The 144179-nt window shown below is 41.8% G+C and overlaps 2 protein-coding genes across 4 annotated transcripts in view; both read right to left on the bottom strand.

Moving 5' to 3' along the window:
• Window positions 1–39098, bottom strand: part of timm50 (translocase of inner mitochondrial membrane 50 homolog (S. cerevisiae)) — a 165163-nt gene extending 126065 nt beyond the window's left edge. For both annotated transcript variants that reach the window (XM_043681019.2, XM_043681020.2), the window contains exon 1: window positions 38678–39098. In XM_043681019.2, the coding sequence (XP_043536954.1) occupies window positions 38678–39083 (406 nt within the window). In that variant the 5' untranslated portion in view covers window positions 39084–39098. The remainder of the gene's footprint in view (window positions 1–38677) is intronic.
• Window positions 39099–51142: 12044 nt separating this feature from the next.
• On the bottom strand, window positions 51143–134489 carry supt5h (SPT5 homolog, DSIF elongation factor subunit). Of its 2 annotated transcripts, XM_043681017.2 has the most exons (29): window positions 134335–134489; window positions 121268–121368; window positions 117516–117717; window positions 115924–115989; window positions 105542–105611; window positions 104907–104975; window positions 103770–103835; window positions 103617–103647; window positions 102016–102084; window positions 99681–99932; window positions 99058–99147; window positions 98400–98470; window positions 95224–95329; window positions 94101–94194; window positions 93001–93137; window positions 91704–91859; window positions 88374–88520; window positions 86287–86433; window positions 82662–82787; window positions 78982–79066; window positions 75142–75249; window positions 74154–74256; window positions 72374–72501; window positions 71088–71193; window positions 70784–70942; window positions 67420–67588; window positions 66848–67051; window positions 65549–65644; window positions 51143–54859 (listed from the first exon to the last, which is right to left on the bottom strand). In XM_043681017.2, the coding sequence occupies exons 2-29, from the start codon at window positions 121346–121348 to the stop codon at window positions 54668–54670; spliced, it is 3330 nt and encodes a 1109-aa protein (XP_043536952.1). In that variant the 5' UTR covers window positions 121349–121368; window positions 134335–134489; the 3' UTR covers window positions 51143–54667. The 2 variants fall into 2 exon arrangements, with proteins under 2 accessions (XP_043536952.1, XP_087840115.1); XM_087983989.1 differs by lacking the exons at window positions 115924–115989; window positions 117516–117717; window positions 121268–121368; window positions 134335–134489 and adding an exon at window positions 110803–111043.
• Window positions 134490–144179: the final 9690 nt, after the last annotated feature.

The raw sequence follows: 144179 nt of genomic DNA, 5'->3' as shown, positions 1-144179 counted from the left end.
ACCTGCCAGCACCCTCCAACCCCACCCTCTCAAAACTAGCATTGTAAGACTGCGGGCAGGTGGGGGGAACAAGAGAGATTGAGTAAGGGAAAGAGACAAAAATCAATTTGACTACTGAAGTGTGCACATATACAGGAGAGCAACTTTGGGACCATTCTGTGCAGATTGTGACTACATCTGGCCTAGATCTGGCTCATCTGCCATGTTGTCAAACATTAGAACCACATGCCAGTACTTGGCTGTCTAGGCTTATGCAGGAACAGCCGTCACTTAGGCAGGATATCTGGCTGTTGGTGTTGCAGAATAGCTCCCTCAATACGAATCAGCACCTTCAGAAGGGGAGGAAAAAGGAGGATTGTAAAATGGCAACAACGTCAGTATTGGAGGTATCTGTGTCACCTCTCACTGCGGAGATTAATTGGCTCAGCAGTTTTATGGGAAAGCAATATTTATGTGACACATTTTTAGTGCAAAGTAACAAATACAAACATGTGTCTAAGTGGCAAAAATAATTACTGCACAGCTTTTCTGATAATGCTGCCAAACACTTGTGCTTTTCTACATAAAGAAACGTGTTAATCAAAACAAACTGGCAATTTTGCAAAACAGTTCAGTCATAGGGACTCAACTGAGTTTTTCAGCAAGAGACCACCCGGACCTTTTAAAAAGTAGTTTAAATTTCCTGTCCAGTGCCAAATTGGATAAACTCATCAGACCCTCCTGATACACAGACTATATTTTTGTGTATTTGAGGTAAAAGATGTCTTTGGTTTGTTGGATCAAGTCAAATGCCAATGTTTTTGTTTCTTTGATATCTTACTTTACAGAACCAAACTGCATTTGTGACAATCTATATAGGATACTTTTGATGAGTATTTTGAAATAAAATCTTTTTAAAAAAAGATCAAGGTGGGTAAGAAGAAAACATTCCAGATTTACCCTGCCTGCTTTTATCTTGTGACACCTACTGGAACTCTGCATGGGAAGCACAAAGAGACTGATTTGGCTGTCAAGGAAGCAATTCTGTCATTAACTACCATACCAAGGCCCATACATGAACAACCACCACTTGGCTGCATTCATCAACCATGGCACTATAATTTTACAATGAGCAAATGTCACTGACCTGAGAGAGGAGTTTTGTTTAAAGAATTCGCTGACTGGACAGCATTTATTGCCTGTCCCTGACTACCCTTGAAAAGGTGCTGTCTTCTTGAACCACTGCAGTCCATGAACCGTAGGTTGACCCACAATGCTGTTAGAGGGAATTCCAGGATATTGATGCAATGACACTGGACGAACTGCAATATATTTCCAAGTCAAGATGGTAAGATGGTTGGAGGGGAACCTGAAGGTAGTGGTGTTCCCATATATCTGCTTCCCTTATTCTTCAAGACAGAAGTGGTGATGGGTTTTGAAGTTACTGTCTAAGGATATTTGGTGAATATCGTGTAGAAAGTAGACTCTGCTACTACTGAGCATTGGTGGTGGAGAGTGTGTGGATGCTTGTGCACATGGTGCCAATCAAGTAAGCTACTTTCTCCTGGATGGTTTCAAGCTCCTTGATTGATGTAGATGCTGCAGTATTCCTTCATACTCCTGACTTGGGCCTTTTAGATGAGGAATTCAAGAAGTGATTTAGCTGCCGTAGTATTCCTAGCCTCTGACCAGCTCTTTAGCTCCTGGGTTTATGTGGCAAGTCCAGATGAGTGTCTGGTCAACGGTAACCCCAAGGATACTGATGTGGGGCATTCAGTGATGGCAACAGCATTGAATGTCAAGTGCAACGTTAGACTTTTTTAAAAAAACTGGAGATGACCACTACCTGTCATTTGTGTGGTATAATTTTACTTGTCACTTGTCAAAGGGTGAACATTGTATAGATCTTATTGCATTTAAACATGGACTGCTTCGGTATCTGAAGAGTTGCGAATGGAACTGAACATTGTGCAATCACTGGTGAACATCCCTACTTGTAACCTTATGATGGAGGGAAGGTCATTGATGAAGCAATTGAAGATAGCTAGGTTTCTGATATTACCCTGAAGCAGCCCTGCAGAGATGTCCTGGACTTGAGATTTCTGATCACCAAAAACCATCTTCCTATTGTGCCAGGTATGTATGACTCCTACCAGTAGAGAGTTTGCCCTTTCTAGATATTCATTGATTCCTGTTTTGCTAGGACTCCTCCATGCCATACTTGGTCAAATTTAGCCTTGATGCCAAGGGCTGTCCCTCTCATTTTACCTCTGGAATTCAGCTCTTCTGTCCATGTTTGAACCAAGGCTGTAATGAGGTCAGGAGCTGAGTGGCTCTGACAGAACCCAAGCTGGGCGTCACTGAGCAGGTTATTGCTGAGTAGGTTCTGCTTGATTGCACTGTTGATGACACTTGCCATCAGTTTACTGATGATTGAGAATAGACAGACGGGGTGTTAACTGTCCTGATTGGATTAACCCTTTTTTATATAGGACATATCTGGTTAATTTGCCACATTGTTAGGTAGATTCCAGTGTTGTAAATGTACTGGAACAGCTTGGCTCGGAGGATCAACAAATTCTGGAGCACAAGCGTTCAGTGCTATTGCTGGAATGTTGTCAAAGTCCATAAGTTTTTGCAGTATCCAGTACCTCCAACCGGTTTTTGATATGTGGAGTGAATTGAATTGGCTGAAAACTGGTATATATATGATGCTGGGGAACCACTGGAGGAGCCAGAGATGGTCAAGATTTTAGTTGGAGATTGTTGCAAATATTTCAGCCTTATCTTTTGCACTGGTGTGTTGAGCTCTTCAATCATATTGAGGAAGGGATATTTGTGGAGTTTCCTCCACCAGTGGATTTAGTTGTCCACTATCACTCTCAATTAGATGCGACAAGACTGCAAAGCTTAGATCTGATCCATTGGTTATGGGATTGCTTAGCTTGATCACTTGTTGCTTATGCTGTTTGGCATGCAAGTAATCCTATTTGGTAGCTTAACCAGGTTGGCACCTCATTTTTATATGTGCCTGGTGTTGTTCCTGGCATGCCTTCCTGCACTCTCCATTGAACCAAGGCTGATCCCCTGGCTTGACAATGATGGCCGACTGGGGGATATGCCAGGCCACAGATTGTTGATTGTGGAGTTAAATTCTAATGTTGTTTGCTCAGTGCCTCATGGATTCCCAGTATTGAGTTGCCAGACCTGTTCTTAATCTGTCACATTTTGCACAGCGATAGTGCCACAAAACAGGAAGGCAGGACTTCATTTCCACAAGGACTGTGCAGTAGTCACTAAAAATAATGTCATCAACAGGTGCATCTGCAGTCAGCAGTGGCGAGCGAAACTATACTTTTGGTCACGCATCTACATCTTCTAGGACCCAACCAGTTTGATCAGTAGTGTTGCTGCTTAGCCACTCTTGTTGGTGGACATTGAAATCCCCTAGAGTACTTTTTGCACCCATGCCACCCTCAGTGCTTCTGCCAAATTTTCAATATGGAGGAGCTCTAACTCATTAGCTAAGGGAGGATGGTACACAGTAAACAGCAAGAGCTTTCCTTGCCAATATTTAACCTGAAGCCATGAGACTTCTTGGGATACAGAGTTAATGTTGAGGACTTCCAGCTGTGTACCACTGTATTGTCACTCCTGCAGGGTCTATCCTACCAGTGGGATAGGGCATATCCAAGGATGGTGATGGCAGCTTTAGTTATTTCTAAGTTACTTGTAAAAGACTCAATCCTTTTCTATAGTGTCAAGTGACTGCTGTGCTTGTTCTCCAGGAGCGAGAGCTCTAGTTCTTATCAGAGGTGGATAATGTGCAGATTATGCATCAGCAATGTAGCTGCCTAAGTAATTATCAGAAGGGTGAAGATTTGTATATAGCAAAATATAAACATGAATGGTTCTGCATCATTATTGTCATGGTAAAATTCTAAATAAACAACTGACAATGAACTGGGTTTCCCAATCATAACATCACACTCATCAATTTAAAAGATTCTACAGGTACACAATCCTTTATCCAAAATTCTGAAATCCAAAAAGCTCCAAAATCTGAAATTTCTTCCCGTGGAGTGTGGGGTGTCATTTTGACGTGCAACCAGGTGACCCAACTCCACACCCACTTGAACCATGTCACTCAGATGTGACATGGTGCATGGCCCAGCACTAGCAGGTGTCAATTGTGTCTCAGCACTCATACTATTCACATCTGCATCTGTTAAGTAACTTATTTCTTTCACTGTGAAAATGTCATTTATTCCAAAATCTGAAAAATTCTGAAAAAACTAGCCCAAAGATTTTGGATAAAGGATTGTGTACCTGTATGTTAACTTCAAAACGTGAACTGCTCACACACGATTTAAAGATTAACACCAAAGAGAGGAACTAAGTACAAAACTCGACATTCCTCACGAGTCACTAGATAGTGATAGATAGCTTCTCATTTTTTTTTCCCCAACCCGTTCTATAATGAAACTGCATCAGCTCCGCCCCCAAACTTCCCCCTACCCCACAACTTCCTCCAATCAACTGGCTATAGTCAGGTTCCCTGTGCAGAAAGACAGTCTCTGTTCCAGCAAAACATGAATGTCACAGAACATCACACAATGATAATATCCCCAGCGTCACCATACCTATTCTCTGCAAATCCCTTAGGACGGGTTTATAGTTTTGCTTATAATCACACAATGATTAAGAAAAATACAGAAGAATCATATCTTCATTACACTGTTATTGTTGAGAACACTTTCTTTGTTTTTGTCATTTTTAATTTGGAACTACGAGTGGAGGTTGAGAATCAAACTTTTAACTTTGAGTTGCTGCTTCCTTTGGAAAGAAGGAGACAGCAAACAAACTGGTGTTTGCTTATGAAAACGGGAAAGACAGTTGTACATTAATTACTGTCCTAAAAAAACTACAGACATTTTGGGACCATGGTGTTCTAGGATCAGGACTGGCAGTTGGTTGGATGCTGAATTGATAATTCCAGGGCAGACTGGTGCTGACCAGCCAATCAGAAGAATGTTGGTTAAAAAAATGAAAAGAAAGCAAACACATTCTCACTGGGGTTTTGAAGCCATATGTGCTTTTCTCTCTCTCTGTTTGGTTTTCACTGTAGCTGCAGGCTGTTGGTTGCTCAGATGAGAAAATACTCCACTGTAAGAAGTGGATGAATAATCCTGGAAGGCTACTGGACCTGTTTGCATGAATTGGTGACTTTGGAATTCAAGCAAGTCTGAATTGTTGAACTGACAAGGTGCAATTCTTTTTCTGCTTTTAATGTGTCCCTCCACTGTTTCCATCTGTCTAATCAGTCAGAGAGTGGGGTTTCTGGTTTAAGATTACACTTAGATAACAGATATTAAGTAAATTGCCTTGTTGTTTTTCCAAGTTCTGCTAAAGTTATATTAATAAATTTCAATTTAAGCCATAACTTTGGTCTGATATTAATTATTCTTAAAGTATGGTTTAGAAAAACTGAGCGATTTTGATAGTCATTCAATGTTTTAATTTTACCATGCTGCAAGGCCAGGTATAGGGAAAACTGATTTGGTTTGACTTCCTGTCCCCTACTGTAATTGTGTATGTTCTTCATTTTTCCTCGCGGATTAATGAATCCTGTAATTAACTTGCTTTTATGAGGTTTCTCAGATAAAAGCATCCTTCCCATCAAGCTCCATTTGTTACACTTCCTGGAACAAAGTGAAGATGAACATCTAAATAGATTCTTCCCAGTTTCAGGAAACTGAGATAAGAGACCAGCAAGGTCTCAAGTTCAATTATCAGTTACACAGTTAGCATTCCACGGAATTATTACAATTAGATTCCATATCCATGGGATGGGCTGAGCATGGGGTTGGTGATGGCAGGAAGTAAAATGTACACAAGTCCTAGAATCAAGGTTGAGATTATAACATACCTGGCTGTTTATCAAGAATATATTGTGTCAGCACAATAGTAGTGTTGGAGAAAGCACAGTTATCAGACTCTGAAATTCACTTGAAATATTCTATACTTTGCCCTCGGATAAGGAAGTCTCTTTGCTCCTGACAATTTGTAAAAGGTCTATTTAATAGAAATGCTTGCGCCTTCAGGTCTTCGTTAAGCTCCAAAGTCACGTCTTCCAAGACCAATATCAACTGGGAAAACTTGCAGGGCTCTTGGGGAAAAGGTGGGGGAACAGAGGTGGGTTAGTCGCTCTTGTAGAGAGTCAGCATAGGCATGATAGGTCAAATGGCCCCATTCTGTGCTGTAATTGTTTGATGATTCCATCAACAGTTCCTCCATTCCTAAAAGCATCAATTTATGGTGTCCACAGTCATTAGGGTAGCAGTGGCTACATTTGCACTTTGTTCAAGTAATTGTTAATGTGAGAATTTCACACACAAATACAAACCAATGACACAGGAAGAGGAGAAGTATAATGGGAGAGCTATCTCACTGGGTAATCTGTAAATCAGTTAGAAGCATTCTCACTTCCAAGCCAGAAGATAGTGGGTTCAAACTCTACAATGGGATTTGAACACAAAAATCAAGGCTGTCACGCCAATGCAAAGCAGAACCAAGGAAATGTGTGACTGTTGGAGATTCCATCCTTTGGATGGAGATTTTTTAAACACAGGCCCCTCTGTTTCTTGGAGCTTCCTAATATACAACTGTTCATGGAGTACTCTCTTGTCTTGTTACTAAAATGCATCACCTAACATTTATCAGGGTTAAATTTCAACTGCCACTTATCTGTCCATCTGACCAATCCATTTAATATTCCTGTGACCTGCCTTCCCCATTCTAACACCTGTCCAATCTTCATGTCATCCACAAACTTATCACCTAACCTCACCCCAATTCTCATAGACATCCTTTATATATCATTAAAAATAAAGGGACCCAACAGCAATTCTTGAGGTATGCCACTAGATACCAGCCTCTAGCCACTCACTCAGCTTTTCCCACATTGGTCTCCTTCCACTAAGGTAATTTTGGATCCAAGATGCCATGTTACCTTGTGCTTTTACCTTCATTATTAGTCTTTCATGTGGGACTGTGTCAAAGACCATCCTGAAATCCACATAAATTACATAAAATGCACTACCCTCACCAACATGCTTGGTCAACACTGACACCTGAACCAGATTTGTTAAGCGCAAATTCCCTCTGACAAAGAAAAATCATGTTTCAATAAGGTTCCAATCAATACAGGCCCAACCAATCAACCTCTCCTCATAGGTAAGCCCCTTCATACGTGGTATCAGCCCAGTGAACCATTTTTTAAGTTGTCTCCAATGTTTAAACATCTTTTAGATAAGAGGCCAAAGCTGTCCACTGTGTCTCAGCGGTGTTCCAACTGGTGCCTTGTTGAGTTTTAGCAAACTTTGCCTACTTTTATTCTCCAGTCCCTTTGAAATAACAGAAACGGAGTATAAAAGTCAAAGAGTCTTATCCACTGAACTTGGATGCTAGCTTTTTTTTCGCAATTCATGGATGAGGTCTCCCTTATCCCTCCGTTCTGTTGCTTTTGGCAATCCTTCTCCAGTTAAATAATATTCAAGTCCTCTATTCTTTCCCACATCATATTCTACCTGCCACATTAATGACCAGAGGCTAAGCCTGTCTCTATCCCTTTGCAGACTCTATCACCGTCACCATTTGCCTTCTCTCCTATTTTTGTGTCAACCACAACAACCTTGTCGAAGACATTAACATACAAGGTTAGATAGTGACTGTACAGGACATTGGTTAGGCCACTTTTAGAATATTGAGTGCAATTCTATTGGAAGGATATTGCGAAACTTGAACGGGTTAGGAAACGATTTACAAGGATGTTGCCAGGATTGGAGGGTTTGAGCTATAGGGAGAGGCTGAACAGGCTGGGGCTATTTTCCCTGGAGTGGAGGCTATGGGGTGACCTTACAGAGGATTTATAAAATCACAGAGGGCATGGATAGAATAAATAGAGGAAGTCTTTTCCCTGGGATAGGGGAGTCCAGAACTAGAGGGCAAAGTTGAGAGAGGAAAGATATAAACGGGACGGAAGGGGCAACGTTTTCCCTGCAGAGGGTGGTGCATGTATGGAATGAGCTACCAGAGGAAGTGGTGGAGGCTGGTACAATTACAACATTTAAAAGGCATCTGGATGGGTATATGAAAAGGAAGGGTTTAGAGGGATAGAACATAGAACAACACCCCCCATCTTTTCCTTCGCTACATTGATGACTGTATCGGCGCTACCTCGTGCTCCCACGAGGAGGTTGAACAGTTCATCCACTACACTAACACCTTCCACCCCGACCTCAAATTCACCTGGACAGTCTCGGACTCCTCCCTCCCCTTCCTAGACCTTTCTGTTTCTATCTCAGGCGACCGAATCAACACGGACATCTACTACAAACCAACCGACTCCCACAGCTACCTGGACTACACCTCCTCCCATCCTGCCCCCTGTAAAAACGCCATCCCATTCTCCCAATTCCTTCGTCTCCGCCGCCTCTGCTCCCAGGAGAACCAGTTCAAAATACGTACAACACAGATGGCCTCCTTCTTCAAGGACCGCAATTTCCCCCCCGACGTGGTCGACGGTGCCCTCCACCGCATCTCCTCCACTTCCCGCTCCTCCGCCCTTGAGCCCCGCCCCTCCAACCGCCACCAGGACAGAACCCCACTGGTCCTCACCTACCACCCCACCAATCTCCATGTACAGCGCATCATCCGCCGTCACTTCCGCCACCTCCAAACAGACCCCAGCACCAAGGATATATTTCCCTCCCCTCCCCTATCAGCTTTCCGTAGAGACCACTCCCTCCGCGACTCCCTTGTCAGATCCACACCCCCCACCGACCCAACCTCCACTCCCGAAACCTTCCCTTGCAACCGCAGGAGGTGCAAGACTTGCGCCCACACCTCCCCCCTCACTTCTCTCCAAGGCCCCAAAGGAAACTTCCATATCCGCCACAGATTCACCTGCACCTCCACCCACATCATCTACTGCATCCGCTGCAGCCGGTGTGGCCTCCTCTATATTGGGGAGACAGGCCGCCTACTTGTGGAGCGATTCAGAGAGCACCTCTGGGCCACCCGGACGAACCAACCCAACCACCCTGTAGCACAGCATTTCAACTCCCCCTCCCACTCCACCGAGGATATGCAGGTCATTGGACTCATCCACCGCCAAACCACAACAACGCGACGGTCGGAGGAGGAGCGTCTTATCTTCCGACTGGGAACCCTCCAACCACAGGGGATGAACTTGGACTTCACCAGTTTCTTCATCCCCCCTCCCCCCACCTTGTCTCAGCCGAATCCCTCCAGCCCGGCACCGCCTTCCTGACCTGCAGTCTTCTTCTTGACCTCTCCGCCTCCATCCTACTCCGACCTATCACCCTCACCTTGACCTCTTTCCACCTATCACATTTCCAACGCCCCTCCTCCAAGTCCCTCCTCCCTACCTTTTATCTTCTCCTGCTGAACACTCTCTGCTCATTCCTGAAGAAGGGCCTGTGCCCGAAACGTCGAATCTCCTGTTCCCTGGATGCTGCCTGACCTGCTGTGCTGTTCCAGCAATAAAGTTTCAACTTTGATCTCCAGCATCTGCAGACCTCACTTTCTCCCCTAATTTATTCTGCTGACATGTTAAGAAACTGCATGTCCTGGGGGAGTGTTTTTCTGTCTTCCAGGCAGGATCTGACAATCTAATCATACTCTGTAAATGCTCCAGTTTTAAGGAACAGCCCACCCCCACGCCGTCTTCAGGAACAGCACGCCGCCTTAAGGAACAATAAATTGTGGCTGTTCACAGAGGTTGGCATAATGCAGTTGCATCAAGCATGTACAACATGAAGGTAGCATTGCAAACTGAAAATAATTATTTTTCACCAGAAAGAGTGTACTCTGTTTGTGTATTCAGTAGAATTGCTTGGATGATCCTGGATTATCATAGGAGATTACTCTGCTTTATTATACTGCCTTTTACCTCCATCAGTCGAAACCACTGGTCAAATAGAAGCCCTCAAGACAGATTTTCCAGGGGATTTTCCCCATTGTTGCAAACCCCCTCCTCATTGAACCAAGCCAAACTAACCTCCACACACATGCATCATTTAGTAGGTTCTAAAGGATATAACTTAATTTTGATCACTCCAATGGTGTTCTAATACCAGAGGTTAGTAATTAGACAGGTTCTCATTCCCCTCCTCTTTCATTATGCAAATTCTGTCGTACTCAATTATTGCACTTGCTTTGCTTTGGCTTCCAGCTTTTCCAATTTGTTTTACACTCCCGCATTATGGAGCTGGTTCTTTCAGCTAGGTATTCAACCTGCAGACTAACATCTCATTTGACATTACTATTACAGGGCCAAGATCAATAGTTTTGGAGCACAAGCACAAATTGTTTCCTCCCCTTCTTCCAAATGGATCCTCAAATGATTTCCAGGCAAAGTACTGCTTCTCTCTGCTAAAGTTACACACAAGTATAAAATTCTAATAGCATACGCTGAGTGCACAATTTGTCTTGTGTAAGGAACCAGGAAACATTTTGACAAAGGTATAGATACAAAGATAAAAACGTATTTGGCAAACTAGCAACAAGCATTTAGGAAGAATTCACCCACCCATTTATAGTGGCAAGACTGCACATGCCTTGGAACTGGCCCAGGGATGGCTCTCTCCCGAACGTAGGTCTTTTGGCACCAACAACTCCTCTGATACAGTACATTTATTTGAAATATCAAAGGTCATACAGCTTTCCAGACAAACATTTAGTAAGCCAAGAGAAAAGGTAAGAAAGTTCAATTTTGATTTTTAAATTTCAGGGGACTTCAGATAAAGACCAAGCCCTGCAGTGTAGTTTGGCAGCCCTGAGATTAAAAGGAAGAAGCACATCACATTTTACAAGCTCTATTGACATTTATGCAAGTCACTGCAGTTAACAAAGTGCTGCATTGCATGAAAAGCATCAAGATATTCAAATGTGATAAGATGCATATAAAACTATGAAACAAGTTCAACCAAGAGACACAGCTTTGAGGCATTGGCCTTAAAATCTTCATGTATAAATGAAGCAAATTTCACCAAATAAAATGATAGAAAATAAAATACAGGAAATAAAAGATACTGTTCACAAAGTTTTCCAAATTAATCAAACTGATTTTTCTTTTCAAAGATAACAAGGGCTTGCTTCACAATTGAAACTCTCCTGTGGTTCAGTGTTTACTTTCCTGACAATAACTGCATGCATTTTATATCTTTAGAGAAAAGAAATGTTACAGCAGTTCTCAAAGGGGTTAATGATAGGGAAGGATTTGTATTCCTCAACAAAAATGTAAAACAAAAGGAACCAATTAAGTTAGCTGGTGAAGCAGATGGGACCGCAGGGCAGCAGCAGGGGAGCAGACAGAGTGCTACATGCAGGGGTGCTAATACTTCTGTTAGCTTTAACTGCTGGCACTCGCACACTAACACATGGCAGCAAGCCTTTGGCAGATTTGTCGTCAAACTCATTTAAATGAAACACAAACTGTTTGCTCCCCAATTGGAAAAGGTCACAAAAATCCACAAATTCACAACTTGCTGGTAAATCTGAAACAGACCAAGGATTAGGATACTTAAATGGAGCAGCAAAACACAATGGTCCTTTGGCAACATGAGGATAAATCTATTTACAAGCCACCATAACTAAGATATTGCTACTTTCATAAACCATTCTTGCTCATGCAGCATTGAGAAGATAACAGAGAGAAATTATATTCTTCACTATTTCTACATACATGTCCTTTCAAAATAAATTATATTTGAAATAGATATCTCAGGATACTTTATAAACATCCATAAGGAAGGTTGTCAAAAGTAGGGAGAGAGAAATTACGTAAATTTAAGCAAGATTAAAATATATAGGGAGATTTTCGGAAGAGGCAGGGACAGCGAGAGAGGATTCTAAAGAAGGACAGAGATAAATGGAGGGTGCAATGCATAAAACAGAACCAAAACAACTAAAATTTCCTGGAAAGGATACCAAGGAAGAAGGGGGCTGCAGAATGAATTAGTCACAGAGAGACTTTCAAAAGACCAAAAGGTTCTGAGTTTAAGGCATTCGGGAACTGGGAGTCAGTGAAGATAAGCCACACAATGCAGCACTTTGGGGAAAAAATGCACATGGATTAACAAGAAAAATATTATAGCTGCTAATCAGCAAAGGCAGACACTTGAGAAAGTTAGAGGTTGGGAGCTTCGAAAAAGTGGGAAACGCATGATCCTGGTGTTATGAAGTTCTGTAGAGTGTTCATGAAGTGGAAGGCAGGAAGTTAGCATGCATTTGTAAAAATGATTGGAGGAAAGACAGAATGGTCCCTTTAAGGGATAAAGTGCTTTACTAAGCCTGGAGATTTAAACGGAAAATGTCTGCAAGCAGCCGCAGACACACAGACAGTTGTCAAGTTGAACCATGTAACAATTGGCTGTGTGATTGGAAACCTTAGGCTTGTTTTGATGTTTTGGCAACATTAGCTTCAATCAGCCAATTAATTTAAACAAAGTCCTTAGATACTAAAAACCTATCAAATTTAAATCTGATGGTTTTGACGACCTCAAACCAATCCGAATGTAAACAAATTAATAGGTCATCAAGTGTATAAAAGATGAGGGGTTTTAGAAAATTGGAGAGAGCAAACTGCCATCTTAGGTGAGAGCACACCCATCTGAAGAATAAACATCTCGCTCTCACAAATCTCCACTTTCCTTAAAAAAAGGATAATCTATTCATAAAGATACACAGCATTCTTAGATAATATCCCCGATACCAGAATTCAGCAGAGAAAGGCATTCAGAACATAAGAAATTATGGAAAAACATTCCTGACAGCTGGATCAGCACAATTAAATATAATCAACTAAATTCTAAAGGTATGCTGTTTCAATAATTTGGGCGGCACGGTGGCACAGTGGTTAGCACTGCTGCCTCACAGCGCCAGAAACCCGGGTTCAATTCCCGCCTCAGGCGACTGACTGTGTGGAGTTTGCACATTCTCCCCGTGTCTGCGTGGGTTTCCTCCGGGTGCTCCGGTTTCCTCCCACCATCCAAAGATGTGCAGGGTCAGGTGAATTGGCCATACTAAATTGCCCGTAGTGTTAGGTAAGGGGTAAATGTAGGGGTATGGGTGGGTTTCGCTTTGGCGGGTCGGTGTGGACTTGTTGGGCCGAAGGGCCTGTTTCCACACTGTAATCTAATCTAATCTAATAAAAACGAGTCCCATTTATATAAATCCAAGTAGTAAGACAACAATAAATTAAAACTTAGTGTCTCTAAGTTTACAAAGAATGGTGTCTTCTGGAATGCTCTGCCTTCTCCCCTGTCTCTCCAGTCTTTCTGCTGCTGATATCGTACAAGTTGAGGAAATGGGATTTGAACTGAATGCCATAATCATGAATGACCTTTTACAGAATACTCAAAGATATAGGATATTAATTGTGAAGCCTGCTCCAGAGAACAGGGAATGGTGACTCATTCAAGGCTTGACATCAAAACAAATAAAAAGTACTGTGGATACTAGGTATGTGAATTAAAAGCAAAAAATGCTGGAGAAACTCAGCAGCTTCTATGGAGGTGCAAAACAGAGCCAACATTTTGAGTCTAATCTATTCCAAAAGAGTCATGTCAGGTTCTAAGCATTAACTCAGCTTCTGGATTTGCCCACCCCAGTGAAAAGACTTTGCCTATTTACCCAAGCCATGCTCCTCATGATTTTATAAACCTCTATAAGGTCACCCCTCAGCCTCCAATGGTCCAGGTTCCAACCACATTGCCAAGTATCTGGACACTGGGACTTTGTATCACCCGAGCATTGTTCCCAAAAATGATGTGATTGTTTGTAACACATGCTAAGCATTACTAATTATTTACTGCAAAACTGGCAGAATAGTTTGGAACATCAGCTGAATCTAAGCAAACGCTGTACATGTACAAAAACCATGTATAAAAAAATACACTCGGGATTACAGCTTATGCTGAGTGAATTAATTGTTCAGCTTTAAGTACTTAGGGCTCTGGTGATTCCTTGGGAAAATGGAAGGAAGTGTGGCATACAAACAAGTTGCCTTGTCTATAGAATACAAAATTACTTCCACTTCCTCTATTCAGGGCTATTGAGTTAACCAGTTGCTTCCAAGTGATGTGTGTGAGAGCTCCTGCGTATAAACATGCTAAGATGACAGCAAAAGAAATTGCAAGTAGAAATAAAAAGTGGTACGAATATGTATTTGTTACCATAAACATGATACATAGCAGAAACTTAAAAATGTATAATGTAATTCCCTTCTCACAGACACAATGAGGTCAAAGGCCCAGCTCTCAAAACCTATGCCTCAAATTATCTGAAGGAGCCCAACTCCTTCACATCTAAATTCCAGGACTTTTACCAGTGTTTTCAGAGAGGTGGTGCTATGAGGAGTACAGAATGGATATTCAAAAAAAAAATTATCCTTGCCAGACTAATCATTGAAATGGGCTCACAGCACCAAGGAGGACGAGATAGGAGTCAAGATACACATTATTCATGATGTCATTGAATGGTAGAGCCAGCTTGATGAAACTATTTCTGCACCTATTAAGTCTTACCAATCTGACTGAATTCTTTGAGGATGTCACTAGCTTGATGGATGAAGATAATTCATAGGCAATGCATACTTGCATTTTCAAAGTATGTTTTGATAAGATCGCACACAAAGTTTACCTACACAAGGTTTACTACATAAGAGATTGAAGAGCAGATCATTGTTGCTATGGGATATAGGCGGTCTTCTCAGACAAATGAATTTTAAGAAGAAAACAGCCCCAGAGCAGAAAAGTGCTACATGGATAACTGCGAGGATTATTACTCCACAATCGACATCAACCATCTGAAAGAAGGCGTCAGGATTCTGTTCGTTTGTTATGGTTGGTGCAGTCTTATGTATGCATCAGAACCTGTGTAGCAAAATTGTTGTTACAATCTGATGGGGGAAAATATGCTGCTTTTAACATAAATGGGTGTGCCTATCAAACTGAGCTCTGAATTAGATGGCCAGAAAGACCAAAGAGAATATAGAAACTGAGGCTGGTCAAGCACAAACCAGGTTATGTAGTGAATTTAAAACAAACGCACAAGTCTGGCACCAACCCTGAAAAGAATCAAATTAACATTTCATATTGAAATTATTTTTCATCCAAATAGAAAAGGTTGCCTTGAGATGAATAATTAATTCTGTTTCCCTCCACAGAGGCTGCTTGACCTGTTGAACATTTCCAGCATCATTTAGCTTTTCCAATGACTATGGTATCTTTGCACAATACTGTTGAAACCATCTGAAATAATTTGCCTATCTCTGGATCCTTTAAACAAAATTAGATTCTTATGTTCAGAAAAAGGTTTAACCGTCACCAGATTAAAAGCACTCAATTAACACAATAGCCGTATCTAAGCTTGCCACATTGCTAAAATGAGACATGAAGTTGAAACTTTGTCTTGCACGTAAGACTTGGTTGCAAGAAACATTTGAAAAATGGGACACCATCTTATTAAGCATACTTTGACTTACTGCCTCTGTTTAGCAATATTTAAGAATTATCATTCCAGTTCTGCATACTATACTAAAAATGTATATTTGGGAGAGAGTGTTCATCAAAATATCACATTTTAAGTATGAAAAAGGTACCCCTGGGTTGTTTATTGGTGTCAGATTATTTTAACAAACAAGTCAAGGGCAATGAGGCCACATGAGCACATGAGCATGATGTCAGGTGCTTTCTCTTTTTCCAGATGGTCACTGATCTTTGGAATGAGCTCCTGGTTTCTGCAGCAAGTGAAAGTTCACAGTAAGTGTTCCTCTGGGTAAGTTCCCAGAGGAAACAAATATCATTGTGCACAAAAAGTAGGGCTTCGTGGACTTTAAAATCCCCTGGAACTCCACTGTGCTTGAGCGAGAGGTGAATTTTTCAGAATAGTTTCTTCCCGAAGTCGAGCGAGCATTCTTGTTAAATGGAAAGCATAAGATTGGGATCTGTTGCATACTTGCAACATAAATATCTGCTGTACACTTGCGTTTATTTTCTGTGAAAACCACTACCACTGAAAATGTTTCCTAGAAACTAACCTCAAATGTAGTTTTAGCACAGGCAGAAAAAACATCATAGGAAATAAGGCCAGTTATTTTGGTGTACACTTGACACTAAGAATCCCATCTCACATACAGGGAGAACAGGGGACAGTGAGAGCACAAGAGTGAGCGAGATAAAAGAAATAGGCAAAATAAAACATCACATCAATGGATAAAGCTAATATTTGTGAATCAATTAAACTTTACTTCAGTTCCCATACTGTGTTTAATAACCTGCTTCCAATTTGCCAGATTAGGATTCAAGATCCTGCATATATATTACCATAAAAGCTGCTGAAAGGTATCAAAACAAAGAGGCAAGCTGAGATGTAACTGAAATCCAGTAAAAGACACTGCTCGCCGTCTTGCACTAGAGCTTCAAACAGAAAAAGCTGAAAATCTGCTATCCCATGTCTTCAATTAAATACTTGGGTCGCAGCACATCAATATTTAGAAATTGTGTAGGTTATGCTTCTGCTTCAGTCATGATCTTTTCTTTATTGGCAGAGGATTGTGTCCCATTTCCATCTGCCAGTAACTGACAGCAAATCTTTTCAAAGTTAGAGATATCTCCCTATTCCAGGGATGAACGACAGTCCAACGTATTTATTAGAGTTGATCCCTCAGTGAACCAGAGACTCTGGCTCGCCACAAACCTGGCATCAATTTCATTTCAGCATTAGTCCAAATACAAAGTATGCGCTACCACCCAGTGGACATCTTTAGCACTTCAAGTAGGAAAAACAAACTCAATCAGTTTGAGTTTTGAGAAGCTCCTTAGATACAATTCCCCCAACCCATCGACCACTTCATCTCAAAGAATGTAAGCAGCATATACATGTAAACACCACCACCTGCACGTTCTCCAAGCCATTCAGCATGCCAATTTGGATACATATCACTGTTCCTTCAGGGTCTTTGGGTCAAACTACTGCTATCGCCTTCCTAATAGCATCATGGGTCTACTGGTAGACTGTAGTGGTTCAAGATGGCAGCTCACCACCACCTTCTCAAGAGCAATTAGAGGTGGACATTAGGTGCTGAACCAGATAATGAAACTCACATCCCACATCACATCCTGGTTAAGGTAAGTATAACAAAATGTGTACGTTTTAGTTATTCATCCTCACATATGATGAGTAGGTCTTTCTAAAAAAAAAATAAACTGGGTTTTTCATGAAATAAAGCAAGGCAGGCTTTCGTGGAATTAAAAAAGTAGTGTTTTGCTGGATCATTGATTTATTATGTCCCTGACATCATTACATTCTGTATCCAAGATATTTCTGGGGGACAGGCTTTAATGATAGATGATGTTAGAGGTGGCAGCGGTTGTAGCTTTTCTTGTTGCCCTTTCCAGTTTCCTTTATAACGTTCTCAAATCTGTCAAGTGGCTATTCTTCCTGAGAAAGCGTGGAGAAACTTTTGATTAGTGTGCGGCAGTACAGCTAAACCCCCCCCCCGATTCAGCACAAGTAGAGGTGAAACTTGGTGAATTCCAGGTCTGGACAATCACACCCTTTGTTAACCAATGAGCCAGCTTTTGCTTACTATCCAGCAACTTGAACAGCAGAATAAAAACTAAAAGAACTGCAGATGCTGATATCAAAAACAAACAGCAATTACTGGAAAAACTCAGCAGGTCAGACAGCAGCTGTAAAGAGAAATCAGAGTTAACTGTTTGTGTTTGTGAAATTGAACAGCAGTTTTGGTATCTGTGCTACACATGGACAACCATTGTGATATAGATACATGTAAAATCCATGATGTAATTATGGAATTTGAGTTAAATTGGTAATTAATTCTCAGAACCACACAAATATCACGACATAAAAGAGGTCATTTGGTCCATCATGCCTACCATGTTAAATAATGTTAGAGAAAAGTTAAACACCTACATTTGGTGCTTATGTTACAAGAAAGTCAGTTTGACAGTCAGGATATTCACATTCAGGCCGAGGACCTGAACACCTATTATAGAGTGACATTATAGCTGGAGCGTGTAATTGAGATTTGAGACTAAGGCTCCATTGACTTTTTTCTGTGCAAGTTAAAAACCCTATGGAACTATTTAAACAAGATTGCCAGAGTTTTCCAGGGTGCTCTGGCTCAGGTTCGGTCTTCAACCAAGATTAACAACATTTTCTAACGGTGGATCTGTACTCATTGGAGTTTCAGAAGCATGAGAGTAAAATTATTGAAATGTATAAAATTCTTTGGGGCTCAACGGGGTAGACACAGAAAGGTTGTTTTGTTTTCGTAGGAGAATCTCAGACTACAGGACATAACACTAGAGTAAGGGGTCGCCCGTTTAAAGATAGACATGAGGAGCAATTTCATCTGAGTAGAGAATCTGTGGAATTCTATATTGTATAGAGCTGTCGAGACCGGGACCATTAAGATATTCAAGGCTGAGACAAAGAATTTTGATTAGTAAGGGAATCAGTGTTATGGGGAAAAGGCAGGAAAGCAGACATGATGATTATCGGATCAGCCATTATCTCAGCGAATAGATAAGCGGACTTGAGCTGAATGGCCTACTTCTGCTCTTAAAATTAAGCACGTGTTTTACTTGCTCGTCCATGCAAATAGGGCCAAACTGGAAATGGTTCAGGGAATTTAATAAGACAGTCGGTTCTGCGATAGCGTGGTATTTCTGTTCTCGTATAACCCCATGTTATAAGAGAATCAGGTAATAGCAGCACCATTTAAACTAATGGGCTGGAATCACATTATAACCAATACACGTTTTAAAAGTTCGCACTTTAGAAACAGTGCCCTCAATTCATCAATCGTATCATAGCAAATTTGCATTAACGAAATGTGCATTATAGCAGAATAACCTGTACAACCAAAGGCATTTCTGTTCGTTTTTTTTCAAACACGAAGTCTTCACAAACACCATACTCAATCCAACTGTTCATTTCTCACACAAAATGATCTAACTCAAAGGGCACAACATCAAAGGCCAAAGGGGCTGGCTGTTATGCACTGTACTGTTCTATAATTCTACTAGGGCCCCCCTTTTAGGGCTTGAGCACTTTCTCCCACTCTTTAGCCCAAACCCCACACACCCAGCCTTGTAATCACATGAGCTGCTGCCACAGACAACCCATTGTAAGCCACTAATGGTCTCCATTAATAGCTATGGAGATGCCCTTGGCTAATCTCTACCCATTCCTATGTCTGCCCAGCTATTTTTCTTACACACTCTGGGTTCAATTTACACGGATGCCCAAGTGTAGTCACTAGAATCATTCTTCAGAAAGACACCATTTGACCTCTGTTAGTGTCAGCTCTTTACAAGGTCTACCCAGTTCATCTAAACCCACAACCCTTACCACCTAGAAGGTGCAGGGCAGCAGATTCATGGGAAGTCACACTATCCTGACTTAGAAATATTTCCTCAGTGTTGCTGGGTCAACATTCCTGGAAGTCCCTCCTGAACAATGCCGTGGGCGTACTAGTACCACAGCGACTGCACTGGTTGAAGAAAATGGTTCACCGATTTCTCTAGTGCAGAAAGGTAAATAGATAAATATTGGCCCAGACAGTGACATCTATATCCTGTGAAAGAAATTAAGTCTCTTTCTCTTGCAATTTCTCTAACTCATAATAAATAATCAATTACAGATATTTTTGGTACAGATAAGCAATATTGGATTACTTGAGTTGAGAGATGTCCAATGCAGCAATTTGGTATCAATTTTCAACAAACTCCTGATCAGATTAAAACTGCTTTCAATTACATCAAAATCCTTCAGTATGAACATTCCAATTTCATAGCCTCACTCGTCACTTTCAGGTACAGAATGTATGGGTCTAATGTTGAAAATATTGTTGTCAAGATCTATTATCGGTAGCTTTATGGTCCTCTATGATAGTTACACTAGCGATGCTAAATCAATCTTCCAATATTCAGCTTGCTTACAGATTTACCAGTTCCCTGCTCACAGCACCAGGCTCAAAGTCTGGTTTATTGCAAATCTATAAACTTTGCAGGAAGTGAAAGCCAGACTTAGGAGTGGAAGTGCACAAGCTGGTTCAGATGGACATCAATCTCCCAGCATCAAAAGTAAAACATTTTGGATGAGACACAAGCCACTGCAATGGGAACACAAAACCACATGAGAAATATTTACATGAAACACTACTGAGACACAAAGTCCTGAAATGCTGGCTCACATTTCAGGACATCTGTTTAATTTTCAGTAGTTTTGCACTTACAAAAAGCGTAACCCAAGATTGACAGCACCATGAGTGGCTCATAGAGCACAGTCAGAATTGTTTTTTGGATTATTCATCCTTTTTAAACTGGTAAATTTTGCAGACTGCAGTTGAAGCAAAACCAGTGTGATTTTTTTTCAACTAAACAGAGTACATGACTTTCAAATTCCCTGGGATTTTAATGTGCAATTCACACTTTTTAAAAACCAAGATCTGCATTCTACCCTACAGCTTTCGAGCTGCTCATTTCCTCCAAGGAAATCCTTTAAGACTTGAGAATATCTCCTGGTGCTCTCCACAACACAGCAATGACAGAGATAAAATACTGCTTTTGGATTCAACTTCCCAAGTTTTAAAATTCTGGAAACCTAGCTGCAGACGTCGTCAAAAAAGCAGGAATAAACCATGAGATGAATAGGTAAACTAGGAACTAACTATTCTGTGATTTGAAAAAAGCCTCTATTATCACCGGGGGGAGGAGGAGAGAGGAGGAAAAGGGAATCTATAGTACAGAAAGACGCTGCTCAGCCTGCTTATACTGGCTGTTTTGTTCGGATTATATAAATTAACCCTATTTGCCCTGCTCCTATACCATAATTTCAAATAAATGTTCACCTTTCTGCTATTAGATGGAATGATCTGTCTGAGCTACATGAATACTCCAAAAACTGGTTGGGCAAGGAAGAATCATAGCCCTGAAACAGAACAACTTATTAAGAGATAATTAAAACATCTGACTTCAGAAAAGGGAAGAGAGAAAGAATATGATGGAGATCTACGTTCCCACCGATATAGACCAGGAGGGGCAAAGCCATGGATACTAAGATTCTAAGCCATCATACATCACTGCACTCCTCTTGCCTCATATACATCGCTGATTTCCTTCAATTTACTGTTGGTGACCATGCTTTAGTAATGGAATACGTAAATAGGAGCGGTCAGCCAATCAGCCTGCCAAGCTTGCTGTCATTTCAACTAGATCATGGCTGATCTTCTACCTTAATGCCTTGTCCCCACAAAATCTTTTGATAGCTCAGTTTTGAACATGCTTAATGACAGAACTTCCACAGTCCACTGGAGAAAAAATTACCACTTATTTGTGAAGAAATTCCTCATCTCAGTTCTAAATGGTCTATGCCTTATTCTGAGACTGTATCCTGCTTTACAACACAGCAGCTGGATATCCTTACAGAGCCCTCTAACAATTTTATATGCTTCAATGAAATCAACTCTCATTCTACTAAACTCTAGGGAATACTGATTGCATCTCCACAAAGGACAATCGTGCCACCTCAGAATTGGGCTGTAACCTCTGGAATTTTCTCCACCTCTCTCACCTAGTTTTTGGATTCCATGTTCCCAACCAAGCTGCCATTCAATATACCTGTCCAGAGTCATCTGTGCATGCACAGACAATCATGTGACGTCAATGGTCAGCAAAAGAAATCTTGGTTGTTCCAGTATGCCCCCAGATGACAACACATAGTTCCAGTAACGGCATCAAATCTAAACCCATCTGTGCATATCATCCTTTAAAGCAAACATATAACTCAAATTTTACATTCAGCCATGTTTATGCTGAACAATGTTTCAGTGTTATAGTTCTTGTTTTCCACTGTGTCTTAGGGAAGAAGTAATGATTCCAATCAACAGTAATTCTGAGATGGCACGATTGACCTTTTTTTTAAAAAGATTAGATTCCCTACAGTGTGGAATCAGGCCATTTGCCCAACAAGTCCACACCGACTCTCCGAAGAGTAACCCATCCAGACCCATTTTTCTTTGATTAATGCACCTAACACGATAGGCAATTTAGCATGGCCAATCCACCTGACCTGCACATCTGTGAATTGTGGAAGGTAATCGAAGTACGCGGAGGAAAACTACAAACACGTGGAGAATATGCAAACGCCACACAGACAGTCGCCAGAGGTTGGAATTGAAACCGGGTCCCTGGCGCTGTGAGGCTGCAGTGCTAACCACTTGGACACCATGCCGCCCTTTTGTAGAGACACAACCAGTATTCTCTAAAGTTTAGAAGAATGAGTTGAGTTCATTGAAGCATATAGGGCTCCACAGAATGTCCAGCTCTGAGGAGTCATCTAGACTTGAAATGTTAGTTTGCTCTGTCTCTCCATGGATGCTGCCTGACATGCTGTGATCTCGAGCAATTTTTATTTTCAGTAGATTCTAGCATCTGCAGTAATCTGTTCCTACAGCCTGAGCAATATGTTCCCACATGCAGGGTCATGTTAGTATGAACTGGTCAAGGCTCAGAAACAAGTAGATGATAGAGTCAGAGATGTACAGCAAGGAAGCAGACTCTTCAGTCCAATTCATCCATGCCTACTAGATATCTTAAATTAATCTGGTCCCATTTACCAACATTTGGCCTATTTCCCTCTAAACCCTATTATACCCATCCAGATGCCTTTAAAATGCTGTAATTAAATCAACCTACACCACCTTCTCTGGCAGCACATTCTAAAATACACACCAGCCTCTGCGTGAAAAAGATGCCCCCTTGGTCCCTTTTAAATTTTTCCTCTCTCACCTTAAACTATGTCCTCTAGTTTTAGACTCCCACATCCTTGGGAAAAGACCTTGTCTATTCACCCATCCATGTCCTCATGATGTCATAAACCTCTAAGATTAACCCTCAGCCCCTGACGCTCCAGGGAAAAACAGCCCCAGCCTATTCAGCCTCTCCCTATGGCTCAAATCCTCCGAGCCTAGCAACATCCTTGCGAATCTCTTCTGAGCCCTTTGAAGTTTAATATCTTTCCCATAGCAGGGAGGCCAGAATGAACACAGTATTCCAAAAATAGTCTAACCAATGTCCTGAACAGCCAGTGATAAAGTATTGGGGAAATCAATGGTTAAACGTATCAAAAGATCGAACTGGGGGCTTGCAGACGTGGCAGCCTAAAGGTTGCAGTGGCTGTGGGAATCACAAATTAAAAGATTGCAGGCGTCATTACCTAACCTTGGAGCTGTTTTTGTCTAATCTTCTCCCCTGTCTTTGATCTGGGCTGTCTTTCTTTTAATTAATATAACATTGTTAACTGCTTTGCTTATCTGATTTTGACTTGTGAACAGCACTAGATGTAGCAACATTAAATCATGTAGGGCTTGGGAAATGTGTACTACTCACTCAAGAGGGCTATAAAATATACAGCTTTTAAACTAGAGACAGATTTGTTGAGAGACCACCAAGAGGTAGCTTGTAGGCTGGTCTGCGGTGTCGACTTTAGATCTCTCATCGACTGAGCTGAAACAAGGCGTGTTGAAATTGAAACTTTGAGTCAACAGCCACAAGATCGTGAAACTCTACTCAATGCACTGACCAATAAAGGCAAGCGTACGAAACACCACCACCATCATCCTGTCTACCTGTGACTCTACTTTCAAGGAACTATGAACCTGCACTCCAAGGTTTCTTTGTCCAGCACATTCCCCAGGACCTTATGATTAAGCATATAAGTCCTGCCCTGATTTGCTCGATCAAAGTGCAGCACCTCACATTTATCTAAATTAACACCCATTTGCCACACCTCATCCTGTTTGCCTAAGTCCCATTGTATTCTGAGATAACCTTCTTCACTGTCCACTGCACCACAAATTTTGGTGTAATCTGCAAACTTACTAAACATACTCAAACAAACGTCAGAAATAAGATTTGGAATGCTGTTATGTTTGAACTAGTTAAACATTAATAGCGCTGAAGGAAATATCTATATTGTTACTATATCAGCTGTGACAAGCTCAGGACAGATTGATGTGCTCCACTGACCAAGTGTGATCAGAGCTGAAATGTGGGAAATACAAACAGCCAATTCACAAAATCCCACAAGACAGTACAGAGGGAATATTTGCATATTCTGTTAAATTTGTTTAAATATTAAGATACGTTGGTTGAGATACAAACATTGGTCACTTACTAAGGACATTTGCACTGTTGCTCTTCGAAATTATGGCATGGAGACTTCTCGAGGCTGAACATCCCCACCTGAAAAATGGCTCCCAGAATCCAGGGTAATTCTAAGCAAGGTCAACATTCTACATCAACAGAACCTTTACATGTGGATGCATATTCTCCAGCAGCTTGATCTGGGTACTGGAACTGATGCTGGAAGCCTAGTGATGGGAGATAAGGAAATAGCAGGAGAACTTAATAAGTACTTTGCGTCAGTCTTCACAGTGGAAGACATGACCAATATCCCAACAATTAAAGGGAGTCAGGGGGCTGAGTTGAGTATGGTTGCCATTACAAAAGAGAAAGTGCTAGAAAAGCTAAAAGGTCTTAAAATTGATAAATCTCCTGGCCCTGGTGGGTTACATCCTAGAGTTCTGAGGGAGGTGGCTGAGGAAATAGCGGAGGCGTTGCTTGAGATCTTTCAAAAGTCACTGGAGTCCGGGAAAGTCCCAGATGATTGGAAGATTGCTGTTGTAACCCCCTTGTTCAAGAAAGGATCAAGGCAAAAGATGGAAAATTATGGGCCAATTAGCCTAACCTCGGTTGTTGGTAAAATTCTAGAATCCATCATTAAGGATGAGGTTTCTAAATTCTTGGAAGAGCAGGATCGGATTAGAACAAGTCAACATGGATTTAGTAAGGGGAGGTTGGGCCTGACAAACCTCTTGGAGTTCTTTGAAGAGGTGACAAGCAGGTTAGACCGGGGAAACGCAGTGGATGTGGTCTACCTAGACTTCCAAAAGGCCTTTGATAAGGTGCCACATGGGAGGTTGTTGAGCAAGGTGAGGGCCCATGGTGTTCGAGGTGAGCTACTGGTTTGGATAGAGGATTGGCTGTCTGACAGGAGGCAGAGAGTTGGGATAAAAGGTTCTTTTTCGGAATGGCAGCCGGTGACAAGCGGTGTCCCGCAGGGTTCAGTGTTGGGGCCGCAGCTGTTCACATTATATATTAATGATCTGGATGAAGGGACTGGGGGCATTCTAGCGAAGTTTGCTGACGATACAAAGTTAGGTGGACAGGCAGGTAGTACTGAGGAAGTGGGGACGCTGCAGAAGGATCTAGACAGTTTGGAGGAGTGGTCCAGGAAATGGTTGATGGAATTCAATGTGAGCAAATGCGAGGTCTTGCACTTTGGGAAAAAGAATAGAAGCATGGATTACTTTCTAAACGGTGAGAAAATTCATAAAGCCAAAGTACAGAGGGATCTGGGAGTGCTAGTTGAGGATTCTCTAAAAGGTAAACATGCAGGTTGAGTCCGTGATTAAGAAAGCGAATGCAATGTTGTCAATTATCTCAAGGGAGTTGGAATATAAAAGCACTGTTGTGCTACTGAGACTTTATAAAGCTCTGGTTAGGCCCCATTTGGAGTACTGTGTCCAGTTTTGGTCCCCACACCTCAGGAAGGACATACTGGCACTGGAGCATGTCCAGCGGAGATTCACACGGATGATGCCTGGAATGGTAGGTCTAACATACGAGGAACGGCGGAGGATCCTGGGATTGTATTCATTGGAGTTTAGAAGATTAAGGGGAGATCTAATAGAAACTTACAAGACAATACATGGCTTGGAAAGGGTGGACACTAGGAAATTGTTTCCGTTAGGCGAGGAGACTAGGACCTGTGGACACAGCCTTAGAATTAGAGGGGGTAAATTCAGAACAGAAATGCGGAGACATTTCTTCAGCCAGAGAGTGGTGGGCCTGTGGAATTCATTGCCACAGAGTGCAGTGGAGGCTGGGACGCTAAATGTCTTCAAGGCAGAAATTGATAAATTCTTGATGTCACAAGGAATTAAGAGCTTAGGGGAGAATGCGAGTAAGTGGAGTTGAAATGCCCATCAGCCATGATTGAATGGCGGAGTGGACTCGATGGGCCGAATGTCCTTACTTCCGCACTATGTCTTATGGTCTCTCAAACAAGCTTACAGTTGGACTTACACTTAGCTGAGCAAAGGAAAACACCAGGGCTAAAACCGTTGGAAAGAATGGTATTCCAGCCCTGCTGCATTTGTTCAGCCACAAGAGGGAGCTCCAACAGTTGAGGAGCCTCCAGTGACAGAAAACCATAAATATAGGAATTAATATGCATGTTGCATCATTTCATTCTTGTCCCCTTGACATCCCAATGCAATTAACAACTAATGCTGTTCAAGGGAGGCTGCAGAAGGATTTGGTTAAGAGAGTGGGCAAAGAAGTGGCAGATGGAGTACAACGTGGGTAAGTACAAGGTCATGCACGTTGGTAGGGAGAATAGTAGCATGGACTGTTTTCTAAATAGGGAGAAAATTCAGAAGTCTGAAGTGCAGAGATGTGGGAGTTCTAGTCCAAGATTCTCTAGAGTTAACTTGCAGGTTGACTGAGTAGTTAGGAAGGTAAACACAATGATGGCACTTATTTTGAGATGGAAGCGAGCTGCCAGAGGGAGTGGTGAGCTGGTACAATTACAACATTTAAAAGGCACCTGGTTGGGTATATGAATAGGAAGGGTTCAGAGGAATATGGATGAGAGCAAGAGCGAGGAACCTACACTGCTAACTGTCACGCAGTGAATCTGCAGTTACTTCCTTTGCTGTTTGTATTCATGTATCTCTGGACATCAGAGTTCGACTAGGAAAACTTAAACAGCAAAATTCATAATTGATCTTGAAGGAACCTGTGTGGGGCAGCTCACAGCACAGGAACAAATAAATGCATAGTTTTAACGTGTAACCTTGCTCCAAGTATACAGCAGTGAGTAGAGTGGGTTCTTTCTTGATTATGTTTTATTGAAATCTGTCTCAATTAAGTTTTAAAAAATAAAAATCATAAGTTAACCCAGAGCACTTGTTTTTTGAAGCAAAAAGACTGCTATTTTATGGGTCTGTGATTGTGAAGAAGCAAAGATGTCCTTTATCAGAGTGATATACTCTTCTTGTCAGATGTGAGAATTTTGGCAGAGTTTACATGTTACTGAGGATTATATCTCCAGGAAGTGTCTTGGGTGTGAATCCTGTCAGATCAAATGGATCAGTTGGAGTGACAGTTCGAGGCAATGAGGAATTTACAAGAACCAGGAGTGTGAGGGATGGCAGTGATACGAAGGGATAAAAACTACAGATATGTCAGATAGATGGGTTAACTTCAGGAAAAGGTAGGAGAGGCAGGCAGGTAGTGAAGGAGTCTTCTGTGGCTATCCCCATTTCAAACAAGTATGCTGTTTTGGAAAATGTAGGGGGTGACAGACTCTCAGGGGAACGAACAGCCATGTTTCTGCTATTGAGTAAGGCTTTAATGTAATGAGGGATACGATAGGTTCCAAGCGAACAGTTGTAATAGGGGACTCTTTAGTCAGGAGGAACAGGCAGACGTTTATGTGGCCAGCAGTGAAAAATCAGAATGGTATGTTGCCTCCCTGGTGCCAAGATCAAGGATGTCTCAGAGGGTGCAGAATGGGAGAGGGACCAGCAGAAGGTCATTGTACACATTAGTACCAACAACAGAGGAAGGGAAAAGGAGGAGATTCTGAAGGGGTAATATAGAAAGTTAGGCAGAATTTAAAAAGGTCCTTGAGAATACTAATATCTGGATTACTCCTGGTGCTACGAGCTAGTGAGGGTAGGAATAGGAGGAGAGCGCAGATGAATGGGTGGCTGAGGATTTCGTGCATGGGAGAAAGATTCATATTTTTGCATCATTGAAATCTCTTCTGGGGTAGAAGTGATCTGTACAAGAAGGATGGATTGCACCTGAATTGGGGAAAAGGACTAATATACTGGCAGGGAGATTTGCGAAAGTTACTTGGGAGGATTTAAACTAGGAAGGTTTAGGATTGGGCGGAGGCAGGTTTCAGCAAGATAGTGAGGAAAGAGATCAATCTAAGACTGATACAGTTGGGAAAAGGAGCAAGTCAAACAGCCTGGGAAAGAAGGAACAAAGCAGAGAATGAGGTAAATTAAACTGCATTTATTTCAATGCAAGAGGCCTAACTGGGAAGGCAGATTAACTCAGAGAATGGTTAGCAACATGGGACTGGGATATCATAGCAATTACAGAAATGTGGTTTAGGGAGGGACAAGATGGCAGCTTAATGTGGAGGGGTGGGTGGGGGGTACGAGTGAGGAGAGGGGAAATTGGCCTTTCAGCAGGAGATTGAGAAACAGAAAGTTTTGAGAAGATTTGTAGCTCAGGTTGAGGTTCTAGATGTAGGTTTGCTTGCTGAACTAAAAGATTCATTTTCAGATGTTTTGTCACCTTACTCGGTAACATCTTCAGTGAACCTCCGGATGAAGCACTGCTGGTGTTTCCTGCTTTCTATATTTATGTTTGGGTTTCCTTGGGTTGGTGATGTCATTTCCTGTGGTGACATCATTTCCTATGGTGATGTAATTTCCTGTTCTTTGGGCATGGTAAATGAAGGGGATATAAATTTTTAAGGAGATGTCAGTTATCTGTAAGAATAATAGGGTGGTTGTGGTAGGGGATTTTAACTGTCCAAACAGACTGGGACTGCCAAAATGTTAAGGGTTTAGATGGAGGGGTATTTGTTAAGTATGTACAAGAAAATTTTCTGAATCAGTATGTGGATGTACCTGAGTAACTGAGATGTCAGTGGTTGAGTACTTTGGGGCTAATGGCCATTATTCTATTAGTTTTAAAATACTGATGGAAAAGGATAGACTGGATTTAAAAGCTGAAGTTCTAAATTGGAGGAAGGCTAATTTTGACGGTATTAGGCAAGAACTTTCAAAAGCTGATTGGGAACTGATGTTCGCAGGTAAAGGGACAACTGAAAAATGGGAAGCCTTCAGAAATGAGATAACGAGAATCCAAAGACAGTATATTCCTGTTAAGGTGAAAAGTAAAGCTAGTAGGTGTAAGGAATGCAGCATGACTAGAGAAATTGAGGTTTTGATTAAGAAAAAGGAAGCATTGTCAGGTATAGACAGGATAGAGTAAGTGAAGTTTTAGAAGAGTATAACGTTAGGAGGAGTATACTTAAGAGGGAAATCAGGAGGGCAAAATAGGGGGCATAAGATAGCTTTGGCAAATAGGATTAAGGAGAATCCAAAAGGATTTTATAAATACATTAAGGTCAAAGAATAACTAGGGAGACAATAGGACCCCTCAAAGATCAGCAGGGCAGCCTATGTGTGGAACTGCAGATGGAGGAAATACTAAACATGTATTTTGCATCAATATTTACTGTGGAGAAGGACACAGAAGATATAGAATATGGAGAAATAGATGGTGACATCTTCAAAAATTTCCATATTAGAGGTGGTGTTACTGGATGTCTTGAAAGGCATAAAAGTGGACTACAGGACCTGATCAGGTATAACCTAGAACTCTGTGGGAAGCTAGGGAAGTGATTGCTGGGCCCTTTGAGATATTTGAATCATAGATAGTCACAAATGAGGTGCTGGAAGACTGGAGGTTGGCTATGTGGTACCACTATTTAAGAAAGGTGGTAAGGAAAAGCCAAGGAACAATAGACAAGTCAAGCCTGATATCGGTGGTGAGCAACCTGTTGGAAGGAATCCTGAGGCTCATGATTTGTGTGTATTTGGAAAAGCAAGGACTGATTAGGGATAGTCAACATGGCTTTTTGCATGGGAAATTATGTCTCCCCCACCCCAGGAGGATTGATGAGGGCAGGGCAGTAGACGTGATCTATATGGACTTCAATAAGGCATTTGACAAGGTTCCCCATGGTAGACCAGTTAGCAAGGTCAGATCTGATGGAATACAGAGAGAACTAGCCATTTGGATACAGACCTGGCTCAAAGCTAGAAGACAGAGGGTGGTGGTGGTGGATTGTTTTTCAGACTGGAGGCCTGTGACCAGTGGAGTGCCACAAGGATGAGTGCTGGGTTCACTACTTTGTCATTTATATAAATGATTTGCATATGAACATAGGAGGTATATACAGTCAGTAAGCTTGCAGATGACACCAAAATTTGAGGTGTAGTGGACAGCAAAGAAGACTACCTCTGATTACAACAGGATCTTGATCAGATGGGCCAATGAGCTGAAGAGTGGCACCTGGAGTTTAATTTAGATAAATGTGAGGTGCTGCATTTTGGGAAAGCAAATCTTAGCAGGACTTATACACTTAATGGTAAGGTCCTAGAGAACGTTGCTGAACAAAGACCTTGGAGTGCAGGTTCATAACTCCTTGAAAGTGCAGTCACAGGTAGATATGATAGTGAAGAAGGCATTTGGTATATTTCCTTTATTGGTCAGAGTATTGAGCACAGGAGTTGGGAGGTCATGTTGTGGCTGTACAGGTCATTGGTTAGGCCACTGTTGGAATATTGCATGCAAATCTGGTCTCCTTCCTATCAAAAGGGAATTGTGAAACTTGAAAAGAATCAGAAAAGATATACAAGGATGCTGCCAGAGTTGGAGGATTTGAGCTATAGGGAGAGGTTGAATAGGCTGGGGCTGTGTTCCCTGGAGTGTTGGAGGCTGAGGGGTGACCTTGTGGAGGTTTATAAAATAATGAGGGGCATGGATAGGATAAATAGACAAAGTCTCTTTCCTGGGGTGGGGGAGTCCAGAACTAGAGGGCATAGGTTTAGGGTGAGAAGAGAAAGATATAAAAGAGACCTGGGGGCAATTTTTTTCATGCAGAGGGTGGTGCGTGTATGAAATGAGCTGCCAGAGCAAGTGGTGGAGGCTAGTACGATTGCAACATTTAAAAAGCATCTGGATGGGTATATAAATAGGAACCGTTTGGAGGGATATGGACCAGGTGCTGGCAGGTGGGACTAGATTAGGTTGGGATATCTGGTCGGCGTGGACAAGTTGGACCGAAGGGTCTGTTTCCATGATGTACATCTCTATGACTTTATGACTCTAAGTAACAAAGAGGATTGACGTGGGCAGAGCGGTGGGCGTGATCTATATGGCCTTCAGCAAGGCGTTCAAGAAGGTTCCTCATGGTAGACTGGTTAGAAAGGTTAGATCTCATGGAATACTGGGAAAACTAGCCATTTGGATACAGAACTGGCTCGAAGATGGAAGACAGTAGTGGTGAAGGTTTGCTTTTTGGACTGGAGGCCTGTGACCAGTGGTTTACCACAAGGATTGGTGCTGGGTTCTCTGTTTTATCCCATTTACATGAATGGATTTGTATGTGAACACAGGAGATACAGCTACTAAGTCTATAGATGACACCAAAATTGGAGTTGTCGTGGACAGCAAAGAAGATTCCCTTTGAGTGCAATGAGATTTTAATCAGATGGGCCAATGGGCTGAGGAGTGGCAGATGGAATTTAATTTAGATAAATGCAAGATGTGGCATTTTGGAAAGGCAAATGAGGGCAGGACTTAAAACACTTAATGGTAAGGTCCTGGGAAGTGTTGCAGTACAAAGAGACCTTGGAAAGCAGGTTCACAGTTTCTTGAAAGTAGAGTCTCAGGTAGATAGGATAGTGAAGGTGGCGTTTTGGTATGCTTTTCTTTATTGCCCACAGAGGGTCTTGTGGTACAGCTATACTGCTGGCTAGGTAAGTGTTTATTGTACATCCTGAAATTGCTCAGGAGTCTGGTCGCGCATTTAAACTAGCTGTCAGTCTAGACTTATCGAAAGGTTAGTCTAATAGCTGATTTATTTCCCTTAAGAACATCAGTGAACTTGACAGGGGGCACATGTTCACCATTAAGCTAGTGTTTTATTCCAAAGTATTTTTAATGGAGTTCACCATCCACCATCTGCCATCGTGGGATATGAACCCATGTCCCCACAATATTAGCTAGAGTGTGGATAACTAGTCCAGTTGCCACCACACCACTGCCTCTCCCAAGTATTCTGATGAGAAACAGAAATAAAAAGATGTTGGCTGAAACTGAGACGCAATTGAGTTAAGAAGCATATGCTTGTAATCTTTCAAAGTAACCAAATGCCTGAGTAATTAAACACTCGCTTTTCAGAAAGAACACAATGTTAGAAAAGAAAATGCTGCACAGAGATCCACAGATGCTGCTCCAAATCACAATCAATGCATTTAATGCAATATGGTAATTCAATAAACAGGTAGAATAAAAGATAAATAAAATTGAGCAGGCTGGGAAAAGTGCAGGATAGAATAGATTATCCCAGAGTAAAAACAAGGACTGCAGATACTGGAAACCAGAGTCTAGATTAGAGTGGTGCTGGAATAGATGAAGGGCTTTTGCCCAAAACGTCAATTTTCCTGCTCTTCGGATGCTGCCTGACCTGCTGTGCTTTTCCAGCACTACTCTAATCTAGATTACCCCACAGCTTTCTCAGTATCCACCAACTGTATAAGGATGGCAGAGTGCAGGGTGGTGGTAGCCTGCTCACCTTTGCATTCACAACACAGAAACTAACAAAATGCTAAAAGGCACAATTACTTTATTGAGCACGAAACTAGTCCAACCTCATCTACCCCCAGCTCAATTACAAGCAACACATTATGACTTCCCCCAACACTGATATGTCTTTCAGCTAGATTTTACATTTATATATAATCGACGAAGCTACATTTTCCCAAGGTTGCCTTGAAAATTTACCTTGCAAATAGATATGGGCAGCACAGGGGCAGAGACCCAGGTTCAATTCCCACCTCAGGCGACTGTGTGGAGTTTGCACATTCTCGTGTCTGCGTGGGTTTCCTCCAGGTGCTCCGGTTCCCTCCCACAGTCCAAAGATGTGCAGGTCAGGTGAATTGGCTATGCTAAATTGCCCATAGTGCTAGGTGATGGGGTAAATGTATGGGTGGGTTGCGCTTCCACGGGTTGGTGTGGACTTGTTGGGCCGAAGGGCCTGTTTCCACACTAAGTAATCTAATCTAAGTAATCTAATCTAATCAGATCCTATGGGCAAAATGTTCACAACTTCCAACTCACATGTCAGGGACAGCTGGAATATTTATAGAGCCCATCGCAAAGGCTTTACAGAATGAAGAAGTAATTTTGAAATCTAGCTGCTAGAATGTATGAAATGTGGCATTAATTGGCACAGAAGAGCACACAAACAGTGAAGTAATACTGATTAGCAGTGCTTCTGAAGAGATAAATGATAATTCGGAAATCAAGAGAAGTGCTTTGCTCCTCCTTGTGCCATTGGATCCTTTACATCGACCAGAGGGCAGGCAGGACATTGGATTAAAGTCTCAACGAAAAGACAGCCATTTGTCAGTGCAGCATTGGACGGTATGACTAGATTGTGATCTTGTAACCTTTAACACACAGAGGATACCACAGCACAAAGCTGACAACAGGCTTAGTAGTAAAGCTCAACTTTCAATTCCCTCCTGCATTCAAATAAACCATCAGCATTACTACCCATATTTAAAAAAAAAGGATTGGACAATTGACCAAGTTACTGGAAGCCAATCCTGATTTGTCACCTACAGGATAGTGGGAAGAAAACTGTACCAGAATTAAACAAAAAAAAGGTTAAAATTGTATTTCCAGAACACAATGGTTCATTGGAAAACTCTGGGTGCCCAAAAACAAGATGAAAGGTTATTTCAGAATGTAGTAACTGACAAAGTGAGAAAGGACCAATTATTACACAACCCATTACATGGCTGGTGCAATGATTATAGTGAGACACATCTTCCACAAATGCTGTGACAACTGTGGTTATACTCAAAGGCATTTTAAAAAAATAAACAGATTGGTAAAATGAAGAGGTGGCCTGGGAAAAGAGATTCAGTCTCTAACAGTTTTACTTCAATGTTCTCTACTAATAGCCTACTTCATTCAGTTTCTGAATTAAGTGAATCCACATGCAAGAAGACTAGTTAGCCAGCGTGGCCCTTAGAAAAAGCAACTCTCTCGTGTTTCCTTTTCAAATAACATTTTGAGAAACAAAAAGACATGACCCTCTCTCACTCGTATCCTTACATACAGATAAGGAAGGACACCACTTTGACTGGGACCAGACATCCATCCTAGGACGAGCCAAACAGAGACATGCACGAGAATTCCTAGAAGCATGCCATTCCAACCAGAACTCTATCAACAAACACATTGAGTTAGACCCCATCTACCACCCCTTAGAAAAAGAACCGGAAATGACATCACCACAGGAAATAACATCACCAACCCAAAGAAACCCAAACATATAAATAGAAAGCAGAAATCATCCATACTGCTTCGCCTGAGTCCCACTGAAGATGTTACCTAGTAGGGTGACGAAACATCTGGAAATGAACCTCCCAGCTCAGCGAGCAAACCCACATGCAGGTTTTCAAATAACTTTATAATTCCCATTTAAGTGTCTCAATGAACCACTACACTGCATCCTCGATCGAGGTGCTTCCTCGATCTTAACGACATGCTGCATGAGAAAGTTCCCTCATGTCAGAATTCCTCCTTCTTCCTTAATTTACACACTGATTTGAAAACTTTCTACTTTATTCTAAGCCACACATATCATAAGTGGACTGGGCTTTTTTCTGCTTCATCTTAATCTCCCTCTTTTGTCATCCAGGAGCTCTGGATTTATTTCCCTTACCATTCCACTCCACAAGAATATACCTAGACTGTGCCTCATCCTCTTTAAAGGCAGCCAATTCCTCAGTAACAGTTTTACCTACCAACCTTTGTTTCCAACTTATCTGGGTCAGATCCATTCTTACCCCATTGAAGGTGGAATTCCCCCAGTTAATTATTCTGACTCCAGATCATTCTTTACCCTTTTCCTTCTGCCGTTTTAAGGCAGAACTGGCTCCCATTGTTCCACTATGTCACCTGGTCCACTTTATTTCGAATAAACAGAGCCAGTGATCTCTTCTTTGCTTGGATTGGAAATACACTCGTGTATAAATTCCCTGAACATCTCTAGGAACCCTTGCATCTTTCTTTCCCATCCACTACTATCCCAGCTTACATCTGGATGCAGTCCTTCATGAGAATTAATCTCTCTCAACTCTCTAATCTCTTTGCATATTTGCTCCGCTACATCTTTCCCACTAGTTGGTGGCAATGTTCACTGTTAAAATGGAGAGAAGCCAGATGGCAAAGTATGAAAGGATAGGTTTATACACAGGATACAACTTTACAGATCTCTGCCTACTGACTATCACCCCAGTCTTTACACAGCCGTACAGTCAGAGATATCCAACTCGTCCATGCCAACCAGATATCCCAAAATAATCTAGTCTCATTTGCTAGCACTTGGTCCACATCCCTCCAAACCTTTCCAATGCATATCCCCATCCAGATGCCTTTTAAAAGCTGTAATTGTACCAGCCTTCACCACTTCCTCTGGCAGTTCATTCCAGACATGCATCACCCTCTGCGTGAAAAGATTGCCCCGTAGGTTTCTTTTATATCTTTCCCCTCTCACCCTAAACCTATGCCCTCTAGTTCTGGACTCCCCCACCCCAGGGAAAAGACTTGTCTATTTATCCTATCCATGGCTCTCATGATTTTATAAACCTCTATGAGGTCACCCCTCAGCCTTAGACTCTCCAGGGGAAACAGCCCCAGTCTATTCAACCTCTCCTTATAGCTCAAATCCTCGACAACCCCGGCAACATCCTTGTAAATCTTTTCTGAACTCTTTCAAGTTTCACAACATCCGTCCGATAGGAAGGAGATCAGAATTGCACACAATATAGCAAAAGTGGCCTAACCAATGACCCGTACAGCCGCAAACATGACCTCCCAATACTTCCTGTACTCAATACTCTGACCAATAAAGGAAAGCATACTAGGGGGCGGCACAGTGGTTAGCACTGCTGCCTCACAGCACCAGGGTTCCAGGTTCGATTCCACCCTCGCAAACTCCACGCAGACAGTTGCTCATGTTCTCCCAGTATCTGCATGGGTTTCCTCCGCATGCTCCAGTTTCCTCCCACAGTCCAAAAGATGTGCAGGTCAGGTGAATTGGCCGTGCTATATTGCCCAGTGTTCGGTACATTAGTCGGAGGGAAATGGGTCTGGGTGGGTTACTCTTCGGAGGGTCAATGTGGAGTTGTTGGGACGAAGGGCCTGTTTCCACACTGTAGGGAATCTAATCTAATCAGAATCTAATCTAAACGCTTCTTTACTATCTTATCTACCTGCGACTCCACTTTCAAGGAGCTATGAACCTGCACTCCAAGGTCTCTTTGTTCAGCAACACTGCCTCGGACCTTACCATTAAGTGCATAAGTCCTGCTAAGATTTGTTTTCCCAAAATGCAACACTTTGCATTTATCTAAATTAAACTCCATCTGCCATATCTCAGCCTATTGGCCCATCTGATCAAGATTCTGTTGTAATCCAAGGTAACTTTCTTCACTGTCCACTACACCTCCAAGTCATCTGCAAACTTACTAACTATACCTCTTATGCTCCCACCCAAATCATTTATATAAAATGACAAAAAGCAGTGGACCCAGCACCAATCCTTGTGGCACTCCATCGGTCATCGTCAGCATTACTACCCATATTTTAAAAAAAGGATTGGGCAATCGACCAAGTTACTGGAAGCCAATCCTGAAGAAATATGCATAAGAATTAAACAAAAAAAAAGGTTAAAATTGTATTTCCAGAACACAGTGGTTCATTGGAAAACTCTAGATGCCCAAAAGCAAGATGAAAGCTTATTTCAGAATGTAGTAACTGACAAAGTGAGAAAGAATCAATTTTTACACAACCCATAACATGGCTAGTGCAATGATCACCAGTCTGAAAAACAACCCTCCACCACTATCCTGTCTTCTACCTTTGAGCCAGTATCCAAATGGCTAGCTTTCCCTGTACTCAATGAGATCTAACCTTGCTAACCAGTCTCCCATGGGGAACCTTGTCAAATGCCTTACTGAAGTCCATATAGATCATGTCTACTCTCTGCCCTCATCAATCCTCTTTGTTACTTCTTCAGAAAACAATCAAGTTTGTGAGACATAATTTCCCAAGCACAAAGCCATGTCGAATATTCCTAATCAGTCCTTGCCTTTCCAAATATATGTAAATCCTGTCCCTCAGGATTCCCTCCGACATAATACATACTAAAATGAGACAAAGCATCAGTGAAAAGGTTCCATGAGGTAACCTTACAAGTTCCTTTGCATTATTTGGAGATCTGGGTGAAGAACTCTCAGGTCTTGGGTAATTTTTTAAAAAGTGCAAGGCCTGAATATTTGTTTTGTTTCCCGACATTGTTATGAATATATGTCACATTTAGCAAACATAAGTGAGCCATGTTACCTGTTTGATTACTTTACATTGGTTGTTCCTGTCACTAGGACTGTTGAGCAATCACAGAATCACATCTAACACATAATATGGTGTTTTAGGTTTAACAAATGTGGCCTTATGGCTTTTTTTGGAGTTATTTGGGAGCTCAGAAAGTCCAGGGTTTCTCATTGCTTTGGCAATGGCAGTGACTCAGCTTTTCGAGTTGACTTGTCAACTGATCAGCACTCTTTTCTCCTGTGCTCTAAACCGCTGCGGTCATTTTCAAATTTGCCCTGATGACAGCACGATAAAAAGCTTCAGCAACAGGTCTTGTTTTTTTGGTAACATTCAATTAATAGGTGCACAATTCAGCCACTGCATTTACAGTTGTGTCACAGCTCACTAATCACCCAAGCTGGTTAATTAAGAAAACTAGAATAGTCTAGTAGCCCAGTATATAGCATTCCTACCTCTGGCCAAAAATTCTGGGTTCAAGACCTACCTTAGGACATAATGGCAACAGAATCAGTCTCATAACACCAGCCACACAGTTTGATCAGCAACATGCCTGATCAGCTACAACTGTGAGATAGCTGTGGTATAACAGCCCCCATTAAGAAGAACACACATTAGTTCATTGGAGCTCTCTTTGGAGAACTGGTACAGACATGCCGGCTAAATGGCATGAAAACAAAAAAAAGTCAGAGACCACATCAGGCCAGGCAGCATCCATGGAGAGAAAGCAAGCCAATGTCTCGAGTCCAGACTGGTTAAATGGCCTCCTTCTACAATGAAACAATCCTGTGATCCTACAAACAAGTGTATCCACATTTCCAAAAACAAATTACACAGTTAGTGACAAAATCATGATGTGGAGGTGTCAGTGTTGGGCTGGAGGGTACAAAGTTAAAAATCACACAACACCACATTATAGTCCAACAGGTTTATCTGGAAGCACTACTCCTTCACCAGGTGGTGTACGGTTTCAAATAAACCTGCTGGAATATAATCTGGAGTTGTGTGATTCTCAACTTAGTGACAAAATCAGTGCAGTACCTGTATTCAGATGGACCCTAAGCTGAGAGTGACTTCAGAAAGCCGGTCCACAGTGCCACCCCGAGGCTACAGTCTACAACTGCAGCGTGACAGTTGACATAGCAAATATAGATGGAGATAACCATGCAGCAACAAGATGTTTCAGCTGGAGATTTTTCAGATGTGGACACTGAGCTGCTGCCACTCACCGAAGACGTAGACCACGGCGAATGCGCTGCCAGCCCCCAGCAGTCCCGCCAGTCTCAGCACCATTTTCTTGGCGTAGGCCGCGTTTTGTTTCTGTTTCTGCTCCTGCTCGGTGCCCGCGTCGCTGCCGCCAGCCCCTGGCTCCCCGCTGCCGGCCTCCTCTTTGGCCCGTTCCTGCTGTTGAAGCTTCTCCTGCAGGATGGCATGGGCCAGGCCTCCCGCCCCGGCGCCGCTCGGCCCGCGGCCTTTCTCGACCGACAGGGTCCGACACGCCGGGGACGAGCCAAGCTTTACCTCACAACTTTTCAACGCGGACCTTTTGCGATTGGTGGCGGGCCGGCAGCGTAGAATTTTCCCACAGAGGTCCAGGGTTGAGCGGCGACACATGCAGCTGAGCGACGCCGCCATCTTAAGCCGATCTCCCACCCCCTTTCCTCTCAACCGAACATCTACCTTGTCTGATTGACGTAGGGCAAGACCAAATGGAAGTGGAGATGCTAACGCACGGTGGCGCCTTCTAACCAATCAAGGCCGCGAAAGGGAGGACCTGACAATCAGCAAGTTCGGTTGTTTTTCGAATTCCATTCCCGCCTCCCGGTAACCGCCAAAGGTCATCACGGTGAGAGAAGGAGGACAAACCAGTTCTGAAAGGAAACACAAAACCCGATTCAAAATACCTGTGAAATCAGGCAGAAATAAATCGAACTGAGATTCAGTTATCTAAAAAAAAGGAAGAAGCACGAACTCCAGAGGTTTCACATGGGTGACAAATTTAACAGAAATTATCTATTTCCACTGCTCAGCTACTTTTTAACTGAAGATCATCAGTTCAAGGTCATCTTCAAATGAAGAGTTTATTATGTGGAGGTGCGAGTCATGGAACCTCCAAAACAGTTGGAGAAGCAGAATACTTACCAGATTTGGAAGGGTTTTGGGTATGTACTTGATGAACAAGCATGTAGAAAACTATGGCGAAAGGACTGAAGTTTGTTAATATACTCATTGACTGGATATTTCCTATCTCTAGTTGCCCTTGAGATGTCCTCTTGCAGTCCATTGCTAGAAACATGCATCTGTCCATGACGGTGTTGGTAAAAGCGACCACTGCACTGTCCTTGTGGAGATGAAGTACCACCTTCACATTGAGAATACCCTCCATCGTTTTGCGTGGCACTAACTGGGACAGACTTCGAACAGGGACGGCATAGCGGCTGAGTGGTTAGCACAGTGCCATGGACTTGTGTTCGATTCCAGCTTTGGGTGAATGTGTATAGTTTGCACATTCTCCCCGTGTCTGCGTGGGTTTCATCTGTGTGCTCCGGTTTCCTCCCAGAATCCAAATATGATGATTTGGCTGTGCTAAATTGTTGCCTGTCCTCGGATGCTGCCTGAATTGCTGTGCTCTTCCAGCACCACTGATCCAGAATCTGGTTTCCAGCATCTGCAGTCATTGTTTTTACCTCCTAAATTGACATAGTGTCTAGGGATGTAGAGATTAGGTGCATTAGTCAGGGGAAATATAGGATAGGGGAAAGGGTCTGGGTGGGTTACTCCTCAGAGGGTCAGTGTGGACTTGTTGGGCCAAATACTGTCCTCATACTGTCGGGATTCTATGAAAAGATCTAGCAACTCAAGATTGGGCACCTGGGAGGCATTGTGGGCCATCAACAGCAGAAGACTTGTACTCCAGCACAATCTGTAACCTCAGGGCCCAGTATATCTCCCACTCAAACATTACCATCAAACCAGGAGATCAGTCCTGCTTCAATGAAGAGTACAGGTGGGCATGCATGAAAATGAGATGTCAACCTGGTGAAGCCACCAAACAGGACTGCTTACATGCCAAAACAACAAGTGATTGACAGAGATCTGCAATCCTGCCACATCCAGTCGTGAATGGTGGTGGATGATTAAACAACTCACCGGAAGAGGAGGCTCCACAAATATCCCCATCCTCAATGATGCAAGAGCCTAGCATGTCAGTGCAAAAGATAAGGCTGAAGCTTTTGCAGTAATCTTCAGCCAGAAGTGCCGAGTAGATTATCTATTTTGGCCTCCTCCACTGGTGCCCAGCATTACAGATACTAATCTTCAGCCAAATCTATTTACTCGACATAATATCAAGAAAGGGTTGGAAACCTTGGAGACTGCAAAGGCTATGGGCCTTGACAATATTCCATCAAGAGTACTTAAAGACTTGTGCTCCAGAACTTGCCGCTCCTCCTGCCAAGCTGTTCCAGTACAATTACAACACTGGCATCTACCCGACAATGTGGAAAATTGTCCAAGTATGTCCTGTACATAAAAAGCAGGACAAATCCAACCCAAAGTCAATAAAATGTGAACCTGGAAAAAGCACAGGTCAAGTAGCATCAGAGGAGCAGGAGAGTCAACATTTCAGGTCAGGACCTTTCACCAGTCCTCACTATCTCCAAATCCAACACGGCCAATTACCACCCCAACAGTCTACTCTCGATTATCAGTAAACTGATGGAAGGTATCATCGACAGTACTATCAAGCAGCACCTGCTCAGTAATAACCTGCTCAGTGACACCCCAGTTTGGATTCCGCCAGGGCCACTCAGCTCCTGACCTCATTACAGTCTTGATTCAAACATGGACAAAAGAGCTAAATTCCTGAGGTAAGGTTAGAGTATCAGTTCTTGACATCAAGGCTGCATTTGACAGAGTGTGGCATCAAGGAGCCTTAGCAAAACGGAATCAATTGGTATTAGGAGGCAAACTCTCATGGTGGTTAGAGTCATACCTTACACTTAGGAAGATGGGCGTGGTTATTGGAGGTCACTTAACTCACCTCCAGGGCATCTCTGCCGGAGTTCCTCAGGGTAATGTCCTAGGCCCAGGCATCTTCAGCTGCTTCATCAAAGATCCTCCCTCCAGCATAAGATCAGATGTGGGGATGTTCGCCGATGATTGCACAATGTTCAGCACCATTTGCGATTCCTCAGACACTGAAGCAGTCCATGTCCAAATGCACAAGATCTAGACAATATCCAGACTTGGTCTGACAAGTGACAAGTAACATTTGCACCACACAATGCCAGGCTATGACCATCACCACCAACAAGAGACCATCTACCCACCGGCTTTGACAATCAATGGTATGACAATCACCGAATTTCCCCACTATAAACCTCTTGGGAGTTATAATTGATCAGAAATTTAACTGGACTCATCACATAAATGCAGTGGCTATAAGAGCAGGTCAGAGGCTAAGTAACTCACCTCCTGATTCCCGAAAGCCTGTCCACCATCTACAAGGCACACGTCAGGAGTGTGATAGAATACACCACACGCCTGGATAAGTGCAGCCCCAACAACACTGAAGAAGCTTGACACTATCCAGGACAAAGCAGCCCGCTTGATTGGCACTGCATCCACTCCATCCACCAGTGACACTCGGTAGCTGCATAGCTACAAGATGCACTGTAGAAATTCACCTAAGATCCTCAGACAGCACCTTCCAAACCCATGATCACTTCCATCTAGAAGGACAAGGGCAACAGATATATGGGATACTATCACCTTCAAGTTTCCCTTCAAGCCACTCACCAGCCTGACTTGGAAATATTTTGCCGTTCCTTCACTGTCGCTGAGTCAAAATCCTGGAATTCCTTCCCTATGACAATGTGTGTCACCCCATGGCAAGTGGACTGCAGCAGTTCAAGGAGGCAGCTTCCCACCACCGTCTCAAGGATAACTAGGGATGAGCAATAAATGCTGGACAGCCAACAACGCCCACATCCTCTTAAAAATGCATAAAAATAAAAAAAACATAGAAACCAGTCTTTCCTGGCCCTTTGATTCAAAATGATCATGGCTGATTCTCTACCTAAATGCCATGTGTTACCACTTTCTGCCCATCGCCCTTGATGCCTTTGAAATGTAAAAATACATCTATCTTTCTTCAAGATATTCAGTGAGTTGGCCTCCACAGCCTTCAGTGATAGAGAAGTCCACAGGTTCACCAGCCTTTGAATGAAGAAATTGTTCCTTCTCCCAGACCTAAATGGTTGACCTTCGTATTCTGAGACTGTGACCCCTGATTCTAGACTCCCCAATCAGGGAAACCATCCTCTTTGCATCTGATATGTCCAGCTCTGTTAGAATTTTGCACGTTGCAATCAGAACCCCCCATACTTCTAAATTCTCATGAATACGGACCCAGTCGAACCAATCTTTCCATATATGCTATACCTTGTAGCAGCCTAATGAATCTCAGCTGCACTTCTTCCATGGGAGTATGTCTTTCTTAGCTGTGATCTCATCAAGATCCTGTATGACTACATTAAGACATCCCTACTTCTGAACTCAAATCCTTTTGCAATGAAAGCCAATGTACCATTTGCCTTCCAAACTGCCTGTTGCACCTGCCTACATTCATTGACTCAAAAACATAAATTGGCAGCATTTGACAGAGAGAATTAATGTTGAGTCCAGTGAGCCTTCTTCAGAGCTCTCATTCATTTATTGATGTACAAGGAAACCCAAATCCCTTTGTATGTCCATATTTCCAATAGATGATCATTTAATAATACTAATTAAAAACTGAAAGAACTGTGGATGCTGTAAATCAGAAACAAAAACAGAATTTGCTGGAAAAGCTCAGCAGGTCTGGCAGCATCTGTGAAGAGAAATCACAGATGACCTTTCCGCAGAACCTCAGAAATAATACTCTTCTGATTTTTGCACCAAAGTTTAGAAGTTTGCATTTAGCCATGCTGTATTGCATCTGCTTAAATGTGCTCATGTCTTAAAAGTCGACCTGAAGTTGACTTTAAATGGCTTACAGGGCACAAAGCAGTAGTTAAGTTTATGAGTGCTTGCTTCAGTCAGAAGGACATAGGAATTCCCAAACAGGGGACTTGAACATGAAATCCTGGGGGACACTTGAAATGCAGCAGAAACAGAAATTGCTGGAGAAATTCAGTGATATCTGTGAAGAGAGAAACAGATACAATCTTTTAAGTCCAATATCTCTTCTTCAGAACGTCATTCTTCTAATTTTAGGACTTGAAACGTTAACTGTTTTTCTGTCTACAGATACTGCCAGATCTGCTGGAATGTGATTTGTGAATTGCAGACTTTTTTTTTATTAAGCAAACTCTCACTCACTGTTACACGATTCCATCCCCTGTATTACCAGCCATCTGTGATTTATTCTGCTGGCGCCTCCATTGCAACAGGTTGTTGTCTGTGTGTGTGTATTTTTTCGCTTCTATCTGCAACTAAGGCAGAGGAAGCAAAATTGGAATATTTTGCTGAAATGCTTACTGTGATCATGCACAGAGTTTGGGGATTGAGAGCCAAAGTGCGGGAGGAGAGGGAGGGAGGGAGGGAGAGAGAGGAAAGAAAGTGCAAGTACAGCGATGTCCATCAAGAGTTGGAAGCAGGGCCTGTTGTTAAGCAGAGGCTCAGTTGCCAGCTATCTGAAGCTTCAACACATGGTGACTTTACAAGAGAGTGTGTGTGTGGAAGAGGGGAGGTGTGAAACTAAAGACAGACCACTGGCAACCCCACCCTACCCATCCCCTAGCTATGCCTGATCCAAATTGGGGTGTCGGTGGGGCACATGGGAGGATCTGAGAGTCTCGGCCTCTCATCCTCTCTGAAATCCGAAACGCATCAAAACCTCCAGCCGTTTAGAATATCCCAGCCCTTCAGTCACCCCCTCAAAAAAGAGATTTTACCCGCATCAAAAAAAAACTTCCAGAAGTTTCACAAAGTTTAATGGCGGAGGGCCAGGTCCTGGATAAACTCCACTCTACGAGGAATACAACAGTACATTGGGAAATTTTGCTTGTAACAACTTGCCATTTCCATAACACACCAGAAATGGCCAGGTTTACTAACTGGAATCCCTAACCCTATTTTTCCCATTCTATTGCGTAATTTTCTATGATACAATGTCACACAGGAACACAACTACCACATTATAGGGGAACTACATGTAAATATGGTGGAAGCAGTTCAGTGAAGGTCCACTGAACTGATACCTGGGATTATGGCTTTCTTAAGAGGAAAGCTATGCTATCTCCATTGGTGTTTGGAGAAGAAGAGGTGATCTTATTGAAACATACATGATTATGAGAGGTCTTCACAAGAAATACTTTAAGAGGATAGTACCTCTTGTGGAAGACTTTAGAACTAGATCTTATGTTTCAAAAATAAGGGGTTTCCTGTTAAAAACAGAGACTAAGTTGAATTTTTGGAATTCTCCAGGTAAAGGGGGAGGACAGACCACTGAATACGTTTAAGGCAGAACAGTTCTTGACCAACAAAGGAATCAAACGTTAAAGTGGAGAGGCAGCAATGTGGAGTAATCAGATCAGCCAATGTTGGTCAGAGTATTAAGTACAGGGGTTGGGAGGCCGTGTTGCAGCTGTAGAGGACATTGGTTAGGCCACTGTTGGAATATTGCATGCAATTCTGGTCTCCTTCCTATCGGAAAGATGCGAAACTTGAAAGGGTCCAGAAAAGATTTACAAGAATGTTGCCAGGATTGGAGGATTTGAGCTTTAGGGAGAGGCTGAATAGGCTAGGGCTGTTTTCCCTGGAGCGACAGAGGCTGAGGGGTGATCTTATAGAGGTTTATAAAATCATGAGGGGCATGGATAGGATAAATAGACAAAGTCTTTTCCCTGTGGTGGGGGAGTCCAGAACTAGAGGGCATAGGTTTAGGGTGAGAGGGGAAAGATATAAAAGAGATCTAAGGGCAATCTTTTCACACACAGAGTGTATGGAATGGGCTGCCAGAGGAAGTGATGGAGGCTAGTACAATTGCAACATTTAAAAGGCATCTGGATGGGTATATGGAGGCATATATGCAGGTGGAACTAAATTAGGTTGGGATAGCTAGTCGGCATGGACGAGTTGGACCAAAGGGTCTGTTTCCATGCTGTACATCTGTATGACTAAGAATTTACTGAATAGCACAGGTCTGAGTAGCCTATCCCTGTACCTAATTCATTATGTTTCAGATGGGCGGCACGGTGGCTAGCACTGCTGCCTCACAGCGCCAGAGACCTGGGTTCAATTCCCACCTCAGATGACTGACTGTGTGGAGTTTGCACATTCTCCGTGTCTGCATGGGTTTCCTCCCACAGTCCAAAAATGTGCAGGTTAGGTGAATTGGTCATGCTAAATTTCCTGATGAAGGGGTAAATGTAGGAGAATGGGTCTGGGTGGGTTGCGCTTCAGAGGGTCGGTGTGGACTTGTTGGTCCGAAGGGCCTGTTTCCACACTGTAAGTAATCTAAATCTAATGAAGCATTAAACAAAGGTACTGCCTTATGTTTCAGGTGGTGATAAAAGGTTCAATGGGCAGTATTTTGAAGAATGGTGGCATTTTCCCCAACATCATGACCAATATCTATCCCTCAATCAAAACACGTTATTCTGAAGAAGTCATACTTGACTAAAAACTTTAACTTGGTTTATATCTCTAAGGATGCTACCAGAACTGCTGAGTATTTCAACATTTGATTTTTTTTATTGCAGTTTATCTGGTCATTGTTATTTTAAGTTAATGAGGATCCTGTTGCATCCAAATAGATATCTGCACTATTACAGCCAAATGGAGCCATAAAGTCCTACAGCACAAAGACAGGCTCTTTGGTCTAAACTGGTCCACGCTGACCAAAATGTCTGTTCTTGCTAATCCCATTTCCCTGCATTTGGCCCATATCCTTCCCTATCCATTGTAATTGTCCAAATGCCTTTTAAATGTTGTTAACATACCCACCTCAACCACTTCCACTGGCAGCTCATTCCATATGCATACCACTGTGTACAAACGTTGTCCCTCAGGTTTCCTTTTATTCTTTGCCCGCTAACCTTAAACTGATGCCCTGTAATCCTTAACTCCCCGACCCTTGGTAAAAAGACTGAGTGCATTCATCCTATCCATGCCTCTCATGATCTGAAACACCTCTATGAGGTGCCCCTCCTCAGTCTCTTACGGTCCCAGTTTGTTCAACCTCTCCCTATAACTCAAACCACTGAGTCCAGGCAAAGTCATTCTTCTGCAGTCTTCCAGTTTCATAATATCTTTCCTATAACAAGGTGACCAAAACTAAACAGAACATCCTGTTTTAGTGATAAGAAAATTAATTGGGATGTACTGAGGTTGTGAAAGGCACTATATAAGTGGAATGAGAGCAGGGCGTCCAGTTTTTTTTTAATATCTTGTTTTGTTTTGCCTTTAACAGGGCACTATCCCCATATAATATCTGGCTCCAGTGCTGTGTGCTTCCTCATTCGACACTAACATAAACTTCTGCCCAGGCTGTGGAATTCACTTAATAAATTTCTCACCTTCCATTGGTCCCACACCCAAACACTGGGTAATGAACTGATGGCATTCATTATTTGAGTAGCCTTCCAACACAAATTGTTTAGGAGCACATGAAGGATGTGAATGTGAGGAATGTCAGATCAGCCATGATTCTATTAAACCACCAAACAGGCTGAAGGGGCTATATGGCTTACTCTCATTCCTATTTCTTCTGGTATACACTTAATGGTTAGGTCATAGGGAATGTTGCTGAACAAAGAGACCTTGAAGTGCGGGTTCATAGCTCCTTGAAAGTAGAGTCGCAGGTAGATAGGATAGTGAAGAGGGCGTTTGGTATGCTTTCTTTTATTGGTCAGAGTATTGAGTACAGGAATTGGGAGATAATGTTGCGGATGTACAGGACATTGGTTAGGCCACTGTTGGAATATTGCACGCAATTCTGGTCTCCTTCCTATTGGAAAGATGTGAATCTTGAAAGAGTTCAAAAAAGACTTAAAAGAATGTTGCCAGGGTTGGAGGATTTGAGTTATAGGGAGAAGTTGAATAGGCTGGGTCTGTTTTCCCTGGAGCGGTAGAGGCTGAGGGCTGACTTTATAGAGGTTTATAAAATCATGAGGGGCATGGATAGGATAAATAGACAAAGTCTTTTCCCTGGGGTGGGAGAGTCCAGAATTAGAGGGCATAAGTTTAGGGTGAGATGGGAAAGATATAAAAGAGATCTAAGGGGCAACTTTTTCATGCAAAGGGTGGTATGTGTATGGAATGAGCTGCCAGAGGAAGTGGAGGAGACTGGTACAATTGCAACATTTAAAAGGCATCTGGATGGGTATATGAATAGGAAGTGTTTGGACGGATATGGGCCAGGTGCTAGCAAGTGGGACTAGATTGGGTTGGGATATCTGGTCGGCATGGACGAGTTGGACTGAAGGGTCTGTTTCCATGCTGTACAGTTCTCTGATTCTATGGTCTTAATAGTGTTAAACTTGTTCAAATTCTTCCATGGTCTCACCTCTCTCTATATTCTCCAACCTGACAATCCATTAAGTACTGTGTTCCTGAAAATTTGACCTAACACGCTTGAACGCAAAATCCCATTCCCCTGCCAATTAAAATGGGAATGTACCTAGGCCTTGTGCTCTGGAATTTACATATTTACTTCACTCTTTTCTTCCTTATTTAATAATCAGCATAAAACCTCTCAAACTAGCCCTTTAAGACCATAAGACATAGGAGCAGAAATTAGGCCATTCAGTCCATTGTGTACACACCGTAAATCAATCATGACTGATAAATTTCTCAACCCCATTTTCCCGCTTTCTCCCCATAGCCCTTGATCCCCTTGACAATCTATTCTCCATCTTAAATATACTCAATGACCTGGCCTCCACAGCCCTCTGTGGCAGTGAATTCCATAGGTTCGCCACTCACTGGCTGAAGATGTTTCTCTTTATCTCCGTTGTAAAACGTTTTCCCTTTACTCTAAGGCTGTGCCCTCGGGTCCTAATCTCTACCAATGGAAACATCTTCCCAACATCCACTCTGTCCAGGCCATTCAGTATTCTGTAAGTTTCAATTAGATCACCCCTCCCCCCTTCATCCTTCTAACCTTCATCGAGTATAGACCTAGAATCCTCAAACATTCCTTGTATGTTAAGCTTTTCATTCCTGGAACCATTCTCGTGAACATACTTTGAACATGCTCCAGGACCAGTACATCCTTCCTGAGATATGGGGCCCAAAACAGCACACAATGCTCCAAATGTGATCTGACCAGAGCCTTCTAGAGCCTCAGAAGTACATAGAGCCTCTGCTTTTATATTCAAGTCCTGTCAAAATAAATATGATTATTGCATTTGTCTTCCTAACTACTGATTCAACCTGCAAGTTTACCTCTAGAGAATCTGGACTAGAACGCCCACATTTTCACACTTCAGACTTCTGCATGACCTCACACTTTCCCATGTTGTACTCCATCTACCACTTCTTTGCCCACTCTCCTAACCTGTCCAAATCCTTCTGCAGCCTCCCCAGCTCTCCAATACTACCTATCCCTCTACCTATCTTTGTATCGTCTGCAAACTTAGCCAGAATGCCCTCAAGTTTGTTCAGCTACATCATTAATGTGTAAAGTGAAAAGTTGTGGTCTCAACACTGACCCTTGTAGAACACCACTAGTCACCGGCTGCCATCCTGAGAAAGATCCTTTTATCCTCATGCTCTGCTTTCTGTCAGACAGCCAAGTTTCTATTCATGCTGGCACCTTGACTCTAACACCACGGGCCCTTATATGCCTCATATGTAGCACCTTGTCAAAGACCTTCTTGAAGTCCAGACAGATAACTTACATTGACTATCCTTGGTCATTATTTCCTTGAAAGAAGTCTAGCAGGCTTGTCATGACCTCCCCTTGATAAACCATGATGACTTTGCCCTACTTTACCATGCACTTCCGAGTATTCAGAAATCTCATCCTTCACAATGGACTCCAGGATCTTACCCACAACCGAGGTTAGGCTAATTGGCCCGTAATTTTCCATCTTTTGCCTTACTCACTTTTTAAACTAGTGATTTTCCAGTCCTCTGATTCTATCAATTCCAGAAAGATCACTACTAATGCCTCTACTATCTCTTCAGCTATCTCCCTTAGAACTTTGGGGTGTAGTCCATCTGATTTATCCTTCAGGCCATTCAATTTTTCTAGCACCTTCTCTTTGGTGATGGCCACCATACTCAGCTCTGCCCCCTCACTCTCGAATTTTAAGATATTACTCGTGTCTTCCACCGTGAAGACTGACAAAATAACTATTCAGTTCCTCAGCCATTTCCTTGTTCCCCACTACCATCTTTGAGGAGAAAGTGAGGTCTGCAGATGCTGGAGATCAGAGCTGAAAATGTGTTGCTGGAAAAGCGCAGCAGGTCAGGCAGCAACCAGGGAACAGGAGAATCGACGTTTCGGGCATAAGCCCTTCCTGAAGAAGGGCTTATGCCCGAAACGTCGATTCTCCTGTTCCCTGGATGCTGCCTGACCTGCTGCGCTTTTCCAGCAACACATTTTCAGCACCCCACTACCATCTCCCCAGCGTTATTTTCACGCGGTCCAACGTCCACTTTTACCTCTCCTTTGCCCTTTATATATCAGTTTTTCATTTTCACTGGCCTCCCTGGATCACAAAATACCTGAAATCAAGCTACAAATGCCTGGCTCCTCTCAGCACCTCCCCACATAGAATGCATTGGAATTGGGAACCTTTCGATACCCACAGCACAGTATCTTGCCATGTTTCTGCATCATGACCCAACATCACTCATTCCAAGAGTGCTCTTAAGTAGATTATTTTAACTCCATCTAAAAGGTTTTGCATGCATTTAAGAGGTCTGTCATAACTCAGGAATTACTTTTTCTTTGGAAAATCAGTTACGAGCAAAGTAATTTGGAAGTTACATTTGTTAACCAGGTGGGGAGCAAGTCTGGTGTGTACATCCAGACTGTCTTGCGATTCTCACCCCAGCCTCCCAAAATCACTTACCCAGCAAGATGCTTAGCCACAGACCAGCCAGGTCCAAAGTTTAATTCCCAGTGAATGTGGAATTGATTTCACCTGTAATTTCATCATCATTCAATGGTCAACGGAAGTGGTAGATCTTGGATTTCCAGTTTCTGATTACTTTTCATTGCCTCCCTCCTGGAAACTGCATCTATAATGTCGGGGAGTGATAAGGTGTCAGTCATTTCAGTCTGGGATGAGAAACTTGTTAGACATATGTGAATCTTGGAAATCCTTAACCCTTCTTCAGGGGGACCTCAATCATGGAGTAAAAATGTGGCTAACAATAAGATTCCCAGGCACTAAGGAAGTAAAGAGTGTCAGATTGGGCTGCAGAATCAAGGCAGATGTGTAGACATGCCCTTATTGAATTGTAGAGTAGGCATGCTTCAATTGTCATGAGAACAGAATAGATACCCCTCAGCGTGCAGAGTCTAGATGAATAACCTGTGACAGAATTGGATGGTAAGTCACTGATGTGGAATGTGAACTATCAGAACCCAGAAGAGACCATCAGCACAGAGAACAAAATCTGAATGAGAATGAAAAGTTTTGCAAAGAAAGTTTGAGAAACTTTAAACAGCAGCCCTCTGCAAGTACAACACGTTTTTAAGATCTGCAAGTCTTTTTATTTACTCCATTCAAACAAAAATAGGTTTATAAGCTCAAATATTGGCCATACAGTGATATTCCCAAACCACAGAAATACACTTTACATGAGGAGGAGACATTCAGCAAACGAGATAGTGGAAGCAGATCTTAGCAGTGGCCATTGTAAAATAACAACATCCTAAACATTCTCTTTTTCTTGTATAGAACAGGACTGAACATTTGCAGCGGATCTAATTTCACAAGTGTACTTCAAACTAACATATCAATCCAAGATGGAAAACATCTGCCCCATGTTTAAGACCTTTGTTGTATAGTAGAGAACTTGAGGATTGTTGAAAAAAGACATTTTGTTGAAGCCTATGATTTTGCACACATCAGGAGAATTTACAAAACGTACCGAAGTAAAGGCAAACCAACATTTTTACTTCACAAAGAAAGTGCTGATTGGTTGATAAGTGCATTCTGACGGGTAGAGATATTGCCATGGAGAATGTATAGATAACCCTCAGTGTGCAGAGTCTAGATTAATAACCTGTTAATTATGACTGACTGTTAGCTGCCAAACTTTGACTCAATTTTAAACAAGACAGGTTGACTTTGACTGATCAAAGTTTTGCCCTAATAAACCAGAGAAAAGGCTGTCACACTTGTTGAGTTAAATCAGGCACATTATGTTTTTTCCATGACAAAGGATAGGATCCTATATAATAATGCATATGATTATTCCAGTAACTTGTACATGCAAATGCATCATACTGTGAGTCAGTGATAATATAAATTGGTTGTCAGCATAATTCACAAACCTATTCTGTGCATGCAAACTCACAGCACACTGTCTGACATTAGAAATGCTTCTACAATAGAAAACATTTGCTACATACTCTTAAGTGTGCAAAAAATTACCCTGATGACCAATTTAGGATTGTTAGTAAGTTCTGCAGTATAGAACACTTGCACATATTGAAATATATATCGATCCCAACCCACTTGCCAAACAATCAGTACTTTCCTCTCAAAATATTAATGTTGGTTTCTCTTTTGGTATTTTGGAATTTGTCTTGATGAGTGTAAGTCAAAAAGTTTCAATGAAATGTATTCTCTCTCAGCTATGCTCAACATTTATTATATTTAATCATATTCTTATTCAATATTTGGGCAATATTATTAGGCTTAAACAATGTCAGCAGTCCTCTGATACTTGGGACAATTATTTTAAATCTTGTTCTCATGATGCTGAATGTTTGACTGACATTGAGTTTGAACCAGACAATTTATAATTGATTTTTTTCCCAATTGACAACAGAGTGAATGAATCCGTTCTTATAAATCATTGCTCCAGAAATTTTACAAATACAATAGATTAAGAAGTCTCAAGCAGGTCAGTGTTTTTATGAAACTAGTCAGCCAGATTCTTTTTGGTGAATTCAGAAACTTCATGACTTTGTGTCTGTGTACAAAATTCAAAATCCATTCATACTTCTTCCAATTTGAGTGCAGGACTCCTGCATAGTACTCAATGCCAGTTATGTATACATTGTGTGTCAGAGACACTTTGTGCAGCTTTGGAGCATCCCAAGTTGCCCAGCAATAGCCGTCCTCTCCAAGGTTCCAATGATGCTCACTGCCTCATCCCATTCCATCCTTTCTTGTGCCTTTGCATCTTAACTTTTAGTTAAACACTGAATGTTGCTGGTTAAGCAATTTGCATTAAATGTGATATCTGGGCCATATACATTTCTCCTGCAATGCTCAGCAGCATCAAATGATAAAGTATAAAGAGAGTCTGGTAACCCAACATGACAATGATGGAAAATCAGAATAACTCTCGTTCTGCTGAATCTTTAGCAGGATTCCACAAATTGTGGCCCTCAAGATATTGCAGAAAAAGGGTCAAATGACACAGGCAATGCCAGCGTAGGAGCTGAGTTGGCTGACCTGTACAAAGCAGAAGGCTCTAATCAGTTCCTCAGCCTCTGGGGTGATGGAGGTTGTGCAAAGACAGCGATCATGGGGCTCACACACTTGCTGCCCACTATTCAGGGAGAGGGAAATGGGATACAGCTTGATGGGGAAAAAAATCCATTTTGTGGGCGAAAATAGATTAGATTACTTACAGTGTGGAAACAGACCCTTCGGCCCAACAAGTCCACACCGACCCTCCAAAGCGCAACCCACCCAGACCCATTCCCCTACATTTACCCCTCCCCTAACACTACGGGCAATTTAGCATGGTCAATTCACCTAATCTGCACATTTTTGGACTGTGGGAGGAAACCGGAGCACCCGGAGGAAACCCACGCAGACACGGGGAGAATGTGCAAGCTCCACACAGTCAGTCGCCTGAGGCAGGAATTGAACCCCGTGTCTCTGTCGCTGTGAGGCAGCAGTGCTAACCACTGTGCTGCCCACAAATAGGCACCTGAGTGAAACTTAACACACCTGAAAATTCTGCACTCGCCTTAGAAACAAAGAATCTTCAAAATAACACCACTCCTACATTCTAATATTTGTGGGCAAGAGAATGTCCATCCAGTGCATAACATGTGGTGAGGCTGATGGCTTCAGATCACTGTCACTGCACGTCATTCACTCTTAACATACCGCAAGTCTCCAGCATAACCAGAGAAAAGCAAAAGAAACAACAGATTCAACAAAGAAAAATTTCCAGGCCCTTTGCCTTTGACTCATGTAAAGACTGAAAAGTAGAGGATTCAAATCTAACTGATGTACATTCTCAGTTTCAAGTTACTTTAATAAGTCCAATTCTGATTATTCAGTGGTCTCACTGTCCTTAAATACATTCTGGCCAGCTATGGTACAATTTTTTAAACTGGTCATCTTGACTGAAACTTAATGCAATCAGAGGGGATCTGGAATAATAAACAGTACGTCAAGAAAGTGGATACAAGGAACAACTCATTCTTAATGCAGTTTGAAGCACTTGGAGATTTGTGTTTGAAGTGTGAAGATGGAATATTATGTACTAAATTAATTTCAAAGGATCCTTCAAAAGCTTTCAAAAGAAATGCCAAATTAAAAAGTTTCCAATAATACAAACTTACACACTGCTTTTTTAAAAAATAGTTACCGTAATTTTTGTCAAAGCAGTATATTCTTCCATGTGACTTCTCACATCTGTACAATTTTTTAAATATAAAAATAGCCTTCAGTATCGTACCGTAGGAGTGCTATTCAATTGCTACAAAAGTTTTCACTGCCTCCAACATCACATGTACAGACTCAGTTACCTGTTTACACACAAATCATTCTGTGTTGTGTTTAAATTAAAAGAACCCTACAAAATGCATCAAACAACTGACAGGGGGGGAAATAAATCTTTGCTTTTTGTAGTAAAATTAATCCACATTCAGTTTTTTGCTCAAACAATTGGTTGTTGCTGTTTTCAATCTTTTTAACAAACCACTGCTAACATCTGGCCACAACAAGCAAGACATTATCAAAGCAAGAACACAAGAGGGAAACCTAAAAATCTGAACAAAAACTTCACAGAAAAGAATTTTACTTTCGACTATATACATCTTTGCCAGAGGGTGTTGTACTCAATGCCCCTTCTTCACTGAGGATCCCAAGAAACCTCAGGTTGAGAATCTTCAGCTGGTCATCCAGTTCCATTCGAACAATTCCATCCTCACCATCAATACTGAGCAGCATACCTGTGGCTTCACGATCTTCACCTAGAATCACCTTCACCTACAGACAAAAAAATGTTTTACACAGTTGAAATATCTGCAGCTTTCTATTTCTTTAATTAGTACAAAGTACAAAGCTTCACAGCTCCGGAACCCAATCTAGCACTCTGTAACCAGTTGGAGGGCATCAAAGTGGATAACAGGTCCACACAAGCAGACATGACAATCTTAGAGCTGAGTGTCTTCCCAATAAGATTGCATTAAGATTCTGAACTACCACAGGAGTTGAGAAGAACATAAAATATTTTATGTTTTTCTCTCAAATTTTAATCATGAGCTTCTTATACCCAATTCCACATATATAACATGTGCTCTTTAAATGTAAGCTCTTTCTTTCTAAGGCCTTGCTAAGAATACAAGTTTAATACATTAAAAGATATTTAGAAAAAGCTTTGTGACCCTCACAGAAATACAATGCAAGATTTATGTGGGGAAGCAGTGGTGGAGCGATAACATTACTGACTAATAATCCAGAAATCGAGGCAAATGTTCTGAAGCTTGGGTTCAAATCCCACCATAGCAGATGATGAAATTTGAATTCAATTTTAAAAATATGTTATAGCATCATTGAGATGTACAGGATGGAAACAGACCCTTCGGTCCAACCTGTCCATGCCAACCAAATATCCTAACCGAATCTAGTCCTATTTACCAGCACTTGGCCCATATCCCTCTAAACCCTTCCTATTCATATACCCATCCAAATGCCTTTTAAATGTAATTGTACCAGTCTCCACCAGTTCCTCTGGCAGTCCATTCCATACACGCACCACCCTCTGTGAAAAAGCTGCCTCTTCAGTCTCTTAAATTTTTCTCCTCTCACTCTAAACCTATGCCCTCTAGTTCTGAACTCCCCCATTCCAGGGAAAAGACCTTGTGTATTCACCCTATCCATGCCCCTCATGATTTTATAAACCTCTATAAGATCACCTCTCAGCCTCCAAAGCTCCAGGGAAAACAACCCCAGCCTATTCAGCCTCTCCCTATAGCTCAAATCCTGTTACTGAAATGTTTGCTTAATGGTGACAATGTAACCACTGTCAATTGCTATAAAATCCTGTCTGGTTCACCAATGTCCTTTGTGGAAGGAAATTTATCATCCTTACCTGGTCTGGCCTACACATAAGTCATCCACATTGCTGTGGATCTGGAGTTAACTGTCTGACAATAAATGCTGCCCTCGCCAGCAAAGCACACACAGCCTGTGCACCCTGAAGCCAACATAATGGGCAATGTACTCCTCAACCTCTCCCCACAGTCATGAAAGTCAGATCAAGATAACATAGTCATCACTAATCAAACTCATTTACTCCATGATTTACCCTCTCATTGACTGACACATAACTCACTCAATTGTGGACAAAAGTATTCAGTTGTAATCTGTTTCACAACTTGTTAAATTGCAGAAGGAAAGAAGGAAACCATTAAAATTAGTAATAAAAGGGCAGTACAATTTGTTTTGTTTTTGTTTTTAAACTGAAGGGCCAGTTATAGGTATCTGTTCCTGCATGATAAGTGATCCAGAAGACTATCAGCTGACTAATTATATTACACTAGACAAGACCACACAACCTACCCCCACCAGAACCCAGCCAATAATAAAGTTATCCAGGTAATGCAATATGCTTCAAAGCAAACAGTTTTTGAAAAGAAATACCAAAGGTTTTCAGCAGGTTTATATATTTATAAACTATTCTCAAATTAATACGCTTACATTAGTGAAACTGAATCACTGAATCAACTGACTTATGTACCACTAGACTGAGCAGGCAGTCAGTGCTGGATATACCTGCAGCTGCCCCCTGTCAAACAAGCATTCCATTTTGGATACAGATGAGGGGGATGGCCTTGTAGGTAACAGCAGCAGCACAGAGCAGTGACACCACGACTGGCTCTGCTGTACAGAGAAGGGGACAAAGCATAGTAGAGCAATAGTAATTGGAGATTCAATGGTCAGGGGCACAGACAAGTTCTTCTGTGGCTGCGAGAGACATTCCAGGATGCTATGTTCCTCCCTGGTGCGAGGGTCATGGATGTCTCTGAGCAGATACAGAGCATCCTGAAACAGGAAGATAAAACAACAAAAAGATAAAACAAACAGAAGTCATTATCCATATTGGCATAAATGACATAAGTAGAAACAGTGACAAGGTTCTACAGGTAAACATTCAGGTTGAGTCCGTGATTAAGAAAGCGAATGCAATGTTGTCATTTATCTTAAGAGGGTTGGAATATAAAAGCATCGTTGTGCTACTGAGACTTTATAAAGATTTGGTTAGGCCCCATTTGGAGTACTGTGTCCAGCTTTGGTCCCCACACCTCAGGAAGGACATACTGGCACTGGAGAATGTCCAGCGGAGATTCACACGGATGATCCCTGGAATGGTAGGTCTAACATACGAGGAACGGCTGAGGATCCTGGGATCGTATTCATTGGAGTTTAGAAGATTAAGGGGAGGTTTAATAGAAACTTACAAGATAATACATGGCTTGGAAAGGGTGGACGCTAGGAAATTGTTTCCGTTAGACGAGGAGACTAGGACCTGTGGACACAGCCTTAGAATTAGAGGGGGTAAATTCAGAACAGAAATGCGGAGACATTTCTTCAGCCAGAGAGTGGTGGGCCTGTGGAATTCATTGCCACAGAGTGCAGTGGAGGCTGGAACGCTAAATGTCTTCAAGGCAGAAATTGATAAATTCTTGATGTCACAAGGAATTAAGGGCTACGGGGAAAATGCGAGTAAGTGGAGTTGAAATGCCCATCAGCCATGATTGAATGGCGGAATGGACTCCATGTGCCGAATGGCCTTACTTCCGCACTATGTCTTATGGTCTTATCAACAATTCAGGGCGTTAAATAGTAAACTGAAAAGCAGAACCTTCAGGGTAATAATCTCAGCATTACTCCCCATGCACTACTGAGGCTAAGAACTGAGGCAGAAAACAATTGAATACGTGGCTAAACAGCTGGGGTAAGAGGAAGGGCTTCAGTTATGTGGATCATTGGGATATCTTCCAGGGAATGTGGAACCTGTACAAGGGGGATCTAAACTGGAGGGGCACCAATATCCTGGAGGGAGTATAGTGTCACTCAGGAAGGTTTAAACAATAGATCAGCAAATATAGATACCGGGGAAGAGCTTGAGACTAAGGCAAATATAAGTAAGAGCACAAGTAGTCGGGGAAGAGATTGCTGAGCTTAGCAGAACTGGAAGCTTGGACTGTATTTGCTTCAATGCAAGAAATATAACAGACAAGATGAATGAACATAGAGCCTGGATTAATGCATGCAATTATGATGTTGTTGCTATCATACAGACATAGTTGAATGAGGGACAGCAGCTGTCAGCGTAATATTCGCTATGTTGATGTTTTAGACAAAACAGATGAAGCAAAAGAGGTTTGGGAGTTGCATTACTGGTCAGGGAGCATATTCACAGCTGTGTTCAGGACATCCTGGAGGGATCATGCAGTGAGACATTATGAGCAGAGCTCAGGAAAAGGAAGGGTGCAATCACAATGCTGTCATTACAGTGCACGACAGGCCCTTTCAGCCTTCGATGTTGCACCGACCTATGAAACAAATCTGAAGCCAATCTAACCTACACTATTCCATCATCATCCATATACTTATCCAATGACCATTTAAATGCCCTTAAGATTGGCAAGTCTACTACTCAGGGCATTCCACACCCTTACTACTCTCTGAGTAATGAACCTACCTCTGACATCTGTCCTATATCTATCACCCCTCAATTTAAAGCTATGTTCCCTCATGGTAGTCATCACCATCCGAGAAAAAAGGCTCTCACTGTCCATCCTATCTAAACCTCTGATCATCTTGTATGCCTCTATTAAGTCACCTCTTACAACCTTTTCCTCTCCAACGAAAGCAGCCTCAAGTCCCGCAGCCTTTCCTCATGAGACCTTCCCTCCATACCAGGCAACATCTTGGTAAATCTCCTCTGCACTCTTTCCAGTGTTTCCACATCTTTCCTATAATGCGGCGACTAGAACTGTATGCAATACTCCAAGTGCAGCCGCACCAGAGTTTTGTACAGTTGCAACATGACCTAATGGCTCCGAAACTCAATCTCTCTACCAATAAAAGCTGACACACCTTACGCCTTTTTAAGAACCCTATCAACCTGGGCGGCAACTTTCAGGGATCTATGCACATGGACACCAAGATCTCTCTGCTCATCCACACTGCCAAGAATCTTACCATTAGGCTAGTACTCTGTTACTCCTTCCAAAGTGAATCACCTCACACTTTTCCACATTAAACTCCATTTTCCACCTCTCAACCCAGCTCTGCAGCTTATCTGTGTCCCTCTATAACCTGCAACATTCTTCTGCACTGTCCACGACTCCACTGAATTTAGTATCATCAGTAAGTTTACTAACCCATCCTTCTAAGCCCTGGTCCAGGTCATTTATAAAAGTGACAAGCAGCAGTAGCCCCAAAACGGTACGCCACTAGTAACTGAACTCCAGGACGAACATTTCCCACCAACCACCACCCTCTGTCTTCTGTCAGCTAACCAATTTCTGATCCAAATTGCTAAATCACCCTCAATCCCATGCCTCTATTTTCTGCAATAGCATACCGTGGGGAAGCTTATCAAAAGCTTTACTGAAATCCATATACACCACATCAACCGCTTTACCCTCATCCACCTGTTTGGTCACCATCTCAAAGAACTCAATAGAGTTTATGAGGCATGACCTACCCTTTTCAAAACTGTGTTGACTATCTCTAATCAAATTATTCCTTTCTAGGTGATTATAAATCCTCTCATAATCCTTTCCAACACTTTACCTACAACTGAAGTAAGGCTCACTGGTCTATAATTACCAGGGATGTCTCTACTCCTCTTCTTGAGCAAGGGGACAATAATTGCTATCCTCCAGTCTTCTGGCACTATTTCTGTAGATAATGATGACAAAGATCAAAGCGAAAGGCTCTGCAATCTCCTCCCTAGCTTCCCAGAGAATCCTAGTGTAAATCCCACCCAGCTTCAGGGACTTAGCTATTTTCACACTTTCCAGAATTGCTAACAGCTCCTCATGAACCACAATCCCGTCTAGTCTAATATTACTTACATACTGACTGGGACTCCCTTAGTGCTGGGATTTTGGATGGGGAGCAATTTGTTAAGTATATCTAGGAGGGTTTTGTTGAAACAGTATGCGAATAGTCCAGCGGGGGAGGTGTTGTGTTGGACCTGGTATTGGGAAATGGGCCTGGTCAGGTGATCAATGTTTCAGTGGGGAAGCATTTTGAGAATAGTGACCATAATTCTGTAAACCTTTGGATGCTTATAGATAAAGACATCAGCGGATGTTGGATGAAGGTGGGGGAAGGCCAACTATAACCGAACTAGCCAAGAATCGGGGAATGTGGATTGGGAGCAACTATTTGAGGATAAAACCACATCTGACATTTCTTTTAAAGACAATTGATTAGTGTGCAGGACAAGCATGTTCCTGTGAAAATTAAGGAAAGGAATGGCGGGACTTGGGAACCTTGGATGACAGGGAAATTATCAGCCTATTCAAAAAAAAAGCAAGTGTACCTATGCCCGAGGCAACTAAAAACAGATGAAATCCTTGAAGAATATAGAAAAATTAGGAAGGAGTTTAAATGGGGAGTTAGGCAGGGACTATGAAATTTTTTTTGTCAGCAGGGGTAAGGAGAATCCTAAAGCATTTTATACATATATTATGAGCAAAAGGATAGCTAGGCTCACTCAAGGATAAAGGAGGGAGGTTGTGTGTGGAAGTGGGTGAGATCCTTAATGAATACTTTACATTGGTATTCACCAAAGAGAGGGACACGAAGGATGTTGAGGTTAGGAGAACATGTGTGAATACTCTCAGTCAGTCAACATAATGAAGGAGCAAGTGTTGGGTGTCTTGAAATGTATTAAGGTAGACACGTCCCGAGATGAGACCTATCTCAGGATCAGGTGGGAAGCAAGGGAGGAAAGAGCTGGGCCCTTAATAGATATCTTTGCATCCTCTTTGGCCTCAGGTGAGGTTTCAGAAGACTGGAGAATGGCCAATGTTGTTCCTTTCTTTAAGAAGGGAAACAGAAATAATCCAGGTAATTACAGACCGGTGAGCCATACATCAGTAGTGGGGAAGCTGTTGGAAAAGATACCGAGACACATAATTTATTCACATTTGGAAGCAAATGGACTTGTTAGTGATAGGCAGCGTGGGTGTGTGGACGGAAGGTCATGTCTCACCAATCTGCTTGCGTCTTGAGAGGTGACAAGAATGATTGAGGAGAGAAGGGCAGTGAGTGGGTGTTGTAAACATGGACTTTAGTAAGGCAGTTGATAAAGTACCTCATAGCAGGCAAGTATGAAAGGTAGAGTCTCATGAGATCCGGGTGAGCTAGCTAGATGGATACAAAACTGGCTTGGTCATAGAAGGCAAAGAGTTTTCGTGGAAGGATGTTTTTCAGAATGGAGATCAGTAACTAATGGATTACTGAAGGGATTAATGCTGGGAGCCTTGTTGTTTATAATTTATATTAAATGATCTGGAAGCAAATGTAGGTGATCTGATTAGTAAATTTACAGACAACACCAAAACTGGGGAGTTACAGATAGTGAGGAGGATTGAGAGTGGGATTTAAATAGACAGCATATTTGGGCAAAGAAATGACAGATAGAGGTCATGCATTTTGGAAGGTCAAATTCAGATGCAAATTATACAATAAATAGCCGAACCCTGAGGTGCACTGACATAGTGAGGGATCTGGCCATACAGGTCTACAGATCCCTGAAAGTGGCAACACAAGTGGATAAGGTGGTCAAGAATTCATACACAGCATGCTTGTCTCCATCAGCTGGACAGTGAATAAGTTGGCAAATTATGTATAAAACTTTAGTTAGGCCACATTTGGAATATTGCATACAGTTCTGGTAGCCAAACTACCAGAAGGACATGGAGGCTTTGGAGAGGATGCGCAGAAGGTTTATCAGGATATTGCATGGTCTGAAGGGTTTTAGTTACAAGGAGAGGTTGGATAAACTTGGATTGTTTTCACTGGAAAAATGGAGGCTGAGGTCTACAAAATTATGAGAAGCATAGATAGGGTGGATAGTCAGAGACTTTCTCCCAGGTTAGAAAGGTCAACTACAAGAGTACACAGGTTCAAGGTGAGAGGGAGAAAGTTATGGGGAAAAGTACAGGAAGAATTTTTCACAAGAGGGTGGTGGGTGTCTGGAACGCACAGGCAGTGGACGTATTGGAAGCAGGCATGTTAGCAATGTTTAAGGCGTATCTTGATAGATATGTACAGGAGAACCTCGGTTATCTGGATTTGATGGGCGGGCACTATTTCATTCGAATAATCGATTATTCAGTTAATTGATCAAATGCCTTTCCTCTGGGGGCCAGAGATTTTAAAGTCTACTCCCTATTCAGGAGACTACAGCAGCACACAGTGCACAAGGCCCCACCCCCAACTCCGAACCCATTCTCGCTCCCGCCCAACACCGCCTCACCCACCTCCGTAGCCACTCAGCCACTCTCTGGGGCAGCTGGACTGGACACCAACAACCATACTGTTGCAGTTGCCTTTGTGGGGTAAGTCTCCAAATAACGCGTGTGCACGCGCGCGCACACACACACACACACACAGTCATAGAGATGTACAGCATGGAAACAGACCCTTCGGTCCTATTTGTCCATGCCGACCAGATCCTCCAACCCAATCTAGTCCCACCTGCCAGCACCCGGCCCATATGCCTCCAAACCCTTCCTACTCATATATCCATCCAAATGCCTCTTAAATGTTGCAATTGTACCAGCCTCCACCACTTCCTCTGGCAGCTCATTCCATACACATACCACTCACCGTGTGAAAAAGTAGGTCTCTTTTATATCTTTCCCCTCTCACCCTAAACTTATGCCCTCTAGTTCTGGACTCCCTGACCCACAGACATAACTTTTTACTCCAACATTTTGACAGGTCCCACCTTTGCCCTGTACAGGACAATGTTGGAGAGAATATCTGGGGAAGGGTGGTGGGGTTAGGGTACACCCCCGTGTAGAACTCTAGGGAAAGTGTGGGGGGAAGAGAGAGGGCAGGAGTTCAGTCATTTGGAGACAGTGCCTGTTTAACCACTGTAAACAAAAGACGCGATCATTGTTGGAAACACATCTTTGAAGTAATATTTCCATCGGGACTTCGAGATCTCCTTTGAATAATCCGATTTTCGGATAATTGGTATTTGGATAATCGAGTTTCTTCTGTAAATGGGAGGCAAACAGAGGGATAGAAACCATGCATGGGCAATAAACAGGCTTAAATAAGGATTAGAAATCAGCACAGGCTTGGTGGATCCAAGGGCCTGCTCCTGTGCGGTGTTGTTTTTTTTATACACACAATATATGATTTTTCCCATAAAATATCAATCTAATATCAGCATTTATTTGCATGAATAATATTTTTATGAATTTCTTGCTTGGAGTTTCAGCGGTGTTAATGCTGAGCAGTAGGATATTTCAACAATTTCGAACTTCCATGTTTGGTTTGATGCAGAGTACACATTTCTTTGACTCATTTGCAACAACGAACTCAAAAAAAAAACTATTCTCTTTACCCATTCAATTAAGTTCTTGTTCTTCCAAAGTTTTAACAATTAAAATCTAATTAAGGCTAGCTGTTTTCTAACAAACTGCATCCACATTAATTGAGCCAGGAGAAACTGTTTAATGTCCAACTCTTACAGCAAGGTGAAAGAGGAAGCGTTCATCGCCATTGATCTGAGCTTAGTTTGACCAAAATAATGCGAGATATTGCATTTTGGAAAAGTGAACATGGGCAGGACTTACACAGTTAAGTGTTATTGAACAGAGAGACCAAGGACTTCAGGTAGATAGTTCTTTGAAAATTGTGTCACAGGTACACAGGGTCATTAAGAAGGTGATTAGCATGCTTGCTTAGACTACTGAGTTTTGGAGTCTAGATTAGAGTGGTGCTGGAAAAGCACAAGTCAGGAAGCATCTGAGGAGCAGGAAAATCGATGTTTCGATCAAAAGCCCTTCATCAGGATCCAGCATCTGCAGTCCTCACATTTGCCTACTGAGTATAGGAATTGGGATCTCATGTTGAGGTTGTGCAAGGCACTGATGAAGCCTCCTTTGGTGTACAGTTGCCCTGCTGTAACTGGAGAGGGTTCAGAAAAGATTTACCAGGATGTTGCTGGAACTGGAGAGTTTGAGTTATAGGGAAAGGCTGGAACATTTTTCACTTGAGCGTAGGAGGTTGAGGGGTGACATTATAGAGGTTTACAAAATCAACAGGGGCTTAGAGAAGGTGAATAGCAAAGGTCTTTTCCCTAGGGTGGGGAGAGTTCAAAATGAGGGGGGCATATTTTAAGGTGAGAGGAGGAAGATTTATAAAGGGACCCAAGGGACAACTTTTTCCACAGGGTGGTTCTTTTGTAAAATGAACCATCAGAGGAAGCGGTATACGCTGGTTCAATTACAACTTGGACACGTATGTGAATAGGAAAGTTTGGGAGGGACATGGGCCAAAGACAGGCAAGTGTGACTAGTGTGGTTTGGGAAACTTGGTTGTCATTGGTGAGTTGGATCAAAGGGTCTCTTTCCATGCTGTATGACTCAATGATTATGATTGTAAAATACCATAAGTGAATGTTTTGTGCCTAAACCCACAGCATCATCCAGTGTCCCTTTCATTAAGGCTCTTTTGGAAAAAAAAACAACATATCAATTAAAAAAGAGAATAGTGCATTGCCAATTCATTATCTTTCAAATTATTGCAAACTTTTGAGTCAAAACAGACTTTTAGAATCATAGAATCCCTACAGTATGGAAGCAGGCTATTTGGCTGATCAACTCCACACTTACCCTCCAAAGAGAATCCCACCCAGACTCAACCCTTCCCTATAACACTGCATTCCCCATGGCTAATCCACCTAACTTACACATCCCTGGACACGACGGACAATTTTGCATTGCCAATCCATCGAACAATCTTTAGACTGTGAGAAGAAACTGGAGGAAACCCACGTAGGCATGGAGAGAATGTGCAAAGTCCACACAAACAGTCGTCTGCGGCTGGAACAGAACCCAGATCCTTGGCACTGTGAGACAGTGCTAACCACTGAGTCATTTGCCGCCCCAATTTTATTGATCTTTTCCAAGGCTTTTTGTGACTGATCAGAATATGGATGTTGAGCTTCATGAGAAATGGGGAAACAAAGATTATAACAGACAATTTTATATATTAAAATTGGGCGGCACGGTGGCACAGTGGTTAGCACTGCTGCCTCACATCGCCAGAGACCCGGGTTCAATTCCTGCCTCAGGCGACTGACTGTGTGGAGTTTGCACGTTCTCCCCGTGTCTGCGTGGGTTTCCTCCGGGCGCTCCGGTTTCCTCCCACAGTCCAAAAGATGTGCAGGTCAGGTGAATTGGCCATGCTAAATTGCCCGTAGTGTTAGGTAAGGGGTAAATGTAGGGGTATGGGTGGGTTACGCTTCGGCGGGTCGGTGTGGACTTGTTGGGCCGAAGGGCCTGTTCCACACTGTAAGTAATCTAATCTAAAAAAGTAATCTAATCTAATCTAATATTGTAGAAGATCAAAAGGAGTTTCTGCAGCAACTCAGGCACAGGTGGTTAGCAGCAAGTTGGATCTTACCTTATCACTTTTCATAGGGGTGACAGGTTCAAGATGTTCACTTGAGATGCTGACTACTTTGTCAGTGTCAGACAGATACACAGAGCAAAGGCCACCCTGCAGGAAAAAAAGATTTAACATTCCTTCAAAACTACAAAGCATTAAAAGTTTACATTCCCGTCCTGAACCATAAAAGTTTTCCCATTTTCTCTAAAGATTTGCCCACACAATGGTCAGTGCAGTAATTGAACCCAACAAACAGTTCTTTCACTCAGTTAATATTTGGTGCAACTAAAGCTGTAGCAAATTTCAACATGTCTTTTCACCCGATGGCTCAGCTGAACAGACAATAAAGAATGCAAATAGTAAGCACAATTCTACAATCCAATATCTTTTGAGAGATATTTGGTCCTGCAAGTTCAAAACTGCTCATCTTTGACCAGTTAGAAGGAGCCTGCACTGAATATCCCATATTTGGGGGAATGGTAGTGTTATGTTAATGCCATGACTAATCTGCACTCTCTCACAATTGCCCTGGGGAGACAAGTTCAAATCCCATGACAGCAGCTGATGGAATTTAAATTTAATTGATCAAAACTTGCTACGTAAAAGATACTAACTGTGAAACTAATACCAACTGCAGTGAAAATTCATCCTGATTACTACTGTCGTTTGGGAAGGAAGTCAGCTGTTCCTATCTGGTCTGGCTTTTGTGTGATTCCAAATCCACAACTATGTGTTTGAATCTTAACTGTCCTTTGAGGTAGGCAGCAAGCCATTTAGTTATGTCAAACAAGATGGATTGCAGCAGTTCAAGAAGCTGACTGGCCACAACCTTCATTGGACAATTAGGGAAAGGTACTAAATGCTAGCTTTGCCTGTGACCCCCACATGCAGTGAAAGAATTACCAACCCTGATACGGTATGAGCACGACTGACATTAAAACTCACCTGCAAGAAAGAAAATTCACTCCCACTTTCAACAGGCACACAGTAGTTTCATATCACAGAGGTTTTTACATTCCTACATGCATCCCACTCTATCCTATTTCCAGAATGATATTAGGGCAATTGCTCCATTAACTACTCACTTCCAGGTGACTAGAATATTTTGCTGGGTTGCTGGCAACTTTGACACAATAATGTTTTACTATTGTGGCTCTGTGGTTGTGATTCTTTGTTCACTTCAGAAGCCAGACTAATGAACTGAATATTTCAGACTCCAAACTTTCTCTCTGGATTGCCTTGTGTTAAAAATGTGCTTAAATCTTTATCTCAAATTTCAAAACCAACATTCAGTACAACTGTAATGTTACATACCGACACGCTGCGGATCACTCCAGTCTGTCCTATGATCTGCGCATCCAAATAGGTGTCCCGTACTTTAACCATGATGTCAGTTGTTACCCAGTCATTGGACCCCTGATCAATGCTGGAACCTGGTGTGTGAGGATTGTATGCACCGGGAGATGGGGCCCCAGGTGTCATTGGACTATAACCAACAGGGCTTGGACTTGGGCTTGCCTGTAACAGAAAACATACTGTGAGTGGGACAGAAAGGCAACTTGAGTTAGAACAATATTGTTCATGTACTGGTAAAATATTCAATTTACTTTCCATCATTTTATATTCCATCTCTGCCAATATAAAAAGCACCATTTTCCAAACCCTTGCAGGTCTGAAGAAGTCATATTGGATTCAAAAAATTAAGTCTGTTTCTCTCTTTGCAGATGCTGTCAGACCTGCTCAGCTTCTCTAGGACTTCTCGTGTTTGTTTCAGTTACAGTATTAACTGCTTCCCAGCTGAGGTCAACTAACCAGTAAACCAGCACAGACAAGTGGCTGCTGTCTTTGTAAAAGTAAATTCAAACAGGTTCACTCTTAAAACGTACCTGGTACGCCATTGGTGATGGTGTTGGGTGATAGCTGGCAGGTGAGTGAGTATTCTGGTAGCCCACAGGACTTGGTGCAACCTGGTGATAGCTTTGTGGACTGGGGCTGGGCTGGTAAGATCCTTGAGGCGATGGAGCCGCATATGGAGAAAATTGGTCTGTACTGTACCTGAAAAACAAATTCCAAAGATTAAATGATGAGGAGACTGAACTAGCCATACTTGAGCCACCTTTTTGAAGAGTAACAAATTGTAGAAAGGCAGCCAAAATCAGAGCAAATAGCAATCCACTTTAGAAAGGATACGAAAGTCCTTGAGGATTCCACTTGAATGGGTTCATGGATGAGGTGTTTACAGCTAAAGATTAGGTTGATGAAACTGGGATTATTCTCCAGATATTAAAGGAGATTTAGAGAAGAGTTGAGAGATAATAAATAGGTGGTGGTCATTTGGCACTTCAAACATGCTCTACAAATCAATAAAATCATGGCTGATCTTGGTCATGGCCTCAATTTTACTTTCTTATTTGTTCCACAAATTCTTAACTCTTTTGTCAACCCCAAAATAGCTAACTGAACCTCCACTGCTCTGAGTGGAAAAGAAATTTCTCCTTATCTTCATCTTACACGAGATCCCTCCTTTTTAAGCTGTATCCACTAGTTCTCAACTCCACCTAAATGAAACACCCTTTCAGCATCTCAGCCATCAAGCTGCCTCAGAATGTTTTAGATTCCAATAAGGGATCACGTCTCATTCTTCTCAACTCCAAAGACAGACTGTATTGCTGAGCTTTCCCCATATAACAATCCCTTCATCCCAGAAATTAGCCTTGTGAGTCTTCTCTGAACTATTACCAAATGTAAGTTAATTCTTCTCCAATAAGGAGGCTAAAATATTCTACATTTCTTCAGTTTCACCAACATTTTGTACAGTTATACCAAGACCTCTGTTTTCATACTCCACATCCCCGCAATAAAGGTCAACACTCCAGGTCCTTCCTAATTATTTGATATATCTGCATGCTAATATTGCGTGATTCATGGACATTTAGATCCTTCTGTACTGCAGAATTCTACACTGCTTCACCATTTAAGTAATAATCTGCTTCCTTATCCTTCCTGACAAGTGGATAACCTTACATTTTCTTACATTATACAACATCTAACAAATTTTTGCCCAACCACTTAACTCTTCCATACCCTTTCGCAGACTGTTTGTATATTCATAACTTGCTTGCCCACCTATCTTTGTACAATCAGAATATTTGGCTGCAAAGCAGTCAGTTCCCTTATTCAAGTTATCACCACAGATTAACTAGTTAAGCTCTGATCCCGGAGGCACTCCCCTATCAGCTTGTCAACCTGAAAATAACCCCATTATCCCAACTGCGTTTCCTGGGAGTTAACCAATCAATCAGTCATTCATGTTAATAAATCATATCCATACCCTGAATGCTTAACTTGATGCAGTACACATATTAGAATACAGAAAAGAGACCGAAAGATTGCTGTCATGGTGCAATGATAACATCTCTCTAAATGTGGCAAAACAAAATAACTAATCAATGACTTAATATAGAAAGCAGGAGAACATCAACGGGGCAGAGGTTGAGAGTGTCAAGTTCCTAGGAGCGACAACCTGTCCTAGACTTCCCATGTAGATGCAACGGTCAAGGTAACACAACAATGCCTATTCTTCCTCAAAGTTAAAAAGCTAGTGTGCTTCCAATTAAACCTGTTGGACTATAACCTGGTGTTGTGTGATTTTTAACTTTGTACACCCCAGTCCAACACCGGCATCTCTAAATCATATTCTTCCTCAGGCAGCTTAGGAAACTCGGCATGTCCATAAAGATCTTCACCAACCTTTACAAATGCACAGAAAGCTTACTATCCAGGTGCATAATGGCCTGGTACAGCAACTGCTCTGCCCAGGACCGTACAAAACTACAGAAGGTTGTTTGCACAGCTCAGACCATCATGCAAGCCAACATCCCATCCATGGACTCCATTTACAGTTCTTGTTGCCGTGGAAAGGCTGCCAACATCATCAAAGACCTCTCCTACTCCAGTAATGCTCTCCTACAAACTCTTCAATCACGTAGAAGATACAGAAGCTTGAACATGCACCAACAGGTTTGAGAACAGTTTCTTCACTGCCATTATTAAACTAATGAATGGGCTCTCTAAATTCAAATAATGTTGACCTTGCTTCGTGCACCTCCTATGCAGTGTAACCTGTAGGCCTCAGTCTGTCTAAGCACCTTATGAACTTCATGTCCTTGCTTACTATGATTTTCCTGTCGTGCTCACAAACAAAGCTTTTCAGTGTACTTAGGTATACATGACAATAATAAATCAAGGGAAAATGTGGCACTTCATAAAATGCTTTTTGGATATCTACTGGCTCCTCTGTGTCTACCGGCTCCCCTGTGTCTACCATAAGTCATCGAGTCCACACTGTCATTTAATCATGGGTGATGGGCATTTCAACTCCACTTACCCACATTATCCCCATAGCCCTTAATTTCTTGCAAGATCAAGAATTTATCAATCTCTGCCTTGAAGACATTTAACGTCCCCGGCCTCCACTGCGCTCCGTGGCAATGAATTTCACAGGCCCACCACTCCCTGCTTGTTACATCCTCTAATTGGTCTATAGTTTCCACTTTCTTGAATAGTGAGGTTATATTTGTACTGTGTCATGACATGTTTAAATAAGGTATGTTGTTCCCATTAGCTAATGGTTAAAGAAATGGAGACAGATTTCAAGACCAGGCAAAAGAGACATGGGGTCATGAAGAAGAACTATTTTAATTAAACAATGGCAATGACTGGAACACATTGCTTATGAGGACAGTGGAGCAGAGATAATGAATGATTTGAAGAAGTTGGAAAGCACTTGAGGGAAATAAAATTGCTTGGCTACAGAACTGTACAGAGGAATGAGACTATTGTTTGCTCTAAAAGGAGCAAGGATAGACCTGATGCACTGAGCTGCTGTGCCATCATGATTCTGTTGGCAGACAGAGACTTGGTGGAAGTGAAGACTTTGTTTCAGTCTGATGGGGCTTAACTCCACGCTATTCATGAGAGTTAAGGAGAAGTAATGTGAAGACTAGATGCAATCAAGTATGAAGATGTTTCTGTGGATGATAAATACTGGAAAAAATTGGTTGGGCTAAACGACCTGTTTCTGCGTAATAAATTCTACGTGCACCAGCTACTAAAAAATCGATTGCCTCGACCCATAGAAAAGTCCAGTAATGTGCTCTCTTAGCAGCACCTATGTACTTCAACAGAAAATAATGGAGTTCAGAGAATTAATGATATAATTACACAACACAGGACTTTATATGTACTCACATTGCTGGTGTTCCGGGTGTTTGAGGGTTATATTGGGGGTTAACCTGTGGAGATGGCACGTCTGTGTAGCCTGGAGTTTGTGGGTTGGGTGTTCCACCATAGGCCTGTGGAGATGGGGTGGGCTCATCATCATAAGGGAAATCATACTCATCATCATTCCTGTGCAATTAAAGAAAAGAAAATATTGCTTGTAAAAATCAAACTGCACAAGTCACTCTGTGGAAGAAAATAAATTCATATATTGTTTAAATTCTAACCTTCGCTGCAAGTCAAACTGAAAATCTTCGCTTTCATTGATTCTTACCTGGAAGGTGTGTTGGGATTGTTTGGATCCCAAGCCCCACTTTGCCCTGGAGTTCTGCTCCCATCATGAACCGGCGTTTGGGAACCGTAATGTGGAGTTCGACTTCCTAAAATCAAAGATATATGTCAGAAGCATACTGATCTTTGCTAACATTTCAGATGCAGGCTGGAATAATAACAGACTCAATATTTGACTATTTCTGATGAAATTGCTGTAAAGGTTTTGCAATGATTGTAACTCTGCAAGATCCTGCAATGTCTCATATAATGACACTGTACAAGCTCATTTCTTCATTCTAATCACAAACACATCGCAGCCAACACCCAGGCAATGTATTTCAGTCTCCCAAAAACTTCACAGCTTTAAGTGCAAATAAAAAAGGTATTTAACAATTTGATTTATATCCTGAAGCCAATTCCAACTTTAAAATCTGTGTTGACAGGATGGTTTCTCAGACAGATTTCAAATCAGATTAATTTCTGGACAGACCAACTTTCTAAATGAATTAAAATCAGTTCCGAACAAATAAAAAGTGTATTTCTGAGAACAGACATGTTGTCAAAGTTGCTCATTTCACACCAATCAGGGCAATTACAACAATGCCAAATTTGAAAAGGAGAACAATTTATACTGCATGAGAAAAGGATGCTCATTGGATGGCATGTTGATTTTGATTGATTGAGGTATTTCCGTGGATAATGCACCAGAGGCAATAATGTCCCAAACAGCTTTTTTAAAAATTCAAAAAAGGCTCAGTGCTTGATAATTTCTATAATGAGGTTATTTAGATCACACAGAGCATGAATGGACTGGTCATGCGTTTGCAGAAATCAATTATTAGGGCACCAAGCTCAGCACCTGTTATATTAAACTGCATAAAATGGAGATCTTCTGGTTGTGAATACAATGTTTGCTCGGTGTTTTTGATTTTCTTGACTACATAACTGTGGCTCAAAGACATAACAATAGATGCCAGCTTTGAAATATGATCGGCATAGGTTATTACATTTGAGGACATTCACACTGACTTCTAAATTAAGGAATCCATTGGGATTCAGGAATTTTACTAAAATGACCAGTGAACAAAGTCACCAGAGCCTTTTCTCCGAATAAGTTTGTTAATTGGGAATTAGCATGAATCTGGTCAGTTCAGTTCACCCTTTCCATTCCTGTAGCCCGGCAACCTTTTAAGTTGCCATCTATTTTCCCTATGAAATGAATGTCTCCACTTGCACCATACCCATGGGCAATGAGTTCCACAATACTGTCTGGCCAAGCAATCTTACCATCATGTAAAGGTGTCTGAGAGCCATACATGGGTGTCCGTGATCCTGAGCCATACATTGGGGTCTGGGAACCATACATTGGAGTACGACTGTAAGCAGATGTCAAGCCACCCTTCTTCTTTGAGTCCCTGAAATTCAAAGATGAAAGTATTTTGTATATTTTCCTACAAACAAAATTCAACATCAGGAACCATTAAGCTCACAATATCTCCAGGTTGTAATGGGTTACAGCAGTGGATGCCCAGAATCAGTGGATGGACAGAAAGACATGCAAATACATCAGGATCAAGAGTAAGAGTTCACAAATCAAAAAGGTTGCTAAATACGACAAGGAGAAAGACAGAAATATAGGACCTTGGAAATGAAGACCTGACAGTCATGAGCTAGGATCAACTGAAGCAAAAATAGAAAAGAAGAAAAATTAAATGGGTGGATAACATTGACAGGTGGGCTGAAGGTGGCTTGAAGAAAACGAGAGAGAAACCAAGATAATGCTAACACTCCCACTAAGGCTATGCTGAAAATAATTGAGGATTTCCAGATAGAACAAGTTTACACAAATTAATATCATAATAATTCTAGACTTCAAGTCATTAGAAATATTATAAGGATTGTCAGAATCAGTCACACTTCTTCTCTTGACCCTTTCTTTCCTCCACCTAAAATCTTGTTTGGATTAAGATCTGCAGGTATCACTACCCACCTGACCATCACCTCAAGCAGTCGACATTCATTCGTAAGACTCAAAACTGCACATTAGATAACTATTTTCCTACCATGGGACATCAGAGGCAGGCCCTACACAGGGAATATACCATTTTCTAAAATCACAGCCCAGCTTGTTTCAATTATGCTACTGATTTATACACATCAAAGTACAATGAAGGGATAATACCAATATAAGTAAATAACGGGAAGATCAAAGCCATTGAATTTTATCTCCCACTCCAAACTCTGGCTACCAATTCCATTCTTCTTCCCGGTAACAGTCTGAGATTAAACCAGTCTGTCGTAGCCTAGGTGTTGTAATTGACCCCAAGTGGAGCTTTCAGTCACAAACAAAACGTCAGCATGAAAGCCTCTCAATTTTCACATCCATCACCCTCCTTTACCCATGTCTCAGTTTATGAAATGCAGAATCTTCTGTTATGTCTTTAATACCTGACTTTTCAGAAGCATTCGCTGCTGACCTCTCACATTCTATCCTTCACAAACATGAGGTCACCAAATTCCCTATGTCTTTACTTGCAGTAAGACCCATTGTAGTTCTTCACTGATTTCTAGTTGAGCAAAATCTAGGTTTAAAATTATCAGGCTAGTTTTAAATCCCTCCATAGTGTTGTCGCTCCCTATTTCTAATCTATTTCTGTCAGATAACTCTCTACTATATCTGGAATCCAATTTTTGTCTTTAAACATACCCAATTTAATTGCTTCAGCTTTGATGAGCATGATTTCAGTTGTCTAGTTCCTAGCTCTAAAACACCCTACCTAAAACTCTTTGCCTCATGACCTGGCTTTCCTCCTTTCAGATACTCCCATAAAATCGGTCTTTTAGATTAAACATTTGGTCACCTGACTTAATCTCTTATCTGGCATAGTGCCATAATTTGTTTTGAAACAATCTTTTGAAATAACAGTTTATTAGATTTAAGGTACTACGCAAAGAGAAGCTGCTGTTCTAGCAACGGATACAATCCATTCAACTGACTCGAATGCCAGACACATTCATCAACTTCAAAATGCAGTTTATTTTTGACTATTTTTGACTTTATACTTACACTGTAGTGAGGCGCTGGCGATCTACAGAAATGGTCTGGCAGGTGGAATGAAGTTCTACACGAGCTGTGGATTCTGTTGCATCCTTTACCACACCTATGTAACCTATGGACACAATTCATTATGCTCAGTATTGTAATAGTGAACTGAACAAGCTCTGCTGTAGCACCCTGTTCCAGGCAGTGAACAAAGATTCATCCTATACATTGTACATTGCAATGTTCAAATGGACTGTTTATAAAAGTGTTACCTTTTGCCTATATAGGGAGTGTTCCCCTGTAGCAACACTACACAGAAGCTACTTAATTGAGGACAGGCCCCTTGGCAGTCTCTCAGCAACAACAAACACCTCCCCGCCCCCTCCCCCCCCCAAACATGTCAGAGGGCAGAAGGGCTGACAAAAGATTTCCACTCTACTGGTGGGATGCCAGTGCGATTCATTACAATTTAGTGGCAGCTGAGGGATTAAGTGGGAGCCATGCTGCTTTCCCATGTCCTTGCCACTTCTCACGATCCCACTGATATAACCGCTTTCTAAAAGTCTCAGTATTTTTATTATGCAATTAGTCAGTTGTTTGGAGAATTTTTGAAACTTACAAACATAGATTTCTGTATGTTTAAAAAAATGACAGAAAAATGTTTAAAACATTTAAACATAAACTGGCAAAGAGGATTCAATAATCATAGCGTTGTACACCAGGAAATGTGAAGATTAGGTGTTAAAATAAAGCAAAGAACTGTGGATGAAGGATATCTGAAATAAAAATCAGAATTTGCTGAAGAAACTTAGTAGGTCTCGCAGCATCTGAGAGAAGAAAGCAGAGTTAATGCTTTAAATCAGTGATTCTGCAGCAGAACGGTTTTGCCCCGAGTTTCTCCAATTTCTACTTTTTTGTAGATTAGGTGGTATATTGAGATTTTGTTGTGTACATTGCTTTGAATATTCAGCGCATGGTGTTAACTAAGAAAGTTCTTTGTTTCATAGCATACCTTTGTATGGTCCTTGTGAAATGCGCACCGTTTGTCCAATCAGGTCATTATCTCTACGACCTCGACCACGGCCCATTCCCCCCTGTCCTCCAAACCCACCTCGAGGGGCTGTAAGATTCAATCATTTAATCATCTTAATTGCAGAAAAGCAGATGTCAATAAAGTCATGATGAATAAAGGCATAGACACATCTTGCGTTTCAGCAGTGCACATCACCAAAACGGGATTATCAAGGGACAAATGTTTGAAGCCATTAGAATAAACTGAAACCAATGGACACGTGGACAATATTTAAAACATTGATTGAACATTGCAGTCACACACTTGATAAAACTGACCATACCAAAAATCCAGCATCATATTAAATTTCAGATCACGTTTTATTGAGAGTAGAGGGCTTCACCACAATGTCCAGTATTGGATTCCTAATTCATCAACCAGTAGCTAATAAAACAAGATTTATCTGCAGGTAATGGTCCTTTATCAAACTATCCCAACTATTCCTACAAATCGTTCAGTTAATGCATGCTGGAAATTTAATATTACGTAAATCTGGAAGACTGACTTTGAAAGGAGATTTCATTATTCACATCAACTTGTATTTTTCCTACTGTTTATTCATCAAACGTTTTGTTTTAAACATCATGGTTAATTTCAGGTCTTTCTGGAGAGCTCTATGCTCATCAAGTTCATATTCAAGTTACAGGAAGTCCAGGAAAATCTTGGACTCTGGGCCACATCTTAAGTATTTGACTCTCATGTGCACTGATGATTGTCTTGTATTATTCTCATTAGCTGTACACGTGAGAAGTTATGGTAGACAATTGCTTTGAACCATTTGTTGCCAGATCTAGCTGGATGAAACAAAGCACTACTGGATCTCTGCCAAAACTAATTACTGTTCTAGGATCATCCTTGAATCTGAAGATAGCTCAAATTCTCTTCTCAGCTGCCAACCACCATCTTTTCCTTCATTCTTTTATGAAAGCTGGTAAGGCTGGCATTTGCTGCCCATCCTTAATTATGTTTGAACAAATGAGATCGCTCAGGCCATTTCAGAAAGCGTTAACTCAACCACAAACCAGATGTTTTTTTTAAAGCAACAACTGATGACAGTTTCATGGTCATTATCACTAAGAATTGCTTTCAATTCCAGATTTATTAACTGAATTCAAATGTCACCAGTTGCTGCCTTTGGTCTGAATAATGAAATTTCCTTTCAAAGTCAGTCTATTTGCATTCAGAGCATTAAGCCTAGGAAGATTATTCATCCAGTAATATTACCATTACATCACTATCTCCCCATTAATCCCTCCTGAAATCCTTCTTGTGCGACACTCCATTTCCAACATGAGCAAGTATCTCATTTACTTCTTAGTCACTGAGCTTCAGGCATCTGTTCAGCTGCCTTTTCCCTCTCTTCTCCAAACAAGCCAAACTTAGAAAAATTCCATTTTCTCCCTAACCCTGAACTCACCTCAAGCTCTCAGTTCAACTTAGTTGCAACTCACCCCTGCTCTTTTGATCCGATTCCTAATAAATTGCTAATCATCCAACCATTCTTTCTTGCCTTCCTGATTGCTGATAATATAAACATATCCCTTTTCTTTGATAACATTCCCCTCCACTTCAAATACCATGTCCACTATTAAAAACCACCCTTCAAGAAAATCCAAGCTTGACAGTTCTGTTCTTGCAACTACTGCCCAATCTCCAAAGTCCTCATTTGTAAAGACGAAGTGTTGTTACCTTCCAAACCCATGCCCGTCTTTCTATAACTCCAAATCAGAACCTATCACAGGCAGGTAAGTTTTGACCCTTCAAAGGATGTGGGTAGACAGAGGTTTAAGGGGATAATTCTAGAGTTCATGTTCAAGATTGCTGAAGAGAAAGAAGCAACCAGTGGCAAGTTGAAAGGAGTAAGAAATGTAGAAGAAGCAAGAACTGGAGGATTGCAGAGTTACATGACAAAGTTAGAGAGAACAAATGGCAAAATCCATGTTTAAACTACCTCATAATAAAACCAAAGAGATTGCAAATGACCCCCAAATGTCTGTAACCATGTTGATTATCCAGCTCTGATCTATGATAGCTGTCTGCAATCGTGATATTGCCAATCGTTCTCCTCCAGCACCTCCTCAGTGACAAACTAACAGGCACTACCCTCACATGGTTTTATTCCAAAATATGCAATTAGCTAAGAAATCTATAGTACTTCTCTTCCTGCTCCTACATGGTTACCTCAGGACAACCAAAGATTTAATCTTGGGCCCAGCCTATTTTTTTTAATCTGATACTGACACCAAGGGACAGTCTGTGGAAGATAGATACACTGAAGTTATGCAGTTTCACAACACCACCATCCCTCTCTCTAAATTCCTGCACCACCTCTGTGCTGTCAGAACATGTAGCACTTCAGATGAATAAAAATTTCAACCAATTAACATCAGTCTTTGCCCTCAAAACATATTCTGTCCCCTAGCTGCTAATTCAGTCCTCCTTCATGGCCATGAACTCAGGATGAACCAGAAAGTTTCTACAGCCATAACAGTCCATCTGAGTTGAGCTTCTGATCTCACACTGGGTTACTTAACTATCACTTCCATGATATCACCCATCTGTTGTTGAAATTTTCTTTAATGCCTTTATTACCCCAATCAACTTCTTCATGGTTGACCTCCTATCGGCAACACACTAACAGGTTGAGCTCACCCAAATTCTCTGTGTACATAACACAATTCTTACACATTCACATATTATTCTATGGTTGCCTGGCACAGAGGGATTTCTGACCTGGTAAAGTTTCAATTTTAAAATCATTGCCTTGGGGTTCAAATCATCTCACTGGCTTGCCACTTGCTATCTCACTAACTTTCTCCATCAACTGTGTTCCTCCAATTGATGCCTCTTGCATGTCCCAATTTCCTTTGGCTTGGTGTTGGATGCTGTCCCTTCATTTGCTTAGACCATGAACTCTAGAATTACCTCCATAAACCCCTCTCTCTCTGCACAGCAGCTCTTAAGCCTCATTAACTCAGCGACCCAGTGTTTGGATTAATTTCCAAACATTTCCTTCACTGGCTTGATATTTTGTCTGTTAACAATCTCTGTGAAGCTCTTTAGGATGTTTTAATATGTTAAGGATGCTATACAAATGCAAGCTGTTATATAGAAGTAATGCCATGAAGTCTCAATCCACCCAGATTGTACACCAGTTTATTGCAAAGGCTTTCTTTCCTCAGAACCATTTGACATGGTCTTGTAATGGATTCCAAGATGCAAACTTCAAGATCATGGTCATTTAGTTCAGCTACCTATTTTAACAGGATAGGAGTCTCCACAATACCAAAACCTCTGAAAAGAAAATCATTTCTCGTTTGGTAATTTAGTTTGGAAGCTAAGGCTGCAGACATTAATACAAGTCTGCTAAGAGGGCCCTGAGAAAGCCCCTATTTTAATATGGGAGAGAAGTTCACTCATATCACAGGGAACACAAATCCAATGAATTGCAAGTTGAAAAGCAGATTATTGTAGATGGTGGAAATAGAAAATAAAACAGGAAATGCTGGAAATACTTAGGTCAGGCAGACCACATGTGAAATAATTTGCAGTTTGGTATCACTAATCATGAACAGAGTCTCCCACTGAAACCATTTCAGCTATGCATCAAAGACAGATCAATAGGCAAAAATTATATTGCCTGCTATTAATGGAATAAACACATCATATGAGAAAGCAACAGTCTTCGAATGTCAATCTATTGGCATTCAATCCTGGTTGTCAAAAGCATGCCTTCCACTAAATAAATAGCTTTAGATCTTGCCTGAAATGCTCACTTACCTCCACCACTGGGATGCATTGGACTGCTGATCCGGGGGCTCATTGGGGCAAAACCACTCACTGTGAAATTTGTTACATCCCTTGGCTGCAATAAAAGTCCAAAACAAAAGTTACCAATGAAGGAATATTCGGGGTTAATTGCCATGCTAGCTCAAGAGGAGAAAGTGAGGGCTGCAGATGCTGGAGATCAGAGCTGAAAATGTGTTGCTGGAAAAGAGCAGCAGGTCAGGCAGCATCCAAGGAACAGGAGAATCGACGTTTCGGGCATAAGCCCTTCTTCAGGAATGAGGAAAGTGTGTCGATTCTCCTGTTCCTTGGATGCTGCCTGACCTGCTGCGCTTTTCCAGCAACACATTTTCATGCTAGCTCAAGAGGCAGTTCCACTCAAAGAAGCTCACCATCTCTTGCTCATCACTGGAGCAATGACTTGAGTTTGAACATAGCTGTACACAGAATGAGTGCACTTCAATTACACAGACACGTAGCATTCGGGAGTATGCTAAGATAATGAGACGTTAAACCACCAGCAGGTCAAACCCAATAATAATTGAATGTTCACCTTCTTTCCAGTTAAATTGGAATCTACTGCAGCAACTGTACATGGCAACCACAACCTTGCCTGAAGTTAAGTTTTGCACAGCCCATGCTAAGTTAAAAGTCAAAAGGAGGTCAGCTACCTACTTAAACAGGGTAAAGGTACTATAATCTCTGAAAAGAAAACCATTTCCCTGTTGGTAAATTGATATGTGGAGCTTGTTCAAGGAGCAACTATTGAGTGTCCTTGATAAGTATGTACCCGTCAGGCAGGGAGGAAAGGGTCGTGTGAGGGAGCCGTGGTTTAATAAGGAATTGGAATCCCTTGTTAAATGGAAGAGGGCGGCCTATGTAAAGATGAGGCGTGAAGATTCAATTGGGGCGATTGAGAGTTATAAGGTAGCCAGGAAGGATCTGAAGAGAGAGCTAAGAGCAGCAAGGAGGAGACATGAAAAGTCCTTAGTTGGTAGGATTAGAGAAAACCCTAAGGCTTTCTATAGGTATGTCAGGAATAAAAGAATGACTAGGGTAGGAATAGGTCCAGTCAAGGATAGTAGTGGGAAGTTGCGTGTGGAGGCTGAAGAGATTGGGGAGACACTGAATTAATACTTTTCGTCAGTATTCACTCAGGAACAGGACATTGTTGCCGATGTGAATATTGAGTCACAATTAAATAGAATGAATGGCTTTGAGGTATGTAGGGAAGAGGTGTTGGAAATTCTGGAAAGGGTGAAAATAGATAAGTCCCCTGCGCTTGATGGCATTTATCCGAGGATTCTCTGGGAAGCAAGGGAGGAGATTGCAGGGCCATTGGCCTTGATTTTTATGTCCTCGTTGTCTACAGGAATAGTGCCAGTAGACTGGAAGATAGCAAATGTGGTTCCCTTGTTCAAGAAGGGGAGTAGGGATAACCCTAGTAACTATAGGCCGATGAGTCTCACTTCTGTTGTGGGCAAAGTCTTAGAGAGAATTGTAAGGGATAGGATTTATGAACATCTGGATAGGAATAATGTGATCAAGGATAGTCAGCATGGTTTTGTGAAGGGCAGGTCGTGCCTCACAAACCTTATTGAATTCTTTGAGAAGGTGACTAAGGAGGTAGACGAGGGGAAAGCGGTAGATGTGGACTATATGGATTTTAGTAAGGCGTTTGATAAGGTTCCCCATGGTAGGCTACTTCAAAAAATACAGAGGTATGGCATTGAGGGTGAGTTGGAGGTTTGGATTAGGAATTGGCTGGCTGGAAGAAGACAGAGGGTAGTAGTTGATGGTAAAGGTTCATCTTGGAGTGCAGTTACTAGCGGTGTTCCGCAAGGATCTGTTTTGGGACCATTGCTATTTGTCATTTTTATAAATGACCTGGAGGAGGGGCTCAAAGGTTGGGTGATCAAGTTTGCGGATGATACGAAAGTCAGTCGAGTTGTTGACAGTGAGGAAGGATGTGTCAGGTTACAGCGGGATATAGATAAGTTGCAGAGCTGGGCAGAAAGGTGGCAAATGGAGTTTAATGTAGCTAAGTGTGAGGTGATTCACTTTGGTAAGAGCAACAAAAAGACGGGGTACTGGGCTAATGGTCAGATACTTGGTAGTGTGGATGAGCAGAGGGATCTTGGTGTCCATGTACACAGATCTCTGAAAGTTGCCACCCAGGTAAATAGTGCGGTGAAGAAGGCATATGGCGTACTGGCTTTTATTGGTAGAGGAATTGAGTTCCGGAGCCCTGAGGTCATGTTGCAGTTGTATAAGACTCTGGTGCGGCCGCATCTGGAGTATTGTGTGCAGTTTTGGTCGCCATACTATAGGAAGGATGTGGAGGCACTGGAACGGGTGCAGAGGAGGTTTACCAGGATGTTGCCTGATATGGTAGGAAGACCATATGAGGAAAAGCTGAGGCACTTGGGGCTGTTTTCATTGGAGAAAAGAAGGTTTAGGGGTGACTTAATAGAGGTGTACAAGATGATTAGGGGTTTAGATAGGGTTGACCATGAGAACCTTTTTCCACGTATGGAGTCAGCTATTACGAGGGGGCATAGCTTTAAATTAAGGGGTGGTAGGTATAGGACAGATGTTAGGGGTAGGTTCTTTACTCAGCGAGTCGTGAGTTCATGGAATGCCCTGCCAGTAGCAGTGGTGGACTCTCCTTTTTAATGGGCATTTTAACAGGCATTGGATAGGCATATGGAGGATAGTGGGCTAGTGTAGGTTAGGTGGGCTTGGATCGGCGCAACATCGAGGGCCGAAGGGCCTGTACTGCGCTGTATTTTTCTATGTTTCTATGTTCTAAAGGACAACAAGGTTGCCTTCGAGTCTTGATGAAGAATCTCAGTCCAAACAGTAGCCAGTCTATCAGATGCTGAGTGACTTGTTGAATATTTCCACCATCTTTTGCTTTTACTTCATGTTCTTAGTGGATCAGTTGAAAATACAAAGAACTAACTTGCAAGTAGCAGCTATGGGAATGGATTCACAGCTGGAAAATTACACCCAGAGTAAAATCATGCAAATATTATTTTGAAGCAGCTAATTTTAATTTTCAAAGAATGACAGCAAGTTGCGAAGATGTTTCAAGTAAGATTCCTCTAGAGGAGTGCTAAAGCATCATTATAAACTCATATTACACTGAGAATAATTCTTGTGCTAAACACAAATTAAAGTCCAAGAGCTGGGATTCACATGCCAACATTCCTATTTTTCTCAGCTCCAGATGTGTCTGTTTGCACACAGAGGCTCTGAATGGAGAAAAGGTGCTTTCTGTACTGCAGAATGAATCAATCGCCACTACACAGCCGTTCACGGTTAAAAATTGGTACCAAATCCAATACGGTGTGTGGAATCACATGCTGTCCTAACCTTTTGACTTGTTTAAAGTCACAAATATTTGACAATGTCTTCCATCAGCAATTGACATTGAAGTTATCCGTGTAAGTGTTTGCATAAAAATTCTCAATGCCAACAGTTGCCTGTGATGATGTAAGCTCTTTCCAATACAGAGCATTACTTTGGAAGGTCCACCAACACCCACTACACTCTGGATAAATAAAAGGTTTGTAACATTCACCTACAGTAAGTAGTGCACAAGCTATTTATTACTTTAAAAAAGCTGAAATTTCAGGATTTTATTAATGTTTTAAGTTTACGCCGCTTACCTTTGCGCCTCCAGCAAGTACCAAGTGTCGGGTTTTACAAACAAACATACCGCCATTTTCCACCAATTTCTTACAATGTAGAAATGCAAAGCCACGATACAAGTGTCTGATCTCACCCTCACGACCCTAAAAAAAAATTTTTTGAAGGTTAGCACAAATCCTGCTAAGCATTGTTTCATTCAACATTCCAGAAAATAATACAGAAGACTGGATAAGTTTAGGAGAAATGATAGCCTAGTACAAATCCAAATGCCCACTTGTACTCTCGGACATGGATTTAAAGCCATAGCAGCTGTTGGAATTTAAGTTCAATCAATAAATCTTAAGTCAAAAGCTAGACTCAGGAATAATGACCAGGAAATGAATGTCATAAAAATGCAATCTGCTGTCCTTGCCTTGTCTGGCCCGCAGGTGGCTCCAGACTCACATGGTGAGGGCAATTCTTAACTGCCCTCTGAAATGGTCTAACAATCCAGTCAGTTGTAATAAACCATTACAAAAATAGGAACAACCCAGATAGAATAGACCACTTAGCATCTACAAAGATACAGAAAATGACAACAGCACATCCTGCTCAGTCATTCCTGCAAAGTCCTCCTTGCTAACACCTGGGGTCTTGTTTCAAAGAGGAGCTATCCCATAACCCGACAAGACTAACCTGCTGATCCATAACTTATGGCCAGTATCACAGTTACATCCCGAGGTACATGTTTACTAAGGAAGTGGAATCTGACTAATTATTGGTAGAAGCGACAATGGTAAAGACTTTGTAAAGTGAGAAATTTGCAGAAGAGACAGTATTAGAAAGGCTGCTTAGGGTAAGTAATCTATCTGGTCTGGATGGTTTGCCCCCCCAAGTTGTTAAAAGGAAGTTGGGGTGGGGATAAAAGGGTTGCTTAATTTTTCAATCTTCCCTAGATATAGGGGAGGTGCCAAAGCATTTAAGAGTGGAAAATTTGACATCCTTATTCATGAATGAGTGCAGGGTTAAAATCAAGGTTTTTGGAATAGAGTCAGGAAAAATGAGCAAAACTCTCTGGCCTAACCAGCAGTGTCCACGTCCCATTAATAAATTAAAAATACAAGAGGCACACATGAATGAAGATTTTCAAAAAAAATCTCAGGGTCCTGAATAGAGTTCATGAAGAATAGCCAACACATATTAGCCAATATGGTAGATTGTGTTCAACAGATCTAATTGAATTTTTTGTTGAAGTAATTGGAGAATGTTGATGAACAGAACGTGGGATCTATACTGAGTTTAAGAAAGTGTTCAACAAAGTATCACAAAACAGACTGGTAACCAATAATGAGTCTTATGGAAAACAAGGGTCAATATCCATTTTAACAAAAAAAAGATCGTATAGTAGATGATTGTCTCTCATCCTCCTGTATAAAAACAATAATGTTACATAATATCAATGTGAGGTGCATTGCCTTTTTGCTATACATACACATATACATGACTTAGATCTTGGTACATCGGATAAAATTTTAATACTTGCTGCTGACATCAGACTTGGAGGAATGCCAAACAGTGACAGTAATATGAATTATACACAACACGTCAGAGTTAAGCTGATAGAATAGGTTGACAAGAGGTCAACAAAATTCAGTCGCAATGTTATGTGTTTTAGCAGAAACAACGGGGAGAAGCAATATTAATTTAATATCGTAATTCTAAAGAGTTTGCAGAGACGAGGGAACCTAGGTTATATGTTTATTAATCTTTGATAAAGGTAGGACATGAGAAAATGGTTAGCATTCAACTTGGTGTCAACTCAAATAGACCTACTCCATTTTAGTTTCCTAAAGGCCTTCAGCCTTTTCTCTAGATAATTGTCCAATTTCTGTCTCTGGTATCTTCTTACTACAAACTAGATTCGGAGCCACTCACAACATAAAAACCTTTCCTTGTGTTGCCCTTTTCTGCTATTTGCCTTAAATCAGTTCTTGCCCTTTGGACCAATGGGAACAGTTTCTCCACATCTACTTTGCCCAGACCCCTCATAAATTTTAATACCTCAATCAAATCTCAACATTCTCTTTTGCAAGGAAAATGGCCTCAGCTTCTGCCATCTATTCATGCCACGATTTCCTGAAAGGCTTCTTGTTAATCTTTACAGCACTAACACCTTCACATCCTCCAAAATGCAATATCCACAATCTGATATAATTCTCCATGTGATGTCAATCCAGTTCTTACTAGGATTTTCTGTAATTTCCTTGATTTTATACTCTCGGCCTCTATCTATAAAGCACAAGAACCCATATACCCATAAAACCAGCTTGCCCTTGAAGTCTATGCCGGCCTGATAATAATCACTGTTTTATGAACATCAGACTTGTGGACACTCATATGTACAAACACAATCTCATACAGAGGTGTAATTTTAAATACAAAACATATAAACATTTCCTGTACTTATGAACAGTTGCTTTATTATATTGTGCACTGTGCTCCAACTTTAACATAAATTGACTTGTGAACTGACTCAGGAACAAGACCCATTCCCAAGTTAGAGATTGCCTGAATTTATCATCCTGACAATTCCTAATACTTCCAAAGTTTTATTTTATCTGCCAACTTTGAAATTCTACCCTCCACATTCATCGACATCATTGATAAAGATCCAAAAAAGCAGTAGTTCTAATGATGGTTCCTGGGGAACCTCACTATTATGCTGTCTCCAGTCCAACAAACAATTATTCATCACAACTTAGTTTCTTGTCAGATGGCAAACTTGTTATGCATTCTGCTGCTTGCATGGAAGAGCTTCAATTTTGTTAACAAGCCTGTTATGTGATGTTATACCAAAATAATTTTGGAAGTCCACGTGCACCACACCAGCTGGATTATCCACATCAACCCTCACTGTTCCTCAACAAAGATAAAGACACATTAAGTTAAAAAATGGTGGGACTAAATCAATACAATCTCCAACAATTGTGCCACAGGTTAACAAGATCATGAAACAGACAAAGTACTCTGTTTTATTTCGACATGATTAGAACGGATAAACAATGAAGCTGTATCAAACCTTTGGTTTGGCCATATTTAGATCAAAGCATGCAATTCAGATTTCCATGTTAACAAGGAGATAGACTAAAGAGGATGCAGAGTGGATTGACAAGGATGAGTGAGCTGACATATCAGATTGGATCAACAAATTGAGTCTTCTCGATCATTTCAAGGTTGAATGACACAAGTTTGCAAACAGTCTGCTTCGGGCTCGTGTTGCTGCCAAGAAGGGAGATGGAGTCAATGGTAAGGGATTGCAGTTTTGTAGCTGGAACAATGTTTAACTGGAGAAAAATTCCACTCATCCAATACTGGATGTCTAACAAGGCTTCCGATGAATTAGTGACATCAAGGATTCATTAAAAGCTTAAACTGAGTTTCTTTCAAAGAATGCGACCATTGATGCATTCCTTGTGCAACTCCTGTGAAAATTCTCAAATGGAAGACTATGGAGTATTACCAGGTACTAGTTTAAAGATAGTCAACAAGTTACTTTCGATGTAAATGCTGTGTTTTCAGATGAGGTGACCAAGGGACTTCACCTTTGACTCAGATTTCTATATTTGCAATTTCATTCAAAACAAAATTGTAGGGAAGTCTTACCGAGTGTGGTCCATCAATAACTTTAACAATATCTTTCACGTGAATATTATTTTGCTCAGAATCCAGGGCCACAGCAAAACGGTTATCTTTCTTCCGAGTTATTGCTTGATGCCGTACAGTAATGACTTTTCCATACATATTAAGAACCTACAAAACGATGAATATTAAAATGAGCAGTTTGCCTTTCTCAGCCCAAGCAGAAGAGGACTAGCTTTCTATTTGTATTGTTGAAGGATAAAATTTGCCTTTTGCAAATGTCTTATCGAAAAATAAGGAAAGTATGAGGAGATACAAGATAGAGAAAGTTCACATCAGGCCTTTTAGTTAGAAATATTCTTAACTGGGTTTGTTTCAACTTTGTCCATCCAATAAGCCAAAAAGCAAACAAAAATCCAAACCCATGTAATGCAGTAACATTAACTGATTGCTCCTTAAAGGAACATGCTTTACAAAAATTGGATTATCTTGAATTCCTTCAGTTACCTTACTAGTATGCCATATAAGGTAAGAAATGCTAAGTATATTCATTCATAGATGCTTCATTTAATTGCCATTATAAACCACCACAATGTTCTAGACCATCAAAATGGCACTTCAGATAATGACTTGCAGCCTAGACTTCCACGACCTCTACTGTTCACTGTTTCTCTATTTTGCAACAGCAGCGTCCCACTATACATTCTAACTGTTCTGACACAGAAAAGGGAGATAGAGATACATGGGCAATTATCAAATCAGGTACCCAACAATGACCTTTAAGACTGGCAGTTTGATTAAAAGGACAGCTCCACTCACGAGTCAATAATTTGTGATCAAACATCAATAAAAGTTGTACACCTGTACAAGCAAGGTGTGACCAAGGCTGAACAAGGTTGTGATAAGGACATTGTGGGGAAGCGATGGAGTAGTAGACTGGACTGCTAATCTCGAACGTGGGCTCGAATTCCATTTTCGCAGATGATGAAATGTGAATCCAATTAAAACAAAAGTCTAGAATAAAAACTTAGCTGAATGGCAAGTTGGTAACCATTAACAATCATTAACTAATGTACTGAGGGAGGGAAATTGCTGTCCTTATCTGATTTGGCCTACATGTGATTCTAATTCCATAAGCCCTCTAGGCGATAAATGCCAATCTTGCCAGCAATACTCACATTCCATAAACAAATGTTTAAAAAATGAGATTGGCCGTTAGGGAAACAACAATCTCATACATCAGATGATTTCATCACAGCAACATGTTCAAACCTGGAGCTCCCAAAGTCCTAAGCTCTGGAAATCCTTCTCTGGTTCTCGCCTCCATTAACAAACTCGAAAACCTATACTTGCAAGCAAGCTTTTTAAAACCTATTCTAAAAGTTCCCTCTATGGTTCAGTGTCAATTTGTTTTGATAAAGCACCATCAGGCATCTTGGGATATTTTATTAAGGATAAAATGAGTTAGATGCTGACCTCTGAAATTCTGGTTTGAAATCAGTACAGACCGACTGAGATGATTGCCTTGCCTTTATGATGGCAACTATATGAAATGAGGTTGACAGCTCTGCCCTGTTCTTGTGGACATGGGATCACCACAATAAACACTCCCAATTTGTAATCTGGTTCAGAAATACCTTTGGAAATGTGAAATATTTCATTCTGGGCACTGGAGGTTTCAAAGGCACTTTCCTCCAATAGTTCAGGTAAGATATTTGTATTCACACTCAATGCACACATTCAGGGCCAACATTCCAAGACTGAGCAAAGTGTGCTTAATTTTGACATCAGTGACAAGTAGAAGACATGTTACAAGTATTCCAACTTGTGGTTTAGAAATTCTGAGAGTTTTACAATTTCAGATTAATTGACATTCCTGATAAAGGGCTTTTGCCCGAAACGTCGATTTTACTGCTCCTCGGATGCTGCCTGAACTGCTGTGCTCTTCCAGCACCACTAATCCAGAAAATGATATATCTAATGGTCAAGAATATGCATTGAAATTTCTATGGTTCAAAAATAGACACTGAATACTTAGTCTAAGTTGGAGCAAACTCCAATAATCAACTATATTTCCGATAACCTATCTCTTGAGGAATCAATCATCATACCTGGAATGTCTCCCTCTCCAGCCGGACAATAACTCCCATAGTCTGTGGGTCAAGTTGGACCAGTTCACCCCACTCATGCTGACCTCCAGCATCAACTCCAGATGCAGTCTCTGAGCATAGTTGCAAATCTCTTGGGAGCACTTTCAGCTGAAATACAATACGATTTCATAACATTTCAAACACCATTAAAACTGTATCACCAACGTGTGCAAACATTGAAACATGTCTTGTAATAGAACAAAATAAAACCAAAAAAAGTCAGTTAGCCACAGCCAGGGGCAACAGAGGATCAAAAAGCTTCCCAGTGCCTCCAGCTTGGGGAAAAGGAAGTTAAAAATCTCAACAAGATTCCTCTTCATGATAGTCATCGAATGACCCCTGCAGGAAAGTGCACGGTCAGTGACAGGATCAGGCTCAGATAGTCTGCTACACTACAACTCCTGACACTGACTAGAAAGGTTTCAGCGACAATCGTGCATGCACATTTAGGCCGCAATGCAAAGGCCAACACATGCACACAACTGATACCTTTCTGATCGGCCTACCTTACTCAAATTCCAATTCTGCACAGTCTAGCTCGTTCATTTCATGTTCATACCAGAGTCATTGTGTCAAGTCCCACATTGTTATATTTTTTAAATGTACTTTATTTTACATTCAAAGCACTGAACAACTGCAGTGAGTAAAGTTCCTTCATGCAGGTACAAGAATTGAAAATGATGAACAGGAGCTTCCTGGGACAGCCCAGTTACCAAAGAATATTTTCATTGCTGGAAAATAGAAAGCATCAATAAATAATGCAAAATGAAGCAAGGCCTATATTTTGATACTTCCCAAAGCCTTTTTCATAGCACCTGCAGAAAAATGGTATTAAAAACAATGTATTTATGATGAGACTATTAATAATGATGATTGGCAAATGAACAGAACATTTTGGGGAACAGTCAATCCTAACACCATTTAGAGTCGTAGAGTAATAGAGATGTACAGCACGGAAACAGAGGCTTCGGTCCAACCTGTCCACGCCGACCACATATCCCAACCCAATCTAGTCCCACCTGCCAGCACCCGGCCCATATCCCTCCAAACCCTTCCTATTCATATACCCATCCAGATGCCTTTTAAATGTTGCAATTGTACCAGCTTCCACCACATCCTCTGGCAGCTCATTCGATACACGTACCACCCTCTCCATGAAAAGTTGCCCCTTAGGTCTCTTTTACATCTTTCCCCTCTCACCCTAAACCTATGCCCTCTCGTTCTGGACTCCCCGATCCCAGGGAAAAAACTTTGTCTATTTATCCTATCCATGCCCCTCATAATTTTGTGAACCTCTATAAGGTCACCCCTCAGCCTCTGACGCTCCAGGGAAAACAGCCCCAGCCTGTTCAGCCTCTCCCTATAGCTCAAATCCTCCAACCTTGGCAACATCTTTGTAAATCTTTTCTGAACCCTTTGTTCAAATTAAATTGGAATAATGGACTTTAAAACATCATTTAGGTTGCTTAGATGCAAATAATGAAGAGTTAGCGGAATTACTTGTGTAAAAGTTGAGTTTTTGAGACTAAACATTAAGCTAAACAAAGATTTAAATCCACTCCACTTTTTAGGAACTGCCAATAATGACCTTGTCTCTGTAGTTGCTGGCCGTGGTCCTGAATTCTGAAGGAAATTCTGCCTCGAGCTTTGTACTTTTGACAGTTCAAAGAGAAAGAGCAATTGTGAAAACGAATCACTAGATATAAAAAATATAAGAACTTTTGGGCCAAAAATTGGGTTTATGTACACGAGATTGACTATTACTTCAATACATATTGTATGAGACACCAGCTGCACTAGAATACTCGAGTAGTTAGCACTGCTGCATCATGGTGCCAGGAACTCAGATTCGATTTCGGCCTTGACTGACTGACTGTGTGGAGATTACGTGTACTCATGTTTGTGTTGACTTCTGCCAGGTGCTCCGGTTTTCTCACACAATCCAACGAAATATTCAGAAGGTCTGCTTAGATTACTGTTTGAAGATTAGTTCCAAAAACACATGATCCTCTAAGAGAAGAAAATTATTCTCATCGCCTTGCATGGATGACCGTTATTTAAAGCAGTGACCCCGGTCTAGATTTCCCCACTAGAGAAAATATCCTTTCCCTTTAAAGATACCTCAGAATATTCTGTGTTTCAGTCAGACTTCTCTTACACTTTTAAACTCAAGCAGATGCAATCTCTACCTTTCCTGATAGGATAACTCATCTATTACAGATTTTAGCTTAGTTAGCCTTCTCTGAACTGGTTCTTATATATTTAGATCTTTCCTCAAGTATAGAAACCAGTTCTATAAATAATACTATCTAATCTCACCATGTTTGAATCACTGTGTGCAGATTTGATGTTTCCAACTTCAGACACAAGGGGAAAAAAAAAGTAGACCATTTGGCCCATCAAGCTTTCTGTGCTATTCTAATAAGATTGATCTTCAGCTTCAACCCCACTTTCCCACCCACCCCAACTCCATTGATTTCCTGAGTGACCTAAAATCTGTCTAGTGCAGTTTAAAAGATATTTCACAACCCTCTGGGGCAACGAATTCCAAAGATGTACAATTTCTTTGTGTGAAGAAATTTCTCCCTACCTTATTAATGATTGATCAGCCCCTTACCTTGAAGTTGTGCCCCAGCATTTTTGGTTCTCAGCCAAGGGAAAATAATCAATCTCTATCAGTAATCCTTCTTAGGCAATCTCCAGGGATAAATAACTTGCTCCCAATCCAGGTCGATGAGTTCAGAAAAGGCTGATAAAATCCAGTACACAATCCACAGACTGTCACGTGGGTTAAGTGGTCTTGAGGGGTCAGGCAAATGAGTTGTTAGGAGATGTGTGTGTCACCTCCAGTAGGATCACAGAATCACACATTAGAGAAGTAACGTAATGGTCCACTGAGTCTGCCCCAACAAAAGCTACTTTATCTGGGCTACCAATGTGTTTGGTGTCCCTCCGAATTAACTTTCTCTACTTTGTTCTGTCGCATGCAAATATGCCTATGCACTGGCAGGAGTGGTTGATGTTTCCATTCAGCTTCCTATATAGCAGAGTTTCAAGTAGAGTGGTTGCTTCAAGAATATGCTGTTATGCATACTAACATACTGAAAAAGGATTATAGGACTCAAAATGTTAACTGCTTTCTCTCTACAGATGCTGCCACACATGCTGAGTTGCTTCAGCAATTTCTGTTTTTGTTGCACATTTCCAGCACCTGAATTTCTTGGTCTTACACAACTTGGACAGTACCCTTGCCACTCTTACTTCCAAGTGTTTAATTTTAAAATATATTACCTCATGCATGGTTAGATCCGAAAAAAGAATGACAAAGTTCTCTTCCACTCGTACAATCAGTCCCGTATCTCCCTCATATCGCCCTGCTATCACTTTCACATGGTCTCCCATTTTGAAGTACTTGCGCAATTCATGAGCTGGAAACTCTAAAGGATCCTGCAAACAAACAGATGATAAATTTAACCAGATTCTTCATCAATCCATTGATCAGTTCTAGACTTAGTCAATGCTCAGATTTTAAATCTTTCTAATAAACAAATCTTTACTTGCTTGGAAATACAGAACTTTAGCATTTGTTGAGAACAAAGGAGAAATACTGTCAAAGCTTTTCACTTTGTACTCATCAGGAAAGATTCAAGAATGCCAAATTATAAAGGAAGCAACAATTTGTACCATATAAGAAAAGGGGACAAATAAATTGGTCCCCTTTGGCCAAGGTGTTACCATAGAGAATGGAAACCATAGAGAGAACTAGAGTCCCAGAAGATTGCTTAATTCAAAATACATCTGGACATGTTTCTTTTTCCTGTGGAGGACAGATCACGACGTATGAACATATGTAGTTTCTAGCAATTATAAGTGAGCCTGACTAACCATTGTAAATTGGTTGTCAGCGCAACTCATAGCACACAAAGTGCTGTCCAATCATGAAATCACAATCAATGTTACACATTACATTCCGAACATTATCAGTACTCTGCCCATTGCAAACAATCGGAGGGCTAACTGTTTGATATAATGTGTCAGTCATTAGGGACATATGGCCTACATAATTGTCATTTTAACGGCAACGATACTTTTCCTTAAATGGAGATGCATCATTTCATCTATTGGAAAGCTGAAATTTAGTTTCTGCTTTTTGGTCAATGTCTCTCCTTCCCTTAATATGCACCCTTTGATATCCCATTATCGTGGCTAGGATCCATGCACAAGTCTCAACAGTGATCAGTAGTTTACTGAATGAAAAGGGCAGCACAGCTGGGCCCATTTCTGCCCTCACCCAGTGTCTGCAGGGCCACATTTCTAGCAGTAGCCACATAACAATCTATTCTTGCTTTGCTGTCTAACAGCTGACTAGATCGCTTGCAATAGTGGATTTTCACCATAGGATTTGTAAACAGTAAGGTCATAGCCAAATTCAGGACTGGTTTTAAATTAAACAGGCTAGATTAGTTTAAAACTGGCTTTGGTTGCTATAGCAAGTGAACAGATATCAGATGGAAACAATCCAAAATCATCTGCAATGGATAGAAAACCTCTCCTTATTGACCAATAGAGATGATATGATTCTCCATACCTTCAGATCTTCGTGTTTGGGTAAAATTGTGATCTTGTTGCCCTCCACACTCAAAATTTTACCCTGCAGGTTTATCAATTCACCTTCGCAAACTTCTACGTTATCTCCAGGTTGCAAGTTGTGTTCTCTTTCTTTGCCTGGAAAAGAAAAGATGAAAACATCATACTTAAGATTTGGTCAAGAGCACAAGAAGTCAAATTGCCAGAATGCATTATTTGTGATGCCCCAATTTTTCAATTACAGCACACAACCCCATTTTTAACATGCAAATGTCACCCTCAATTTGGTTGATAATGCCAAATATTTCTAGTATCAAATTCCACTTGACTTTTCACTAATTTAAACTTTTATATTCCTGTAACATGCTAGCTTTACATTATTAAAACCACATTAAATAAGAACAAATGGCATTATTCCCATTGGTACTACATACTCAGCCTCCAGGCACTGCCTGAAAGGAATGTCAAGGTTATCGATTACACGGAGTATCACAAGGTCACATAATAACACAACATAACACAACTTCCAAAGGCAGTTTAAAAAATTTTCTTTAATCTCCTGGGCAATAAATATGGGCACCAATATACCTTTTAAAGCACTTATAAAAATGAGTTTTTTAAAAATGGAGATTGTAGTTGGATTCTCCCCATCCTATGAATTCCTTCCCATCTTCTTCAACTATCAAGTTGGGATAGTACATTTCCATTGGAACTAAATGCCCTCAAGACCCTTTATGATCTGGGCATTCTCCATACATATTGACGAATGTTCTCTGTTTGACTGCGAGCCACATTGCTACGCTGCTGAGACCAGTTTGCCTCCGCACTCACTAGCATGGGTCAGGCAGTTCTGAGAACAGGAGAGGTAACTGCATTTAGTTTTTATTCTCCATAACCCTAGTGCACTAAGGCTAATAATTTTACTGATTCAACTAGAACAGTGAACCAAAAGTATGTTATTAAACTAAGTGCTACATATACAAACATAAGCACTGGGGAAGCCAAATCAGAAATCACTTTGAGGCAATGAAATCCAAACACGTCAGCATAAAGCTCTGAACAGAACAGCTTTGATTTCTCTCTCATGTACAAAACAAATACCTGTTGATTCGGTCACAACCTCCAGGTCAATGCCTTCTGGTTGATCCTCAAATTTTTCAAGCTCAGAAAGTGTGGGCTTCACTCCTTCAGTAATCTGTAACATGCAAAGAGTCACTCCAGTTATTCCAAGAAATATGAACCATTGGAGAAACATGACTGAAGGCTCAAGGTGCCTTTGTGCATGATCGCACATGGAGTGGCCACACTCTGGGTTCAAATCTGAACCAGAATGCCACAGCAAAGCAAAAGGTCTTATCAGACTCTAAGTATCCAAAGGTAAAGACATTCATCCCACATATATCCTAGCAGCTAAATTAAACAGGAATTGGTCAAAGTGATGGAGCATACCCAACTAACGCCCTGGTTAAATTTTAAAAAAGCAAATATGCCATGACTGAATTTTGAACAAACTTCATTAAGACCACAGAATTTTACCTAATATGTAATATTGCAAGAATGAATGCAATCAATTTCATCAGAGACTAAGCATTTTATTATCTAGTGACAGTTTAAATTCCATACTCTACCTGATTTTAAAAACTAACCTTTCCTGATAGGTGGAATGAAGGTAAAGAAATGCAGGCCACATACACCCAAGTCTCCAAATGTACCAGGTATATGAGACTTACCTTTGAGTACACAAACTGGAGATGAGAGATCTGGTGGGTCAATGAGTTAGGGAAGTAGAGGGATAGATGGATATTATCTATCACATCACTGTTAAATACTTTGTAGAGACTAACAGAGCTCTCATGTTGCTCGTGGTCCGTCAGAAGATATGTAAAAAATGTGGCAAAAAAAAATGTTGCAATAGCATGCAGCAGGGATAATGATATTTACAGGACATTCCTGTGGCAACATCCATCAAAGACTGGGAAAATAGCTTGCTTCGTGCCAGGTGGCTTTTGTTTTAGACACGATAATTTTATGCACTTTTTCAATTACACGATGCTAATCATGCATCAACGCAGAAACAGTCAAGTTGTAACCTCAATTAATCACCCACCCGACATGTGCAAAGCAAGTAGTCATCAAGAGGCTTGGAAAACTTTAGAATGAGCACTTCAAAAACATAACTCGAAACCACTCTGCTACAAAAGATTCTAATGGATGCATTACTTACCACTGCAGACATTGCAAAACTTTTGAACAAGAATCCTTTCCTGCTGTAGCGATTGCCCTCAAATATAAGAAAGTCTCCATCTGTGGTAACGTCTCCACCCAGTGATCTACGAAATGTACAATTTCAATTCAAACAAATCAGTTTGACATCAAATATACAATAAAGTTGGCAAGACAGCGAAATCTAAATAGTGTTCAGGCTCTTTATGATCTTAAGATTAACAAAAGCTGGCAAATGGGACTAGATTTATCTAGGCTATCGAGCGATATGGATGAGTTGTGTGCTGTACATCTACGACTCTATAACTACATTTTATCAGATATGATAATAGGCATTTTAAACAAATAACTAAGAATGCAAATAAAGACCCATCACTAAATGACAATGCAAAAGAAAAGGGTGAAACTTGAGAATTGATCTGCAGCCACAAGTGCTGAGTTAGTGATCTATCTCAGTATCCTCCTGAGGTTCCAGTATCACAGACACCAGCTAATTTTATTTATTCAGGTTGATAACAAAAAATGGCTAAAGACATTGGACACGACAAAGGCAATGGGCCTCGACAACATTCAGCGACTGCACTGAAGGTGCATGTTTCAAAACTACTTGTGCCCCCAGCCAAGCTACTCCAGTACAACTATAACATGGACATCTACCTGACAACTTGGAAAAATGCCAAGGTAGGTCGCACTGAAAAGAAACAGGACAAATCCAAATTGATCCCTGTCTACTTTTTGATTACTGAAGTATTAGAAGGGGTCATCAACAGTGGTGTCAAGTAGCACTTAAATAGCAACAACCTGATCACTGATATAAAATAAAGAACTGCAGATGCCGGAAATCTGAAACAAAAACAGAAATTGCTCAAGAAACTCGGCAGGTCTAGTTACATCTGTGGAGAGAAAGCAGAGTTCATATTTCAGGTCCAGTGACACTTCTTCAGAATCTGATCACTGATGTTCAGTTTGAATTCCACCATACTCATTCCGCTCCTGACTCTATTACATCTTTGGTACAACAAGAGTTGAATTCTGGAGGTGAGTGAACAGTAACTATCCTTGACATTGAGCTAACACTTGATTGAGTATGGTCTCAAGGAGATGAACCAAAACTATCAATGGGGATTAGGGGAAAATTCTCCACTGTTTAGAATCAAACTTAGCACAAAGGAAAATGGCTGTGGTTTCAGGAGACCAGTCATCTCAATCCCATGACCTTACTGCAGTTCCACAGGGTAGCATCCCAAGCCCAATCATCTTCATTAGCTTCACCAATGACTTCCTCTCCATCATAAAGGTCAGAAGTTAGTTAGTTCATTGAAGCAGTTCATTTCTCGCTCTCTCATATAGAACACCAGCAATTGAATTGGACTAGCAATATATATACTGTGGTTACAAAAAAAGGTCAAAAGTTAGGAATTCTGTTGCTAGTAATTCCACACCTGCCACACTAAAGTCTACCCACCATCTCAAGGATCAAGTCAGCGGTGATGAAAATACTCCCCACCTGCTTGGAAGAATTCAGCTCCAACAATACTCATGAAGCTTGACATCATCCACAAAGCAGCACACTTTACTGGCATCCCACCATCTTCAATATTCACTCCAACTACAACCACTATGACAGCAATGTGGACCAACTACGTGATGCACTGCAGCAACTCACCCAGGCTCATTCAACATACCTTCCAAACCCATGAGCTCTACCACTTCAAAAGACACAGGCAATAGATGCCTGGGAACACCACAACCTGCATGCTCGCTTTTAAACAGCAACCATCCTAACTTAGAACAATACAATCATTCCTTTAGTGTTGCTCGATCAAAACCCTAGCACTACCTCCCTAACAGCACTATGGATGTACCTAAAATACTGCAGCAGTTTAAGGATGCAGCTCACAACATACTCAAGAGCAATAAGCACTGGCCTAACCACCCACACCCACATCCTATGAAAGAATTTTAAAACAAAAAAACTCAAAGATTGGTCTGATAAAGTTTACAATTCCCCAATTCTCACTGTATCCATTTTGGAGCTAGGATTTACAGCTATCTAAAGACATGGGAATCACAGAATAATTATTATGATATTGTAATGTGAAGGAACTAGTACCATATGCCAGCAGGAAAACAGTGTGGGTCAATGTCAGTTAGCCCCTTCAGATGGGCCTGGCATTCAATTAGATTGTGGCTGATCTGTAACCTATCTTCACACAGGTGACTTTGCTCTATACCATTTCTTCATCTAACAACCAATCTATCTCAGATTTGAAATTAACGGATCTAGTGTTAATTCCTATTTGCAGAAGGGACTGACAAAACTTTACCACTTGAAAGTTGAGATTCCCAAACTTTAGTTCTGAAAAAGGCTTGATTCCAGTTCTTTGATAATGCCTCTCCCCTTGGGCAGGTAGTATCCCTATCTCTGAGCCAGAAGACCTGGTTTCAAGTCTTACCTGCTCCAGAAGTGTGTAACAATATCTCTGAACACATTGATTAGAGAATATCGACAACATACTCTATCAATGTGTTCGACCAGGCCAGGCCCCTTCAAATCATTTCAATAAAGCAGTCCCGACCCCAACTTTGCTAGTTGCTTTAAACAGGTGTAACATGGATATTTCAGAAGAGATACAGCTGGTCAAAGCACTTCGTTTTAAACAAACCAGAATTTATTTATAAGATTACCGAATGAAACACAAACAACAGAAAACAGGATATAGAATAACCTACCCGAAAACCCAACAGATTATACCAATTTAAAGATGCTGTTCCCTAATATTTGCAATAATCCCTTTGAACACCCCCTGGCACAAAAGGTAAAATCAAACAAAGAGGAGACAAGTCACAGAGAGAGGGTCAGCATGGACCTTCTCCCCTTGGGTCCAGCACTTCACAACCCTGACTGATTGCCAAAACCAAATCACACCAGAGACGAGCTGAGCTGAGCCACTCCCCTTTCATTGTGCAAGTGTTCTATTTGTAAAAATTGAAGGCCTTCTGCCTGAGGCAGTATCTGTTATCTTTAATCAAACTGGTCCTAAAACCACAGAATCCCTAAAGGATTCTACACCCTAAAGGATTCTACTTAGATTTTTCAAAGTATCTGCTTTTATGACCTCTCTGGGGAAAAAAAAGGGACAACATAACCGTGCTAAAAGAGCATCATATCAATACCTGATTTTCTCTGCATCAAACAATCGCTGAAGTGGCCTCTTGAATCTCTTCCTTTTAGCAAACCAGTCTTTCTGTGGGTTAAAACATTGAAAATATTCAGATACTCATTGCACTAAATTAAAATGAGAAATCAAGAGCAGTAAGCAACAATTCTTCAGGGCTAAGTGTTCAAATAAGATTAAGTTAGTTCAAGGCAAGAAGAAAATCTTTGTTCAACACCTTCTCCCTACCTAGCAATTATTTTGTTTATAAAATGCAAGACAGGATATTTCTTTTATAATACTAATGACAAAAAAGAAAGCAACTGGAGCTTATACCATTATTATCCATAGCTCCAGGTTACAACATACATGTAAAGGCTTATGTTGCCAAAGGAACCTAGCTTCCTTTGGGGGACCTATTGATGGACTGTTATGTGGATCAGATTCACGTAAACAGCAAAGGGTTTGATCTTGTTCCAAATTGGTAGATTTGAGACCTGCCACTTTACCCTACCCCAGTGGAGGCTGCAGCACAGTGAGTTGGACCTGCTTCCAGCAGAGAACACACAAAGATGAAGATGAAGAGGTAGAATGACACCATCATCAACACAATTAAATACAGCCTCAGTTCATGGTTCATACAGAATATCAACTTGTAACTGAAGATGGACTCTTACCAAACTCATCCGAGCTTTGATTCGCTCATGGTCAATTCTTGGGATCAGTTTCAGAGAAATGGTGTTCTGGCTTGGCTCAACGTAGTCCACCTGAAAAAACATGCAGTACATTTTAAAAAGTCAATAGGTGAGACAGGGCGCCATAGCAAGTACTAATATTTATTCTCACAGCCGAAAGGGAACATAATGGCTTCAGACTAAGCTCCTCCATTTTTACAGCATGATATAATGTTTGTGATGCTAACATAAAATGGTGTAATACATACAAGACCACAAATGCAGCTACCTGGAAACAGAAATTGTCAAAAAAAAAAAGCCATATGTTTTCGCTCTGTACACAGCTCAACATTTACATAATTTACTTTGTCCATTGTTTGAATTCAGCAACTGCCCTAGACTGTGTGTTTCATCAGCCACCTCGCTCATGGAGTGGGGAATTGGATCTTACATTAGAAATGTACAACTTAAACACAGACCAGCACCAGGTAACAGGTAATCCACAATCCAGCAAAGTCTGAAATCTAGGACAACCCTAGGTCAATAGGGTACTGGCATTGGGACACTATCCATATTAGACTGTCTGTCTGTTACGTTACACAGACTGCAAAGATAGAAAGCTTTACCTGTGCAATGTCATCCTTGTACAGACCTCTTTTCAGACGAACCCAGGATTTCGGTTTCAGGTTGGTCACCTCCTTCACCACCTTCAGCACGTCTGTCATTTCCTTGATAGGAACCATCTGTTGGTTCCAGTACCCTATCCGGAGGTTCCCCACACCCTCAATGGCCTGCTTGACATGAGTCTGTTTGTATGCCTCAACATAAATGTACCCCTTCACATGCTCAGGGGAAACAACAGACTTGATCTGGATGGGCTACAGGCAAAAAGAAATGACAGAAAAAAAGAATGAAAAATGTGTGCACTTTATTCAAAACAAAAACTTAGTCTGAATACTAAATTCATCACAAAATCAACAACATGCTAACACCAAACTGCAAGTTATTCACTACTACAAGATTTAAGCAATCGTCATTGAAGACAACAAAATGTGTAAACTCCAGTGCTGACAAATAATAAGTTAATGACTGAACATGGTCTTCCACTCCTGCAATATACATTTCTCAAGCATCTTTAGAAAGAAAAAAAAATCAAGAAATCAAACTTCTGATTTCTTAAATTGTATGGCTTGTATAATGCTAACAAAGAATTAGAATATCCTTTATTGTCACGTGCATTCAGATGTCACCCCAGGTGGCACCATCTTAGATACAAAGGAATCCCATCCCATCCTATTGTATGTAGCTTTGGTCCAGAAAGGCAAGATAGTCTGTTCATTCTATTGTTTACTGAATTGATTGATCTCAGCCAGTGTTTTAGCACCTTCAGCACGTCTGTCATTTCCTTGATACAAACCATCTGTTGGTTCCAGTACCCTATCCGGAGATTCCCCACACCCTCAATGGCCTGCAAGGTGGCACGGTAGCTCAGTGGTTAGCACTGCTGCCTCACAGCACCAGGTTTGCATGGGAACATGCAGGTGGTGATGTTCCAAGACATCTGTTGCCCTTGCTCTGCTAGTTGGAGAAGGTTGCAGATTTGAGGGTACTGTTCAAGGTGAGTTGTAGCAGTGCATCTTGTAGATAATGCACACTGCTGCCACTATGCATCATTACTTCTCCACTAATGTGTTGATGATGATGGATGGGGTGCCAATCAAGCTTTGCCCTAGATAACGTTGAGCTTCTCAGGTGCCGTTGAAGCTGCACTCTTCCAGATAATTGGAGAGTATTCTATCATGCTCCTGACTTTTGACTCATAAGTGGTGGACAGACTTTGGGGAGACAGTTGGTGACTTACTCACTATAGAATTCTCAGTTTGTCGTCCTGCTGTTGTAGCCATAGTATTAATATGACTGGTCTAATTCAGCTTCAAGTCGATGGTAACACTTGGGACACTGATATCGGGGAATTTAGCAATCTTAATACGATGGGATGTCATGGGGACATGGTTAGATTCTCTCTCATTTGAGAAGTCACTCCCAAGCATTTGTATGACAAAAATGCAGCTTTGCACTTATTAGCCCAAGCCTGAATGTTGTCCAAGTTTTTCTGATTACAAATATGGATTGCTTCAGTATCTGAGGACTTGCAAATTGTGCAGTCATCAATAAATATCCTGAGGAATGTTTGCTGTAATGTTCCAGGACAAAGGTGATTGGGCTCCCAACAAATCACTGTAGAGGGTTTTCCTGGGTTCCCACTATCTTCAGTTTTGCAAAGACTCTCTTGATGCCACACTCAGTCACATATCTTGATATCAAAGGCAGTCAATCTCACTTCGCTGAATTCAGCTGTAATGAAGTCAGAAGCCAAGTGGAACCCAAAATGAATACTGGGGAGCAAGATATTGCCTTTAAGCACTGCTTGATATCACTGTTGATTACCTGTGCCATCACTTGGCTGATGATCGAGACTAGATCAGTCAGGTAATAAATGACCAGTTTGGATTGGTCCTGCTTTTGGTGGACAGGACATACTTGCGCAATTTTCCACAATGTGGAAACAGATTGCCCAGAGCTGTAGTTAGTCAGTTTTTATTCCAATACTGGATGGTGTCATGGCTTTAGGAGCATCCAGTTTCTTCAGCTGTTGACTTCAGGGTGTTTTTCAGAGAGGGATGGCACAAACTACTCATCTTCTTTGAAATGACTTGTACAAGGAATGAGAATAGCACAACATTTACAATTCTTGGGAACACAACAATTCATCATTCTCTGAGATAATGCCATATTATAAGTCACTATGTATCTTAGAGAAACGCAAGAAAAGCATGAAACAGTCAAATCCTCAACTGCAGTACTGGAAAACGCGCCATTGGATGCTTGCATGTGCCTGTTGGCTAGCTCCACCAATAAAGAGATCTAAAGCTGCTGTTTAAGAACCATAAGGATACCTACTGAATCTGTAAACTGATAAGCGACAAATTTCCTCATCAGTGAAATAGCTGTTGCTCGTTCTTCACCGATCTGGAAAAAGGAAAGATAAATCAACTAACAATTCCAAGTTTTACTAGTTAGAAATATGGAACGTGAAAGCAATTTTTTTTTAAGATCTATCAGCAACTGCTTTAATGTGATACCAAACAGGAATTGGCATGTGAATATGCTTGTGAATACATGGGGCTTCTTCACATGTGAACAACCTGGAAAATGCAAGTTCAAGTGATCTCTAAATTCTCCAGAATCCCAAGCCACACACTACAATGTTGATATATGTTAATAAAGCTCAGCTACAAAAATGATATGTATTTTGCATTTGCTGTTAAATCAAATACGGCATATCTCCAAATACAACACACAAAGTTCTTTTGACTATGGAATTATTCAAATGGTTTCAAGTGGATGATTTCCACAGCAGTAACATGACTTTTCTCTTCCTTGGTATAAAATTCCATTACAAACACAAGTTAAGCTAAAGCATGGCCAACCGAACTCAGTAACATCCATATTATCCACCGGTTGGGCCACTCTACTCAACTGGTAAATAGTACCCATCAATCTCACTAGAAAATAAGACTGTGCCCGGGGTGCAGATCATTTCTGTGGTGAACAAAGTTATACAGTTAATGAGGGGCCCAGAGTAGCGTTGTTGAACAGAAAGACCTAGGGGTTCAGGTACATAGTTCTTTGAAATTTGTACCACATGTAGACAGGGTGGTTAGGAAGGCGTTTAAAATGGGCTGCCTTCTTTGCTCAGACCATTGAGTACAGGAGTTGGGATATCATATTGAAGTTGTACAGGACATTGGTGAGGCTACTTTGAGTACTGTGTATAGTTCTGGTCTCTCTGCTATAGGAAGGATATGGTTAAATTGGAGAGGGTTCAGAAAAGATTTACCAGGATATTGCTGGGATTGGAGGGTTAGCATTATAAGAAGAGGCTGAATAGGCTTCAGAAAAAATGTTGCTAAATTCATTCAGACTCCCAAGGTTGTCACTCTCTACCAACATACATTTGGAAGGAATTTGCAGCATTTTTAAGGGTATAACAAGGTAGATTAAGCAATTGAGATAAACGGGACATTTTTAAGTTGGCTCTCATTAGTGGGGTTCCACAAGAATCTACGCTGGGGCTTTGCTTATTTACACTCAACTGCCCCTTAAATAAAGAGGCAGAGAGGAATGTATCCATGTACAAAGCTAGATGTTAAACAAACAGCGAGGACAGAAACAGCCTGCAAAGAGACATTAAGTGAGCTGGCAACAAGATGGCAGATGGATCATAATGCAGGGAAGAGCTGTGGTCATAAGGGAAAATTCATTCGCAGATTTGAAATCTGCAGCAAATGTTATCTTATACGGTGCTACAGCCTGGAATGACAACAATAGTTTGATTACAAAGCTGCAATCACATGTTTCCAGATATATATAATCTTGTTGTCAACAATACATATTGCAATATGTATTTTATATATATTTTGCAATATATATTTGGCATGTTATTTTCATACCATTCAGAAATGCATAAAGCACAGGACTGCAAATGGGAATAACCATACCTTACATTTCACAGTCCACAAGTTAGGATCTCTGTGCAAATCGAGGGAGAGACACAAAACAGAATTAGTTGAGAGAACATATGCAGGTTTTGGTCAATATAATGATATTCATTTCAAGTTTTGTAAAGTTCAATTAATCAAAGAATCACTTACTTTACACCAGGCAGTAACTGCTGTTGTGTGATGTCGTCTGAGAGTTCATCTGATGCACCATAGAAACTAAAAGAAGAGGAAGATGTTAGCAGGAAACAAACTGCTCAGAATATCACCTTGCACAAAGTGAGTCTCACCCACGCACATGGTACGGGATCAGAGCAAGCTAGGCAAGGCCAGTCAAAAACAGCTGAGACAATATATTATAGCAATGCATTCATACCTAAATATGTAAAAAACAGACTATGAGTAAACATCACAGTTCTGCGTTCTTGTCAGTCGGCCAGTTTCAACTCTGGTCTACGGTCACTATTGCCCGGCCTTGTATGAAAGGGCAATCAGCTGAAAACCTCTGGAGCCACAAAAATACAATCAGACTTCTAATATTAAGAGCTCTGTGCTAGGGGAGCCAGTAGTGCGAGGGCAGTGTCACCAGACTAGCAATCCAGAGGACCAGGCTATTGCTTTGGGGACATAGACCCAAATCTGGTGAACTTTAAATTCAATTCAGTAGTCTGGAATCGAAAGCTTGTCACCAGTAATAGTGACCACAGAAACATTGACAGTTGTGAAAATCAATATGTTATGTTAATGCCCTCTAGGGAAGGAAATCTGTCATCCTTACCTGGTCTGCCTTATGTGACTCCAGATCCACAGCAACACAACTGATTCTTAATTGCAATAGCCTAGGTAAGCCACTCCATTCAAGGCTAATTACAGCGACACCCTCAAAGTATTAAGAAAAAATAATACCTTGATACATAATCCTGATTGGGAGGGTGTTAGACATTCTGGTTTCATCCTGGATAGTTCACAAGTGTCCCTCCAAATGAGTGATAGTTTAGTTATCACTCAACAAAGCTTAGAAGAACAAGTTATTTGTCTCATCTTTTCTACAATCCATGTGGAACTACCACAATGGTACAGCCAAACAGCTCTCCCAATCCTCGACCTTTCATACCAGCTTCCTATTCTTCACGAACCAAACAGATCCATTACATATAAAAATCAACCCCTTTTCCTGACAGATCAATACAACAGTAGCAAAACTCCTATATATCCACCCCAAAGTTTAGCCATACAATGAGTTTTGAATCATAACATTTAATAATTTTTAAAAAGAAACAGAATACTTACTGATCTCCTGCAGTTGGCTTGGCATATTTATTCATATAATATTCGCCAAGTTCCTCTTCTCTTTTGTCTCTGCAAGATGCATTGAATAATTAGCTGCATCATTCAAATAGGTACCATAACTTACAGTGTATTATAAAATTACCTGACATATTCAGAGACACAGCAATGTAATAGTTAAGTTACTGGGCTGTAAACCTAGAGGTCTGGACTGATGACCTAGAAACACTAATTCAATCCCACCACCGCAGTTGGAGGATTTGAATTAAATAAATCTGGAATTTTAAAAAACCCCACCAATAATTGACCACAAAATCACTAAATTGCTTTAAATGTCCTTCTGGTTCTTTAATGCCCTTTCGAGGAGGAAATCTACTGTTCAAGATGTGACTCCAGACCCACAGTTAATTTTGCACTACAAGGATTTGAACAATGAAAATTTATAATCCATTGTATGTGAGAACATAATTTTCATCTTGTCTCAGTCATTAAGACAAGGTAACAAAAGTAAAGCTAAGAGGATCATTCTCAGGCCAATTTTGTTGGAAGTCTAGGTTATACACTTATTTGGCTAAAAGTAAGGGGGATAATCAGAGATAATATCCCTCAAATTTAAGAGTGGGGGAGGTGGAGTTTACCTCCAATGGTTCAGCAATCGTCTTGCCCCGGAGTGATCTTCATCAAGGACCAAGTTGTCAATGTTGGAGGCTACAGAGTACAAGAAAGAATATGAAGACACAATGCAACAACAGACAAATTAACTCCTTGTCAACTAAGATATTACAACAAGACTAAACTTTCAACTTTTGTCCTTTCCAAGTTATAATTCCCTTATCAACACAAGAATTCAATGTATATAAAGGTATACGTATCAAAGACGCCCCGTTAACTAAATATAAACTCAGTCTCAAAACAAAATCCAGGAACAAGTCTCACCACTTAGTCAATTAGAAAGCATTTTTAGACAAAATGGAAGCAAAGTGTCAATGCTAAATTACATTTGGGAAAGTCTAATGAAGTCACATCCCTAAATTTTCATTTTAAAATTGGACACAAGAGAAAAACAACTTACTAACTTTAAAAGATTTTAATTAAAATGGTACCTACAGGTAGAAATGTAATGTAATTGACTGCCATTGACAACTAGAGTTTTTCATTATTTTTGGCTGATTTTGGCTGAAGCTGATGGTTGCTGACTAACTGAACTCTTCCACAAGCTCCAAAGCTTCAAACTTCTTTGTACATGTTATGTGGAAACACAACACATTTACACTGTGATTGCATGGACTAAACTACAATTCCCATTTGGAAGTTATTTAACACCACAAACAGTAACAGATGAAATATTTCACCTACAGGAAGTACTACATACTCAGTAATAGGTACTGAAGACAACAAATGCTGGAGATCACACAGGTCGGACAGCATCCATGACTCTGACTCAGATTCCAGTATCTGTACTAATTTGCTCCTAATAGGTAGTCTTGGAAACTTCAACCCTATTTTCTAACATATGCAAACTCATTCTTCAGAGAACACTTGGAAGCAATCAATCAATCAGAAGACTTGGTCTTTTGAATTTGCCAGTTAGTCAACTGTCCTACATTGAACGGAGGAGAAATAGTACTTTGTCCTTCTCGCCAGCGTATTTAAATATCAACAACCCTGCAGCTATAGCAATTAACGTGCTTGATTTGTATCCCAGCTCTATGGGCTTGACAGCTATGCCCAACCAATGAAATCAGATCTCAGTTAAAACAACAGAGCAGAAGTTGAATAAGAAGCTCAAGATGCCTTTATTACCATACGAATCAAAAAGAACCCAGATTTCCAAATGTGACATATTTGCACAGGCTAGATTCTAACACTGAGGTGGATGTAACAAAAATCTCTATTTGTTCAGCTATTTGTGAATTGACCAGCAAGTAGCAGTATCCTGTGAAAGAAATGTGGGCAGTGCAACAAGTGATGCCCCATGGTGGGAGTTCCTATTGTGGAGTCAACTTAGTGATGTTGAGTGTCTCAGTGAGAGAAGAAAGCAAAACAAAGACAGCTAACCCTCGCCTGCTCTCAAACAGACAAAAGCAAAGTAGAACAAAAGTAGTTTGGAGCGTGCTGTCCACCTACGTGAAGAGTGAATGATGTAAAGAGGATTAAGAATAGAACGCTGTATCCATGAAGCATCTACAAACACACTACACTGGATAACAAAGAAGACCAAGTGCAACATATCATCTCATGTTTGCTTTCTATTGCATTCTGTTCACTTTAAAAAGCTGTGGATATGTCAGGGGAGACTAAAGATTCAGATGCTTGCTATGATAGTGTCTAATCTTACTCAGTCTGACTCATGACCTGAAAAAATGGAGTTACTGTTCATGTAAGTTGACCATACCTAGTTTCTACCAGACCATCATTCTTTCAACTTCTCCACTGTCCCTAAATTGTCAGAGTGGTTACCTGATCTAAATGAGCAGAATATTCCTCCGATGAAATAATAAATTTAAATCTCCTCTGCTGTCTTCAGTTCCCACTACAAACCCAGCTCTCTAGCTTCCCCCAACCAACTGGGCTTCAACACAATTACTTATAACCTTGGTGTCATACTGGTCTCAAGCTGGTCTGTTGATCGTGCATCTGTACCATGATTCAGGCTGCCCATTTCCACCTCAGTAACACCATATGACTCTGTCTCAATTCAGCTCTACTTAAATTCATGCTTGCCTCATTACCTCCAGATTTAATATTCTAACATACTCAATTGTCCTCCTTTGTTCTACCCATCATAAACTAGAGATTATCAAAAACTCTGTTGTCTATCTTCTTTTTTACTCACACATTGGATGTGAGCGTTGCTAGCTTGGTCAGCATTATTATTGCCCATCCATAGGTGGTGAGCTGCTTTCTTAAGTCACTGAAATCTCCATGCTGTACGGAGACTAACAAAATTGTTAGGGAAGGAATTCTAGGATGTTGAACCAATGACACTGTGGGATATATTTCCAAGTCAGGATGGCAAGTGGCTTGGAGGGAAACTTGCAGGTGGTGGTTTTCCCAAGTATCTACAGCCCTTGTCCTTCTGAATGAAAGTGTTGTGGGTGTGAAAGGATCGTACAAAGAGCTTTGATGAATTTTTGCAGTGTACCTTATGGTTAGTACATACTGCTGCTACTAAGTGTTGGTGGTGTAGGATGTGGACAATCAAGCAGGTTGTGTCACTGATCGTATCATTTGAGTGTTTTTGAAAATGCACTCATCCAGGCAAGTGGAGAGTTTTCTATCACTCTCCTGTTTTATGCCTTGTAGATGGTGGACAGGGCCTGTAGCCTTTGCACAATCTAATACCTCCAACCATTTCTTGCTACTACAGAGTGAATCGAGTTGGCTGAAGACTGACATCTGTGATGCTGGGAACTTCTAGATGAAGTCAAGATGCATCCTTAATTCAAAACAATCTCCAACCAGAAGTACAAAAGTGTTTCAGCCTTATCGTTAGCACTAAATGCTGGGTTCCCTCATCATTGAGATGGGGATATTTGCAAAGCATCTTTCTCTAGTGAGTTGTTTAATTGCACACCATGATTCATCACTTGATGTGGCAGGATTGCAGAGCTTAGACCTGACCCATTGTTTATGGAATCACTTAGCTTTGTCTATAACCGGCTCCTTATGCCATTTGGAACTCAAGTAGTCCTGTTTGCTGGCTCCTCCAGGCAGACACCTCACCTTTTGGCATGCCTGGTACAAGCTCCTGGCATGCATTCTTGCACTCTCCATTGAACCAGAGTTGATCCGTTGGCTTGACGGTAATTGTGGAGTTGGGGCTACGCCAGGCCATGAGATTGTAGATTGCGTTGGAAAATGATTCTGCTGCTGTTGATGGTCCACACAGCCTCATGGATGCCCAGTCTTCAGTGGCTTGATCCATTCAAAGTCTGTCTCATTTAGCATGGTAATAGTGTCACACAACATTATGTAACGTAATACCAATCTAAACACAGGACTTTGTCTCCAATAGGACTGTGCGCTGGTCACTCTTACCAACACTGTCATGGCCAGATGCATCTGCAGATGGCAGATTGGTAAAGAGAAGTAAAGTATATTTTTCCATCACCACCTACTGCAGAAGACCCAGTTTACCAGCTATGCTCTTTAGACTCTATCAGTAAAGCTGCTGAGTGTAGTCAAACCACTCCGTGTGGACATTGAAATCCAGTCAAAGAACATTCACGCCATGCAGAGCTCAATACTTTCTCTAGGTAGTATTCATTATGGAGGTGTACTGATGTACCAAGGATGAATGATGAATGCAACATGGTAATCAGCAGGAAGATTCCTTGTCCATGTCTGACCTGATAGCTTGGTGTCAGGAGCCAGTGCTGAGAACTCCAAGGGCAACTTTCCTCCTGACGGTACAGCACTATGCTGCCACCTTTGCTGGGCCTGGTCCACCGGTGAGACAGGACCTATCTAGCGATAGTGATGGTAGCATCTGGGATATTGTCTGTAAGGTATGAATCTGGATCTGTTGCTTGACTAGTTTGTGAGACAGCACTCCCAATTTTAATACTAGACACACCCAAAATATTAGAAAGGAAGACTTTGCAGGGTCGATATGGTTTTTTTGTTATTCTTTCCAATGCCTAGGACAGTGCAAGGTGGTCTGCCTGGTTTGAGTTTTTTTGAGATTTTCTAGTGATTGTTACAACTGAATAGCTTGCTACACCATTTCAGAGAGCAGTTCAGAGTTAACTACTTTACAGAGTCTGGAGTCACATGTAGGCCAGACCAGGTCAGCTGTTTCCTTCACTAAAGGACAGTAGTGAACCAGATAGGTTTTTCTGACAATCGACGATAGTCACTGTCAGACTCTTAATTCCAGATTGTTACTGAAGTCAAATTCCACCATCTACCATGGCGGGATTCCAACCTGGGTCTCCAGAACATTACCTAGATTAACAGTCCAGCAATAATACCATCACCTGCTTTCCCTTGTACTTGCACCAAGCTCATATCACCTATCACCCTGGTGCTCTCTGATCAACTTTGTCTCAAAAACAAATTAATATTAAAACTCTCATTCTTGCTTTCAAATGTTTCCAAAGCCTCTCTCTCTCTGTCAGTAATCTCCTCTAACCCCACAGCTATCAGAGAAGTTCATATTTCTTTGATTCGGGCAGTTTGAGCATTCCCCATTCCCATCCTTCTGGCATTAGTGGTCATGTGTTCAGCTGCCCAGGCTCTAAAGCTCTGGAATTCCCTCTACAAATCCTTTTTAAGATACTCATAACGACACACCTCCTTGACAAAGCATTTGGCTCCTCCCTAGTATCAGTTTGTGGTTAGGTATCAAATTTTGAGTTACAAGACTTCTATGAAGTGGGACACTTTATGACTTTAAGGTGCTATGTACCAACAAAGCGGCATTGTTGCATTTCATGAAGTAGTCGTGAAAGCTGGACTATTACTTTAACAGCCACCAAGCAAATGAAATTACGAGGTCGACAATGTTCTTGCAGGAAAGCAAAGGATAATTAGATGGATCAATGTGGTGCATCATATAATTTTAAATAACAGCCTAAATGAAATCAACTGCAAGGAAGAATACGTATGCACACTTGACCTTGAAATTCCACTATGTTAAGATTAGTGATGGAACATCACAAGTTTGCATGGTTCTTTAACATTCAACTGGTGTTGGTCCAAATAAATGTACAGCATACTGCAGATATGATGAGTCTCAGGGTTAATAGAAATGTTTACACAAATTGATAAATTACAATGGAAAACAGAGGAATGTAGTTAATATTCACATGGTGCAATTTCAAAGCCTCAAATAATTATGATCAATAGACTAATTTGCATTAATATCAAACAATATGCAGAATTGTGCACGTACCTTCAATTTCTTCTGTTCAGAAGGCAACACAGTAAACAGCCAAATAATACCACCAAAATCAATCACATGGTGAACGGGGAACAAAAATGTAAGGACAAAATTAAAACATGGCACATAAGCAGGAATGTATGATGTACATTAAAAACAGAAATGAAACACATAGAAGGGCAAAATGGACATGTTTTCAAAGAGAGAGCACTCAAACTGAAATGCTAAATTACCCTTATACTAGATACTGTATAGTAGGCCTGATTAAAACAAAACATACTAGATTTTTAAACATGAACCCTACTCATCTCTTCAAGCACGGGTGATTGGTATCTTACTCCACATGCATCAATGGCTGATGCATTACATACAGGGAGGAAAGCTGATACTTCATTTATCTGTTAATGCACATTCCGTGGTAGTAGAAAGAAAGTGCAAATCCTATATCTTGCTGACAATTAATCACAGCGATAACCAGTTAATTGATGAACATAAACTTTTAAAAATAGAAACACAACTGCTAGAGTCTTCAAAAACTGCATTCTAGGGACACCTCATTATCAAAAAACCTGCTGCCTTTGCAAATATGAAGTGCTCAGATTGACACAGCAATTGCAATGGTTTACATAATAGGGGCTATCAGGTTAACATTGTAGGACTTGCAGACAGAAGGAAGAGCACTTTTCTCCTAAGATTTTTAAAAAATCTATTTAATGTACCAATTAGCAGTAACCTCGCCACAGCTCACGTCATGCGTCTGCTCCAACTTAATTCCAAATTGTTAACTTACAGAGAATAGAATACTGAAGTCTGAGCTTAAGAAATAAACTCTAAATAATAAGTCTGTCTTAAATATTAAAGCAGGTTTTAATGGTCCAATTTAAATATTTTGCATTGAGTATTCAGTAGATACCTTGAGGTGATCACAACTCCCTGAAGACTGGACACCATTACCTGAATATGTTGCCGTTTTTAAACGCATACCAACAATAACTTTGAGCATTATCAATTCGAAGTATCTGAATAGTCGATGTACAGGATGACTGTACATATTACTACACTCTGTGCTTGAAAGTTCCAGTAGTGCAGGTCAGCTTGAAGTAAAAGAAGCTGAAATCATTTATCAAAGCAGTCTGAATATATTTCAAGCATTTTCATTACTGATTCATGGGACATGACTATTGCTGGTTAGGCCAGCATTTATTACCCATCCTGAACTGCCCTTAAGAGGGTGGTGATGGTGAACTGTTTTCTTGAATTGCTGCAGTCCATGTGCTGTAGGTACACCTGGAGTGTCATTAGGGATGGAATTCCAGGATTCTGACCCAGTGACACTGAAGAAAATTGATATATTTCCAAATCAGGATGGTGAGTGGCTTGGAGGGGATCTTAGGGTGCTGGTGTTCTTATGTTTCTGCTATCCTTGCCCTTCTAGATTGAAGTGGTCGTAGGTTTGAAAGGTGATGTCTCAGGATCTTTGATGAATTTCTGCAGTACATCTTGTACATGGTACACACTGTTGCTAATGACTGCCAGTGGTGGGAGGAGTGGATGTTATGTATTGTAGGTATCCCTCACTGTCGCAAGTTTAAATTGGAAAGGTAGTAATTTAGAAAAACAACAAAAAATGGTAGCCGAAATAACTTTCAAAAATACTCATTTTAGGAAGTAAGGGCGACAACAAATCAAAATTTTCTTCTTGCTTTAGTTTCTCTGCATTTTTGACTTTTCTTCTTAAAAACCCAATAATAGTTGGAGATAAAGCTCAAAGAGAGAGAAAAATAGGTGGATAGACAAGGGGTGATTAAAGGTCAGCCTGGGATAATAAATAGTTACAACTGGAGGCTACTAAAGGCTGACAGCCCATGTGATGACAACAACTCATGCGTGGAGGTCGGGGAGACAAGCCATTTCAACACACCAGCGTGTTCCCTGGCCAACATCTCTGTTTCAGGTTTGTTGCAGTGCTCCAGTGAAGCTGAGCGCAAGCTAAAAGAACAGCACTTCATTTTCCACTTGGGGACTCTGCAGCCTTCTAGACTTAATATCAGGTTCACCAATTTTAGGGGTTGAGGCCACATCCTTCCTCCTACCTCCCCACACACTAGATCTTGTCATAGCATGGGCTGCTACCATGCATAACCCATTGTCAGCTGCTAATCACCCCCATTAGCACTTATTCATTCTCCCAAACTGACCTTTAACCACTCCTTTGTCTATCGCACTGTTTTTCTCTCCCTTTGGGCTCTGACCCACCTATCATTTACTCTCAACCCTCCACCTACTCTGTCTTCTGTATAAATAACAATCTTTACCCAGCTACCATCAGTTCTGGAGAAGGGTCACTGGACCCAAAACATTAAATAAAACTTTTAAGTTCCCTGACTGGAGCCAGTATAGGTCAGGAAACACATTGATGACGGGTGAATGAGGCTTGGTAAGAATTAGAATACAGGTAGAGGTTTGAATAAACATGACAAATTCGGCTCAGACATTTTCGGTCAAAAATTTTCAGACCATAATCGAAACTCTAGTTTTGATATGTAAACCAACTTCAGCGCAAAGGCGAAACGCAGCAGTGGCTGTTGCCCTGGGATGAGATCAGTTAAACTAGAAGGTCACATAGGGTCAAACTCTCAATTCTGGTCAATGCAGCTTAGAACCCCTAGATGGGAAACAGAAAAATCCAGCAAAAATAAAAATGGATGGATATAATCAAGTCAGGTAGCATTTGTGGAGGGAGAAATGAAATTAATGATTTGAGTCTTTGGTTAATTTAAAGTAAATATAAAAGTAGGGGAAGGGGGATGGGAGGCAAGAGCAAAACAGGAGAGGTGAAATAACAAAAGGAATGATGGTGCAAAGTGATAATGGGACAAGAAATATGGGACAAAATAAGATGTAAATAAAAAATATCCAGCACTTGTCCTTTTGAAAATGACAGAGGTCATTTGAAATAGTTGAACTCCTGGTGAAGTTTAGAAGGCTGTAAGTGGCCCAGTTGAAAGATAAGATGCTGCTTCCTGAGCTTACACTGACCTTCACTTTAACAGTGCAGGAAATCAAGATCAGAGAAGTTGAGTGGGGCAAAAAACTAAATTGGTGCTAAAGGAAATATGGGGTTATACTATGGCCTGTTTGTTCTGACCCGTATAGGGGAAGCAGAATCATAAGCAGACAGCATAGCATACTAAACTGAAACTACAAATAAAACACATCAACTGATGAGCGGCACATTTTGCATCTTCTGCATTTGCATATAAAGAGAGAAACAGGCCAGTTGGTCCTTCTGCTTGTAATTACATTTAAAATATTCAGCTGAATAGAATTCATAGCAGAGAAATATCACAACATAGTACACATGGTAACAGATGTTGTGTAGAATAGGCCATATTGGAGAAAGTTTCTTGGCACTTGGAATAAGTTTGTTCAGCAGAGATTGCTTTTTCAATTTTTTTAAAATAAAAAACTATTATTGTCTCTAATCGAAGATTGCTTCAGGTATTCCAGGTCCTGTCTTAGATACAAAGATACAATAAATTGCTACATTAGAAACATATCTAGAGACAAATACGGATGCATCAGGTAAATGGGTTAACAGGTATTAGAAAGCGAAAAAGTGACACACTTCTTTTAGTGCCCTTAATTTCAGGAGCCCCTTATATGTTCACTGAAGTTAAGCATAAACATTACACCAGTAATTTGACAACACGTAATAACATGAAAGATCAGAGATGAAGCCTATGTTATTAAATCTTTTAACAGTTTTATTACTGCTGAATCACAATCCTTACAACTAGATTACCTGCTTGGTGACCTCAAACCGATTACTGTGGTGCATATATACAGAAAGTTGGGTTTGTAGATAGCTTTCTATAAAGATAAGCATGAGGGATAGATCCCTTTCATTTAATCACATCCTTTTAGAAAATAACCCAAATATCATTGCACTTTTATATTCACCTGAACAAGTGGAGAGGGTCTCACTTAAATGTTTCATTCAAAACAAAGATACCAAATTAAGCTTCTAAGACTTCCCAGTTTTATTTACTATTCTTGCTTCTTCTTGCCTGTGAGGTTTGTAGTAACTCTTCGACATATTGGTACAGAACCATGCCATGTTTTTAAATTGAACATGGGGTCAGAAAGGCTACCTGGCTCAGTCCATGTGTTCACTCCTACTGCCAGGTGCAGTTTGCCTCCCAGTCACCTTTTACATTAACTCTAGGAATAAAGTGGTTCTAGGTAAAGTACAAGTGTTAGAGAAAACAGGTGATTAAAGGGTGCGGACATGATGGAGAGACTTAAAGAAAAAGGAAGTAAAAAATTAAAGTATGTGAGTGAAGGCAAACAGTAGATAACAAAAGGGAGAGAATAACCACATGGGATAGAAACAGAGACAAAAGCATAGACATATGACCTTTAAAATAGTTTGTCTTTAAAATAATGCTTGGAGAAAGCAACTGGTTAACATCTGAAACCATGGCTGCTGAACCTCATCCAGGACCAGTAAATGAGTTATTGTAGGTATGAACAAAGTGATTAACTCGGCTCTGATAAACACTTCTGGCTGTATAGTCGTAACATGCACCTATGTAAGTTACTAACATGAATACCAGTAACAATCTTAATTGAATTAGCTTCTAACTTGTGAGCCCTTTAATTTTTGAACAGAAGTGGAGGCATTATAACCAACTGTTACATTTTTCAGTTACTACATGTAATGAGAACATACAGATGAAAGCTGAATGCAAAGGCTAATTATTTCATATAGTTTGTTTATAAAATCATCTACATTGATCTAAGACACAACAGGGAGGAGAGTGAGGACTGCAGATGCTGGAGGACAGAGTGGAAAAGTGTGGCGCTGGAAAAGCACAGCAGGTCAGGCAGCATCCAAGGAGAAGGAGAATCAATATTTCAGGCATAAGCTCTTCATCAGTAATGGGATGAAGGGTTTATGTCCCAAATGTCGATTCTCCAGCTCCTCAGATGCTGCCTGCCTGCTGTGCTTTTCCAGCGTCACAATTTTCGACTAAGACACAACAGACCAGCAGAGAGGGCAAATTTGATGTTTGCACTATGTATATTTTAGATTGCCATGAACAAAGTAAATGTTAACTCTAAACAAACCTTTATCAAGGATATCCTCAGCTCCATCCTCCCACTGATCTTCATCTTCATACTCATCGTCCACATCTTTTTAAAAGAAAGAGCAAATTGCAATTTTTCTGATATTTTAAACAAACATTCAAGTTCAAATAAGCAGTGCATTTATTTATTTGGAAATAATTCTCATGAGCATGGCAATGGTACCACCAAATGAATTGTTAGGGAGAAAACATTTTAAGCAGCATTACTTTAAACTTTAAAATATTTGTATCACTTCCAAACAAAAATCACATCTGCCAGGATGCACAGACTGCAATACAAAGGTGGATATTGGAAATCCGTAATAAAAATCAGCAGGAAAAACTCAGCAGGTCTGATGTGACACTTCTTTCAGAACTGAAGAGTCTTTGGATTTGAAAGGTTAGCTGTGTTTGTCTGTCCACAGATGCTCCCATTCCTGCTGACTTACTTTAACACTTTTGGTTTTTGTTTGGTCAGACTGCTAGATTGGATAAGAGAGGGGTATGTTCACATTAATAATCCAAAGGCCTAGGTTGGTTATCCAGACTGAGGAGGTCAAACTAGGGAATTTTAATTCAGATTATTAAAAGATATTTAGAATAAAAGTCTATTATAATTAAAAGTGATGAGAATATCCAGACACCAAATAATGTGGTTGATTCTTAATTGTCCGAGCTGGCCTAGCAAGTCACTGATCTGTGGAGATATGGACAATAAAAACTGGTTTTACCAGCTTCGCACATGCTATAAAAGAACAAAAAAATTACAACATCAAGTCTCTTGGTTTTCACACAGTCATCTGAATGCTGCCATAAACAAGCATGAGCTAACTTGCCACCACCTTAATATAAAAACAAGGTGACAATGAAGTATCTAAACCTTTTAAATTCCATCTGGCAGTCAGACCACAACAGGTATGAAGTCAAAATAGTCCAAGCTGAGTGCTCACAGTGTGTTGGGCATATCCTGCTTCCCATGGCAGTTATACATGCACCCATTAATGTGAAGTCTTAAGTCAGCATAAACAGGAATAAAACTGGCTCATTGAAATAAATTATAAATTTCTCTTCCATTAGTATTTTTCTTCCACTTCAAAAATCAAATAAGCACTCACTTCTTGCACACAGCAATGTGTCGATAGTGTCAACAGAGTGACTGGAAAATGGCACAAATTTCAAGGAACATACTCCAAAGAGATATTATACAATTATTTTTTTAAGGTATTTAGTGAAACATCAAATTTCAAGCACAGAGGATCTCAAATTTAAGGTAAATTTGTTCAAATTCTCAAACTGTTTATCCCCTCACAAAAATCATTAGCAAATGCAATTCTCCTAAAAAACATGGAAATTGTTTCACAAAACAAAGATTGCAAAGTTGAGAAGATATCGCAAACATTCATTACTATAACTATGCTGGTGGTTCTTGTAGTGCAGAGCCAGAAGGCCCAGGTGCAAATGTCCCTGTTTCATATGTAAACAGGTTGGTTGAAAATAACTATTAAAACTGCTGCCTGATAATGAAAGATGATCAGATTTTAAAAAACACATTCAGGCACATTATTGCAGAAAAATGCATATCATGTTCAGTACCAGCTTCATCCAAGATGAATCCTCCATGTCGTGGCTTCTTCTTGGGTCGGTCATCATCTTCTTCATCATACTCTTCCTCTTCTTCCTCTTCCTCCTCCTCCTCCTCTTCTTCCTCCTCCTCTTCTTCAGCTTCTTCCGCTTCCTCTATCTCACCTTCTACCTCTGCTTTCTCACTGCCCCTACTGGCAAGCTCTTCCTCCTCCTGAATGACAACAAAACAGACTGAGACAAATCAATGAAGAAGTAAATATTTGAACATTAAGAAGCTAAATGGAATCTGTCAACAAGTCAGAATTAAGCAAACACAACTATCTGGAAATATTACGTAGACCAAAGTTCTTTTCTCTGGTACTAAGTGGAAACATGAGAAGTCTTCATGAAGTAGTTGGATAGGAGGAATGTGGCTGAAACCAGAATAACTGGGTGTAAATACAAAATAATCACTGATAAATCAAACAAAAATTTGATGAGGTACTTCCTTAAATACAGCATGATAAGAATGTAGAAGTCACATGAAGCTGTTAGAGCAAAAAACTCCTGATGCAGTTAGAAGGACTTTTGACACTTATTTAAGACTACAGGAAATAGCAGTCATGAGGGCATCTGGAAATCAAAATATCGCCCTGGATACATTTTGATTTCAGGAGCAAAATTTCGGTTTTCAGCGACTCAATTTTCATTCTCACAATTCATTTACAGGTGATGCAATCATATTATTACATTACCTCCTGCTTTCACATTGATTTATTTTAGGTTTCTCTTCTTTAGATTGGTAAGATAGCAAAAGTACCAAAGATTACAACTATATGTCATTAAATCTTTCAACTTAGAATAGGATGCTTTTGTTAATTTTTCATTTCCATGTGACACTACAAATGTGTCTCACATCTAGAGTCTCTTAAAAAAAACTGAAAACAATTAACATAGTCTAGCAATTTTTGGTTTTGCTGCGCTAATTTCAAATTTTTAACCTTAATACTTCGGTAGAAAGTAAGTTCTGACAAATGTGTCAAAAGACTGCCTTTGAAAGATTCAACTGTGCAATGATGTGCATAAACAACATTCCTTAGTCTGCTGTTGTGTGTGCTGAATCCCACATTGCATATCATGAGTTGCCATATTTGCAGACTCTACCTCCTCTAACAGCACTGATTCATCCCATGTCAAAGCTGTCCTGAGTTTCATTTCATTCTTCATCTTATCCATAGCCTTAACACAAAATGTTTCTCTTTTCAGATGCAAATGAATGCTACCTCTATCAATATATAGGTACCGTTGCCCTCTGGATCATTTCTACCCATCCCCCCACCATTTATTTCTTCAGACCTAATCCATTCTTCTAGTCCCACCTAGAAGGGGTGTATTCACTTTACAGTCTGAACTTTCCATCTCTGATGTGAAATAATCTGTAGTCAGTGACAGACTCAGATTTATTCGATTATACCATAAACTCAATGTAATTTAGGTTCTGCACAACTCTTGAATTCTTACCATTGCCTTTCACCCACGTACATACTTAACTTGGGCATATGTCCTCCTCATAACCAACAGACCGTTTCGCCTACATCCAACATTCTACCACCATATCCTTCCCACCACTCCTCCCCCAAAAATCAGACTCCTCCTCCTGGTATCTCAATGCTCATCATGACATCAGTCATTTTAATTTCTTTACTGCCCTTACTCATTCTAACCTGTCTCCCTCAGAACACGCTGAACTCCAATCTCTCAGGTCTAACCTCATCATTGCTTTCAAACATGCTGACAAGGATGGTGCTGTTTTCACAACCCCAACAACCAATGGACCATGACTCCATCACCAACATCAAACTAGTTCTATTACTGACCTCAACTCCTCTGGAGATATCCTCTGCTGTGGTTCTGTTCGCCGAGCTGGAAGTTTTTGTTGCAAACGTTTCATCCCCTGTCTAGGTGACATCCTCAGTGCTTGGGAGCCTCCTGTGAAGTGCTTCTGTGGTGTTTCCTCCGGCATTTATAGTGGCCTGTTCCTGCCACTTCCGGTTGTCAGTTTCAGCTGTCCGCTGTAGTGGTCGGTATATTGGGTCCAGGTCTATGTGTTTGTTGATGGAGTTTGTGGATGAGTGCCAAGCTTCTAGGAATTCCCTGGCTGTTCTTTGTTTCGCTTGCCCTATAATGGTAGCGTTGTCCCCGTTAAATTCATGTTGCTTGTCGTCTGCGTGTGTGGCTACTAGGGATAGCTGGTCGTGTCGTTTCGTGGCTAGTTGATGTTCGTGGATGCGGATCGTTAGCTGTCTTCCTGTTTGTCCTATATAGTGTTTTGTGCAGTCCTTGCACGGGATTTTGTACACTACGTTAGTTTTGCTCACGAAGGACCCGATACCCAGCATGAACAAAACTAACGTAGTGTACAAAATCCCATGCAAGGACTGCACAAAACACTATATAGGACAAACAGGAAGACAGCTAACGATCCGCATCCACGAACATCAACTAGCCACGAAACGACACGACCAGCTATCCCTAGTAGCCACACACGCAGACAACAAGCAACATGAATTTGACGGGGACAACGCTACCATTATAGGGCAAGCGAAACAAAGAACAGCCAGGGAATTCCTAGAAGCTTGGCACTCATCCACAAACTCCATCAACAAACACATAGACCTGGACCCAATATACCGACCACTACAGCGGACAGCTGAAACTGACAACCGGAAGCGGCAGGGACAGGCCACTATAAATGCCGGAGGAAACACCACAGAAGCGCTTCACAGGAGGCTCCCAAGCACTGAGGATGTCACCTAGACAGGGGACGAAACGTTTGCAACAAAAACTTCCAGCTCGGCGAACAGAACCACAGCAACGAGCACCCGAGCTACAAACCTTCGCACAAACTTTGAAGATATACTCTTTAAGATAATAAGTTCCTACAGAGTACCCCAACACCCACATCCTTCCCAAAAGTCACAAATAGGTTAGCCTTGACAGACACATCATTTCAGCCTGCTACTATCCCACCAAACTTGTTTCCTTCTATCTAGATTCCGTTTCCTCTTCTCCAACTGAATAGCCTCTTAACAGTTATGTTTGGGATTTCTCTAATGTCCTGCAATATTTCAATAATTTCCATTGCTTGGTCCTAACTGCCTCCTCTTCACTACAGTCATCCAATTCCTCTACACCTCCATCCCCTAACAGGATGGTCTGAGAGCTCCTCACTTCCTCCTTGTAAAGAGGATAGAACAGTCCCAATTCATCACCACTCTCTTCCTGGCTGAATATGTCCTCTCATTGAACAGTTTCACCTTTACCGTGCCTCACTCCTACCAAATAAAAAGCATGGCTATGATTGAGTTTTATCTATATCTGTCTATTAAGAGGTATGTGGAACAATTCCCAACTGCAGACAGTCATTGACAGATTTCTGGATGCAAAGGGAATTGAGAGACATGGGATAGGGCAGGAAAATATAACTGGGGCAAAACTTCAATCATAATCTTACTGAATAGGTTGAAAGGAGCAAACACCTTTGTTCTGCTTCTATTTGTGCTCAGTCCCTGGAGTGGGACTTGGATCCACAATCTTCTGAATCAGAAGCAAATGTGATATCACTGAACTACAGCTACTCAGAGTTCAAACATTCAATCCAATCACAAATACAAGCAGGAGTTGAGGAAGGGTGGGAATGATGGCACATTTAGTCACAAAGAGTCAATATTTCATTTTCTCCAAATACAAAGTAACAAGTGAATTCACACAGTTTTAAGTACCTCAATATCCTCTTGCTCCTCTGCCTCACTGCTGTGGGAACTCTCATCATCGGTGAAGTTGCTACCATCGCTATCAGACATCTTGTAGATTCAGTGAAAGCCTGAAGTGGAAAAGGAATTTATAGAAAGCACAGAATTTAGGCAACTTCCTATGGAGTTATATACATTATTTCACGAACTTAGGGAGATTCATTTGAACAATGTAGACCTGCAACACTAATACATATATTAAATTAGACAGCTGATGGTACAAGGAAGAGCAAACACATATTTAAGGATCTGGGTGAGACACGAAATGGTAATGTGAGGACAGACTATTTTTATGCAGCGCCTGGTAAAGTCCTGGATATCTCAGTCTAAGAGCATGGTGCAAGTGTAAATGAACAACATTTTAAAAGGAAATTGAGGCAATGAGGCAATGAAATTGCATGGCTAAAGGAGTTGAGCAAGACAACAGAATTGGTTTGGACTGTTCTAACCAAAATCAGCATGGACTTGAAGGGTCAAAGAATCTATTTCCATGCTGTAGTAACCCTGTGACTTTACAGCAATAGAAGTGAAAAGCAAGAGATGATATGCTAAACTTGTACATTATTAGATAACAAACATTCAGACACATGGGGCAATTCTGGTGTCTCTGCCATAAAAATAAGGAGTTGAACAAGAAGATTTATGAGACAGATGATCTGGTCAGGAAATGTTGAACAAACTGGGGTTCTTTTCTCTAGAAGAGAGAGAGCTGATGAGGTGACTTGATAGCTTTAACATTATTGAAGGGTTCAATGGGATAGATGTCAAGAAAGTATTTCCACATAGATACAAGACAGTCACAATAGGGAACTCTAGAGAAATTGACTTGTCCACAGATGTATTTGATGTAAATAGATGCAGGGGAAATTAGATTACAAGGTTAAGAGATAATTGTGTTATATAGATTCTGAAAACAAATGAGAACACTACTGGGGATGTTAACTTATTAACCTATGACCTTGCTTAAAAAGAGCACACAGACATGAAAATGCAGTTTTCAAAGGCTGACAGCAATTGTGAATGCTAAATTGATGCAATTGTTTGATCACAGAAAACATAGAACACAGTTCACCGTAGTGGATAAATGTTAGCACTGAATTGGGATTTTGACCATTGCTTAATTCATGCATTTCATTCTTGTAATTGAGCTTTGGTGAACATACTTTTTCCCTGCCCACTGGAACAAGAGAGACACCTATTCTTTCTCATGTCTAAGGGTACAAGGACATTCTAGTTGTCTTGCAGCATAGAACCATACAGACAATGGAAAGCCAATATAATGTGGATGTTGGGGAAGACAAAATGAACCCACATTGGTAAGGATACTACAATATTTTCCTATTTTTAATTAGCTGCATTGGGAGCCATGAGACCGCAATATTACAAGCAAATTTTTGAGTATAATGGATTTTTAAAATTAACTTGCATTCTTCGTAAAGAAGGTGACTTACTATTCACAGGAAACTGATTTTTTACTAACAGCAGGAAAGTTACATAGGGATGGAGATTCAAATGGGAGGAAGCGATTAATGCTTCAGAAAATAAAAGTGGCTGAAAATCTACTCATTCCTATATCCTGAATTAGTTAGTTACATCAATTAATCCAGTTTACTGATAGGTACTGCAGCACATTTTAAAATTATTTTGAAAACCTCATGCATTGAATTAAACACCCAATATTTATACCAATTTCCTCAAGTCCTCTCCCAATATTGCAAGGCGGGCATATTAAATAACATATTTTGCCCAAGTACAGATCACAAATTTCCAACAGCATTTTCTATGATGGGCACTGACTCATCTTTGACACTTAATAATATCTAAATCCTTCTTGACCAAGGGTTTTGTCACAGTATTTGCTCTGGTCCAAGTGGTAAACCTTCAAACTTATCTGTTCAGTCACCACTGCATTAAACTAGACGCAATAAAAAGATACAACACTAAAGGAGGCTATTCAGCCTATTGTACCTGTGGGAGCTCGTTGGTAGAACTCTCAACTAAACCCCCTCCCCAGCTCTTTCCCCACAGACCTACACATTTCTCCATTTCAATGTCCAATATCAAACTGCCTTTTAAATATTACTGACCCTATTTCCACAATACTTTCCAGCAAAGCATTCCTGACCACACTCTCATCACATGAGGAAACATTGTCATCTCTACTCTGGTTCTTTGGCTAGTTTTCTGTCATCTGACCTTCTGTAGCTGAAAAAGTTTCTCATTGTTTACTTGACCAAAGCCCTTTGTTATTTGATTAGATTACTTACAGTGTGGAAACAGGCCCTTCGGCCCAACAAGTCCACACCGACCCTCCAATGAGCAACCCAACAGACCCATTCCCCTACATTTACCCCTTCACCTAACACTAAGGGCAATTTAGCATGGCCAATTCACCTAACCTGCACATTTATGAACTGTGGGAGGAAACCAGAGCACCCGGAGGAAACCCACGCAGACACGGGAAGAATGTGCAAACTCCACACAGACAGTTGCTTGAGACGGGAATTGAACCAGTGTCTCTGGCGCTGTGAGGCAGCAGTGCTAACCACTGTGCCACCATGCCACCCACTATTAATCAAGGGATGTCTTTTAAATTCTGAACCAGCATTACAACGTTTTGGGTTATGAACATCTATTAAATTTTCCCTTAACCTTCTCAGCACAGGTTTCTCTCGTGGTAAACTGGAGTCAATAGTTAGGAAGGCAAATACAATGTTGGCATTTATTTTGAGGGGACTTGAATATAAAAGCATGGATGTACCTCTGAGGCTCTATAATGAAAAGCTTAACATATGAGGAACATTTGTGGATTCTGGATCTGTACTTGATGGAGTTTAGAAGGATGGGGGGAGGGGTGTGTGCAGTCTAATTGAAGCTTGCAGAATATTGAATGGCCTGCACAGAGTGGACGTTGGGAAGATGTTTCCATTGGTAGGAGAGACTAGGACCCAAGGGCACAGTCTTAGAGTAAAAGGAAAACTTTTAGAACGGAGATAAGGAGAACTTCTTCCATGGAATTCATTGCTACATAAGGCTGTGGAGGCCAGGTCATTGAGTTATATTTAAGACTGAGATAGATAGATTCTTGATTGTCAAGGGGATCAAGGGTTACAGGGAGAAAGTGAGAGGATGGGGTCGAGAAACATATGAGTCATGATTGAATGGCAGAGCAGACTCAATGGGCTGAATAGCCTAATTTCTGCTCTTATATCTTATGGTCAAAAGGATAAAAACCACTGCTTCTCCAGTCTCTGCATAAAACTGAAATTCTACAACGCTGCTACCATTCTAGGACATTCTTTTCTAAACTATCCCATTTACTTCTCCTATTATCTTATGAGGATTTGTATACTTGCAAACCCAGGTTTCTATTTCTCATGCCCTCTTTTTATCAGTTAAGGTTCTCAATCTCAGTATCACTGGAGTGGGCTAAAAATATCTCTGGAGCGGCATGCAGCTCTTTATAAGTTACATTTGGTTTTGTTTAAGAATCCTGTTCATTTACTGTCTATATGCAGGATGTCAAAAAAGTCCTCTTTTTATTGACTAATTAGCAGTAACCCACAAAACATGGAGTGAAATTTGGACCTTCACTTTATTAAATTCCGATCACATTCCATCCTTCAAAAATGATTCACCTCAAGTCAACTCCATTCCATTACAATACTTTCACCATCTCATACGATCACCATTCGATCACTTCTTCCACCACCTCTATTAAAACCCCTCCATTGTATTCTATAACCATTCCCCATCTCCTCGACCTTCCCCCTCAATCTTTCTCCCTCCAACTTATCAGTCTGCTCTTGCTGTCTCTGATGTCACATTGCATTGTGAATGTACAGGAGCATGGGTGACAATCAACTAATCCCTTCCTCTCACTTTATATAGAGGCCAAAATTTGCAGCCTTATTTTCCAGAAGACAGAGAAGGGCAAAAGCCAGAAGAGGATCAGTAAGCACTAAGTTGGGGGGGGCAGAGAATAATGCCAGCCATGGAACAATTACAGAGTGTCAGGGAGCAACAATAGCCATTGAACAGGCACTGAGAGACAGAGAGTGGCAAGTGACAGTTATCAAGGATTAGAGACCATCAAGCAGGAGGCCAATTACTGCGGATTATTGTGGTGATAGAATGAGAAATTATTACAACACAGAAGGAGGTCACTTGGTCCATCACGCCTGCAATGGCTTTATTATGTACGGCCAGTCTCCTACTTTTTCCCCATATCCCATTACTATCCAAAACACCACTCAATGCCCTCTTAAATATCTCAATTGAAATTGATTCCATTACATTCCCAGGCAGTGCATTCCAAACCCTAACACCTCATTGTGAAGTTTTTTTTCACTTCATCCTTGCTTTGTTTACAAATCACTAAGTCTATGTTCTCTTGGTCTTTCTTTCTTAAGTGGAGGCAGTACCTCCCAATCTACTCCATCCAACCTGCTAATGATTTCAAAAGTCTCAATCCAATCTTCTCTTGGGTGCTTTCTCTCAGGGAGGAACTGCTGAAGTTCCTCATCTCTGGAATCATTCCAGTAAGTCACTTCAGCACCCTTGCACATCTTTCCTATAATGTGATACCCACAACTCTACACAACACTCCAACTGAGGTCTGACAAGCTAAACATCACTTCCTTACTCTTGTGCTCTCTGCTCTAATTAATAAAACCAAGAATGCTATACGCTTTATTCATTGATCTCTCTGGAGAAGAAAGTGAGGACTGCAGATGTTGGAGATCAGTGTCGAAGAGTGTGCTGCTGGAAAAGCACAGCAGATCAAACAGCATTGGAGGAGCAGGCAAATCAACATTTCGGGGATAAGCCCTTCATCAGGAATGATTCCATCCCTCAGCTCACAAGCCTCATTCCTGATGAAGGGCTTATGCCTGAAACATCAATTTTCCTGCTCTTTGGATGCTGCCTGACTGGCTGTGCTTTTCCAGCACCACACTCTCATCACTGATCTCTGCATCTGTCCTGTTACCTTCAATGATCTGTGCACACCCAGGTACCAACACCAGACACCAAGTTTATAGTTTAAACAAAAGAATTAACGACTTACTAACAATGCAGTAGTTTTTAAACAGAGCAAAGTTAAACCACAAGATATTCTAACTACTGACTATAAGTTAAACCTAATCTTCTCTGATTCAAGCTATACCCCTCCCCATCCCCACCACCACTTTCTCTGTAACTTCTTTGCAGACTTGTTCCTCCACATCCTTTCCTCTAGTTGGTGAGTCTGTAGACTACACTGTATAGTGTAATTTCACCTTTTCTGTTCTATAGCTCAAGCCAAATTTAAATCTTCAGAGCCATCTTCCTAGATGCTCTGCTTAGCTAATTATGTTACCCTCCTTCTCTACTTCCTTTTCCATCTTTCCTGAACAATGTATATCCAGGAATATTAAACACCCAGTCTCACTATCCTTCTTGTATTTTTTAAACTTTCGTTCCCTTCTGCGATGCCTGCATAACATTGATCATATTGTAGCTCAGATTCTGATATTATGTATTTTGTCTTTTTATATTAACAGTATTTATATTATTAAGTGTTTGTCTGTGGTCACATTCTAACAGTGAAACAAAGTAATTTGTAATCCTGATATTATAGTTGACCCCCGGATGGACTTCCATCTGCATATTTACAATGACCATGCTTCACAAGTAACTGATCGATTAGATGAGAACTTTGCTTTTAACAGCAAACCCTGGTCTGTCTTTCTTCCTTATAACAATCCTTTCATTATGGTCACCTATTTCTACTCCATAACCGCTAAACTCTGCTCCTGTGTCAGCTCAGACCATAACTTGCATGTTTTGCTACTAGATTTGACAATTCCATTGAAGCCGAGCTGGAAAAAAGTTGTTGCCAGTATCCTGATTTATACTTACCCCACTCACCTCTCACTTCTGAGCTTGCTGACCTATATAGGTCCCAGCTAAACGTTCAGCTAAATTTTAAAATTCACATTCTTATTTTCAAGTCCCTCCATGGCCTCCCATCACTTTGTATTGCCTTCCCATCCTACAAACGTAAAAGATTTCTTTGCTCCTCCATTCTAACCTTTCCACATTCTCAATTTGAATTGTTCCACCATTTGTACTGGGTCTTTGGCTGCCAAAGCACTTCACTCTGGAATTCCTCCCTGACCCTTTTCACATTTTTGTTCCCTTAAGATGTCCTCAAAGCTGACCAAGCTTTGAGTTATCCTCCATATTTTCTCATCTGGTTTGGAGTCAAGTTTTGCTTTGTTATACTTTAAGAAGTTCCGTTTCTTTAAAAGCCCAATTCCATATATCCTGTTCAGCTCTTACTACAGCTTGTGGTAGTGATTTCCACATTCTCCTGAAAAAAAAATTGGATTTATTGATGGTTATCTGAGATTTGGACAACTTCACAACTAAAAACATCATTTCCACATCAGCCCTTTCAATCCCCTTCATAATTTAAAAGACTGCTGCTAAGAACAGGCTTCAGCCTTCTTTTTCCTAGATAAAAGAACCATAAGCATGTTCTTTCATTTTTGCTAGAGACAGGCTCTCACTTCTGCAAATATTGTTTGCACTTCCACCAGCAACTCTAAATCCTATTACAGGAACAAGAATTGCTCACAGTGTTCCAAGTATAGTGTCCCACAGTTCAGTATAAGTTGACAGCTTTGTAAATCTATGTCACCGAAAGCAAAGCCGAATGCTGTTTGCTTTTCTTCAAAATACAACTGACCATAGAGATGTACAGCACGGAAACAGACCCTTCGTTCCAACTCATCCATAATGACCAGGTATCCCAACCTAATCTAATCCCAGTTTGATATTTCTAATGATTTGAGGTATGTGGACCATAATCATTTTGTTTTACTACCCCATTTAACTCTTTCATACAGTTTCCTCATTTTCCGCTAACCAAATTTTAGTACCTCACACTTTCCTGCACTGTTTACAATTCATTTCCAAATGCAGGCAAATGGGACTAAATTTATTTGGCTGGCATGGACAATTTGGACTGAAGGATCTGTTTCTGTGCTGTATATCTCTATGAGCTGATGTTATGAGCTGATGACATACCCACACTGAAAGTCTATTACACCCTTTGGTAATTTCTCAGTCTTCCTCAGAATCACTATAATCTTACCTCATTCCATCTCCCACTCTTCCCCATACACCAAGAACGTCAGATGTTATGCACAAAGTTTGCATTTGTACTTTGGATTCAAGAGTCCAAATTATCAATGTAAACGACATGGATTCTTCTGGAACAACACTTCCCACCATTTGTTAGTCTGAGTAGCTACCCTTAACTCAAAATGTGTTTTCTGTTCTGTGCCCAGTTTGCTACCCATTCTTCTACTGCCTGTCGTATGAATCCGCCTGCCAAACAGTAACAACAAAAAATAACAAAGAAATTTGTTCAGAACAGGTGCTGCTGCAAATACATACCAATGTGCAAATGATTATAAAAGATGGATAAGTTTACAGATGATTCTCTTATCACACTGGTGAGCTCAAAGGGCCCACATCTTTCACATTAACAGGCTTTCCTTTCTCAGGCACTGACATATATATTGTGCATTTTCAGTAAGTAATGTCACACACCAGAAGTTGAGTGTTCTCTGCAGTTATGGTTTCAGAACTTAACGGTAGAATTTAAAATTGATTTTTTTGTGTCAAAAGTTTGATCAAGAAGAATATTTGTAAAAGTCAATCAGCAAGCTCAATGCAAATCTCTGCAAATATGGAGACTAGTCAACACCATCTCCCTATTGACATCCAAAATGAGCATGAATCAGCAAAGACTGATGGGAATAAACATTACCTCTCTCCACCAGCTGCAAGAGTCCTCCATTAAATGATCCCCAGCAGTCACCCTTCAGCTCATTATAAGCACAGCTTCAAAGCAGAATCCCCAGTGCTCCTAATATGATGTTTAATTGCTAAGTTCATTTGAGCATTATGGTGACATACAAGTCATTCATCTAGCACCTTTGACCTTAGTCATTAGTAAACGTTCAAAATGCTTCACTTCACAGGAGTATTATAAAATAAATATGCCACTGGGCTGCATAATGAGGTATTAGGTGAGATGACCAAATGTTTGATCAGAGGTGGGTTTGAAGGAGGGTATTAAAGTAGAAGAGAGGGATAGGGAGGTATAAGTAGTGAATTCCAGAGCTTGGGTCACAGGCAGTTGAAGGCACAGTCGCCAATGATGAAGCAATTATAATTGGGTGCACAACAGGCCAGTATTAGAGCAGCACAGAGATGAGAAACTGTGGGTTGGAAGATATTACAGACATAGGGAGCGGCAAGGCTGCAGAGGGATTTGAAAAGAGGCACAAGACTTTTAAAATAAAATACTATACATGTTGGAAATCAAAATTAATACAAAGGTGACAGAAAAAATTCAATTCTATTGAAAGGTCATCAGCCCAAAAACTTAACTACTTCACTGTCCACAAATGCTGCCAGACCTGAATTTCTCCAGCATTTTTTATTCTTCTCTGAAGAATTTTATGATCATAATACTGCATTGTTGCTTCAAGGTTGGATTTGGACATATTGCTAGAGCAGGGATTTGGGCCATGCCCATGGTACACTTGACTTAGGAATGTTTAGCAGTGGAATACTCAGCAGTACAATTTTACACTGCCATACAGAACACATAAGGGAAGCATTTCTCTTCCTAGGAGGAATATCCCTCAATGAGTACCAAAACAAAACAAAAGCAAACACAGACATTTTCCAAATTAAACATGCATTCCTTTCAATTGCTTCTTTGTAAAGCATTTAACAAGTGGAAAAATGGAAAGAACCAGGGGTTCTATCATAAAATAAATAAATCTTCAAAACAGAGCAGCAGTTTAGCCAACGGTAAACATGCAAAATGCTTATCCCGATATTAAAAAAGCCATGTTGAAGAGAGGGGAAAGTGACAAGAGGCTGGGCAAAGGCAGATCAAAGTAGTACCACAAAGGTCCCAGGATAACATTCAGGGTATCACTAGCCAGCCATTCATCTACTGGCCTGGCATAGTGTATTCCAGGTTTACTATACCAGGAGGTACGCAGAGTTTTGAAGGATTTTCTAGAGAACGTCATTAGGGGCTCAGTCAATCCACAGTGAACACACCAATCTCAAGACTAAAATTACTATGGGTGTGGTGTATGTGCTGAAACATCGGCACAGACCCTACATGGTGGGTGAAGTTCATTTAAGAAAGAAAAATAACATCTGTACCCTTTCAACGGAAATCACAAAACTTCTAAATGACACAAAATAACAGGAATACTGATTGGACCCAATGGGCCGAATAGTTTCTGTCAATTCTGTGAAGTTTGTGGGAAACAGGTGAGATTCAGTAACAGAAGAGATTCAACAACAGAAGAGAAAGGCCATTGGAAGTGATATTAGGGTAGAAAAGAAGCAATAGTAGTATTCGGATCATGGAATGCACATTCAGAATGCAAAAATGAGAGACAAACTGAAAAAGGCAAAGAAATCAAAACAAAATGAGTACAGAGATTACAATCTGAAATTGCTGAACTTAAGGTTGAGTCCAAAAGACTGGAGTACCTAGCTGAAAAGTGAGGTCATGATGTGGAGGTGCCAGTGTTGGGACTGAAGTGGATAAAGTTAAACGTCACACACCACCTGGTTATAGTCTAACAGGTTTATTTCTAAGTACAATCTTGCAGAGCTTGCTCTCTCTCCATGGATGCTATCTGATCCACTGGGATCTCCAGCGTTTGTTGTTTTCATTATAGATTCCAGCATATACAATCGTTTGCTTCTATTTAAACAGTGGGTACTTGAGCAAATTGTCAGTGTGGAAATTTTAATCAACCTGCATAGGAACGATGTTGTGAAACTTGAAAGGGTTCAGAAAAGACTTGCAAGGATGTTGCCAAGATGGGAGGGTTTGAGCGATAGCAAGAGGCTGAATAGGCTGGGGCTGTTTTCCCTAGAGCATCAGAGGTTTGTAAAATCATGAGGGGCATGGATAGGGTAAAGAGGCAAGGTCTTTTTCCCTGGGGTGGGGGAGCCCAGAACTAGAGGGCATAGGTTTAGGGTGAGAGGGGAAAGATATAAAAGGGACCTAAGGGGCAACTTTTTCACGCAGAGGGTGGTGCAAGTATGGAATGAGCTGCCAGAGGATGTGGGGAGGCTGGTAGAATTACAGCATTTAAAAGGCATCTGGATGTGTATATGAATAGGAAGGGTTTAGAGGGACATGGGGGGCCAAGTGCTGGCAAATGGGATTAGATTTGGTTAGGATATCTGATCAGCATGGACGAGTTGAATCAAAGGGTTTGTTTCCATGTTGTACATCCCTATGACTCTATCACATTGCTCCTTCGTCTGAGCTGAAATGTCACCTTTTTTTTTTAAATAAAACCTTAAGTTATTTCAGGAATAACTTAAAAGAAGTTCTGGGATTTACATATTAATGATTCTAAACTTGCAACCCATTCTCAAAGATGAAAGACTTAACAGCAATCTCGGTTTGTTCAAAATATCACATCAGTTGTATGACAATACGATCTTTTGCTATAAATGTGTGTCTTTTGATCCTATTCCATTAACTACCTGACGAAGGAGCAGCATTCCAAAAGCTTGTACTTCCAAATAAAGCTGTTGGACTACAACCTGGTGTTGCGTGAAAAGTGAGGTGCCATCCCTTGAGCTTATGTGGAACTTTAGTGAAACACTGCAGCAAGCCAAAGACAAAGGTCAATGTTAGAGTAAGAATTAAAACAACAGCTGACCAGTAGCTCGGCGTCTTGCATGCAGACATGATTTTCATGACTTTACCCTGTAACATTGAGGAGGATAATTTCCTATCCTTTTATCTCTCAGTTCATTTCATTCCATCTCATATCCCACACCTCTGAATGTAGCCATCCAGCTAAGTCCAGACTAACCAAACCATTACCAACAGCAAATACAGTTCATTTGAGAAGGAATCTTAATAACCACAGGGCCAGAAGTCAGACGACACCAGGTTATAGTCCAACAGGTTCATTTGAAATCATCTTTGCCAGGTGACGAAGGGACAGTGCTCCGAATGCTTGCGATTCCAAATAAACCTGTTGGACTATAATCTGGTGTTGTCTGACTTCTGGTCTTGTCCACCCCAGTCCAACATCAGCACCTCTACATCATAACCACAGGGCGGCAACAAACACAATATTTTGCCCTCATACCCCACAGACAGCAATACACCACAAATTACACAGGTACCACTAGATAAAAAACATTGCCTTTTCCAAAGTATTCACTGCATAATTAAATCATAATTGAATTACTGACAAAATACATGAAGGTTCCAGGAAACCCAGAAATAAGAGCTTAGGAACACGAGTAGGCTATTCAGTCCAGTGAACCTGTTCCATCATTTAATACAACTGTGGCTGATGGAACATTTCAATGCTTTTTACCCAAACTATCTGCAGAACCCTTGGTGCCATTGATAATCATTAATCTATTAATCTGTACTTTAAATATCCTCAAAAACTGGACTTCCACAGAAGACATGAAAAGTTTGGAAATCACATGCTCCAAAGTCACCATCTTCTTAACTCGCATGCCAAGAACCTAACAAAACGCGAAATAAATCATTTGTTTTATTCATTCATGAGATATAGGTGATGATGGCTGGGGACAGCATTTATTGCCCACCCCTAGTTGCCCTGTATCCTGCTCCCATTGTCCCGATACTGTATAGCCTTTAATCCCTGTATCGGTATTTAACTTCACTTTGAGCTAACTTCTTAAGCCACTGTAGACCATGTGCTGTAGGGACACCCACAGTGCTGTTAAAAAGGGAGTTCTCGGATCTTGACCCAGTGACATTGAAGGAACAGCGATATATTTCCAAATCAGGATAGTGTGTGACTTAGAGGAGAACTTGCAAATGTGCCCACATACAGTCATTCTCCACATCCGCGAATGATGAGTGTGGAGCTCCCTAAAAAAGCTCAAAATGGTTAAAAATATGCAAATTTTGTTGTTACTTATGTTTTGGCACAAATGGTTGAATTTACAATTCAAAATTTTTTGGGTATAGGTTTAATGTATCTGCTTCCCTTGTTTTTAAAAACATACTGTGGCTCTTTGAGATGTCAAACTCCAATATGTCATTTGTGTTTTTTCTCTCTGCAAAGACTGTAAAGAATGCATTTCGAACCCTTCATATGTACTTTTAATTTTTTTAATAAATAAAGTATGGTTTTGCAATAAAATTCTGCTGCCTTGGTTCTTCAAGATCAAAAAGATTATGAGGGCTTGGAAAGTGCCTAGTTCATGCTTACTTAAAAGCAGGTTGCAAAACAAACAAGTCAGAATTTTAAATTGGGAAATTAAAGTACAGACATACTATGATCAATGACCATAATCAAATCCAATCACCAACTGTTCAAAATGGGTCATGATCAAACAAAATCAGATTGTTGGCAGACTAAACGTCCACGTTTTCAGTATATCATACATGAATCAGTGAAAACTGAAAGAGTCACACAGTTTCATAAAGAGGACTCCCGGTGGATTGGAAACGTTAACTTTGTTTCTCTCTCCAAGGATGGTGCTCGACCTGCTGACTTTCTCCAGCGGGTTATTTAAGGACGGTGCATTTTGTTTATTTTGAGATGTCTACAGCCGCTGGGGGCCTGGTGTCGGCTCATTTCGCCTTCTCTCTTGCTGCGGTGGATTACTGTTTTAGACATTCAACCCCTCTCCATAAACCCGACCGTTTCCCTCAACACGAAGCTGAACCAAGTGGCAGCCTGCAGCAGGAGGATGCCACCTGTTAGCCCGGAGTTTGACCCCAGGCACCAGGAGGGCCTACTGCTGGCTCCCTTGACTGCACCGGCCTGCGGGACAGGCCCAGAGGGACAGCCGCCCGGGGAGAGGGCTCGGGGGAAGCCGCCGCGGCCTAGCTGCTGGCTTCGGGCCTGAGCGGTTCAGGTAGATCCCGAATCGCTGGGAGCGCGGTTTTCTTTTACTCGCCAATTACCGATTTATCGCTCACTTACCGACAACTGGCGGCAGCGACGCCTCGTCTCTCCTCCCCTTCCCTTCCCTTCAGTCACTCTGGGAGAAAGAGAAAGATCGAAGACTTCCCACCGACACGGGGAAAGCGAGGAGAACGGGGATCGTTTGTGCTCGACCCACGACACCGGGCGTCAATGCGTGCGCGCCCTCACCGCAGGTCAGTGCGTTCCGCCGTGCGTGCGCGCCCTCACCGCAGCAACAGGCGTCAGTGCGTTCCGCCGCGCGCGCCCTCACCGCAGCAACAGACGTCATGCGTTCCGCCGTGCGCGCCCTCACCGCCGTAACAGACGTCAGTGCGTTCCGCCGTGCGCGCCCTCACCGCAGCAACAGACGTCATGCGTTCCGCCGTGCGCGCCCTCACCGCAGCAACAGACGTCATGCGTTCCGCCGTGCGCGCCCTCACCGCCGCAACAGGCATCAGTGCGTTCCGCCGTGCGTGCGCGCCCTCACCGCAGCAACAGGCGTCAGTGCGTTCCGCCGTGCGTGCGCGCTCTCACCGCAGCAACAGGCGTCAGTGCGTTCCGCCGTGCGTGCACGCCCTCACCGCAGCAACAGACGTCAGTGCGTTCCGCCGTGTGTGCACGCCCTCACCGCAGCAACAGACGTCAGTGCGTTCCAGCATGTGTGAGCGCCCTCACCGCAGGTCAGTGCGTTCCGCCGTGCGCGCCCTCACAGCAGCAACAGGTCAGTGCGTTCCGCCGTGCGTGCGCGCACTGACGGTAGCAACATACGTCATGCGTTCCGCCGTGTGCGCGCCCCCACCACAGAAACAGACATCATGCGTTCCGCCGTGCGTGCGCGCCCTCACCGCAGCAACAGGCATCAGTGTGTTCCGCTGTGCATGCGCGCCCTCACCGCAGCAACAGATGATATGCGTTCCGCCGTGCATGCACGCACTCACCGCAGCAACATACATCATGCGTTCTGCCGTGCATGCGCGCCCTCACCGCAGCAACAGACATCAGTGCGTTCCGCCGTGCGTGCACGCCCTCACCGCAACAGGCATCAGTGCATTCCGCCGTGTGTGCGCGCCCCCACCGCAACAGGCATCAGTGCATTCTGCCGTGCATGCGCGTGCTCACCGCAGCAACAGACGTCATGCGTTCCGCCATGCGTGCACGCCCTCACAGCAGCAACAGACGTCACGCGTTCCGCCGTGCGTGCGCACCCTCACAGCAGCAACAGACGTCAGTACTTTCCGCCATGCGTGCACGCCCTCACAGCAGCAACAGACGTCATGCCTTCCGCCGTGCGTGCGCACCCTCACAGCAGCAACAGACGTCAGTACTTTCCGCCATGCGTGCACGCCCTCACAGCAGCAACAGACGTCAGTACTTTCCGCCATGCGTGCACGCCCTCACAGCAGCAACAGACGTCACGCGTTCCGCCATGCGTGCGCACCTTCACAGCAGCAACAGACGTCAGTACTTTCCGCCATGCGTGCACGCCCTCACAGCAGCAACAGACGTCATGCCTTCCGCCGTGCGTGCGCACCCTCACAGCAGCAACAGACGTCAGTACTTTCCGCCGTGCGTGCACGCCCTCACAGCAGCAACAGACGTCAGTACTTTCCGCCATGCGTGCACGCCCTCACAGCAGCAACAGACGTCATGCGTTCCGCCGTGCGTGCACGCCCTCACAGCAGCAACAGACGTCAGTACTTTCCGCCATGCGTGCACGCCCTCACAGCAGCAACAGACGTCATGCATTCCGCCGTGCGTGCACGCCCTCACAGCAGCAACAGACGTCATGCGTTCCGCCGTGAGTGCACGCCCTCACAGCAGCAACAGACGTCATGCATTCCGCCATGCGTGCGCACCCTCACAGCAGCAACAGACGTCATGCATTCCGCCATGCGTGCGCACCCTCACAGCAGCAACAGACGTCAGTACTTTCCGCCATGCGTGCACGCCCTCACAGCAGCAACAGACGTCATGCGTTCCGCCGTGCGTGCGCATCCTCACAGCAGCGACAGACGTCACGCGTTCCGCCATGCGTGCGCACCCTCACAGCAGCAACAGACGTCAGTACTTTCCGCCATGCGTGCACGCCCTCACAGCAGCAACAGACGTCATGCGTTCCGCCATGCGTGCGCACCCTCACAGCAGCAACAGACGTCAGTACTTTCCGCCATGCGTGCGCACCCTCACAGCAGCAACAGACGTCAGTACTTTCCGCCATGCGTGCGCACCCTCACAGCAGCAACAGACGTCAGTACTTTCCGCCATGCGTGCACGCCCTCACAGCAGCAACAGACGTCATGCGTTCCGCCGTGCGTGCGCATCCTCACAGCAGCGACAGACGTCACGCGTTCCGCCATGCGTGCGCACCCTCACAGCAGCAACAGACGTCAGTACTTTCCGCCATGCGTGCACGCCCTCACAGCAGCAACAGACGTCATGCCTTCCGCCGTGCGTGCGCACCCTCACAGCAGCAACAGACGTCAGTACTTTCCGCCATGCGTGCACGCCCTCACAGCAGCAACAGACGTCAGTACTTTCCGCCATGCGTGCACGCCCTCACAGCAGCAACAGACGTCACGCGTTCCGCCATGCGTGCGCACCCTCACAGCAGCAACAGACGTCAGTACTTTCCGCCATGCGTGCACGCCCTCACAGCAGCAACAAACGTCATGCGTTCCGCCGTGCGTGCGCACCCTCACAGCAGCAACAGACGTCAGTACTTTCCGCCGTGCGTGCACGCCCTCACAGCAGCAACAGACGTCAGTACTTTCCGCCATGCGTGCACGCCCTCACAGCAGCAACAGACGTCATGCGTTCCGCCGTGCGTGCACGCCCTCACAGCAGCAACAGACGTCAGTACTTTCCGCCATGCGTGCACGCCCTCACAGCAGCAACAGACGTCATGCATTCCGCCGTGCGTGCACGCCCTCACAGCAGCAACAGACGTCATGCGTTCCGCCGTGAGTGCACGCCCTCACAGCAGCAACAGACGTCATGCATTCCGCCATGCGTGCGCACCCTCACAGCAGCAACAGACGTCATGCATTCCGCCATGCGTGCGCACCCTCACAGCAGCAACAGACGTCAGTACTTTCCGCCATGCGTGCACGCCCTCACAGCAGCAACAGACGTCATGCGTTCCGCCGTGCGTGCGCATCCTCACAGCAGCGACAGACGTCACGCGTTCCGCCATGCGTGCGCACCCTCACAGCAGCAACAGACGTCAGTACTTTCCGCCATGCGTGCACGCCCTCACAGCAGCAACAGACGTCATGCGTTCCGCCATGCGTGCGCACCCTCACAGCAGCAACAGACGTCAGTACTTTCCGCCATGCGTGCGCACCCTCACAGCAGCAACAGACGTAAGTACTTTCCGCCATGCGTGCACGCCCTCACAGCAGCAACAGACGTCAGTACTTTCCGCCATGCGTGCACGCCCTCACAGCAGCAACAGACGTCATGCGTTCCGCCATGCGTGCGCACCCTCACAGCAGCAACAGACGTCACGCGTTCCGCCGTGCGTGCACGCCCTCACAGCAGCAACAGACGTCATGCATTCCACCATGCGTGCACGCCCTCACAGCAGCAACAGACGTCATGCATTCCGCCGTGCGTGCGCGCCCTCACTGCAGCAACAGACGTCAGTGCATTCCACTGTGTGTGCGCGCCCTCACCGCAACAGGCATCAGTGCATTCTGCCGTGCATGCGCGCGCTCACCGCAGCAACAGACGTCATGCGTTCCACCGTGCTTGCGCACCCTCACAGCAGCAGACATTAGTGCGTTCCGCCATGCGTGCACGCCCTCACAGCAGCAACAGACGTCATGCATTCCGCCGTGCGTGCACGCCCTCACAGCTGCAACAGACGTCATGCGTTCCGCCATGCGTGCACGCCCTCACAGCAGCAACAGACGTCATGCATTCCGCCATGCGTGCGCACCCTCACAGCAGCAACAGACGTCATGCGTTCCGCCGTGCGTGCACACCCTCACAGCAGCAACAGACGTCAGTACTTTCCGCCATGCGTGCACGCCCTCACAGCAGCAACAGACGTCATGCGTTCTGCCGTGCGTGCGCACCCTCACAGCAGCAACAGACGTCAGTACTTTCCGCCATGCGTGCACGCCCTCACAGCAGCAACAGACGTCATGCGTTCCGCCGTGCGTGCGCACCCTCACAGCAGCAACAGACGTCAGTACTTTCCGCCGTGCGTGCGCGCCCTCACAGCAGCAACAGACGTCAGTGCATTCCACTGTGTGTGCGCGCCCTCACCGCAACAGGCATCAGTGCATTCTGCCGTGCATGCGCGCGCTCACCGCAGCAACAGACGTCATGCGTTCCACCGTGCTTGCGCACCCTCACAGCAGCAACAGACGTTAGTGCGTTCTGCCATGCGTGCACGCCCTCACAGCAGCAACAGACGTCATGCGTTCCGCCGTGCATGCGCGCCCTCACAGCAGCAACAGACGTCAGTGCGTTCCACCATGCATGCGCGCACTCACCGCAGCAACAGACATCAGTGCGTTCTGCCATGCGTGCGCGCCCTCACACGAGCAACAGGCTTCAGTGCGTTCCGCCGTGCGTGCGCGCGTTCACGACAGCAAGTGCGTTCGTGCCCTCACACAAGCAACAGACATCAGTGCGTTCCGCCATGCGTGCGTGCGCGCCCTCACCGCAGTAACAGGCGTCAGTGCGTTTCGCCATGCGTGCTCCATTCCCCTCAAGCTCGGGCGCCACTCCTTCCTCAGGACGGTCTGATGCATTTCGCCGTCCAGGGAAGTTCCTCCTCGAGTGTGCGGTTACCATTTTGTGATGTTATCTTCATTTATTGTTGATACATCCCTTTTAGGGCTTGGGAACGTCGCCAGCTGTGGAACAGCCCCTGAGTGGGGAGCTCTGTTGACCCACTGCGGTCCGTGGAGTTTTGGGCGGGGGGGTGGGCAACATTGACCAGAAATTAAACTGCACCAGGCGTAAAAATAGACGCCTTGTCCAGGTCGACCGATATCCTAAGTAAATAGGGGCTGCACGATAGCTCAGTGGTGAGCACTACTGCCTCATAGCACAAGAGTCCCAGCCTTGGGCAACTGTCTGTGTGGAGTTTGCATACTCTCTTCGTGGGTTTCCAAAGATGGGCAGGTTAGATGAATTAGCCATGCTAAATTGCCCATAATGTTAAGGTGCATTAGTCAGAAGGAAATGGGTCTGGGTGGACTTGTTCGGCCAAAGGGCCTGTTTCCACACTGTAGGGAATCTAATCAACATCTAGTCCCATTTGCTAGCATTTGGCTGTATCTCTTTAAACCCTTCCTTTCAGATACCCGTAACATTAGTATTCATATTCGCCTTCTAAATGTTGTAATTGTACCCACTCTACCACTTCCTCCTGTAGCTCATTCCACAGTAAGTTGTGGTCAGGATTGAAGATGCACTCGTGTCCCTAAAGGTGTCCGTTGTTCCAGTGTACAAAGTTAAAAATCACACAACACCAGGTTATGGTCCAACAAATTTAATTGGAAGCAGTTGCTTTCAGACACTGTTCCTTCATCAGGTGAAGTACACAATTGTAAGACAGAATTTATGGCAAAGGTTTACAGTATGGTATAACTGAAATTATACATTGAAAAATACCTTGATTGTTTGTTAAGTTTCTCATCTGTTAGAATGACCATGTTAGTTTCACTTCTTTCATATGCAAATCACAAAACTTTTTTAAAAAAAAGCTACATTCTCAGGTTAACTTTAACAATTGGTGTCAGCCCAGATAATGTGTTGAAGGTGTTCGCCCCCTGTGTGTTGCTGTCTGTGACATAATGTTTAGACTGATTCTAATCTTAAAAAATGAATTAACAGAATCTTACATGGTTTCATGCAGTTTTTGAGCAAAGTACAATGTAACTCTGCAAGTACAAATTCAACCCATGAACATATACGTGTAAGTGTACCTGTAGGTGTGTGTGTGGGATGGGAGGTTGAGTGTGTCTGTGGGAGAGAGTGTATATGTGTGTGTGAGAGTGTAAAGGGGTCTAAAGTCTGTGAGAGGGTGCATGAGTGAGTGTGGGAGTGTGTCTGCAGGAGTGTGTGTGTGTCTGTGTATAGGTGTGTGTGTGTGTGTGTGTGTCACCTGTAGTGTGACATAAACCCAAAGTCCCAGTTGAGGCTATCCCTATGGGTACTGAACTTGGCTATCAGCCTATGCTCAGCCACGTTTCGCTGCTGCCTGCCCTGAAGTCCACCTTGGAGGATGGTCACCTGAAGGTCCGAGGTCGAATATCCTGGAATGCTGAATTGTTCTCCAAATGGGAGGGAACACTCCTGTCTGTTGATTGTTGTGCAGTGCCCATTCATCCGTTGACGCAGCCTCTGCTCGGTTTCACCAATGTACCATATCTCAGGGCATCCTTGCCTGCAGCGTATGAGATAGACAACGTTGTCTGAGTCACATGAGTACCTGCCACTTACATGGTGCAGTGGGCACTGCACGTTCAGTCTCAATGGATCCATGTGTGTGGACATAACCATGAAAGAGATGCAGAAGTATGAGGACCTCTGCAGGGCCCATTGCCTGGACCAGTCAATGATTATTTGACTGTTGTGGGCAAAATCTTAGAGAGGATTGTAAGGGATAGGATTTATGAACATCTGGATAGGAATAATGTGATCAAGGATAGTCAGCATGGTTTTGTGAAGGACAGGTCGTGCCTCACAAACCTTATTGAATTCTTTGAGAAGGTGACTAAGGAGGTGGACGAGGGGAAAGCAGTAGATGTGTATATGGATTTTAGTAAGGCGTTTGATAAGGTTCCCCATGGTAGACTACTGCAAAAAATACGGAGGTATGGCATTGAGGGTGAGTTGGAGGTTTGGATTAGGAGTTGGCTGGCTGGAAGAAGACAGAGGGTAGTAGTTGATGGCAAAGTTTCTTCATGGAGTGCCGTCACTAGCGGTGTTCCGCAAGGATCTGTTTTGGGACCATTGCTGTTTGTCATTTTTATAAATGACCTGGAGGAGGGGTTAGAAGGTTGGGTGAGCAAGTTTGCGGATGATACGAAAGTCGGAGGAGTTGTAGACAGTGAGGAAGGATGTGGCAGGTTACAGCGGGATATAGATAAGCTGCAGAACTGGGCAGAAAGGTGGCAAATGGAGTTCAATGTAGCTAAGTGTGAGGTGATTCACTTTGGTAAGAGTAATAAAAAGATGGGGTACTGGGCTAACGGTCGGATACTTGGTAGTGTGGATGAGCAGAGGGATCTTGGTGTCCACGTACACAAATCTTTGAAAGTTGCCACCCAGGTAAATAGTGCGGTGAAGAAGGCATATGGCGTACTGGCTTTTATTGGTAGAGGAATTGAGTTCCGGAGTACTGAGATCATGTTGCAGTTGTATAAGACTCTGGTGCGGCCGCATCTGGAGTATTGTGTGCAGTTTTGGTCGCCATACTATAGGAAGGATGTGGAGGCACTGGAACGGGTGCAGAGGAGGTTTACCAGGATGTTACCAGGTATGGTAGAAAGATCGTATGAGGAAAGGCTGAGGCACTTGGGGTTGTTTTCATTGGAGATAAGAAGGTTTAGGGGTGACTTGATAGAGGTGTATAAGATGATTAGGGGTTTAGATAGGGTTGACCGTGAGAACCTTTTTCCACGTATGGAGTCAACTATTACGAGGGAGCATAGCTTTAAATTAAGGGGTGGTAGGTATAGGACAGATGTTAGGGGTAGATTCTTTACTCAGCGAGTCGTGAGTTCATGGAATGCACAGCCAGTAGCAGTGGTGGACTCTCCCTCTTTATGGGCATTGGATAGGCATATGGAGGATAGTGGGCTAGTGTAGGTTAGGTGGGCTTGGATCGGCGCAAATTCGAGGGCCGAAGGGCCTGTACTGCGCTGTATTCTTCTATGTTCTATGTTCTAAGTAACCACCCTCTTTCATGAAAATGTTGCCCCTCAGGTCCCTTTTAAATCTTTCCCCTCTCACTTGAACCTATGCTCTCTGGTTTTGGATTAACCTACCTTTGGATAAAAAGACCGTGGCTATTCACCCTATCCATGCCTCTCATGATTTTATAAACCTCGATAAGATCACCCTTCAGCCTCACGCTCCAGGGAAAAAAGCCCCGCCTATTCAGTCTCTCCCTATAGCTCAAATCCTCTAATCCCAGCAACATCCTTGTAAATCTTTTCTGAACCCTTTCACGTTTCCAACATCGCAGGGAGACCAGAATTGAACGCTGTATTCCTGTGAAGGTGCAACATGGCATTCTAATTCCTATACTCAGTGAACTAATCAATGAAGGCAACCATGCCAAATGCCTTCTTCACCACCCTGTCGACCTGTGACTCCACTTTCAAGGAACTATGCACTTGCACCCCGAAGTCTATTTATTTGGCAACGCTCCTCAGGGCTCTACCATTAACTGTATAGGTCTTGTCCTGGTTTGCCTTACCAAAATGCAACACCTCATAACTTAAAATCATTTGCCACTCCTCGGCCTACTGGCCCATCTGATCAAGGTTGTATTTTACTCTGTGATAATCTTCTACACTACCCACTAGACCACCAATTTTGGTGTCATCTGCAAATTTACTCATCCTACCTCTTATTTTCATATCCAAATGGTTTGTATAAATGACGAAAAGCAGTGGAGCTAGCACCAATCCTTGCGGCATACCATTGGTCACAGACCTCCAGTCTGAAAAGCAACCCTCTACTACCACCAGATATCTCCTACCTTCAAGTCAATTTTGCATCCAATTGGTTCACTTCCCCTGAATTCAATGTCATCTAACCTCAATAACCAGTCCACCAGCTGGAAAGATGTTTAATGCCTTGCTGAAGTCCATATACAGTACTTCCTTAATTAGGATCAGATGGCCTCAGATTTTGGGTGGAAGTCATAAGTTTTTTTTGCCTCTAAATATCTTCTCACAGAGTGCATGTGAATTGAAAAGACAACTTAGATTTTGTCGACCTCAGCTATCTGAAAGAATAATAGGGTAGTTATGGTAGGGGATTTTAACTTACCAAACATCGACTGGGACTGCAATAGTGTTAAAGGTTTAGATGGAGCGGAATTTCCAAAGTATGTACAAGACAATTTTCTGATTCAGTATGTGGATGTACCTAGTAGAGAAGGTGCAAAACCTGACCTACTCTTGGGAAATAAGGCAGGGCAGGTGACTGAGGTGTCAGTGGGGGAGCACTTTGGGGCCAGCGACCATAATTCTATTCGTTTTAAAATAGTGATGGAAAAGGGTAGACCAGATCTAAAAGATGAAGTTGTAAATTGGAGAAAGGCCAATTTTGACGGTATTAGGCAAGAACTTTCTAAAGCTGATTGGAGGCAGGTGTTTGCAAGTAAAGGGACAGTTGGAAAATGGGAAGTCTTCAGAAATGAGATAACAAGAATCCAGAGAAAGTATATTCCTGTCAGGGTGAAAGGGAAGGCTGATAGGTATAGGGAATGCTGGATGACTAAAGAAATTGAGGGTTTGGTTAAGAAAAAGAAGGAAGCATATGTCAGGTATAGACAGGATAGATCAAGTGAATCCTTAGAAGAGTATAAAGGAAGTAGGAGTATACTTAAGAGGGAAATCAGGAGGGCAAAACGGGGACATGAGATAGCTTTGGCAAATAGAGTTAAAGAGAATCCAAAGGGTTTTTACAAATATATTAAGGACAAAAGGGTAACTAGGGAGAGAATAGGTCCCCTCAAAGATCAGCAAGGCGGCCTTTGTGTGGAGCCACAGAAAATGGGGGAGGCACTAAATGAATATTTTGCATCAGTATTTCCTGTGGAAAAGGATATGGAAGATATAGACTGCAGGGAAATAGATGGTGACATCTTGCAAAATGTCCAGATT

Source organism: Chiloscyllium plagiosum, unplaced genomic scaffold, assembly GCF_037043375.1.
Source record: "Chiloscyllium plagiosum isolate Xiang-an unplaced genomic scaffold, Cpla_swu_hap1 HiC_scaffold_47, whole genome shotgun sequence".
NCBI classification, from domain to species: Eukaryota; Metazoa; Chordata; class Chondrichthyes; order Orectolobiformes; family Hemiscylliidae; genus Chiloscyllium; species Chiloscyllium plagiosum.
This window is presented reverse-complemented; position numbering and strand designations above follow the sequence as displayed.

Bases quoted from the DNA above. Each gene is read 5' to 3' on its own strand.
- supt5h (XM_043681017.2), bottom strand. From the start codon at position 121,348: ATGTCTGATAGCGATGGTAGCAACTTCACCGATGATGAGAGTTCCCAC. The intron at 79,067-82,661 runs GTAAGCGGCGTA...CTTTTATTGCAG, and splicing joins TACTTGCTGGAGGCGCAAAG to CCAAGGGATGTAACAAATTT. The intron at 67,589-70,783 runs GTGAGTACATAT...TTTGTTTTTCAG, and splicing joins ACACCCGGAACACCAGCAAT to GTACAGTACAGACCAATTTT.